The 144,179-nt window shown below is 40.1% G+C and overlaps 2 protein-coding genes across 15 annotated transcripts in view; both read left to right on the top strand.

Moving 5' to 3' along the window:
- ABLIM3 (actin binding LIM protein family member 3) overlaps nucleotides 1-56,513 on the top strand; it is a 153,683-nt gene extending 97,170 nt beyond the window's left edge. For 4 of the 12 annotated variants that reach the window (XR_015794729.1, XR_015794728.1, XR_015794727.1 and 1 more), the window contains 18 exons: nucleotides 670-796; nucleotides 2,779-2,872; nucleotides 19,906-19,993; nucleotides 23,652-23,710; nucleotides 26,908-26,979; nucleotides 27,567-27,722; nucleotides 31,994-32,023; nucleotides 32,386-32,515; nucleotides 33,627-33,725; nucleotides 35,910-35,960; nucleotides 41,413-41,547; nucleotides 42,403-42,467; nucleotides 43,111-43,258; nucleotides 46,763-46,792; nucleotides 47,564-47,622; nucleotides 49,041-49,101; nucleotides 50,236-53,023; nucleotides 55,085-56,513. Coding sequence is in view for 2 of the 12 variants with exons in the window: in XM_088133657.1 (XP_087989783.1) it covers nucleotides 670-796; nucleotides 2,779-2,872; nucleotides 19,906-19,993; nucleotides 23,652-23,710; nucleotides 26,908-26,979; nucleotides 27,567-27,722; nucleotides 31,994-32,023; nucleotides 32,386-32,515; nucleotides 33,627-33,725; nucleotides 35,910-35,960; nucleotides 41,413-41,547; nucleotides 42,403-42,467; nucleotides 43,111-43,258; nucleotides 46,763-46,792; nucleotides 47,564-47,622; nucleotides 49,041-49,101; nucleotides 50,236-50,243; nucleotides 52,943-53,023; nucleotides 55,085-55,198 (1,607 nt within the window). In the remaining 10 variants the exon portion in view is untranslated. Of the gene's footprint in view, nucleotides 1-669; nucleotides 797-2,778; nucleotides 2,873-19,905; nucleotides 19,994-23,651; nucleotides 23,711-26,907; nucleotides 26,980-27,566; nucleotides 27,723-31,993; nucleotides 32,024-32,385; nucleotides 32,516-33,626; nucleotides 33,726-34,115; nucleotides 34,187-35,909; nucleotides 35,961-41,412; nucleotides 41,548-42,402; nucleotides 42,468-43,110; nucleotides 43,274-43,373; nucleotides 46,793-47,563; nucleotides 47,623-49,040; nucleotides 49,102-50,235; nucleotides 53,024-55,084 lie in introns of those variants that run through there. The other 8 variants (XM_088133657.1, XR_015794726.1, XR_015794730.1 and 5 more) reach the window with 8 other exon arrangements.
- Nucleotides 56,514-64,350: 7,837 nt separating this feature from the next.
- Nucleotides 64,351-143,287, top strand: AFAP1L1 (actin filament associated protein 1 like 1). Of its 3 annotated transcripts, none has more exons than XM_025169465.2 (20): nucleotides 64,351-64,624; nucleotides 111,017-111,145; nucleotides 112,635-112,709; nucleotides 113,498-113,581; nucleotides 115,192-115,289; nucleotides 116,804-116,915; nucleotides 117,915-118,013; nucleotides 122,159-122,370; nucleotides 125,449-125,628; nucleotides 128,412-128,507; nucleotides 129,573-129,666; nucleotides 130,996-131,148; nucleotides 131,949-132,160; nucleotides 133,125-133,270; nucleotides 134,729-134,801; nucleotides 135,074-135,185; nucleotides 136,244-136,408; nucleotides 138,750-138,928; nucleotides 140,450-140,578; nucleotides 141,766-143,287. In XM_025169465.2, exons 1-20 carry the CDS (start codon nucleotides 64,597-64,599, stop codon nucleotides 141,787-141,789), a joined length of 2,400 nt encoding a protein of 799 aa, XP_025025233.1. In that variant the 5' UTR covers nucleotides 64,351-64,596; the 3' UTR covers nucleotides 141,790-143,287. The 3 variants fall into 3 exon arrangements, with proteins under 3 accessions (XP_025025233.1, XP_025025231.1, XP_007421164.1); XM_025169463.2 differs by having other exon boundaries at nucleotides 64,354-64,624; nucleotides 134,729-134,807; XM_007421102.3 differs by lacking the exon at nucleotides 112,635-112,709 and having other exon boundaries at nucleotides 64,360-64,624; nucleotides 134,729-134,807.
- The last annotated feature ends 892 nt before the right edge of the window (nucleotides 143,288-144,179 follow it).

Here is a 144,179-nt window from a genome sequence, read left to right as displayed (position 1 = left end):
AGTTTCCAAGACTGTCAATGCTATCTCATAATGTGGACACAGTACTGAACATTTTGAATATTCCACTAGGTTTATAGACTCTAATAACATACTGCTGATGCTGCTGTAAGGAGCTGCTTTATAAATATGGTTATAAAGTGTTTGGAGTTACAGTGATTTATCAACAAATCCAAGATCATACCCAGAGTAAGGGTACCCAGGAGAAATATTCACATGGCTTTTTAAATTACGCATAACTGGCTCCCCCAATGTGATGGCCTCCAGATACATTGGAGTCACACCTGTCAACCTTCCTAGCCAGCGTGGTCGATCACAATGGGAGGGGTGGGAGCTGGTCTGTCCTGTGGACACCTCCGTCTTGGATAGTTGTCTATCTGTAGGGAAAATCATGCAACTGAGGTTCTCCAGATTGACTCTTATGCAAAGTAGAGGTCCTTTCTTACTAGACATTTGTTTGTTCCATACCTGGAAATAGTCCTGTGTATGACATAAGTCATTTTGAACATTTGAACCCTTTGCTTAATGTCTGTCCTTCATGTTTCATTCTTTATGGTTCCCGAAGGCATGACATTTGTAGATGCTGTTGTCTTCTGTACAGATTTTAAATCTATTCAGGATGCTCCTACTTCTGCTGTGTGGTTAGTTCTCTATATTTCTTTTGTTCCCTAGAATGTGCAGGTTGCAAAGAGGAGATCAAGCAAGGTCAGTCCCTCCTGGCCTTAGAAAAACAGTGGCATGTCAGCTGCTTCAAGTGCCAAACCTGTGGAATCATCCTGACTGGAGAATACATTAGCAAGTGCGTGTTTCCACCTCTTCCCAATGCACATTTCACCTGTATAAGCTGGAAGGGTGGGGATTTCTTCAAAGCTAAGCATTGGATGGTATTCTTGAAGAATTCTAGGCGGCTTTACCTGGGAATCTAGTACTGCTTGCTTCTAATGTGCAGAGAAAGAGGAAGCAAAACAGATTTGTACTTTCTCTTTTACCGTTCTTGGCTGATGCAGAAAGAAGAGAGATGAAGATATCTTCCTGTAGCAGAATCCAAGAATTTCATATACAACTGGAATGTTTGTATTTCAGTGCACACAATGGGTCACCTTTCACTCACTTGTGTTTCCTTTCACCCCACTTTTATGAACTTATGTAAGGGAATATAGCTGCAATCTTCTGAGGACCCCTTGCTTCGTAAGGAAGAGGGGCTTTTTAAGTGATTTTCTAGTTTTTGTAAAATCAGTACTCTTTCCAGTTGCTTGGTAAGAATTCAAAACGTTTTCAATTTCCACTCTTTGGGCAGTTACACATGAAGGTTCTAGGATGATTGCAAGTACCTAGGCTCTTGGAATCATAAACTGGTCTATTTATGTATTTATGTGATTGTTTGCTAATCCAGTCAAGGTCATATAGTCCAATCCCCACTAATTCAGGAATTATTCCTGATCCATTTACTACCAACCATCCAAATGTTCTGTTTGCTATATCCTCAACTACACTGGCATGTTAATTCTTTGTAAACATTATTTAAAATTTTCTTATTTAATCCTCATTTACAGTAGCTTTGCTTAGGTCATCCATCATAGCAACATTTCTGAGAATGGATCTTGCTGTACATACACATTTCCGTGGGCAATCGGGTAATAATGGTGCCAGAAAATAATTCTCCCTGGAGAGAGACTGTAGATCAAGTTTTATGCAGGTGTCATTCAACAGAGCACAGAAATGCTGCAGTAAAAATTGTTTATATCTGCACTATAGAGCTGAAGGAGAATTAAATAAATGATGTTCCAGAATCCCAGTGCCAAGTAATATCTGAGGCTGTTTAACAAGAACAGCATTTTGTCTTGACTGAATAAAACAGTGGAATTCCTTTTATTGGGGTAACTTTATCTAAAATTCACTAAAGATAATTATAAAACTGCAATTAGTGGTGAAAGTCATTGGGCAACTTCTGTTAAAATCCAATTTAAAAGCCACATTTATGGTGCAATTAATGATTTTATTATTCCGTCACAATGATTAATCAGTGAATACCTTTAGCCCTGGAGCAACCTGTGAGCATATTCCACCAGAGGATCCTCTGGATCATTTCACATAAAAATGAATGGTTCTGCTCAGGAAGGAAAGAAAAGCATAGTGGGGAACTTATGCACCAGGTAACAGGCAAGCAATAGGCACAGTCATTCTGACATTCTGTTTTTCAAGCTTTATTTTCCTGAAATAAATATGAACAATTGTGTGGAAAATATAATATGTGAAGCAGCCTATCTCAGATGCATCCTGGCTGTGCACCATATCCTCTTTTTCTCTGGGCTCCTCCGAGCCTTTGTGCTGACTCCAGCTTGCATCAAAGGCTTGCTGTCTGCTGGAATAAACAAAACCATCCTTCTGCCCACAGCCTTTTGTGCTGGCGGGTGTGCTGCCTTGGCTTACACATACATTTGCCCCTCCTGCATATTTCTGAATCAATCTCATCCAATTGAGCAAGTGGCTAGAAAAAGTTCATCAAAGGACTCTCTCATGGCCTCATTCCTGCACTCAGACTCTACTACTCCAGGCTGACCTGAAAGGACACCAGCAGATTATGACCAGATACAGATTAGAAGGCAAGAGTAGGCAGCTAAGTTGTCCAGTGAAGTTTTCACAATGCCTTCACTTCAGCACGAGTGACGTTTCAGCATCCAGCAAGGAACTCCGTAATACTTGTGCTTGGGGTGGGAGGTCTGGCGATGCTTCATTGTGCCCTCCCTCTTCTAAGTCTCATAGCCTGCTCTTTTCCCACAGGGACGGTGTTCCATATTGTGAATCGGACTATCATGCCCAATTTGGTATCAAGTGTGAGACTTGCAACCGGTATATCAGCGGCAGAGTCTTAGAGGTGAGTCCAGTGCACAGAGACGTCTTTATTATGACAGCAGTTATACAGACGGGAAGCATCCAGCCAGTGCTGTATATTCAGAAGAGATCCTGCTCTTTTGCCCTAACTGAACCAATCTGAAGTAGTATCAGCAGCACGCGCGACATACTTCTTTACAAAGGATGCTTGGATAACTATGGGATGAGCTCACAAATCTGGTATTCACACCAAAGCGTTAGGATTTTTCCCCCACCTGGTATTTTCAATAGAGGTCGGGTAAAGGACTAGCTCCTAGTAAATTCCAGAATATGTGCCACAAGAGGAAATAAGCTGTTGTACATTACAAATATGCAGGGAAACCTAGTGGGTGCTAAATATAGTTGAATTTATTGTTGGTGCACTAAAATCAAGCATGGCTGTGTCAGCACTATAGAACAAGGGAATATGCACGCTCTTTGGAATCTGGTTACTGTCATTGAATCTTACCTGTAGAAGCCAAGCAGCATTTGGGATTTTTGTTCAGTTTCATTTCAAGCCCTCATAAAGACACAGAAAAACTTTTAAAATCCTATGAGGATGGATAATTTGCTAAATAATAGAGAATGTCAATACTAGTTCCATTCCATTTCAGAACATCTGTTGTTCTGCCAGTAAATCTATCACCTCATTTTGCAGGAGGAGCTTCCATTTTAATTACGCATAATTGTGAATAATACTTCTTTTCCTCTGTTCTGAATTTCCCAGTATTAAATTATTTGAGAAAGAAAAATTCCCTCTTTCTCCACACCATGCATCTATCTTATAAATCTCAATCATTCTGCGATTACAGGTAGTCCTCAGGTTACGACAGCAATTGGGACCGGGATTGCCATCGCTAAGCAATTCAGTCATAAAGCACAATGTCATGTGAATACACCACTTAGTGATGGCAATCCCAGCAATCCCAGTTGCCGTTGTAACCCCAGGACCATGCAGGTTGTTAAGCAGGAAGAGGTGGGAGTTCCAGGTAAGAAGCACAGGAGGGGTGGGGGGATGCCACAAGCGGGCGCCGGGGAGTGTGGGTGGGCCAGCAAGGGCTGCAGGTGGGCAGGGGCCATGGGTGGGCGGGGGGTGCTGCAGGTGGGGGTGCACTATGGAGCGCAGGTGGGTGGGTGGGTGCTGGGGGCAGAAACATGCTATGGAGTCATGCTATGCAGATGTTGGGGACTAGTGGGCTCCTTGAGAGAAAAGGCAATGGGAGCAACTTATAACCTTTCCTGTCAGCTTCCCCATTGACTTTGCTTGTGGGAAGCTAGCAAGGAAGGTCGCAAGTGGCAATCATGTGACTGCAGAGATGCTGCAACAGCCACAACTTTGCAGACCGATCGTAAGTCCCCCTCGTTCAGCACCGTCATAATTTTGAGGTCGCTGAATGAGTGGTTGTAAGTTGAGGACTATTTGTATTCGCTTTTTTCTTCCTTCTCCTTCTGAAATTAAAAAAAAAACAAAATCTCTAGATTTTGTAACTTTCTTTAATAGGAGAATTCCTACAGTCCTGTAACTCTTTCAGTTATGCAGCTATGAATGGTTCCAGGTATACAGTATTCTTTTTGGAATGCAGCATTGATAGATTTGTATCAAGATTTTATGGTTTCCTCTTCATCTGCATGGAAAGCTAGTAGTGTATTTTGTCTAACAAAGCATTTGCCCTTCATATCAAGACTGTACCTGAAGAATTGGAGATCCTCATTCAGTTCTTCATAAATATCTCCAAAACTCCTAGGAGAAAAGATGTATCTTCCCTCCCTGTTTTAGGCATTTTGGCAAAGTAACTTTGTTTCTTGCTGCAGCAAGTGTCAGAGACATCTTTTTATTCAAATGCTCCCTCAATCCATCCACCTGGAAAATATTCTGTAGCTAAGTTCCACTCTGCTTCTCCCTGTGGCTTTGGCAATAATTCCAGTATAACTCCTAGCCATTTCATATATGTTACCTGAACCAAGGAATGGTAGAAGGCTTTGACTACAAAGGGGCACTTTGAACCAGCTGATGGAATTTATCAAATTAGATAGCAAGTGTATATTCTGCCTAAGTCTAAATTCATCCTCACTAGGATGGGTAAAAAGGAAGGCTCAGCTAAAGAATTTAAAGTCATCTGGAGGGCACCAGGTTGGGGAAGGGTGATCTAACTAAACAAATAAAGCAAAAGGCTAGCTCACCTTAATCATGAAAAATTAATAAAATCATAAAAGGTCTGGCAAAATTGCTGTTTCTATACCAAAATAATATATCAGGAATGAAACAAGTGAACCAAATGTACTTTAATATAATGAGACAGCTAAATAAAATATACATTAATAACAAAGGAGGGAAAATGTTACCACTTGTATCAGAAGAGGTACCAGTGGGAAGATGCACATCAGCTTAACTAGAACTTCCAATAATCCATTCTAATGCTACCCCTTTCCACCACCACCATCCATAATAAATTGCAATGGAAGTAGTGCCTGAAATGAATAATGAACAGAGGCTTTATGGTAATGCTGACAGAAGTCAAATGAATTAAAATGTGGTTGTTGTTTTTAATACTAATTATGGAAAATCACTTTGTCATCCCTGCATATCCTTTTCAACAGTTCCACTTATAATTTATTTTCCTACTACGAACACATACAGCCAAAATTAATTTCTATAGCAGTTAACATGGAGCTCTGATCCAGATGCAGAACGGGTTTTCAGTACTATAGCTAATTCCTGAAATATGTGAAGCAACAGTAAATAAAAATCCTCTGAGCTTGCATGATCACAGACCTTCTCAACCAGGGTGTCATTACAGCCCATCCAAGTCTGTTTAGGATTAAGGAGCAGGCAAATGACTGGAATCTCAGGTTGGCTTGGAGCTTGGCAGTGTTCTGCTCGAATATTTAAAATTGAATGAGAAGAAAGAAGTCCTAACAATGAGCAAGAAATGATCATTTGCTTACTGAGTGTTTGCCCATTTTGTGTCTCCCCCCCAGTTCTAAATTAACTATCTGCTTTGTATTTTAACTAACACCCGTCATAGATAAATTGATGTGAACTTGCCATGCATCTAGCCATCTGATTTAGCACATACACCAAAAAGATTCTTGAGACTCATTGCATGTGAAAGAGGCCAGAAATTTAGGCTTAAATGTTGCTTGTTGGCTATAATTTGATCATCCTTTCATTTTCCATCTGTCGGCCCCAGACAGTCAAACCAAGACATTGGGAGCAGGTTTTAAAAATAATCCTGCCAAGTGATTGCATTCAGAAGGGTGCTACTTTTCTTGAGTTGCATTAAAACTTGCAACTTCCTGAAAATTGCACCTGCCCAAGACGGAGATGTCCTGAAAAGATTTCCTGGAGCAGAAAGTAGATTAAAGGACATCTGGCTGGCACTTTAATTCAAAAGGATTTTCACTCCAGCCGTGGGGTGGTTTAGAAGTCCCAGGGGCATGATACAACCCTATCTTTGGAGAAATTCATAACAGAATTATTTTACAGTCCCTTCCAGCAGTCTCATGGCTTACATGCTCAACCTCTCAGAACTTTTCTTCAGTCATGCTCATTGGCTAACAGCTGCTTCACAGGGATGGGAAAAGCTACTGATGTTGTCTTCAAGACACATCTTGGAAAATAATTGTTGCATGTGGATTCATTCCAGTCATCTTTGTCTCTTCTGTACATTATGTTGCTGAGCACAGGTACATGTAGTGGACAGACAGTTAACTTTCGTGAACTATCAGTTGGCCTTTGAGATTTTGAGGCCCTGACCAAGAGAATCTGCAAATATCATCATGATAGGAGTGACTGCAGACAGGTCAGCAGATAGCCTGCAACTTAGCATGAAGACAGGAGATATGGTTGATAAGTTGCATATGGAAAGCTGCAAAAGCCGTGGGGTGGTTTAGAAGTCCCAGGGGCATGGTACAACCTATCTTTGGAGAAATTCAGAACAGAATTATTTTACAGTCCCTTCCAGCAATCTCCTGGCTTACAAAGTCAACCTCTCAGGATTTTTCTTGGTTGTGCTGGTGGAAACCTTTAATCTCTAAGCCAGCTAACCGTTATGATCATAAATCAAATGGGATGGTAAGGATACTGTAGAGTTTGATACCCACTGAGTCCCAGGATTCTGATTTCCCTCAAGATAGGCAGCTGCTTTTTCCCTCCTCCTCAGTGAAATGTGGTGTAAAGGCCTTCTATTTCAGCCATAATCAGCCTTCCTATGCTTAAGCCTCTGGGTGTCCCAGATGGCTTTAAGATGTGTAGCCAGCGTAGATGATTAATGAGTCTTAAAGGAATAACACACCCCTCCCACTTTGAATTATAATTAGCAGTCTCTCTTCACTGTTGGCAACATACAATGGCCTGTAATTTTCATCAGTGTAAAATAAACAAGATTGCTGTGGTTTCTTCTGTTGGGCAGTTGCATCCCCTTCATGATCAAAGCACCATCCACGATGGACCTTTAGGGTGCGGTTGCCCTTGTGATTAAAACAAAACCAAAATGGAACCACTTACGATACTTTGCCACGTAGCTGAGAGGCTAAGCTGCCAATATAAGTGCCCAGAGATGCTGGAAATCAGGCAGCATATAAATTTAATAAATTATGGTCAGTTGCATAGTCAGCCAGATGTTTAGACTGGATTTGGCATTTTTGTCCACCTATCGAGTCCTTCCCAAGGACCTGGGATAGGCAGGTGTTGTTGTTTGATGGTGTGAAAGGTATTGTCGCAGGATGTAAGCTGTTCCAAGCAAAGCTGCCTTTTGCGATTGACTGATGGTGATTTTTTCAATGCCAATGGTCTTCCAGTGGTGCTCCAGATGTTTTGGGATTGCACCTATTACTATTGGTACTATCTTTGCTTTCCTTTGCCACAACATTCTACTTCTATTTGCAGGTCTTTGCATTTTGTGATTTTCTCCAGTTCTTTCTCTTCTATTCTGCTGTCTCCAGGTATTGCAGTGTCCGCTATCCAGATTTTTTTGTCTTTCTTATCAGCAATTGTTAAAGTCTGGGATGTTGTGTGGCAGGTACTTGTCTGTTTGAATTCTAAAGTCCCAGAGCACTTTAGCTTCTTCATTTTCTATTACTTTGTCTGTTTTGTGGTCCCACCAGTTCTTGCTTGCAGGCAAATGGTATCTCTTGCAGATATTCCAATGCCCCATTGTTGCTACTTCATCATGCCACTGTTTGTAATCAGCCCATGCAGTCTTCTTGTAGCAGTTAATTAGGTGGTCCCCTGTTTCTTCAGCTTCTTTGCAGAGGCAGCATTTGCTGTCTGTGGCTATCTTCTAAATTCTGGCATTTTATGCATTTGTTCTTAAGGCTTGGTCTTGTGCAGCCAAAATTAGCCCCTCTGTCTCTTTCTTCAACTTTCCTGCTCTTAGCCATTGCCTGGTCTTGTTATCTGCTTTGCCTGCTAGTTTTTTGTATACTGGCCATGTAATACTTTGCCTTGCCATTACTCTTTTCTCTTCTTCATCTGGTCTTTCTTGTAGGCCAGTTTGGTCTCTTCAGTATTCAGTAAGCCTTCATAGTGTACTAGCTTCAGTGCATCTTCTTCACTGTCCTTCAGATATTGTTCCAATGCCCTTTTTTCTTCTTCTGCTGTCTGGTGTACTTGCAACATTCCATGCCCACCTATGCTCCTTGGTAAGTAGAGTCTCTCAACGTCACTGCGTGGATGAAGGGCATGATTCATTGTCATTATTTTTCTGGTATTCCTGTACATGGTTTCTAGTTCTGCTTGAGTCCAGTCCACTATTCCAGCTGTGTATCTAATGACTGGAATTGCCCAGGTGTTAACTGCCTTGATGATATTTCCTGCACTGAGTTTGATCTTCTTCACTCTCATGATGTATTCACTCCTAACCTTCTTCTTGACTTCAATGTGCTTGATGTTGTCAGCTTGAAGGATGCCCAGATATTCGTAGTGATCTTCTTCATCTAGAGTCTTGATGTTATTTCCATAGGGCATGTTGATTCTTTCAGTTTGTGCTATTTTTCCCCTATTGATGGTAAGGGTGGACATTTGTCCAGTCCAAATTCCATCTTGGCTATATATTCAGACAGTGTTGAGCAGTGGTTCTATTTCAGATGATGTTTTTCCATACAGCTTCAGATCATTCATGTAAAGGAGGTGGGATAGCCTGGCAGATGTTTCTGATGTTTGATAGCCATGGCCTGACTTGTTCATTATTGTTGACAGAGGAATCAATGCAATGACAAACAGTAGTAGTGATAGTGCATCTCCTTGAAAGATTCCTCTCTTGATATTAACCTCTCGCAGTCTATCACATTGACCAGCAATTGTGTCTTCCTTTGTGCCATTGATCTTTGCACAAAGTTTCTAATATTTCTACTGACTCCTGTTATTTCTAGGCACTTGATTATCCAATCATATGGCAGGGAGTCGAATGCCTTCTTGTAATAAATCCAAGCTACATTCCAGTTGGTCTTCCTTCTCCTGCAGTTTTCCAAAATCATCTTGTCAACTAGGAGCTGAACTTTTGTTCCTCTGCTGTTTGAGCATTTTCCTTTCTGCTCAGGTGGAAAAAAGTTGTTTTCAGTTAGATGCTGTAGGACTACATCAGCTACAACACCCGTTAGCAGTTTGAAAGTTGTTGGTAAGCAGCCAATTGGCCTGTAGTTGCCTGGTGCTGCCCCTTTTGTTGGATCTTTTATTATCAAGTAGGTTTTGCCAGATGTTAACCAATCTTCAATTTCACCTCCTTTCAGTATGTTGTCAAACTGCTTGGCAGTGAGTGGGTGCAGAGCAGTCAGATGTTTCAACCAACAACCATGCAGTTCATCTTCACCTGGTGCTGACCAATTCTTGATCTTCCTTGCCCTCTTCTGCACTGTTTCTGCTGTTATTACAAGTTCTTTTATTTCAGCTTCTTTTTTATTCTCATCTACCTCCTTTATCCAAGCTGCATTCTTGTTGTGTTTCTTTGGGTTGTCCCATAGCTGCACCCAGAACTGCACTGTTTTTTCTTTGTCAGTTGTTGACTGGTTCATTGCAATCTCTCAATTGATGGATTGGTAGAAACATATCTGATTCGACTGAAATTGGAGATTCTGCCTGTAGTGTGCAATTCGAGCTTCGTATCTGCTGATCCTTTTGGCTATGACTGTTATTTGCTACTTTATTATTTCCAGTGCTTCTTTGATCTCCCTTGTTTCTAGGTGATATTTCTTGGTCAGATATTCTTTGGTGTTCCTGTTCTTCATCTTCTTTTATTTTATCTGTTCTAGCTTGCTTGCATCTGATCTTAGCATGCTGATCTTATTTTCCAACCTGATCTTCCATTTTGGTGGTACACTGTTTGGCTTTCTTTCTTGCTTGTTGATTTTGCATCCAACATATTCAGTTATAAATTGCAGTGATCTGGTGCTTATATCTGATATTACAGTATTGGCAACTTTAATACTTGCACTAGCTGTTTCTTTGTAACAAGTTTCAGTGCAGGCAACCTTATTCTGTTCTTTTTGTGCTGTTGTAGTTGCTCAGTTATTCTTTGTTTCAGTTCCTCTGATTTTTTTTAGTTAGAGGGCTTTGTTCTTTCTGAGAAGAAGGTAGAGGAGAGGGTGCCTGATTTGGGAATGAAAACAATTCAATAGCTATGCTGCTTTCTCTACTGCTGACTCTCCCTGGTTTGCCTCTACAGTCTGAGCTACTTCTGGTAAGGCTTCAATTTCTTTGTCTTGGGTAGACCTTTGCAGCTCTTCCAATTCTACTTCTGTGAATACTTTATTTCATATTATAAATCAACATTGATCTGCTAGCCTCTGTTCTGTTATTTCTGATTCTGGATATTGCTCTTTCCAGAACTGGTGGATTCTTTTCAGATATCTTCTCCTCATTGGACTTGATTTGTAATAGCAGATCATTATTTCTTTGTTTTCAGTCTTTGTATATTTGCAGTGGGTAAACAACTTTTCTTCCAGTAGTCCTGCAGCTGCTGGCCCTGGTTGCTCAGCCAACAGTCCTGAGTCCTATAGCCCACTTGTCACTAGATGTGCAAAAACTAGAACACCTAGCATGGTCCTTGTTGACCCAGGCAATGATCAATCCAGTATAGGTTTATATAAATTACTTCTCAGCATATTGTTTATGGGAGAGGCCCTCTTCATCTGGCTCCTCTGATGAGTCCTGTCCAGTATGGTTGAACTTCTGGCATAGCTCTCATCCTCCTCAGAGCATGGAAGCACCACAACTACGTCAAGGTAGTGCCTCACTGGGGGTAATAAATTATTATTATTGTTGTTGTTGTTATTAATTAACATTGGTGGTGAATAATAAGTTTACAAAGGTAAAGTGAATTCTGTGGGTAGGATATCTAATATTTTATGAAGTTCATTTGGTCTTTCATGGAAGCTGTTAGCTGGCTGCAGTTGGATAAAATGAAAACTTAAAGTACTAATACTTTTCATGTCCACTTAAAGAAAGACTCTCTGATTCAACAGGGCTTACATTTTAATACTATGTATGGCAGCCTGGTACAATAATTCATATCTTCTAGCTACATCTTCAACATCGTGTATCAATCAAAAGGCAGAAATACTTTCTGAGCTCATGATCTACAAAGCTGGGTTGTAGATGTCTTTCATTGCAGGACCTCCTTTGGAGAACACCATATTGGTGCATTGAGAGAACCAGCCATTTATATTTGCTCAGACCATTTTCTTTTGAAAGTATTCATTCACACAAGGTGGGTCTCACTGCAGTTATTTCATATATCCAAATGGTGAGGAAAACACACTTTGTATTTTGTATCCTGAGATAGAAGCCATTTCAATGAAAAGACCAACGTCTCTCTTAATCTAAAAACTGAGAAATTGGAAGAAAAGGAACTATATTTCCTGGTTAATTATGTACATCCACTGTACTCCTAACAATGCAGAGCCATAGTTATAGAAAGGCCAGCTGTAACCTATACTTGTGGCTAAATAGACATTCTTTTCAGAAATGGCAGTATATCTACCAGGCTTATATTTCTTTACTCAGATATTGAGGGTACTGTTCATGAGGGTTATTCCGCAGCTTACTTCAGATTGAGGCACAACAGAGTCACTTGGTTGAGATGGGCGGCTGTAGAAATCAAATAAATAAATAAACAAACAACATCTCTTCCTCAGCCTTAGAATTCCCCTGATCAGAAAAGAACATGGATGGCTAAATGGAGGACTTCATCTCCTGCCTTAAAGGAGCAACAAAACAATGCTTTGACACACTAAACAAGGGCTAAGAGAAAACACAAAAACATGAAAGCGATTGCACTGGTAGGGTTAGGGCTTTTGTTTTCATAGGAAGACTGGAAGCTTAGTATTTGATCCAGTGAGCTGCTGCCTGCATCCAGTGGCTCATAGGATCAGGCTGAAATTCCCATAGAACATTTTCATTTTCTCCTCTGGATAGCTCCTGGCCAGCTTCCTCGAGACAACTGCATTCGGCAGCAACGATCTATCATGTGATTGGAGACCATATTACTATAGCAATGGCCAAATCCAACAGTGGCTCAGCTAGCAGAGTCTCATAAATCTCAGTGGAGTTTTGGAGGATGCATGAATTAGAAAGAAACATGTCAAGCTGAAGGCACCGAAATATTTATGAAGGGGGGGGGGGGGAGAGACGTTTGTTGCTTTCAGCTGTAAATGTTTCAGTGATTCATTCACTCCATTTGCATGATCACCACTGATTTCCAAATTTCCGCCCTTTCAAACTGTAAAACGGTGAGGCAAAGACATCAGATAATGCAGCTGCCTGAAACGCTGTGCTTGGTTGGTTTTTGAACAGCTCAGCTTTTTTCTTTTCTTTTTTAATAAGTTGAATGAGTCTTGCATTATGGACAAACTGACTGTTGAGAATGACTAGAACAAAAAAAAAAATAGGCCAACGTGGACAACGTGAAATACAGAAAAGAAGTTTCTGTCAAATCCAAGAAAAGTCATTTGCTTTGGGGGTAAATGGGAATAAGGCAGGACTTACGTTATCTGGAGAAAGACAAAGAAGCTATTGCAGCATTGCAGTAAACAGGAAAAACAACGACCAAAAATATGGATAAGGCAAAAGTGATTGAAGAAATCATATCTCAGTCATCATCAGAAAGATGTTGCTGAAGCTCAAGTTCGTTCCCCAATGTACCCAGGTAGGATTGGGGAAAATTCAATCTCTGTTATTAGCTTAAACAATATGAAGACTGCTGGACAATTTGTTTGACACAATGTAAGGAAACTCCTGATGATCCAGAAGAGACTTGTGGTTACTACCAACCCTTGTCTCCTCAAAAGTACCTAGTGAAAGAAATACAATGCAATGTTTTTGCATGTAGGATTTCTCCACCCCTGTTCTACTTCATTGGGTCTCACATTCAAAAGGAGTGGAAATTATGAATCAGATTATGTATTTCTTTAAATAGGCATTATTAGGAAGATGTCTGTCTTCACAATAGTCAGTCAAGTGTCCCTTTTCCTTCGTGGAAAGATCTGGATTGGAATTGGATGGGTTAATCCTTTTCGTTCTGCATCCGCATCTGTCTAAGTTTGCATTTCAAAACTGGTTTCCCAGCAGCCTTGTTTGTCCTTATTTCTCAGTACAGTTCCTGATTATGGTGACACGTCTGGAAGATTGCAATTTGAGTACCTGTTGCTAATTAATTATTTATATCTCTTTTTAGCTAGTATTGTTTATTTTGTTTTTGACATCTTTGCTGGTTTATAGTATGCCAGCAGAATCCCATTGTTTGGAGTGGGCAGCCCTATAAATGCTTTTAATTAATGAATTAAATTGGTTTCCAGCATAGGCCCTGTTATGAATTTCCCTCCAGAGAGCACTTTCCTGGAGCAGTGATAGAATTGTCAATCAGAATGGGGAAAAGTAATTTATTTAGTAATTTACATTACCCTGCCTATTTCCCCCATCACACTACAGCATGTGGATCACTCTTCATTTGCTAATACTACTCATTTAGAGCAGCAAATATTAATGTGAGAACTGTCCCTGTTCCCAGGCTCATGGATGTTGCAGTATTCCACGCATCCAAACTACTAGCATCAAGTATTCTAGAATGTGAGAGTTTTGCTCATTCAAATATAAGTTGCATTTTAGTTCATACCGATATTCTGTCAGTGCACATCTTTTTGTTTTATGAGTAAAACTGAACGAACCATGGATCCTCAGCTTGTAGATGAAGGAAGCTAGGCACTTACTTGAATAAACACTAATTTCAACCAGCAGTAAAGTGGTAAATTCTCGCATAAAACAAAACTGCAACAGAGCAAAGCCACATCAGTAAGAACTCTCTGGGTTAATGAGATTCATGGATGAATGGGCAATGACCACAATCTTTTTCAAATTGCAAGACTTCTGGGGATAACCTTTTGATGGGAAGCATTTTCTCTTTCAAAAAAAAAATCCCAGGGGTGGAATCCCAGTGATGGACCTTGATATTATTGGCTCTTGACCATAATAGATCAGGAAATAGACTGCTGTAGAGGCAAACCCATATATGTGTCCTTCCATTGTTTGGGCTAGTTGTCCTGGCCTGAAATACAAGGCTAGTTTCCATAGGCCAAGAATAGAAGAATTATTGTAGAGCAGCAAACTTTGGTTCATGCTTTTGGCTAACAATATTATAACTGAACTGACAAGACTAGTGAGCTACTGCTGACAATCTAACCAACAATTCTACAAATGTGAAACTCAGTTAACCCCTTCTTTAAAAAATTATTCAAGTCAATTCTGGCCTTAACCTTAAAAGTTCAGTCTCTAATTAAAGGCCATGATTGTCCTTTCCTTCCTGGTACCCTTTAATAATCCCTTATTCTTTCATTATCATCATCATCATTGCCACTGCCACCATTATTTTCCTGTAAAAGCCCCCTTAGGAGCACTCCTTTGCACAGAGCAAGGCTGAGTGCAACAAGGTAAACCAGTGGCTGCATCTGAGCTCTGAAGCTCAGAAAGTGTGTCTGTAATCCAAAATTCCTCTTGAAAGGAAACAAGCTAGCAATTAAACCTATTATCTTTGTTAAAGAGCAGGGAGAACACCCTTGATGCATTGCAAGTGGGTGAAATAATAGGTTGCTATTTCTAATCTTGGAGTTTCAGAGTCACTGAAGGTAACAGAAAAAGTTGCCTTCTTATAGGAATGTCTCAAGAGAAGAGTGCTGGACACTTAATGAGAATAATTTCTTTTTATTCTTAACTCAATGGCAGATCTCTCCACCATCCCCAAACAATGATAGTTTGCTTAGTGACAGCTTGCAAACAGGGCTGTCAGCTATTTCAGTGGTAGCTCACATTTTCAATATCTCTCTGGACCTGATTGTGCTGTTGCTCTGCCCAGCTTTAGCAAAGTCACTAGATAGACATAAGTGGAAAATTGGTAGAGAATAATGGTCCCTTTAATCAATGTGACAGCACTGGGCACTTGGCCTCTCCCTGCAACAAAGCTGATACTAGGGTGGTTCCAGTAAGCTGTCACTCACTATAATCCTTGGGTGGCTCCACTGATTTCAAAGCCATCTGCAGTGATAAAAGCTTGAAATACAACTTTATGTTTCTATGACTTGCCACCATTCTGATGGCATACTTTATACCAAATTTGCATCCAATTTATTAGGTATAAGAGGTGATCACATGTAAGAACTAGGACTGCTGCAGAACAATCCTGGACCTTTGCATTTTGTCTGCTCCTTATTTCAGTCCTGTTGGGAATATCCTAGAATGTGTGTGGTTTCCATGTATGATTTGTATTATTGGTTAAGACAGTGGCTCAATTATTTCACTATGGACCTACGTTTTCACCAAATGTGTCATAGTTAAAAAACAGCAGCATTCTCCAAAGGTGCCTTTTCTATCTGATTTTGGTAGAAAAGACAGAGATATTTAACACCAATTTTGGTTCAATTTGGTTCTTCTCCAACAGTTTCTGTTCTATCACAGAATTGTGTAAAGTAAAAATGAAGGGATAGGCTTGAAGCTTGAGATTGATAGAAACATGATCAGGGAATACCTGTTTATGCCGAACGAGTTTAATTTGCCAGATCCAGATGAACTGCATCCTAGGGTACTGAATGAACCTCTTGATATTTTGATTGAACCCTCATGTATTATCTTTCACAAACAACTAGCGAAATGGCAGATGATAGCAGGAGAACAAAAGTAGTTTCTATCTTCAAAAAAAGTGGGTGGGGGCAGAATCCAGGGAACTACAAATGAGTCAGACTGACATTAATACTGGGACAATTTTAGGGCAGATAATAAAGAAATCAATCTGTAAACATCTTGAAAACAATTACTCAAAGTTGACATGGGTTTGTCAAGGACAAATTTTGCTGGACCAACCTTTTTTTTACTAGATGAATTCCTTAATATATTGTTGGACTAGTGTAGTCACCTTTATTTCAGTAAAGCATTTTAAAAAGTATCCATGACGTGCTGATTAGCAAGCTAGTTGTGTGGACTTCATAATGTGGGCATTAAATGGATATATAGTTGGCTCAGAAATCATACTCAAAAGGTGCTCATCAATGGCTCCTTTTCAAACTGTAGAGAGGTATCTTGAAAGGTGCCACAAGGATCAGTCTTAGGTCCCCTACTCTTTAATGTTTTCACTACTGATTTGAATGAAGGGGTGGATGGAATATTATCAGATTTGCAGATAACAGAAATTTGGGTTGGAAGGCAGAAATAAAATCCAAAATTATCTTAATAGGTTAGAAAAATGGGCTGAAAATAACACAATGACATTTAACAATTGAAAGTTCTGCACTAATGAAGCAAGACTAAAATGAATAAGTATAGGTTGACGGACACTTAGCTTAATAATAGTACTTATGGAAACAGATCCTGGAATAGTACTTGAACACAAAAACTGAATATGAATCAGCAGTGTGATATGGCTGTAAAAAATTAAAATAAAGAAAACACAATTTTAGGCTTTATCAACTGAAGTATACTTTCCAAACAGTGGGAAGCAATAGTTCATTCTTCTTCAAATAGACCCCATCTTGAATACCGTGCTAGTTCTGGGCACCATGCTTTAAGAAATCAGAAAAGTTTCAGAAAAGGGCAATAAGAGGACTAAACGCTAAGTCCTATGAAAAGAGGTTGAAAAAGCTGGGTGTGTTTAGCAATGAGAAAAGACAATTGAAGGAGGATATAACAGGTCTCTTCAAATACCTGAAAGGATGTCACATTAGAAGAATGTCAAGACCTATTCTTCCTTATTCCAGAATGAAGGATGCAGAATAATGGGTTTAAGTTACAGGAGATTAAGTTACAGCAAATTCCAACTGAATGTTAGAAAACATTTCCTAACAGGCGCAGCAGTTTCACAGTGGATCCATCCCAAATTGAAATGGCCCTTTAAGATGTTATGCTTATCAGCAATATTTGATAAGAGCTGGGAGAAACTTTGAAATTTTCCCTAAATGTAAGTTGTCCTTAACAGACCAAATAAAAACTTCTTATATTTTTTATGCCTCTTCTGAATGTTTAGTCTGATTACAGACCTATTCAGATGGTGTTTCCTTCTATAGTAATGATCCTTTTTAAAATCTTTTAAGATAGCTCTACCAAGGTCTTTTCCAGAATTGTTGTTTATGAGGACTTAAGGCTTAACACCTTATTATCTATTTTTGTAAGTCCCTTCCTCAAGTTCTCCAAGGGCTCCCTCCATGAATGACTTCAAGGAAGCATTTTACACTCTTATATCCTACCAGACTTTAGAAGGAACATAAGCAATGGCATTTTTGTCCTTTTTATGCCTCTAAAATGAGCTTGCTGACGGCTGGGGATGCTATCAACACTGCAGTAAATATTACCCTAAAAATAAAAATTGGCAACCTAAAGAAAATCTACCAAGTCATGCTACCAATGAGAAAAGAGCCTAAAATGTATTTTGATGAACATTGTACCATCTCTAGCATGGGCCAAATCTTAGAAATGAAAATATTGAAACTATCGGGGGGGGGAGGGGGAGACAGCTATTGCAAAAACAATGGAAACCTTGAAATGGGAATTAAAAACCAAATAATGATGCTTGGAAGAGGGAAATCTGACATAATATGCAAAAATGTACTCTGTGCCCTAACTGAAAAGCTGGACAAGGTCCAAGAATCACCAAAATAAAATATCTGTCTGTTTTCTCTCTGTCTATACATCTGTGTGTGTATGATATAATGCCATAATACAATACGTAGAGAGCAATCCTATATTGAAGTTGGAGCATTCTGGCATCAACGTGCTTTGACATCACATCTCACCATCATTTCCCTGGGCAAAAACCCCAGCTGTAAGCCTTGTATGCCTGGTAACTGACCTCATTAGTTTAATAATGGCCTACAGAAGAAATGCCATAGAAGAAAATATTTAACAATATATTAATTAAAGTCATAATCAAAATATCACTTAGTTGAAATTAAAAATGTTATCAACAAAATAAACAAGCATAAATGTTTGGACATAGATGGAGGGTATTTTGAAGGTTTTGTGTGTCTCTGTCTTTGTTTACAAAAGGTTAAACCAAGAATTCATCCACAATTACCTAACTTATTAAAACATATCCTAAAGAGGGAATAGGTTATAATATTTTGAAACCTGGAAACATTATTGAAGAAAATATTCACTGGAATTACAGTAAAAGGATTAAATAGTTTGGTATTAAAATATGTTCCAGTGGATCAAAGAGATTTTGTTTAAGACAATAAAGGAGAGAGGATTCCACTAAAACATCTTGGTGCAATTGATTACAGCAAATAAATATATAAATAAAATATAAGGAACAACTATTGCTTCTTTGTTAATCACTAAAATATTTGATTAATTAGAACCAACCTTTGAAATAACATTTAAAAATATGATGATAAAGACAATCAATAGAACCACACAAATAAGGGAATATCAATATACAACAAAAAACCTCTATTTCCTAATGATACAATTCCGATGCCTTGGCAAGAATTTTCTGTTGCAGGGAGTAGGACATGATGATTGCAGGCTTCAGATAATCTTTAAAAATCAGATGTGTATAAAAGGAAACAGGTAACAAATCTATAGAAAAGAAATCAGGGGAAAATAAGAGAGTGAAGTATTTAGGAATGCATGTATCTCATGATGTTTCAGAAGTCTAATGAAATTTAATGTTAAGCCCTGTACAGAACAATCCACTTAATAGGCCACAGGATTTTAATCTCAGAATGCTCTGATATCTCTAAATTTTCCTGCAACAAATCACATGGTGGGAATTTGGAAGAAACTATAAGGGAAGGAGTTGGAAGCATTAAAATTGAAAGCAAATTTCAGAACAATTGGGTTATATAGTTACTTCAATAGTTATACTTTAGAACAAACCAAGTCAATGAGCCCAATAAATCCATTAAAATTTTGAAAACTTAAACTGAAGGATATAAACAAATGCAAAATACAAATATCAAAATCTACAGGGAATTCAAAGAGAATAGTCTATTGTGGAGAAGACAAATTTAGCACAATAATGGAACCACTGAAACCATTTAAATTTTCTTAAACAAAAATAAGAGGTATGTTAATAATTAGGTGGTATCATCTAATTATAAGTGGTTTCACATCTTCTTAATTCTAAACAGTATTTGTAGCAATGTTACCCTGATGTTTTATGAGAATGTAAGACCAAACTTTAATATGTGGTTGGACTATAAAGTCATAAAATATTTTTGGGCAAAAATCTATATGAATTAGTGAAACAATCATATGTTATGGAAAATGTGACATAAATTCTCTCTCTCTTTCTCTCTCTACACACACACACACACACAGACACATTTTTATATGGTCGTGGTCTTTGGCTAGAACATTGGCCAATGGACTATTTTATTAGCAAAAAGCTAACCAACCAAAAAGCACTGCAAACAGAAATGAATAATGCCTACTTTATAGAACCCAATACCATTGTATTATATATGAAAATGTAAGTGATACAATAGGAATCAGTTAATAACAAATGTGAATTAGCTAAATATTTTGGTTCAACAGTTCTTTGTTCTCACTGATTTTTACAGGCAGGAGGAAAGCATTATCACCCCACTTGTGCCAGATGTGTACGATGTCATCAGATGTTCACAGAAGGGGAAGAGATGTACCTCACAGGTAGGAGCACCTATTGGAGGCAAAAGATCTCAATAAGGATTAAAAAGTCTGCCTCTAACCCACAGAAGCAAATTTAAAACTTGTACTTGCAACTTAAACGTGGTATGAACATTTTTAAGAGCCATGCTGGGCCTCTCTGAAGAACATTCAGTCCTTCATTGTGGTAGACTCAGTTCTTATTAGAGATAAACTGATTAATCTTCTCTAAATATTGCATGAAACTGAAATTTGTATTATCAATCCCATTTCAAGGAGAACATGCTAAAATTTTCAACAGAAGGCACTTGATCGAGCCTAAAACAAACATTTTAATTTTCTGATTGCAACAAGCTTAGCGTACTCACATGTTCATGGAGTATCTAGTTGCAAGAAGAAGAAATGAGATGACTAGGTCTTAATATAAGGTTAGAATGTTCTCCTCCCCATATATCTATTTTCAGCTTGGAGAGGGAGTCTCTTAGACAGTCTTTTGGTGTTTGACATTGTGAGTCACTAATTACCCACTGTATATCAACATTAATTGTTGGGTTGGGTTTTTTCTCCCACCCTCACACTCCAGGAACTGTTGGCTTAGAAGCTGGCAGCTTTCTGCGTGGGATGGCAATTAACAATTGGTCTGTTGTAGGGGAGTGGAGGTGTCATTAGTGCCTCCTTGGCTGATCTAATAGAAAGCTAATAGAAAACCTGCCACAGTGATGGGTCATGAAAAAAAGGCAAATTTTCCAAACCTGGCCCAATTACTGTTTATGAGAAGTTCCTTTGCATGATCTTGAAGGGCATCTAAAACGGAGAAGTAATGTAAGGTGGAGAATGGTGGGGATGATGGCTGGAAAAACTGGAGACATGTGCTACCTCTTTGAGACAGGGATGATTCCAAGGATTACAAAAAATAAAGAATGAGCTTGCCAAAATATCTCCCCATTTTGCTCCCTAGCCACCTATGAGGAACTTTACAGCAAATGTCAGATATGGTAATGTTATATTGCTATAGTTTGAATCAATTATTTTTAAAAACCTCCTTGTTCAAAGAAGGCACATTCGTTCACTCCTCTACCCCAGGACAAACAAGAGGAGCAAGTGCAGCTAGAACAATGTTTATAAACCTTGGTATACATTTCTGTCTGAAAAGAATAATGTCATAGCAACAGAAGCAACACAAGGGGACCGAGATGGAGGTTCTCCAATACAGAATCATTATGACTGCTTGGGAACAGGTTTTAATGTTTTCATTTCTGCTGGATTAGTATCATTTCTGAGCTCTTCTACATAGTCACTGGCTTTGTTTCCCAAGCCCTTAGGAGCATTTGCCATCCTCATAACGCTCAGTACTTCCCATGAACTGACCAGTACTCCCTCCACTGGCCAGTAAGAGAGCACAAAAATAAGTTCATGTAGAATCCCTTCCCACCTCCTCATGTTCCTTGTTGCCTCCTTGTATTTGCCTTCCCAACAACAGAAAGTCAATCTGGTCTTTAAGAAACACAGTGAAATGGTGCCAGGGTGCCTTGATCTCAGCAGGGAGAAAGAGAGCCAAGAAACTGGGAAGCAGGATGAGATGAAAGTTGCCACCTTTGGGGAACCACCTGCTGCACAGCTTCGGGGTTAACACTGTACAGCTCTTCTCCCAGCAGAGTCTCCTGCACCACTACTGAACCAGAAGTTAATCACCTCCTCAAAGAAGGCCAATGACATTATGGGAACACAACATATGTGATCCTGATCATGGGTTGGACACAAGCCATGGGTGGAGGGCCTTCTGTTGCAATCAAGGGGAATTAGCAGGCTGTTCATCAAAATTATTTTCATCTCTTGCAATCCAAAACATACTTTTCAGGCTGCAGAAATGGAAGCTGGCTTTTCTCCTCTTTTTTTGTTCTGTCTCAGGCAACTCATTCAGTGTCAGCTTGGATAATGTCTCTGTATAAACAGAGAGAAGCATATCTAATTCAAACTGTACAGAGGTCTTTGTACCCATAAGACAAAGAAGAAAAAAGGAGAATGCTTGTGATCTTACAATGTCCTTTATTATCAGACAGGACAACTAATTTTGAAATTTAGTACACTAACAATATTTCTGGGATGAAGATCCAGCCACAACCTTGAAATATGTGATGTCATAATATATAATTATGACAGAAATATAATGTGTTCTCATTATATTTCTTTCTAGAATCCTTCAAATTCAGATGATAATATAAGTCAATAAAGTCCATAAATCAAGAACAGGGAATATCATCCCTAAGTCTGAAAACATGTCTCTTTCTTATGTAGCTCAGAAATTAGAGGTGAGGCTAGAAAACGGGCATTAGATTGAGGACTTTATTATTTGTTACCCACACATGCACGTGCATGCACACACACACACACACACACATTCTGCCAACAAAATCAAGATGGTTTATCATACTGTATTACTTTACATTGTATTGGCTATCCTTCTCAAAGCTAGCTCTTATACAAATCATTATTATTCCTACAGCACCCTAAGGGTATTTTTCTTTTGCTTATTAATTGATAATAGTCTTTGATTCATTCTTCTATCTCTTAACATTACCTGATTGTTCTCTATTGTTCCAGCCTTTTGCTCCCATTTTCGGCAGACATTGCTGCCAGTTTGATTAATAATCCAGGAGTAAGAATTGATTCAAAGTTTATCTGAACAATTAGTACTCAGATGCATTCATACTACAGCCTTCCATCAACTTTTCTCAATCTGTCAAATCTAGAAAGATGTGATAGGCCTGGAACTGTGAGGGAGTAAAAAACAATGAGTTCCAATAGAAGAGAATATATCTTGTTCACCTAGTTGGGTAATGAAGCATCTACAAGCAAGCAATCAAGCTCAGAGAGCACCAAGAACTCCACAATAAAATTAAGTTGCACATCTCCAACAAAGATGGTATTTTGTAGGAGGTCACTGATTTGTATTGTCCTCTATATGGTGATCCTTGATTTTTTTTATACATCAATAGGGGAATAGTAGCTATGAACCAGTATCATAAATTCAGAGCTTCATTCATTTACTGAGACCTAAGCTCTTGAAGCACTTGACAGCATCTATCTGTTTGCTTAATGCTACAGGGCAATGAATAGTCCTAGATTCTCCCCATTCCCCATAGAATATCAACTATCATAATGCTGAGATACCAGCTTTCATTCTTCTTTTGCATTATAAGGAGAGAGATTATGCCATAGTAGCTTTCTCATTTTACCAATAGGAGTGATTTTTACACATAAGCATGGCTGAGTGCCATTTGTAATGCTCACCCATTGGTCAACTGGAAGGAATAGTGGCAGGGGTTATTTGCATTTTGAAGTGAGCTATGTTGAGGACAGTTCTGAATTACTTTGAAAATGTTTTTAAGGGTCTGAGGAATGAAAATGATGGGAGTGTGGAAAGGACTCAAGTGTTCCTAGTCCCCGTTTGCAATTCAAAATAGCCCAATCCAATTGGAATCTTTGCAACAAAAATATCCATGATGTTATCAGATGACAAAAATTAATGGATCTTCTTGCAAAAAAGGAGCAGTATCTTGCTGAGAGAAGGAATATTGGAAGATTTTGGTAGTATTTTTTCTTTATGAACTTAGGTAATGTTGGGTAAAGTACACATGCAGTTGGACAGCTTGTAGTTCTGACATTTACTCCTCCATGGCAGGTTCAGAAGTCTGGCATCCTATCTGCAAACAAGCAGCAAGAGCCGAAAAGAAGTTAAAGGTAAACTAAAATTGGGGAAGTCTGGGCAGCAAACTTTTACTCGTGGGCACTGGTATTCACTAAAATGGTTACTGCAAATTAGCCAAAGAATTTATTTAATTGAAATGCTGTTATTCAATTAACAGTCCCATTTACAAAATAATTGTGAACAGAAATAGGTTTGAATTTTAGGATCTGGAAGCTTTGGCCTACAGAGAGGTGTGCGCATGAGGAATAAGATAAAAATGATACCTTTAAGCTATGGCCAAGGGATCTGGACTGTAACTATGTTCTTGATGCCTATTTCTCAAATCTACATATTCTGTACTGCAACTGTGTTTATTAGATTCTGTTGTAAACTGGTAAAATATGAAATCAAGATTCTCCTGCCCCAGCATTTGACACTGGATGCCTGGTATATGTTCAGTGCCTATCTGGGATGCACAGCTTCAAATCTAGGTGTAACACCAGTGTAGCCATGGAAACCTCATTTTCCATCTAAGCTACAAATTGGTTTTCTACATAATATTGTACAGCTGCATTTTTCTGTCCAGGGCCATAAAGTAGAACTGTTTTGTCTGTATTCCAGGCCAAACTCTCTTCCAATCAGGCTACCTTTTGCTTCTCCTTCCTGCCCTAATTTCACATTTCTGACCATTAGATAATTATTTTTAAACCTCAGTATTGAGTCAAGGTAAAGGTCACTTGTTAGTTCCAGAACTGAATTGCCAGATATATTGGTTGGTCTTGGTCTTTTGCATTTTTATCATGGGGGGGGAAAAAAAAAAGGAGAGGCTCACTGAGATTGGACCAGGCTCTTAGCAACTCATTTCTATCCTTCACATAGGTAGATTTATTGCATTCTGGGTTTTGAAGTTTTAATTTGCAGATGACACATAAGCTTAAGAGGAGTAGCTTTAGAAGAGAAAGAGAAGATTCAAAACAATCTAGATAAGCTTGAACAGGGTATCAGCATCAACAAGATGGAATTTAACTAGGAGAAATGTGAAGTTAGAATTTGGGAGAAAAATGAAAGGCACAAGTATTGGAAGAAATTTCAGCAGATTACACATTGTACAGTGCGGGCCAATAGCTGCTGATACTGCATATGCTATTTTGGGATGTAATAACAGGAGCATTGAGTTCAGGTCACTGGAAGTAATCACCCTACTCTGCTTTGCTTTGGTGAAGCCCAGCTTGAAATAATGTGTCCAGTTCTGAGCTCCAAAATCTAAAATAAAGTATACATTGACCAACTGGAGTAAGTGCTGTTAAGATGGTAACAGGAATGGAAATCAAGTCCTATGAGGAATAATTAAAGGGACTGGTTATGTTTAGTCTTCAGAAGAGAAGACTATACAGGTAGTCCTCACTTAGTGTCCACAATTGGCACTGGCAACTCTGTTGCTAAGCGCTGCAATCGCTAAGTGGAAAATCATGTGACTGTGATGGACTTATGATGTCACTTCCTCTTTGGTCATTAAGCCAGTCACCACAATCGTTAAGCAAAACATCACATGATCGTGACTTGCAATTTTACTTCCGCATTCTTCATTAACTCTGTTTGTCACAAGCCAGGAGAAGCATGCAAATGGCAATCATGTGACCGTGGGATACTGCAACGGTTGTAAATGTGTGCTGGTTGTGAAGCTCCCAAATGGCGATCACATGACTGTGGGATGCTGTGACAGTCATAAATGTGAGGATTAGTCACAAAGCTGGTTTTTTTGATACCATCGTAACTTTGAGCAGTTGCTAAACAAGGCAGTCAGTAAGCGAGGACTACCTGTAATAGCAGTCTTCCGATATCTAAAGGGTTGTTAGGGGATGGATTTGTTCTCTTTCACCTTGGAAGGCAGGACCAGAACCAATGGGTTGAAATTGCAGGGAAATAGATTCAGGTTAGGTATTAGGAGGAATTTCCTGGCAATAAGAGCTGTCAGCTGGTGAAATAGGCAGCCATGTGAAGTGATATACACTAGGAACATCTGCAGCAAATGTGACTCAATATATCATGAGTCACAATATAAGTACATAATGGGCAGAGTTTGCATCATGATGTGCATATGGAAGGCTGTGGTATGTTCCCATTTACTGGAGGTTCAAAAGAGTGGTCCAAAATGCTTCAGCAGATCCTGCATTGAGCAGGGAGCTGAACTAGTCGACTTCTGAATTCCCTCCAGGTGTATGATTTGATGATAATGGCTAGAATAGGAAAAAACTTGTTGAAATCTTTGTCCAAAGAAGCCAGCATATATTTGTGGTGCAATTGATATCACAAGAGCACTTTGGCCTCATCTCTCAAATTCTACCTGTTTTATGAGTGCTTCCAAAGCATTATTTCCCAAAGTGATTGGGAGGGCTGACCATTAACTCTGCTCTACAGGCTGTCAGGGTGGTCTGGCAGAAATGCTCTATGGCTTAGAGAGATCCAGTGGCATGATTCAGTATATGCAAGTGTTACAAAAAGAGCCTTAAGCAATTTGTCTTTACAGTAATTTCCCACATTGGGTTCCTCCAGATGTTTTGGGATATAATTCTCATGAGTTATAGCCAGTATGGCTAGTTATCAGGGAGAATGGGAGACGATTGCTTTGGAGACTCAAGGCACAACTACACATTACAGAAGATGTAGAGCTGCTTCAGTTTCATACCCAAAACTCCTCATGCTGTACTGTATCTCTTCAGTAGTATCTAGTAAAGGAAACAAGTGGCATTTCATCATTATACTCAGTGACTGCCAATACCAGTCAATGAACTGGAGAGGACAGGTACCAAATGGATGACTTTTACCAAATGTTAATGGAGAAGGAGGGTGCAAAAGGAAAGTTGATGACAGACTCGTCTGTACTATAATATCTCATTAGGCCCTCCAGCATACTAGCTTTAATTGAAAGTAATGATGGAGATGTAAAGTATAGTAACTGAGAGCATTTCAGAGTTATTTAATATACAGTGGATGGAAGATTGAAATTCAGAATATGCATGGAGTGAGGAAGGTGAGCTAGCAGCTTAGAGTGGCAAGTAGCAAAGTGCAGCAAAATATATATTGTAGGAATTAAAGCTTTTTGACCAGAAAGAATAGATGTAGGTATGTGACTTTTTTGCCCTTACTGTGTTGGCAACTCTGGTCAGTGTAGGTTGGAATGTTTCTTCAGTATTATCTGTAGGCAAAGGCTAGGAAACTTTAACTGACTTGCCTGTTTCTGTCTACACAGCACAGAAGAACTTCAGAAACATCCATATCCCCTCCTGGCTCCAGCATTGGTTCCCCCAACCGAGTCATTTGTGTAAGTATAATTCTGGGGCTGAAGCAACATGGAAAACCAAGAACTGAGGCTGGCAGCTCCTATAGGAATAATTTGGAAATGCATGCCCTGTGAATCCCAGAAGAAATGAGAAGAAAAGATCAACCAGTAAAGTAACATATCTATTGAGAACTGTTCTCCTTCAATCTTGGAACAGATTTCCAAACCAAATATGTGCCAAAGAAAGCATTTGGCAAGTTCAGCCTGAGTGGTCTGTTCCCATCCATGAATATCTGTCTGCTTAATGCCACTATGCCAGTGTCCTCTTTGAGCATCATCTGTCTTACAGAAGAATTTGGATGCATGTAGTCAAAGCAAAGCCTGGCACTAGTTTCAATCCTGAGCCAACTGCTCCTTCCCATTGTTGCCTCATCTACACAGGGAAAGCCCTGGCATTCCCTTCAAGATTCCTTCCTTCCTTCTTTTTACCTTTATCATAAGTATCTGTCACTGTTTGCTCTGAAGATTCCTTCAGCCTTGCATTCTAATGTGTTCTTTCTCCTCTGCATTCCAAGTTCCTGTTGCTTTTCTCTCTGTGGTTGTCTATCTATATCTTTCCCTTTCCATAGGCTAAAGTGGATAATGAAATCCTTAATTACAAAGATTTGGCTGCTCTTCCCAAGATTAAAGCCATCTACGAGGTGCAACGCCCTGACCTCATTTCTTATGAGCCTTATCACAGATATACTTCGGATGAAACACTGGAGAGATATAGCTATGGGGAGGTACAGTTTCTAAGCAATTTCACCTGGATTGTACAGAATGAATGAAGTCTCTGTTAGAAGCAGAGATTTGTCTCTATCCTCTGGCTGCAAATCCCATTAATTTCAATGAGAATGTTTGAGATTCACAGTATATATCCCTCACTCCAAAAAAAGGAACATCCAAATTGGTAAGTTGATAGTATCCAGGTGAGACTGGTCCAAAAGCATAGATTCCATCCTATTTAATGGAAAATGCAAAAGCACTTTCCAAGTATAGATCGGATGGACTGAACAAAAATATTGCGCCATTGTTTATTTAATCACAGTTTGTTGCTAAATCTTAACCATGTACAATGCCTGTATAGACAGAACATACAGAGCCCAAACCAAAGAAGCCACATGAGAAGTTTGCACATTACTCATTGTGTAACATTTGACCAAGGATGAGACAAATAAGAATTCAGTTGTTACTAAAATCAGTGAAAATGGGACAAGCACAAAGATGATGCCTCAGTTTCAAATGCACCTGGGCAGCTCTCTGCAGTTATGTCCAACACATCAAAGCCTCCTTGATGAGTTGAAGAGAATGGATGTCTTGATGGGTGCAATGGAAAATGAAGCAAATCTGCTAGTATGGGCCTGTCCTTTGCCGGTGACAGAGTTCAGATTCTGTCCTATTTGGAAATGTTACTGTGCTATCCACAGTCTATTTGTAAAAGCTTTTGATTTAGGATACTGGTGGGGAACATGGCTAGGCTGGACCAGTCCAGCATCAGCCTTCTTGCTTCTTCTGAAAAAGAGAATGGTTAATTAAATGGCAGGGAGATGTTTCTGCCAGAAGGATGCCAGACCTTTGACAGAAGGGAACACAGTCCTTTTGGACAGCTCCAAGGCAGCAGAGCTTTTAGCAATTGGCAACCACCCCTTATCAGAATTATTTTATGGCAAATAAATGACTGAAGCAACAAAATTATACAGCTCCTTCTCTGGAAAGTCAGTGAAAAGCTCAGGCCAGAGCCTCAATGTTAACAGGCTCCTTATTAACCATCAGATCAGAACACAAATATGTTAAGTTCCTTATCCCACTTTCTCACAGAAGATATCCATTGATCCGGCTGCACTCATATATCTCTTTGGGGACTGAGAGCATGATAGAAAGAACCAATGGGACCTGCATGGCCCAATGTTCCATCTTTCCCTGGCAAATGAAGACATGAGTTTCAGTCTTGGACAACTTACGGAGTTACAAAGAAGTGCTACTAGTAAGACTTGAGACTTCTTTCTGAATATCTCCAAGGAAGCCAGGATATTTTTAAATCCAGGCAAAATGGAACATTTGGAGAAACTTAAATCAGGGCTTGGCTACAACAGCACTTCTGTTTAAAATATTGTTCAGAAAGGGAAATACAGCGTTATCATATAGAGGTGAGAACCTGATGAAATAAATTTACTCTATAAGCAGTCTGGAACTGGACCGAGGAATTATTTATTTGTTATTTATTACTAGGGTTTATATGCTGCTTCATTCAGTATGACTATGAATGGTTTGCATTCCACAATTCAGCCAACAGATTAAGAACAATAAAGCCAAAGTAATCCGGATAGGGAAGAAACTAGAACAAAATAAACCAAACTTGACAGGCACTGCAACAACACTAACCCAAACACCCCCCAGTGCTATTTTTTCAGTAGTCATTCAAGTATCTAGTTTTCCCAAAGGCCCTTTGGAAGACCCAGGCTGCCCTTATTTCTATGGGTAGACTTTTCCAGAGAAGGTGGGCTGACACAGAGAAGGCTCATTCTCAGAGTCCCTGATGTCAGTGGATTGGGACCTGAGCAAGCCTTCCTTGCTGCATCTTAATGGATGAGTTCATTCCACCAGAAAAGGTGATCCCACACACATCCATGTCCTGAACCATAAAGGACTCATAAATGTCTAACAATTTGAATTTCAACCAGAAACCTGCCAGCAACCAGTGTAGCTCCCAAAGTAATGGTGTAACACGGGTGAACCACAGGACACCTATTAGTACTCAAGCCGCTGCATTCTGGACAAATTATAGCTTCTTGGTGGTTTTTAAGGACAGTCTGATGTACAGCAAATTGCAGTTATCCAAACATGAGGTGAAAAAAGGCATAGGTAATTGTCAACAAAACCTCCCAACCTAGGAATGGCAGTAAGTGATGCACAAGATGGAGCTGTACAAGGGCCTCTTAGTCATGGCCTCTACTTGCTCTTCATGCAGAGTTGTAAGTCCTAAAGGACCCAGATTACAGATGATCTGTGCATAGGGGAGCACAAAGCTGTCCAGTGCCAAGGATGGAATTCTACTTAAATCCTTCAATTTCTAAACTCACAGTCACACTCTTCTGCTAGGATTGAGTCTAAATCTGTTTTTCTCTATCCAGTCCCTAATAGTCTTCCGGCACCCTAGTCTCTAACAACATCTATTCAGCCCAAGGTAGATGTGTAAAATGGAGTATCATCCATATAGTGGATGATCTCTCCCAGTAGCTTAATGGGGGGAGAGGGCCAAATTATAAGGCACCCCGTAAGGGAAGGGTCAACTTCATCAAGGGCTGTCTCAACAACTGACTAAATTACTGTTAGCTACCCTCCACCTTCCTGTTCTTAGAGAAAGTGCTGACTTCTTGAGTAGGGGTTGCACCAGAACCTCTTTCACAGTTATACGCCATCCTTTCCCCATTTACCTATCTAATCTAGCCTTCTGCCTCCTCCCTGGAGATTTTCAGCCACCTGGAACAGCAGGAATCTAATTCACAAGTGGCAGAGCTGATATCACAGAGGACCCTATCTACTTTCTTAGGATCTATGGAGAAATGTTGCTCTTTTGCCACTTATCCTACCATGGTGTAGGCTTGACTCTGAGCACTTAATCTGTGTTCAGTTGTAGTGACTCTGTTCTTTGCCAGTACTACTTCAGGTGCCTCTTCTACCACTTCATCTCCCAAAGCTGCTTGGTAAGGAGCCCATCTGGATGCTTCTTACTTGCACAGCAAGGCAGGTAGACCTCGCTTACCAATCATCTAGTTTAGCGATTGTTCAAAGATACGATGGCACTGAAAAAGTAACTTTACAACCAGTTCTCACATTATGACCATCACAGCATCCTGTGGTCACATGATCATCATTTGTGTGCTTCACAACTGACTTCCAACAAGCAGAGTCAATGGAGAAGCAGGCAGTAAAATTGCAAATTGCAGTCATGTGATGTCTCACTTAATGACCAGTGATAGCTCACTTAATGACCACAGTGGAAGTGAGGTTGTAAGCCTGTCACAATCATGTGATATCTTGCTTAATGACCATGTCACTCAACAACAGAGTTGCCAGTCCCAATTGTGGTCACTGAGTGAGGACTACCTGTACTCTGGACTATGCTTGTTCTTAAATGGACCAATATGGTGCAATCAGAGGCCTTCAGAAACGGTCTAAGCGATGCCACTTAATGTTTTGCCTTTTGCTTTCTGTTGAATTTGAGCTAGTCCTCCTTTTCCCAAACAAATGTGTGCTGAAGACACTTTTTAAAGTTTAGAGGAAGCGCATCTTAAGATAAGCCTGTAGGCGAGTTTCTGTACTTGTTTCAAAAATATGATTAAGAGGGAACCATGCAAATATTTAATTTCTACATATTTGTCATATCTTAATAGGCAGATGTGAGTCTGATACAAGAAAGTTGTGGTCCTCCACTGTTCCACTACATTCACACATCAGCCTTTGCCATACCCTCTGCACATACTTGATCTAGGAGGATCCCTTTGAGCTTCATTTCAAACCTTATGTGTTGCCTGAGAACTGAATATGCTGTCTTAAGTTCTCCTGTGTTATTTTCAGAACTAAGTTTGTTCAAAGACAAAGATTTGGTTCTCGGGGACTTAAACAGTTGTAAAATGGAGGGTCCAGGGAAAAGGGCTCAACAGAGGCTGATAGTGAGGTTACACCAGGCAGGCACATACATCCCTTTGAGGTGACAAGAACAGAAGTGAAGGGAAGTGAAACACTGAGCTGTCTTGTGGCTTTTCCCACAACACTGGGAAAAAGTTATGGGATTGGTTTTCTCTTTCTTTGTTATTTTGGAGTCTCTTTCTCCCAGGTGTTCTCAGTGCCTCAGCAGCTCTGATAAGGTTGTAGTTTTGCAAAGTGAATTTGGAGGAAGATGAACTGGCTTGTGGTGCAGAACCATTATATCAGCTTGTAATCATTTTCCCTCTCTTTCTTTTCCTGCTCTTTACTCCCTGGCGGCTTGTCTCTGACCTTCTGTCATTTGTAGTCTCTTGGAACCTTGTCTCCATATTCTCAGGTAATCACACAGTGCGTAAGACTAATTGCAGGCTCACATATCTGAGCAATGAGAGCTGAAAGAATTTGAGGAGAGCCAGGCTGGGAAAAACTACCTGTGGAGGGCCAAGGAGGCTGAACTAGCTTTATTGCTAAGCCTTGAGGTTATAAAAGAAGCCTCCCTCCCATGCTATTAAATGAAAAGTGCTCTGGGTAAAGCAAATTGTCTTTGTGATGTAATATATTTGCACACATTGGGAAAAGATGCCCTCAGTTGGGAAAAGAATATAATATTCAGAGAGCCAGGATGCATGCTAATGTACATACATCTTGACCTTCCTGGAACTGGGTCTTTTATAAACAAAGCTTTTGAATTTTTTGCAGGATATTTATGAGAGCATGGACATCAGGCAGAGGCGAGCATCCAGCCCGGGCTACATTGACTCGCCCACCTACAGCCGCCAAGGCATGTCTCCCACCATCCCACGCTCTCCGCATCATTATTACCGCTCAGGTAGGGCACGGCTCTCTCCATCAGGATTCAAAGACATTTGCCCACCAGAACTTTGCATCAGCACATCCTCAGAGGGACAGATCAAGTTCTTTCCAAGGGACACTCTGTGCTGCCAAACTTCTTTCCATATCCAGAACAGCCTGCACTATGAAATCAGGGGGACAAGGAGGGCACCACTGTACAGTGTCTTCCGTTGCATAGGATCCTTCCTTGATTGAATGGTAGGCAAGTGCCTAGCTCTGTTTTTGACTGTCTTCAGGACACCAATGAGTTGTGATGAACTTCACTCCACTGTCCATGCTCCATTTTCTTTTTCCTCAGCAAATTCAGAGCAATGATTCTGTGGCAGAATTGAAATGGAAAGAAGCAGATGATGTGGGAAGCCACTGTGGATGTGTCATTTGTCCTGCATTCGTGATAGGTTCTGAGCTAGAAACAGGCCTTTTTCCAGCTCAAAAATCTGTTTCAAACTCAAAACTATGTTCTTTTGAACTCAAAATACTTTCGGAATGATTGGAACAACCTATTTCAAAACCCAAACAACAGTTCTGAATTTGAAAGAGAGTGCTTAAAGCTCAAACGTTTCAGTTCCAAAATAGCAGTTCACCACCCTCCCCACCACCCCAGAATGCATCTACACACAAGATCCATGTACACATAGGCAGAGATGGTAATGCTTTGATGTAAACAGACTAGGGTTTGATATGTTGCATGAGGAAGACAGTGGAACTGGGAAGAAAAAATACAAAGATGTTTTTGTCCAGTAAAAGAGGGTTAGGCCTCCAGCTTCATATTTGCTTATGAGACCTTATCATCTGTTAAAACAAAGTGTCTTATAGTCATAGACTGCTGCTAGAATGGGTTTAGAACCGCCACCATTGGCATGCACTTGTGAGTTTTCTTCTGGCTCCTGTCTGTCTATGAACCCATCAGTCTTCCTGTTACGTGTAAGAATCAGCACCGCCATCACCACCACCACCCTTCCACCCATGCACTCCCACTACAGATTCACAGATGGCTTGCTAGTCTTATAACATGCTGCTTTTAACATCAATTTTCCTCTGCCTCTCTCTTTTCTTCTCTGCTGCTCCCTCCAATCTGCTCTTTCAAGGAACAGAGAGTGGGCGCAGCTCCCCCTACTATAGCCAATTAGATGTGAGGTCTTCTACACCAACCTCATACCAAGCTCCTAAGCATTTCCACATTCCAGGTAGGCTCTGGAGGCCTCTGGCCAGCCATGAAGGAGTGCTGTATGGGATCTTTTTTATTTTGTTTTTTAGCCTGCATGCTTGTGCCAAGTATGTTATTTGCATGAGTAGTGCTATTGCCAGCCTAAGGTAAGCTGGCCACAGCAAGCTACAACTGCATGGTAGAGGCCATCCATAAACAAGACCTGCAGCCTTCTCTCCTTTGCCTCTAAAGTCTCTTTCTCCCCTCCCCTGCAGCTTCTCTCCCTGTACAAAGGAAAGACTCTCCTCTTCCTCGCCTTCCCTTCTCCTCCCTCAAGGACCACAGGGCAAAGCTTGTCTGTCAGTTAAGAGCTTTTCTCCACTACAACCTTGACACATAATTTATCTTATACTCCTCCTGCTCCCCTCAGGGCCCGCTGCACCCTTCCCCCAGATCTCTCTGGACTTGCCAGATGGCCGTTCCCCTCCAGCAGAGACCCAGGTAAGGGCCACTGCCCCACCCCTCCTGCAGAGGGGGGTAGGAGGGAAGTCAACCCCTGTCCCTTGTCAGTGTGCAAGTAGAGACATGTACACCCTCCCCACTTACCTGCCACTTGCCTGCCTGCACAGTCAGCAACCAGCTTTGCTCACATGGTAAATTGAGCCTCATTTGTTTGGTCAAAGCATGTAAAGTCCACACCTGTGCCAAAGCTGGCAGCAGTGGGAGCTCTCCTTCATTCTTCAAGTCTAGAACAGGAGTCCCCAAACTCTTCAGCTCATCAACCCCTTCATGAAGTTTCAGAATGTTCATCAACTCCCAAACATTTATTATATGAAAATAATTTAATAAATGCTAATTTAACTAATAGTACAATGAATAATAATAATAACAACAATAATAGTCCCATCAACCCTTGGGGGTCAATACTGACCACTTTGGAGAACCCTGATCTAGAACTAGGGCAAGTTAGGACTGGGATTTATTCCTTTGACAGACACATTCCTACCAGAATGGAACCGCAGTCTACTTTTCAAGGTTTTGCTCTTTGTCATTCACTCAGCCTGAAATAACAGTGTGGATCCCATTGGCTTCCACAAAGGTCACAGTTGGTTTATGGTGAAGTCAGTCAGCTGATAAAGTTCATGTTTGGGATCTGATTATTTTTCATTCATCTCCCAAGTTATCAAACTTTATGTGGATCTTGGTTCTTGTAGAAACACTTGAAGTTTACAATTTGGGATTAAGTATTTCCACATATTTATTGCAATCTTCAGGGAGATGAAACTGACCTGTTAGGCAAGATCAGCTGATATAATTGGTTGTCTTGTTGGAAAAGAGCTTGTTCCACCTGAATTGGCCTGTATTTTCTAGAATTTCCCTTGTCATATTTCCCTTTCATTACTGGCCCTGCTGAAACTGATGTTGAGATGGCTAGTGCCCTGCAGCTTTTGCTTATGTCTTTTATGGATGGTCCTTTTGCCTACCCCACTGGATCAGCCCATCAGCAAGCCTCTGTGCTGCTAGAGTAGCTCCTGTTCCCAGCTTGCATTGCTTCTCTCTCATTTGAAGAGAATGTGGCTGACTTGTTTTGCTCCTGGACAAGCATGGGATGGGATTTTTGTCTCTGTATCTCTAGGGAGCCAACTCATAAATCATCTGGTGCCATTGCCAGACAAGGAGACAATGGCCATTAGCACTCACCAAAGGAGGCCTTCCCATCTCCCAAACTGAGGCAAGCTGTGCCAGAAGGAGAGCTGTCTGCCTGACCCTGCATGCTGTCAATAGTGAGCATGCTCACAGCATGACCTCTTGTGCACGCACACATTCACTGTCTTATAGCTGTCAAAATAGCACACAAAGAGGATTAATTCCTTCTTCCCTCATTAAACCATCTCCTAGCCTAAGTTTGCTCTGCAAGTATTTAAGATAAGGCTGCCTTATCTTAAGATGGGAAAGTACTAAATGGAGTAAGCAGGCAATGAAATCTTGGACGGGCAACTTTATCTGCAAATCTGGTGACTCCTATGACTAGTACAGGGATCATGCTAACCTTCTCTATATCATACATGTTCTTACTTGTGCTGCCAAAATGATACAGAGAAGATTCCCACCACCCCTCTTCAAGAATGACAGGCAGGTTCCTGTATCTCTTAGCTACACACACTGGCTCCTCCCTTTTGCTATCTCCTTCTTTCCTTCATTATTTTTCTTTCTTTACCTCCAGCTGCTGCAGAGAGTAACATCTACCGGAAACCACCCATCTATAAAAGACACGGTACAGTTTGGGCATGGCTTTAACACATATTTGGGCATACAATTTAAAATAAATCACAGTTCTGCTTAGGTGTGATGGAGTACATTGGAAGTGAAGTGGCTCAATAAGCTATACAAAAGTTAATGGTTAGTGGCCAGACCTGGACATAATACACTTTGAAAAATAGGGAAGTGTATTGGCCTTTCAAAAATGTGAGAGCAGGGCTCAGCAGAAAAGTTTGGCTTGCTAGATCTCTCATCAATCTTTATCCTAGGGTGCCTCCATGTGTTCAGAAAAAGTAAACCCACCCTCAGCAATGTAACTCATGCAGGCAAAATAGCACTAGGCTTTTAAGTGGACAATTCTTATTTTCTATTAACTTTTAAAAACATAGGGATATGAGCTGGAACAGGTCCATATAGCTTACCAAGATGCCTTTAGATGTTGTGGTTGTGCTACTGTTGTCCTTTGCGTGAAACTCCATAGTGTATGAAAAGACAGATCCTTTCCAAGGAACATTTAAGACAAGGACAAGAACCAAAAGGAATAGAGGACTTCAGAAAAGGAGCTGCAAACAGAAGGAGCAGCAGGGAAGACAGAATGGGAACTTTAGCAGGAGGAGAGAAGAACCTTTGAACAGCAAAGTGAAAAGTCATGAATAGATATATTAGAAAACAGAGCAAAGAAATATTTGTAAGAGGGGTGGGGTGGAAGCCCTAGAGGAATTCAAATCTAAGCATTAGGAGGTATTATATAGAACCCAATTATGTACAGGAAGCCAAAGTATGGTTTTATGAAGGGGTGTCACAAGAGGTCAGAGTAACGAGAGAACTGCATGATTTGAGCAGCAGAGTGCTGGATAGATACTGAGACACCAAACTGAGATCATGGAAATCAGAGTGAAGACTGTAGTAGTCAAGGAAAGAAATGACCAACATGTGGGGCAGAGTTTTAACCAAGATCAACTAGAAGAGCCTCATTGTTATAACATTGCATACCAAGTTCAGAAGTGACTTAGTTGTACGGTGGCTAAACACAGAAGAGAGATGAATTTCAAACTTTTCAAAAAGACTCTATGGCTGTTTAAGGAGGTGGCTGGATTGTGATGTTGTTCCATAGTAAGGAAAGGAAACGAGAGACTTGGAAGGTACAGTAAGTTCAAATTTGAACTTGAAAATATATTGAAGCAAAAACGTCACAAAGTGAATATATGGGCCCAGCAGTACTTTTCTGTGGCTTCATCTTAAGGTATTAATGTGTTTAAAAGCCTCTGCCACATGAACCTATCACAAATCTTTAAATATTGTTAGAGCATCATCAGATGGATACATGGAAAGGTGTTACAGCCTTATAAAAGTCCTTGTGTGCTGGAGCTGTTGAAAATAGGCCTAAAACATTCATAGGGGCCCCAGCTCACTTACCTCTGATTTATATCATGTCTACCCTCTAATCTAAGCAGAAAAGGCTTGTCTATTTATATGTCCTTAAAAAACATAGCATAATTGTAAGAACCATTGTTTCAGAGGACTACATATGTTTCAAGAGTAAAACTTAACCAATGTGTTTAGCAAAGGATATAAATATTAGAGTTGTATCATAACTATTTGGTTGCTTTGAAGACCAATGCCCAACGTCAGAGTATCCAGTTAAATTCCCTTTTACTGTTAGTAAAGAGGCCAGAAACATAGTTTGATTTGAATTTAGGCTGAAGGCACAGATCCTGCAAAAGGAGCAAGAGTGGACTTGTTTCAAGGCAGGATGTTCCATGCTTTTGTATGGCAGGAAAAGCTACAGGAAGCAATTCTCTTTGTCACCTTTGGAGACAGAGCTCCGAGGTCATGGAAGGTGGAGTTCTGAAGAGGAAAGACTGCTTCTTTGAGCTTCTCAGCAGTCTGCTTTTATTTTAGAAGACTTGTGACATTTCCTTTAATGTGGTAACCAGGAGTCTCCTCCTCTCTTTCTTTCCCCCTTTCCTAATGTGCTATCTTCATAACTCCCTGCCTGCTGGCTGACTGCACCCCACTGCATTGTAAGTAGCTGCCTTTGGCTCTCACCTTTGAAGCAGCAAGTTTCTGAGAACCTTCTGACTTCCTGCAGCAAGACTTGGAGTTTGTGTACCTCACATCTCTTAGTTGTTAATTAAATGGACTCTAGGCAGTTTACAAATAGAGCTTCCTTTTTTTTTTCTTCTTCTTTTTAGATGCAATTTTTTTTTACTCAAAATCACATAATGAAGATGACATATTCTGTAAATTACATGCATGCAATCTGGAGTTTTGCCCATAATGCTTGCTAGGGGGCATATATTTAAGACAAAACCACTATAGTTGGTTATCTGTTAATCAATTTGCATATTCATTTTAGAGTCTCACACCAGGAATGAATTGCATTTATCTGAAATAGAAACAATATGGATTAATTAAAGCATTAAAAAAAAGAGAGTAGAATTTTGTATGTGCACATCAAGTCTACTGCCATGGGTGCATAGCCAGATTAGATTAGATCCAGATTGGGAGCATCATCCAGATTAGAGACTTGCAGCTGCTTGTATAAAAGCATCCAGTTTAGCAATGCTGATGCATGTTTCTCATAATGTGTAGCATGGCCCACAAATCATCTCCAGCTTTTTCTCAAAGTATTATTATCTCTCTCCAACCTTACAGCCCAAACAGATGTGACATAAATGGATGAATGCTTTTAACTGTATATGTTTGTGTGTGTGTGTGTGTGTGTGTGTGTGTGTGTGTGGAGACAGAGAAGTGGGAAGGGAGAAAGTCTCCTTTCAGTTTTTCTTATTTGCTGTTGATCTTTGAGATGGAAATTGGAATGGATGCTTTCATCCCATGTTGAGTAGCAACTAACTAAAGACTAAATAAGATAGCCCTTCTATGTAATGTGCCTCTTCACTCCAGCCCTCATACCAAATCAAGTCCACTGCAACTTTTTTTTCTATCCTTCTTTTGTAAGGGTCAACTTGAACTAGATACCATTCAAGCAATCAGCAATTTAAAAAGTAATTAGTATTCTGGAGGATTGATTAGAATTAGGATCTTAGCTAAGAGTAGGGGACTTTAATGATTTATCCAAGCCATAGTTCCAAGATAGGTTTCTGTTTGCTCCACTGCACTTTCTCCCAATGCAGACATAAGGAACCCAGCCCTGATCAGATCTGGAGCAGAGACACAGCTGTAGCCTCCAATTCTATCATCACAGCCACCATCTGAGTCCCAACTTAGATAAACTCCTTGTGTATGCTATTTAGTTTTTAAAAATAATACAACTGATGGCTGTATGAATAATATCACTTTGACCCTAAGATTAATGTTTCCTTCCCACCCCCCAACTGGTTCCCCATCAATCTGGCTTTAAAGACATGATCTGCTGCTGCAGGCAGTGAGCACTGAGTGCAAATGTCTGGGACCGTAACACCTTCATGGGTATGGTTATATGCCTATTGGCTTTCATGTGAACCAATATACCTTTCCTGCTTCAGACATTTGCACTGAATGCAAAAATGTCTGCAGTAGCTGACATCATTTGAGTGATATCAGCAAGGAGGTGGGAACTCATCTAGGTTGTGTGCTTTGGATTGCAAATGCCCAAGTGGGACTCTTCTCTGTAAGTCCTGGAGTGGGATATAGATTGATAAATGGTATGCTAGCTCTGCCAAATAATGCTGCTTGCTACCACAGCAATTTAAGAGTGCCCCACTTGCCTAGTCCCTTTCTCCATTTTACTGTTCTTCTTCCTCCTCCTCCTCCTCCTCCTCCTCCCTTCCTGCTACCTACCAGATCTAATCCCTACTTTTCTTTTGACATAAAGCATGGTCACTTGGCATATTGCCACATACCGAGTTAATCAACTGGTCTACCTAGTCCAGGGTTGTCTACAAAGAACACCTGGCAGCAGCTTTCCAGAGTTTCAGTCAGGAACCTTGCCTGGTCTTCCCTGTTGATAAATGGAATTGTCTGCAAGAAAAACTATAACCCTCCTGAATGCAATGAATTAAAAATGGCAGCAGCTGACATGGAGATACAGCATGTTCTATTTTAGGATTCTCTGAAGTTCCAGAGCTGAAGCCATTCCCTGGTTACAGCTACAGTTTGGCAAGTGTAGATTTGACTGGGCAAGGGTTACTGACAAGTGGCAAAAGGCATAATCTCATTACTCTATGGGCACGTCTGCATTTTCTGCTTGGCCCATTTCCTGTATTGGACACTCACTGCTTTCAGACTGAAGGAACAGATGACGTCATCCTTGTCCCACTCCCAGCCCTTTACAAATGCACCCATGCCTGGAATTCTCCAGCTTCCATTCAAAACTGCTGTTTTCAGTGCATTGTTCCATTCTGCTAGCAGCTCCAGTTCTGACTGGCTGTAGTGCCTGTCATGCTCCCTCCCCTCCCATGGCTGGTCACTGCCTAGGGCAGCTGTTTCATTCTGGGCTGACAGGCAGTTATGTTTTCTGCTTGACAACAGTTGCTGTTTGCTTTTTTTTAATCTGATGTTTAGCAAATGGTAGCCCATGAACTCAATTAACTACCCTCAACCTTGGAGGTTCATGCCCCATTCAACCACTTACTAGTAGGCAGCCTTTTTCTGTCCAACTGGGTGAAGCATGCTCCCCCTGCTTTCCCACTGTCTGCCCACAGGACTGCAATGCTTCCCTTTGTTTTTTAAACATCTTTAAGTTGCAACACAGGAACATTGCTACTTTGGTTCTATGAAGCTAAGCTATCAGTTCTCCCTTCCTACAAAGTTTCCTGGAAGGAAAGGCACTGAGACTAGCGAGGAGGGAATAATCTTTGAAACAAGCGGGCACTTGTAGACCGATCCACACAGGAGCCAGCCAGTGAGGCTTGCCTCCCCTGCATAGATTGGGAAGGGCAAGAAGCAGGGGGATGACCAGTCAGGGCCCACAATGGCCATAGTCCAGACTGAGCACCAGGCTGGTCCCATTGCAGCCCATTGCAGTCTAGACTGGAATTTCTGAAGTTGGCTTAAGCAGCCAGAAACAGCAAGGGAGACCAACATCTTATGTTACAGTACAGAATTGCTCTCTATTAGTTTATGAAGTCATGACAGCAGCAGAACCAGTTGGATCTATTGTAATTGCACATAAAGCAAAGGAACAATTTTTAATGGTAAGGGTTTGGGCAGGAAAGAGATGCCAAATCTGAATCCAGCTCAGCTTTTCTCCCTAGGTTTTCCAGTCACTCCTTCCATATCTGACCTCCAACACCATAGAACGCTTATGGTGAAATAAGCAGTGGATAGGAAGTGGATTTGCTTATATGACTTTGCATAAAACAATTTGCCATCTGACCCTCCATTTTATATGATATATTGGGGGTTTCCAGGATGGATGTACAAAGGGCTGGTCATCAGCTGTCCTATACTGTATCATTTGAGCCAGAGCATCTAAAGAATTTGGTTTTCCCTTCTGCTCATTCTTTCTTTGGTTGCTTTTGCAGATTCCCACTCTGCAGCTACAAAAAGCAAAACTAGTGAGGACATCGCCCAGACCTCCAAATATAGTCCAGCTTATTCTCCAGACCCATATTATCACTCAGAAACAGAGTACTGGACTTTTCAAGGTTCACCCAAAGGTAACATTCTCCATCTATGACACTAAAATCTCTATAGCCCAACTCTACCACATATGTCGAGGACATCATGGGGGAGATTATACCTGAGATCTCCAAAGGAGGACAGAGCTGTTTTGCATTTTATAACAGATAACTTTGGTTCTCTGAAAGCCTTGGATGCAGTCCTTGGAAACCTCCAAGGTTATTACCAAGCTGTAATACATTATATGATATAAGGAGGGAATTATTACATGTATGGCTGGAGACTGTATATTCAATTTCTTGAAATATGAACATAAATGAAGTTACACCAAATGTAGCTTTTATCCTGGCCCTACCCACTTAATTTTGGGGTTAGGGTTAGGCCAAGCAAAGCCTGGGTCCAGGGGAAAGTCTTGCACTTTCCCAACCTAGCACCCACCACGTGTCTTGGGCAACTCCCATCACTGTTGATCTTATTACAGTGGCAGTGACTGATGGGAACTATAGCCCAACATCTCTTGAAGATGCCAGATTGAGGTAGGTTGGCCTAGAATTTCACCTAAAGACCAAAAACTACACCAGCTGAATTTTCTGTTCCCTCCCCTACACAGTCTTTATATGCCTTGTGGTCCTCCAGATCTTATTGGACCATCTCCAGACAGCCTGGCCAATGGTAAGGCATGATAGAAATTGAACTCCAGCAGCACACAGGCTTCCCACCCTCACTCCTGGGCACTTCAGACTTTGATGGCCATGCTTAAGGGCCTGAAAAGAACAGACTGCACAGGGCAACAAAAATCAGTCTTAGCCCCATCCCTAATAAACTCTTGCCTTACTCAGACATTATGCAAGCTCTTTGTTTGAATTGAATACTTTGCCTATATTTGCTTGTAGCTCCCCGAGTTCGAAGATTCTCATCAGGAGGAGAAGATGATAGTTTTGATCGAGGGATGCACAGAGTGAGTATTCAACTTTGATTAATTTTTGCCCCTGCTGTCATGCTTATGTAGACAATGCTCTTTCCAGACTAGCTTTCCAAGGTACTTTTCTCTTGGGGGTAGCAAACCTTCAGTGTCTTTTCTATGCAGACCTCTAGTGCATTCAAAAGGAGGACTAACAGCTTGACAAGGACTTCAGCTGTTATATTTTATATATTTTCTGTATAGCCTCAGATAAAGCATCCTTCCTCCATGATGGGATAGTCCACCTACCCCAATCTGGTGACCACCAAATGCGCTGGTCTTCCAAAATTCACATGGTTGGCTGGAAATTATGGAAATTGAAGTCTGGCCCTTCTGTCACTGATAGAGAGGCTTGGTGAGATTATTGTTTTTTAGTTACTATCTCAAACAAGATGCTGCTTCTGCTCATTATTATATTGTATTGTAATTGTTTGCTGCTTTAGGACATTTTATTAATATTAATAAAATATTAGTCTTAAACATACCTTTCTAGAAAGACAGGATGCTAATTATTTAAATGTGTATGTATGTATGTACATATGTTTTGGTATGCCTAAAATTCTGCACCAAAAGCTGAGTTTGGGGGAAAGAGAAAGTTTGCATCTATGTATCCTATTCATTAACTTTTTAAAATGTGTAGATCCAGACAGGAATTGGCCGACTGATCCTGAAGGAAGAAATGAAGGCTCGTGCTAATTCATATATGGACCCTTGGACACCTCCCCGCAGCTCAGCGAGCAGCAGAGAAGCTCTTCATACAGCTGGCTACGAGAGCTCCTTAAATGGCTGTAAGCAAGAGCAGGCACTTCACGTCCACTCTGCCTGCCAGCAGAAGGCTGGTTTTTAGGAACTCTCCACAGTGAAGGATTGTCTAGTCATGGCTCATCAGTTGCTTTTCTATAGGAAACATGATTGTATGTGGGGATCACAAACCATTCCTGTTCCTACCAGAGCGTTGAGATCGGATGAGATCAGGTACTCAACCTGCTAGCACTGGAAAGCTCCAATGCTAGCAGCTCAGTGACAACCAAGAATAGACTTGAAGAAATTTGTACAATTGAATAGAACTATGGATATGATGGTTCCAGCTAGATTTTATGTGGTCCATACAAGAAACATAGTAAAGGATGATGAGACTGAGACTAAGTGCCCATTAGCCACCCAGAGTTACTTTATGGGAGATGGACGGCTATATAAATACGATAAATAAATAAATAAATTAGCAAATTATCATAATTTCTAGTGATATGATAGCAAAGAAGATAGGATTTATATCATCTCAATCATGCTGGACAACACTAAAAATCACCCGTCTGAGAGAAATAGAAGTGCCCTAAAAACAAAGAGAATAACACCAGCCAAGGAGGAGGCATGCTGTGTGTTCAGAGTGATAACACACAAGAAATCCATTCATTTAGTTCTCTGTTTCTAGCTCTTGCACTGCATTTCTTTGCCTGGTTAAACCACCAGATTTTTGCAGGGCTCAAAGAAAGTGCCAAAGAATAGGCTCTTAGAACCTCTACTTGGTAATAATTCAAATGTGCCTTTCAACTTTTTGTAAACTGCCCAGAGTTGTTTAATGAGATGGGCAGTGGCAAATTCGATAAATAAATAAATAAATAAAAATAAAACTTGCCCTTTCCAATCATGCATATATCCAACTCATGACCATTGTCTCTACCCCTATTGTCTGTCTAACTTCATTGCCCCTTAACTCCCAATCATTTTTGCCTCTGTTCTGAACTTTGCCTTTATAGCAGTTCCTGCAGATCAAAAATATGCCCATACTAGGGCTAAGAAACATCAAGATTTGGCCTTTAATTACATCCATTTCATTGCTAGTTGAGCTGCATGTCTGAAGAGATTCCTAGTTATTTCCCTATATGTTGTGTGCCACATATATTGTACCAGGCTAGGTGATGTATGTGTCTGTGTTTTGTTTAAATTTTATATTTAAGGAAGCTAAAATGAAGTTCAGGGGGCTGCTCTCTAGTGTTTGAGGTCAAGAATAAGTGTTTAACAATAAAATCATACTCACAAAAGTCAAACATTCCAAGACACTTGAATTTATTTGACTATATGAATCACTTTGTATGTACAGTGGAACCTCGGGTTACGAATTTAATTCGTTCCGTGACTCTGGTCGCACCCCGAATTGGTCACAACCCGAAGGAAATTTCCCCATAAGGTTCAATGTAATTACCGTTAATCCGTTCTGGCGTGGAGGACAGGGAGTCCCCCTCCCTACGACCACGTGTCAGGGGCAGAAAATGGCTGCGGACCACGTGTCAGGGGTGGAAAATGGCCGCGGACCACGTGTCGGGGTGGAAAATGGCCGCGGACCACGTGTCAGGGGTGGAAAAATGGCCCCGGACCACGTGTCAGGGGCAGAAAATGGCTGCGGACCACATGTCAGGGGCGGAAAAATGGCCATGGACCGTGTCATGGGAGGGAAAATGGCCGCGTATCCTGTTCGTACCCCGAGGCGGAGTTCGCAAACTGAGGTAAATTTTTGCGGCCGGAGCTGGTCGTAACCCGAAAAGTTCATTAACAGAGGCGTTCGTAACCCGAGGTACCACTGTATCTGTGTGTTTCTATCTATGATGCAATGTGGATTTACTATGTACACTTCGTTGCAACAGTTGACTTTCACACTATAGCACCCCTGAATTACCTTACTATAGTTGGAATCAAAAGGGATTTTTATTAGATGAACTACGTTATCCCACCTACATTATTTTGATAGGCAAAAAGAGTGTGAATGAGAGAAAGTTGAAGAATTGCAGATGTGCACCAGCAATAGCATCAACTGACCACCAGATGGGACTATTGTTAGCTGAGCAGCTATTCGGTTTTTAAATTATTATTAAAGTGTGAGGCTCACACTAGACATGACATGCGTGTGTACCTTTTTGCCATTCTTAAAAAATAAAAACAAAGCAGCCTGAAGGGCTGTTGGGCTGACCAGGTAAATGGGACAGGAATCTGGCATACATAAAACAATGTCTCACTCAGAACTGGTTCCTTTCAACTCCTGATCACAGAAAAGGCAGAAGTACCCTTTCTGGAGAAGGTTTTGAGTAGAAAAAGTTATATAAGAGAAAGAATTTAAGACAGAGACATCCACTACAACTATGCTGATACATGGCGGTATCAAAAACATGGGGTCCAGTGTCTTCTGGAGAATCAGGTCTGTGCATGCAAACATAGCCAGATGTAGAGTTATATATATGCACACACACATTTACATAAAGCCACTTCCCATTTCATCAGTGCTGTGATCTCTGAGGAATTTGAAACTCTTGCAAGTCATTCCTTCCATCAACCCCCAGGCCCATTTAGTGCCACTCTGGCCAGCACTCTCAGTTTCTTGCAAGTTTGTTTGTTTGTTTGTTTATCACATTTATATAGCCTCAAGTTCCATCTTTTCGTAGAACCTTTTTAGTGCAAAATCCAGATTTACATTAGTGAATGGTCTGGCTTCTGCACCAAGAGGGAGCTGTAGTCACTGGCTGTTTAAGAAGAGCCCAGTTAATTAAAAGTAGGGTTGTGGCAAACAGGCAAGTGTAGGCTGGTGGAACCTATTCAGGATGGGCTCCAATAAAGGTACCATAGGGGTATGTGCTGCACAGAGCACCAGTGGTCTGTCTGGCAAATTTCAGGATTGCCAATTTTTTTGTTTGTTTGTCTCCTTCAGTAGAACCCTAACGTTCATTATCCAGAGCCAGGTGAAAAACAATGGTTCGGACCCAGGGCTTCTGAACAAGGACTCAGCCCAGGAGTCTGTGAAGAGTATCAGATTGTTCCAGCAAATGCTTTCATACCAAATCTTACTTTCTCTCTCTCCCCTCCCCCAGCATTCTTTTCCACCAACTACTTTGGGGACAGGAACTTTTTGGAGGGACAGAAAGGGGTTTGTGTGTGTGCATGTGTGCTATGGCTTTTGTTAAGTGTGAGTCAGAGAATATCCTGGCAACGTACTGCAAATCATCCAGAGTTCTCTCAAGTCATTATTTTTTATTTTCTGTACTCGGTTAGTTTACAGAGCATATCAGGATAAGAATATTATTGTCATTCTGAAACAAAAAGAAGGTAAGAAGAAACTGCCAACTCTACCCAGATACAAGTAAGTCCAGTGCCACCTACTGATCAGACAGCATCGTGACATTACCCACATAGTGGCGCCATCACCTATGACAGTTTTTTTGCAGAGGTATATCTAAATTAATGCTCAGAGGGAAAAAATATATTCCAAAAGCATGCCTGATATCTTGGTTTGTCTTCCTTTATAGCACCCCGGACACACTACCTGGCAGACAGTGGTATGTGTACCTCTACTTCCTGCCTCCTTTGCTTTGTGCTCTTCAATCCACTTAACCCCAAGAGTTCTGATGGGGCTTGATGGGACTAGACTAATTATGGGACTCTTTGCCCATAATTAGGTGGTGATATTTATGGACTGATGTAAGGCTTCACATATCTGCATCTATAATGTTCAAGAGTAAAGATGAAATGGCAAGCCCAACCCTACTATTAGAGTGAGGTAGACTAGTGTTCTCAGGTTGAGAAACATTGATGTAGACCACCTTGGGAGGCAGCTGTTATGGGATTATTATCCATAATTTACTTTATTGGTGTATGTTTTACAACTAATGGGGACTGGGTTTGGATTTTATGAATAATTTCCTTAACATGCCTTCAGTCAAATGGTTCTGCTATTTAGAGATGCAGATCTTTCAGAGAAAATGTGGTGAAGTAATTAAGGAGTTAGCCAGACATAAGAAAGACCAGAATCAGATCCTTACTCTATTATGTATCTGATTGGACAATCTTGACTAGTCACCTTTTAGCAGTCCAGCTTATCACACCAGCTAATGATGAAGAAGAAATGGGTAAAGAATCACGTAGTCTATCATGTGCTTCTTTGAGGAAAGCAAGATTTTTTAAAAATGTCAGTAATAGCAATAAGTATGGGTGGACATTCTTTCTGTTTCTTCTGATAATTAGTATTCTTCTGGAGCTGGCCAGAAGAAAGGTACTTTTTCTTCACTGGAGATATTTATTCTGACTTGCCCCTCTCTTTTTTTCCTCAGATCCCCTCATTTCAAAATCTGCCTCTCTTCCTGCTTACAGAAGGAATGGGATACATAGGGTAAGAGTGGCTGACTTCAGCCCCAAGTGAAAGTCTTTCCAACTATTTCTTGTCTGAAAACAGCCACATTAATAAAATAAACATTGCCCTCCCCCTTATGATCATTTGTCATTGTAAGAGTCAGGAGTTCTCTAACCTAATGTTGAAAGTCATGTCAGTGTCAGAAATGGGACTGATATCCTTCCACAGGCATTATGCAGTTACTAAGAAACAGTTATGGAGACCCCTGGTGAAGATATGAACATATTAGATTACCAGTGGGAGTTTGAGCCAAAAAACCATAGCCACTCCTGAAAATGCAAGAATAGCTGGTGTCTCTGAATGGCTTCTTTAACTGGAGTGGAAAGCATTTGTCCTGCGTATAATGTTTCTGCTGGAGAAGCAGTTTCACAATCAAAGCTCAGACTTATGTACTGTATTCCATAGAGCTTACTTAGGGCCTTGTAGGACAAGCCATTGCAAAATAAGAGGAAAGTGTTTACATCATTTGAATAAATCCAAGATCAGATTCCCCTGGAAATTAGCTAGTCCTCTCATTTGTCAGAATGAGGAGGCTGCCTGAAATAGCATGGATGCTGGGAGATGGAAGGGATAGGAAGAAGTTATATTATGCCCAGCATCCCTGAAGTTGGCCTGCGGCACAGAGGTTAACTTGAAGACATTATCCTATTAGTATTGTTGAAGTTAGTATCATCTGCAAATCCAGCTTGCTTCTGTCAATGGAAATCAGAAAAGAGGTGCCATAAAGGGCACAATGTCTTGGGATAACCCTACTCATGAACCAATCTTGTAACTTCAAAACCATCACAATTTTTAGCTAACGTGTAACTTATTTCAGAAGCAAATAGCCTCACTAAGGCTAGAGAATTATTAAGATGTGAATGCATCTGACTTTGAACAGTCAATAAAATGGCACTTAGACAAACCTCCTCAAAGGGTGGTTGTGCAGATAACATTAAACATATTGTGTACATTGCCTTGAACCAGTTTGGCATACAAAACTGAATATAAACAAGCCAAAAATGATACTGGTTCCTGGGGAGAATATTAGTATATATGCAAAATACCCCAAATTGAAGCTTTAAGTCAACTTTCATTTCTCAGATTAATGTGTTGTTACCCTGCTGGCATATTTTCTCTAGAAAACAGCTAAGAGGCTGATTTTGGAGAAGACATTTATACTTTCCTCTTAGCGCCTCCCCATCTTACACTATTTCTCTGATTAATCTTCCCCTATCCTTCACCCTCATTGCCACTACATACAAATGGCAGGAAAAGTTTATGAACATCTTTATTGAACTAAACATGTGTTTCCAAATATTTCTTGCTGGAAGCAACTCTAAAAGAATGGAGAGATGTTTAACAGGATTCCCCATTTACTGACCACCCCTTCCTCCATACTATAATTTTCTATGCAGCCTCCCAGCGCTGAACTCTTCCATTACGACAGCACAAATGCCGTCAACTGGGGGATGCGAGGTAAGTGTAAGGACCTTAGAGCAGAAGTTTGGGGTGGGGGGAATCCATAGAGCTGCTGACTGTTGGGTTGGATTTTATCATTGTATTATTATGATGACTGTTTTGAAGCAGGCAAGAACTATCTAAGATTGGGTGGCCCATCCATGTGCTAAATAAGTAAATACTGTGTTCCTGGGATCTGTACCAGCATCCTAATTCAAGTGTTCCTAGATTTTCTCCTACAGAGATTTATACTGGCCTGAGATTGTGTTCTTAATATATTAGGTGAATGTTTCTGAAAAAGGGGATTCCCAAACTTTACAAAATTGAAACAGAATAAGAGAATTGGCTATGGTTATTATAAGTTGAATCTTGGTGCCTGATGCAATCAATCTGCAGTGCAGAGTCTGCCCAACAATTGTTGGTGGGAGATATGTCACTGACTATATTCAAATGACCCATGAAGCCCATGTGTTGTTGGCTTCTGATGTAAAGTTTTAAGATTTAATGTTAAGTGAAATTGTGATTAACAGAAGCAAAAACACTCATCCTATTAATCTTTTTGTGGGTAAGCAACACATAGCACATGGCAGTTGGGTAGTCAACTCATAGTGGCAGTTGCAAGAGAAAGCACTTGTAACACTGAGGCCCATTACTATTAGCTTTCACTGTTTCAAAGTTAGAATTGTTCATTCTTTAAATATAACCTTCTAATCAAATATACTGTATCAATATAAAAGTCTTTCTCTGGCAAGCACATGTGTTCTATCGGTATATTCAAATCCCCCAAATGTTCCATGGCCAAATAAGTTTGGAAAACACTGAACTAAATAAATCTGTATTACAAAGCTGGAGAGTCATGTCCTCAAATTTACCTTTACAGTAAATTTGCTTTCGATTTTTTTGAAGGTAGCCTGTAGTGCTGCCCATTTTAGTCAGGCAGGACCCAAGAATGCCTAATATTGCAAATACCACAGTATCAAATGTGTGTGTGTGTGTGTGTGTGTGTGTGTGTGTTTTGTTTTGTTTTAAGTTTTAATCTAATAGCTCCAAGAGGGTTTGCAAATGCCAAAGATGCCATTATCGAACAAAAGGGACTGGAGATTGACCTCTCTCTTTTTGTCTCCCACCTTTTCTCTGTCTCATCTTTTTCAGAATACAAGGTAACATGTTCACAGGAATCTTACAAGACTTCTAGAACCATGGATGCTCTTTTGTTGAAAAACAGGAAGCTGCCAGTATACTAAATAGCAACCAGGAAAAGCTGCATTAATTGTTGGGCTAGAAGAAAATCTGATCTTGCTCCCTTTTGTTTCCTTTAGTGCTTTGAGTACATCTGTTTGAATAAAGGCATTCTCAATGCCTCTTCTCTTTCTAAGACAGGAGTTCCTAAACCTTTTGCCATCACACCTCCCTTTAGTGTAATTTTTATGTACACACCTCCCCTAAAAATCTAAATACCAAAATGAACACAAATGAACAATGGAAACAATAAGCTCCATTGTATTGTTTTACTTGTTCATTTGTGCTCATTTTGGTGTTTGAATAGTAGATTTATTGTAACATGTAGCTAAAAGGTTCTTCACATCTTCCCTGGACTCTGTCTGCACCTCCCCAAGACAGGTACAGCTCACAGTTTGGGGAACACTGTCCTAAGTGTGAACTTCAGATGCACTGAATTCCTGGGAGCCTAAACTAACATGATCTTAATATTTTGGCTGTGGGTTATGACACTTTGGACTGATATACATGGGTGATGTTGAGCTGGAAAAGTTTAATAACTTAGGGAGATATCCTAGTAATCCTTGTATTTGAATATAAAAAATAAGAATTGTATGAGTGAATGGCAAATTATGGAATGAATGAATGACTGAATGACTGAATGAATGATGAAGGTCTTTTGTGAAAATTTGTGCTTTTGAAGAATTAAATAGACTTAGCAGTGGGAAGACTGAGTGCTGTAAGAGTGCTAAGGGAGGATACAGGATAAAATGAGGTAAAGAAGGAGGGTATTTGAAGAATTAAGTAAAGGACATTAGAAGTCAAGAAAGAACTTGCCACACATTGCTTCTAGTTTTCATTTTTAACATTTGCTGGAAACTTCTTTATCAATGTGCTGAAACATCTGACTCCCATTCAATTGCCAACAAAGAAATGAAAATTAATAATTTCCTATAGATATTATAGTTATATCCCATCTGGGTTGTAATATCATAGTTCACCTTCAGATTCCTGGATTCCCCTAATATCTTCTGGTAACAGCTATCAGGCCCTGTTGCTTTGAGGCAATTTCAGCCTGAATCAGATTCCCCCAGAGCATCTTCACACTGAAAAGACATTATTAGAGGTTATAAAATGTCTTTTTGCAAATTAGTATTCCATGACCCAGTGCAGCTCAAATGTCTTTGACTTCAATTCCTAAAGCATATGCTGACAGAAGAGTATAATAATTGAAATCCAATATATCTAAAAACTATTATGATATATGAGCTATACTGACTGGCAGAATTTCAGAAATAAATCTTTTCCAGGTCTGTCTGGAGGCTGAGAACCGAACCTGATATCTTTTATATGTAAAACATGAGCTCTGTCACTGAGCTACAGCCTACCATGTTCTACAAAGAAAGGCATTACTTTATTGGTAATGTCTTAATATGAAAATAATGTGCTGAACTAACAAAGTGATTTCTGCATCTTTTGAGGCTTTAACTGATCATCATTATGGCATCACTTGTGCTGTGTGTGTCAGCACACACTGCTGTTTTGTTGAGCAAATAGAAACTAAATGTCAGTGTTACCTCTATTATAATCAGATAAAGCATTGATATTTTCCAAAAATATTCTTGTACTTCTCTTATGGCATGCCTTAAATTGTGAACTGCCCAGAGTTATATTAGAGTTGGGAAGTGCTTAAATCTAATTAAATTAGTAAATAAACAAATAAATAAATTTTCATATTCACCAGCATTTTTACCCTGAATCCTTCACAAAGCAATATGAAACTAAGCAATGATTATCTTCACTTCTACTTACTGCAAAATGCATAAAAAATCTAGGGAATCAGTGTTCACTCTCTTCCTTCATAGCTGACTACTAGGAGAGTAAAAAAAAAAAAAAAATGACATCCAATCAATGTCCCAACCACTGAGCCATCATGGCACATGGAATAATAAAAATCACATCATCACTATGTCACACAAAAAGGAAATAAATTGGTAGCATCTTCCATATTTTTCAATATGTGAAATTGTTTAGTGCTTTCCAAAGCAAAGAACCCAGAAAGGCTATGATGGAAAACTATCTGAGGAAGATCATTTCTTTAAAATGTAAAGAAAAGTACTGGTAGCCTGTAAGGGCTTCCTGACCACCTTCCACCATTCCTCTGTTGCAATTAAAAGCCCCTCTAAATTTGTAAAAGTGAAATGTTAAGCATACTGGCAATTTTGCAACCTTCCCAAGAGAACATTGTGATCAGGGTCATATGTCACTACCAAACAGAATGCTAAATCCCTATGGGCACAGCTTAAGGCTAGGTGCTAGAAAGCAGAAAGAGACAAGAATTTTCCCCAGTGGGAAAATGGACCACTTACAAGGTTTGCAGAGCTGCTGCATTTCAAAGGAAATACCAGCTTTGCTATGGTTTCCAATAAACTGGAGCAGAGTCAAAAATAAATCAACTCGGTTCCCAAAATAGAAGATGTCATGAGATCACTGAGATCCAGACCCTATCCTAAAGTGATGCAAAGTGCTGATGTGGAAGCTCCCTTACATATTGTACATTTTCTCAAAACTGTGTTCAGCTGATTATTCTTTTTGTGCTTCTTTGGTCCAGAATCATATTTTTTCCCTCTTTCTTCTGTAGATATACCCTTATGAGTTGCTTTTGGTGACAACCAGGGGGAGAAATCGCTTGCCCAAAGATGTGGACAGAACTCGGCTAGAGGTAAGTCAAATCCAACATATGGAAACCTCTTCCAAGTACCTCTGGAACCTCTGAAACTGGGTCTTTCCATTCTTCCCAACCTTGGATTTTTGATGTCAGGGATATCCAAAAGGAGATGCACTGGAAAAGGGGCAAATATGCTACAGAAATGCCTCAGAAAAAGAAGGACTTTACTCCAACTGGGAAGTGGAAAAACATTTTCCTTCCTCCTAAGAAAAAAAAGCCTGTTCTGCATGTCCCAAAACAGCTTCAGAAGCTTCAGTGGTTTGAATGCTAAAACCCCTCATGGTGAACATGCTTAACTTACATGTTCTTAATAATCCATACAACGGTAATATACACTTGCTTAAATTTTTTCCCTCACGTTGAGCCTGATTCTTGGTTGGGGATTCATAAACTTATTAATCTAGTTTTCTTGGCAATAATAAAAAGTAACTTACTATGGCCTTCTTGATTTTTTTTTAATAAGCTTCACAGTCTAGTCTACAGCCCTGAGATTTTCTGGTGGTCTCTCATCCAAGTACTAATGAGGCCTGACCCTACTTAGCTTTTCAAGCTCAGCCAATGTCAGCTAGGTGGTGAACAAAGTATCATAGACTAGTGTGGGCAGTCCCAGATTTTTCAGGCAGAAGCTGAAAGAAGCTGGCTTTCCTAAAGCTCTGAACCAAGGCCTTCCATGACCCTAGCACTTTCCTATCCCTGTTTTGCTACAAACTACATCGCTTTGTGGATTGATCCAGCAGTAGTTTGGGAAGGGGAGTAGATATTCTGTACATACAGATACTTTCAAATTCAAACATGTGACTATATAATATTAGACAGGTACAGCTGTGGCAGCTTATAAGTTTGATGATAGATAGATAGATAGATAGATAGATAGATAGATAGATAGATAGATAGATAGATAGATAGATCTGATCTGATCTGATCTGATCTGATCTGATCTGATCTGATCTGATCTGATAAAGAAAGGGGAAAAAACGTACTGCATGCAAGGAAAATGAACATCCCTCTCCCTTCTGTAAGTGTGACATGGCTCAGGCCACTTTGCACCAGTGCCTTGTCCACTGCAGGCTTCCTCCTTCCCCTAAATGTTAGATGCCAGCCTTAGCAACCAAAAAATTGCCAGCCTTTACACTGGTCTCATAGCTGCCTTGCATCATAAATAATCATTCTAAATCAGTTTCTTTCTTCATTCGTGGGACACAAGGAGAATTATTTGTCCTTGCAACATCCTTTTCCTGTATGTAGATAATTAAAGACCCAGGTTGTTTCCAAAAGGGCCTTTTGATGTACAGTTTTATGGTTCATCCTGACAATTTCTCAGAGGATGCAGAAAATATCATTGTCCTTTAGTAATCAGCTTAGATTTGGCCTTCCTTTTGTCAATTTTATTCTAAGTGGAGGAGTGGTAAAAAGTGCTTGGAGAGAAAGACCTGAATCAGAAGCACAAATCCCCAAAGATGTGATGTTCCTAGTGGCTTTGGGCTTGTTTATCATCCCTTCCTCCTCCATTCCTTTCCTGAATACCAAAGTTGTGAGCATACAGACTTGTATATTACAAGAATGTTATTATAACAGGAGGAGGAGGATACAGTACCTTGAGTCTAGAAGTATTTTGTAGAGAAAAATAAAAATACCTAAGGAGGAACACATGCAAGCATGCCAACGCTTGCATGTTTGTAATTACAGTATAGATGTGTTTGTGGGGAATCAGTAGGTGAGAATGGGCTGGAAAAGAGGCTGAGGTGAGTGGCACAGGTATTTAGATCTACAAATACATCAAGGCCCACCGCTGGTATGAAAGTGCTGGCAGTAAAACACCTACATGATTTGTATGAATACTCTAGTTCTGCATGCTACAAACTCCAGAGAGCCAAACAGATTAGTAAGAAAGAAGGTTCATGTCTGGATGCAGCCTCAGATGTAGAGCCTGAGGATACAGTGGTGTAAATTGAATGTTGCCTTAGAGCTTACATATCTTTCAGATGAGGTGCCTGTTGTCACACTTGTACATTAGCCACACTTGTATAACAGCACACCTCCCTGTTCTCTTTCCAGCGCCATCTGTCCCCAGAGGAATTTTACCAGGTGTTTGGCATGACTGTTGCTGAATTTGATCGCCTGGCTTTGTGGAAAAGAAATGAGTTGAAGAAGCAGGCACGGCTATTTTGAAAACAGTATACATAAAAACTATATAAAGATCTCTATACAGAAACTCTGTATAATACAGAGTTATAAAATAGGATCTCTGGCTGTTCTCTTTGGAAGCCTGTAGAATGAACCGAAGTCTCACAGATATTTTTATGCTCTTTGTTTCTTTTATTCTTTTTTTAAAAAAGAGTAACTGTTATTTGGGAAACTTTTCAAGTGTGGGGAGGATTTGGAACTTGTTTTTATACTGAACTATTTCTTTTTCTTACATGAATGTTGAGAACCTTGGGCATTATTGTACCTCACCCATGAGCCTCTTAAACGCAAGTCTGGAGAGATAAGGAGGATGATGGAACTGGGGGCATGCTTTGCATAGAGGCAACCATCCTTATGCCTCCCAGATGGCTTCAGAATATCAGAAGTATGCTGCTCAATCAGGCCGAGGATTTATCTCAACCTGCCTTTGGTTTCTAACAGTGGCTTCACAAACGTCTTTTGCATTTTTGCTGTTAATTTCCTCGCTATCTTAATCATGTCTCAGGCTATTTGCACCAAGATCTAAACATGTTGGAATAGAAGGACACAAATAAAGCCAAAATCTATCTAGCCAGCATTCTTTTTTCTCATAGCAGCCATCCAGATAACTCTTGGAAATTAAAAAGATGGGCTTTAAGGTGATGAGCATCCTTCTGCTTTATGTTCCTCCCTGCAGCACCCAGTAATCATGCTGATTGCCTCTATATATGGAGGCTTTATATAGCTATTATTGAGAGTAGCCATTTTTAAAGCTATTTTCCATGAATAAATATTAGCTTCCAAAAATTCTTTTTCTCTTAGTTACAGTGGCATGCAGCTGTCTTCCATTCCTCCTCAGTGATCAGTGGAAAGCAGTTCATTGGAACACTTACTAAAATCCATTCTTGCTTCACTAGGTACTCTTGCATTAATGGAATAGGAAGCTAGGTTTCTTGGAACAAAGAATTATATGCTCACTTAAATACTTACTCTGGATACTTTAACACCATTTTGGATATAATTTACATTTGCACAGGTCTATGGAATGTACACAGCCTTTTCTAGTCTAGTGGTTTCCAGCTATGTTGGCCTAAAACATCTGGAAGTCATACTTAACTGGAATTGATGGAACTTACAATCTAAAACTATAGGGCACCAGGTTTGGAAAGGCTAGTTCAGACAACCTGTGATATGCGCCCAATTAAAAATGATCCTCCTTTCCATTATTTCAGCTTCCTCCTGCATTGCTAGTCATTGGAAGGTCTAGATAGTGGTCATTTAAAAAAAAAACCACTGCTGTGAAAGAGCTTAACCTTACAAACTTGAGGTCAAACTTAAAAAAAAGAAAAAGAAAAATCACAGGAAATAACTTGACACCACAATTCTCAAAGAAAACAGTTATATACACTAATCAGTGGTTTGTTGAGTAAGTCATGATAATGCTAAGCCATTAACCATGGTTTAGAAATCACAATGGTTTGATTCACACAATATGCTAAGCTAAAATCCAATAAACTATATTATGGGTTAGCATGTTATGTGAGCCTTGACACTGTTGTTCTTTAAATAAACCTTGGCTGTGGTTGTTTAAAAAAAGATGAAGCTTTACCCAGGCAGGATGTGATGTTCAAAGCATTACATCTGAACTTTTGTGTGAGTTTTATATATATTTTCCAAAAGCAGTGGTCATACTACGGAATCATACTCCAAACTTTCAAACGTGTATAAAAACTGTTGGACTATAGGAAAAAAAAAAGAGTTTGGAGAATCCTTGGCACTTGAAATATCTTGTTCATCTTTAATTTAACTAATTTTACTGCATATGGTTGGCCTTTTGTGGTCACTAGCAACATTTCTGATATTGTGTCAAATCAGTATGATCAACTTCTGAATGAAAAAATGTACATGGAATGTTTTGATTTGGGAAATTGTACGTTTGTTCTTTCTTAAAAGAAAAAAAATATTTCTTACCTAATACACTGTTTGAACAAAATAATTGTGAGTTGTCTCATGTTGTTGTCTTATCATTTTTTTCCTCTTTGAATGAATTGGCTCCAAAGCTGAAATCTATGGTTTCCAACTAGGTGGGCAAACGCATGTCTCTCTATACTGTATGAACTGACAAAGCTACTCAGAGTCTCTGGAAATGGAATGGCATATAAATTAATGTAATAAATACATTCTTCTTTTACATATTAGAGATGAATGCCATGTTAGTATGGCATCTTAGTTGGTATCCGCTTTTGATTCTGTCTAAAGAAAAGCCATTTTGTTGGGGATGTTCTTCAGCATCAAGTTCACAATTGGATGAGATGGTCAACAAGGCTCTCTCCAACTCATAATTTTAGGATACTAATTTTTTATTTGTTATTTCTGAAATCAAAAACTCAGCCTTGTATAAGAATACAACAATTTCCCCCCACTCCCAGGAGGAGAATGATTAACTCTATATTATATATCTCCTTACTCTAGCTGAGAGAATGTTGATTACATATCAAAAGCAATGCTGCTTTTTACCATGTGAACTGCATATTGCCCATATGAGCTGAGAACATTTTCTAGTTTTTCATCATCCCTTAGGCTTATAAGCAATTTTCATGCTCTTCCTAACTGAAGGTATAACCCTACACTTACTTACCTTGGATTAAACCTCAGTGGACTCAAAAAAAAAAAAAAAAAAGCTTACTTCAGAGCTGACAATATGCAGAATTATGCCAAAGTATTTCTTTAGGGATATCAAAAAACAAAAACAAAGAAAGGAAAGGAAATCTCTTGCTAGTAAATGAATCCTTACATCTTCATTCAGTCAAATAATGTTTACAATATTGAGTTAATAATTGCTTCAGTTTAGTTTAGCACATTAGTAAATTTGTCTGGTCATATTTACATTGATTTGTATTGATGCTTAAGAAATCTGGGAGTTATAAGACCTAAAATATCTGTTGAGTCCCAGGTTGGCCAAAGCTGCTGTGAAACATCTTCTGCTCCATGAAAGAAGGCATTACTTTGGCAAAATAAGATTGGGGTGTAAATGTTTCCATTAAATAGACTGAGGTCACAGTGTGACTTAATATTTATGGAACATTTTTCAAATTCCAAACAGTTTTCAGAAGTCAATTTATTCCAAAGGAAAGTCAGTTGGATTTAAACCTGGGAGGGTAGAATTGAAATTCTAGATAAACGGTGAAGTTTCTGGGTAGCCATATCTCTTTTAGTTCTAATGACTTACTTTACAAAGTACCCTGTGACAACAAAAGCAACTTACCCTTCCTGTTTAAGGAGTGAACGTTACACATGGAAGATGAATCTGGTACTGTTTGCCAATATCCATGAAATATACAGAGGCAAACACTTCAAAACGTGTACGTATGGAAAACATTTATCAAACCAGTGGCTGTACTCCAACAGAAGAGAATATATGTAGCTCAGGGTTGAACTGTGGAGTCTTTGGTGCTCTCTGAGCTTGGTTGTTTGCTTGCAGATGTGCTAGCCTGATGATACCTAGTCAGGTAATGAAACATCTGCAAGCAAACAACCAAGCTCAGAGAGCACCAAGGACTCTACAATGGCTGTACTGCAATATTCTGCTTTACCAATTTAGCTGCTCAAGGTCTACCTAAGTGTAAGTGTTATGGTTTCTGTTTCAAGGAGCTTACCATGTAGAAACTGGGTGTGTTTGGTGTATGCATCATCCTCCCCACTAGCAGTATGTTACATTGGGGCCAATAGTTTTTAAAATTAATTTACTCTTTTGTTAAGGACATTAATAATCATGCTTCATTTAGAATGCTTAATTCTTCATTCAAATGTCTTCAGATGAGCTCCTACCTCTAGGGAGCCTTTCCCAATCTTGACTGGAGTTCTTTGCCAGTGCTTCTTGGGATTATGGAAATTGTAGCTCATCACCAGAGGACTGGGGGGGGGGGGGGGGGGAGGGGACCGCAGGGCAGGAAGCAGCCATGGGGCAATGTCTCTCAGGAAACCAGGCTGGGAGGGGAGCACACCTCCTGATGCAAAAGAAGCTGAACATCATTACTGTTTAAACAGCAAGAACAAGAATGCCCTCTGGGGTGATTTCTTGGGGCCAAGGTGAAGAAGCTGCTGAATTCTCTACAGAGCTCTTTCAACAGACCTCACTTATAAGCCAGGAGGCATGCCCAGACTGCTCCATCTCTTTCCTGGCACTAAGTTCTCCTCCTCCAGTCCACGCTAAAGGGTCTGGCGGCAGTGTCTGCCCCAGGCTGGCTGCTTTCCATCTGTGATGGCCCTAGCAGCTACAGGTGACTTAGACTCAACTCTTAAATTTGATGGGAATCCTCAAACCTCCATGCTTCTCCATTTGGGGGATGAAAATGGCAATTGGGTTTTTTTTTTCCTGTGTGACTAAAGATATATGTAATCAGATTTTAGCCTGCTTTCCATTAAAGGTAATTTGAAATGGTTTCAAGTTTTAAAGAATGTTAAATTGGTATCCTATAATCTACAAAAGAGCCAGTATGGTGTCATGGTGAAGGTGCTGGCCTAGAAACCAGGGGACTGTGAGTTGTAGGCCTCCCTTAGACATGAAAGCTGGCTGGGTGACTTTGGGGCAGTCGCTCTCTCTCAGCTAAATTTGCAGAAACAATAGCATCATATGAGAAGGTGATGTATTCTGAATTGAAGACGAAACCTCTTTTTTCTTTCAAACAGAAGTGTTAATATTTTTTTAAAAATGGGCAGAATTGGAAATAATTGTCAGGCATAGTTGGCTTTTCTGAAGAGATAAATTCTGCCAAGTTTCATGTGATTAAATTCAGTGGTTTTTTATTGTCATTCAATACAAACTGAATGAAATATTGTTCTGGATAATGAAATTTTTGGCCAGGTCATCAGCCATAGTGAAATGGAAGAAAAAAAAAAAGTAGTTTTGTTTTAGAAAATTTTAAAAATGTAGGTTTAATGGCATGCCTTAATATTCTTAATTTTTTACTTACTAGAGATTTTTGCAATGCAAATCCCCCCCCCCTTGTGTTTATGAACTGGTTCTCATGCGAATTTGTCACCTTTGGTTTAAAAAGAGAATCTGGGTGCATCACAGCAGTTGGACATGGGTTACTTTCTCAGTTAAAGAAAAGAAGAAAAAAAATTTGCAGAGAAAATACTACTTCCCAGATTTTTTTTCCCCCCTGAACGGTTCAGGAATGAATTGGAAGGGCTATCTCCAGAGTGAGGAGGAGCCATTTGTGCCTAATCTCAGCCATGAAAATCAGACTGGGTGCTCTATACCGCCTAATTTTTCCCCACAATTCCTACTGCTGTTTTTACTTCACTTCCAATGGATTAGTTCAATGGATCTCTGACTCGTGCCTCACAGTGCATGATGTATACCTGGAATACATGGATGCACTCACAAAATAATCTTCATACTTCACAAAGGTGCACAAGCTGAACCGTAAAATCATACGTAGATATGAAAACAGGGTGATCCCTTATCAGACAATTTGGATGGCAAAGATTCCAGTTCAGTACGGTCTTTGCAACTGTATAGGTCTTTGCAATATGTCGCCATACAAAATTTACTAGCTGATTGTTAGTCGGTCCTTTAAAACATCTGTTTTACAAAATGAATTTAGGTTGCTTAAAACTATAGAATATCAATAGATTTAAGACCTCTCTTAATTTTAAAATCTGGGCCCAATGTATTTGTCATTCAGAAACTCCTAAACTATTAACATCATTGGAAAAACATTTTGTAGCTTCCAAGCTTATAGCCAAAACTACTACTAAGATAGTACATGGAAAACGTGCAAAGAATTTGGAGCAAAGAATTAGAATCTCCTGTTTTAATAAACCAATAGGCTAGAGTTTTAAAGAATGTTAAATTGGTATCCTATAATCTACAAAAGAGCCAGTATGGTGTCATGGTGAAGGTGCTGGCCTAGAAACCAGAGGACTGTGAGTTGTAGGCCTCCCTTAGACATGAAAGCTGGCTGGGTGACTTTGGGTCAGTCGCTCTCTCTCAGCCCAGCCCACCTCACAGGGTGGTTGTTGTGGGGAAAACAGGAGGCAGGTACTGTATATTAGGTATGTTTGCTGCCTTGAGTTATATGCAAAAAAGATGGGATACAAATCTAATAATAATGATAATCTTAAAATGTCATTAGTGTAGCAAAATATTCTCTTTTATGTTTAGTAGCCACCCCAGAGGATGGGTAGTAAGGGTTGGCTTTCTGTTTCAATATACTGGAAGTGTGATATTTTGGATTGGACACTAACTCATATTTTTTGAGCTTATTTGTTCTGGTTTAATATTCATAAGGTTGTTAAACGAGTCTTGGGAAAAGAGATAAGGGTTAAAAATGTGGGTGTGGTGATAAATTATATTCCAAAATTTTGGAATTATAGAGTTATGAAACACTTCAGATTTACCTTCCAAGGCCTGCAGCTAAAACATGGAAAGAGTCTTATTACATCTGATTTTAAACCATTGGATGTACTTTCTGCATATGAATGAATTTTGCCTTATGAAAGTCAAGTCAATATTATTCTGTATAGTCAGGATTTAATTTGTTGTTTAAGAACTGAGACTTTTGCTTTATATATACTTCTTCCATTTAGTTTCTTTCTCCTTTCTTTTTTTAGTTCATTTTTTAGTTTTCTTCTATTTCCTTTTAATGTTTGTATCAGGTAAATGTGTGCATATTAAGTAAGTAAAAATGTAAACAAACAAAAGAAACAGGAAATGTAGTACAGATAAAATGTAGACAAGTTTAATGTAAAGCATTGAACATGGTAGTAAATGCAAGACTGCCAAAGTCAAGCTAAATTTGAAGTGACCTTGACAATAATTTTGCAAAGAAACACGGATGACTGAAATCTAGCATATTTACCTGGGATTAACATTTCATATAAAACAGATTTGAACTTTCCTCTCAGATTCTGAGTCACTGCCAACAGGATGACTGGACCACCATTTCCCTGTGGGAGAGGCTGCATGACCACAAAATGAGGGAGGGAGTGGGGGAGCTTCCTGCACCAAATTGGCTGCTTTGTGACAAACCCTCAAATGAATGATGAGGGAAGAATTCAGGCTGAGTGGTCTGTGAATCATACCAAGAATTTGATTTTGTATACCTTCTCAGTGAGGTGCTGAGAAATGCTAAAAGGAGGGCTTTTCTCTTTTTTTTCTTTTCTTTTCTTTCCAACAAGTCTGTACTACTGTAGTCACTCATACTACTATTGAGCATATTATAGCCATGGATAACCTGTGTTCCCAAACTTCCCAACTTTACCATTATTCTTATACTTCTCTACCAGCCGTGGACTCCTTCTTTGTCTTTGAATGCTAAGAAGCCTCCAGCCACTCCCTGCTGTTGGATATACCGTCAGCCCTTCTAGTTTGCCTGTGGGCCAGACATTCAGAAATGCAGCAGTACAGTACAGGCATCCAACTAGGACTATCCCACCATCAGACAGGATGGAACAGTTGCCTCAGTTAGCAGATGTTGGAGGGCAGGAAGCAATGGCCAGAGTTTGGGTGTCTGTCCTCTGCCTGATTTGCTTGGCTGCTGCCCACATGTAGTGGAAGATGTTCTTCCATTACCAGTGATGATGGAAGAACCAGAACAAACACTTTCTGCAGCTGGAGCTGCATTTACAAGGCTATGTGTTTGTGCGTGCTATGTTGTTCTTGGGCAACAAAATATTTTGGGCAAGCAGCCCCTATTTAAACCTCATTGGAATTCAGCAACCCAGCTGGGTGGAGAATATGTGAGTAGGGTTCCAATCCATCCCCCATCCGCCCACCCCTTTTTTTCTATTTCTTTTTGTACCTTCATGTCAGTGTTGACTCCTGATGACTGCCTGGACACGTCCCTGCAGCTGTCTGGGCAAGATTTTCAGAAGTGATTTGCCATTGCCTGCTGAAAGAGAGTGACTGACCCAAAGTCACCCAGCTGGAATGATGCTTAAAAGAGAACAACTCCCAGTCTCCTGGTTTCTAGCCTGGTATCTTAACCGCTACACCAAACTAGCTCTTCTACCCCATTTACATGTGTATAATAAGTCCTGGTGCTGGCACTTCTAAGAACCTTTTTTGCCTGCACCTAAACATGCCCCAAATGTGCCCTGGCAATATTCTGGCATATCCCCACAACATTGCTTTCATCTCATCCCCAGCCTAGGAGTGGGACAGCTGTGCTTAGCTGTACTGGTCTTATTAGGCAATTTCAAGGTGTGAACATTACCTCTGAGAGAATTGAGGTGATGGGCAGTGACAATACAGATAGGATAGGGATTGGCGATGCAGAGAGCAAATTTCAAGCCAGGATATTCTTTTTCTGCTGAACCAAGGAAGGCAGATAGCTAACTCTGCTTAGGATGGGGCTGGTTACTCCGGGATATACCAGAAGAGACCTGAAGAAATGACACCATGTCTGCTTCAGCCAATTTATTGCCTTTTTCTTACTTAGGAAGACAACAAGTATCCTACACTCTCCAATACATGGCAAAGCATATTCCAAGTGTGTTAATCACACACTGACTAGTCTCTATGACCTCATGCCCGGTGTTTCCTATACAGAAGCATGAGGAGGGTTAGAAAACTGACATGTGTGATGTGGTAAGGAAAAATACTATTCCTGGGGCCACTGGGAACATTTACTGTTGAGAGAGTACCATATTAATGACATACACTTCCGTTGACTAGTTATAAACAGCTATATGGCATGTGTCAAATACAAAAAAGGGGGCAGAATGTATACAGAGATATATCCTACGGGTCTGTTCTATACTTAATTTTAGATCTACCATTATATAAACCTTAAGCTTGAGCGGTCTTTTGCATTTTTGCCTGGAAGAATCTGGGAAACGCGGGTTAAGTAACCAACTTCAGCCTGGACAAGCATAGTTGAGGGTGGGCAGGCAAGCACCCACGGAGTGAGGAGATGGGGGAAAGCAGTTCTAAAAAGTGAGGTGAGGGAGGGGGAAAAGCGCGCGCCGCAGAGGGGGGCAGCGGGGGACGGGGCTGGGCGCCCCGCACACACGCGCGCCAGGAAGCACAGGCTATTGTCATTGTTTACGGACGGTCGCACCTGGTCCGGAAGGGCGGGGCAAGCGACTGGAGTCGGCCCAGCGCCGGCGGAGGTTCGCTCCGCGAGGGGCGCATCTTGACCGAACGGCGCTAAGACCTGGCAGTCCTCCTGAGGCGGAGGAACGGCAGCAGGGCGGGACTGCTAGGCGAGAGCTGAGGGAGCCGGTTGAAAGGTTGACGTTTGTGTGCCGGAGGAGCGGGGCGCATCCCTCTGCTTACTCGGGGCCGGGCCGAGCCGCGCCGTGAGCAACCCACGCTCAGCGGCCAGCTGCTGGCAAGCGATCTCGGCGGGGACGCACGTGGTGCTGGAACTGCCTGCCGCCTCAAACCATTCATGCTCCGGACCATGGACAGGCTCAGCGGTAAGCCGTGCCCGAACCGAGGGCTGCTTCGGCTCCGCTCCGAGGCGCCTGAGAGGTTTTTAAAAATCTGTTTACCGCGGACGGGCGGGCGGGCTGAGGGAACGTCAGATCGTGCTCCCGGGAAGCGGCGCTGCTGCTGCTCTGTGCTCACGAATTTCGAAATGCTGCCTAGCCTGAGACTGAGGGATCCCGTGCCGCTTTGGGAGGAAGGCATGAAACTGGGGCTGGGGGAGCTTCAAAAACCAGCGTAGGCTTCTTCTCACAGATCTGCTTGCGCCAGTTCCGATAGAAAGCCTTGTTTCGGGGCACAACAAGTGCAGCTCGCAGCCCGCAGCTTGTCCACTGCGTGAGACCATCCGTCTGATCCCGGGAGGGGGCGAGCCACGCCCACTTGAACTCGTATTCGCGGCACGTTCCGCGTGGGACAATGCCATTGTGGTGCTCGAACGAGAGGGGAGGGGGGAAAAGAAGGGGGAAAAGAAGGGGGGTGGGAGAAATAGGTGGGCATGGGAGAAATGCAAGATTCCTGTCGAGGGAAGAATTTTGGAAGCCTAACTGTAGGTTGCCAAATCGAACATGTATACATCTACACATACGCGTTTGTGTACATGTGCGTGCGTGTGTATGTTTGTGAATGGGCAGTCGTGACCACCTGGCGGTAGAGAAAGCAGAATTATGGGAAGCCCTTCTGCGTGGAAAAGACCTAAAGAATACCAGGCGAGCTGCACGCACCCAAAAGGCTTCTACCGCGGCATTGTCTTCTTAATAGGGCTTTGTGTAATCTGCGCGCTGGAGGTGGAGGCGCGCGGTTGCCAAATGGCGCTCCAAGAACTTCTTTGGCCGGTTGACTGCGTGCCTCATCATTGTTTCTTCGCTGTTACTAGATCCAGGGGGGACTATGCTTGATATTAGGCGCAAGTGCCATCGAGGCATACGTCTTCCTTAAAAGTAGCCGTGTCTGCTCGCACAGTAACCTGCACAAGGTTGAAGTGCCCGTATTTGAGGCGGGGAAGGCAAAATGAGCAGCATGTATTATTAGGCAACATATATTCCAAAAGATAAAACCTTTTTTAAGACCGTTTCTCCATTTGTGTGCATATACATTGTGCGTGAGAAAAAAATAATTCCTCAGAACAGGAGGCAGGAATGTTTTGAAGCTCTGAAGGGGGATATTAGTATACCAGATAAAGACCAAGGGGATCCAGCCATATTTACTCCATATTTACTCCACTGTTGTAAGTATGAAATTAGATAAGCCAACCAAAAGTACTTGACAAGAGGAGATGAGACTTTTGACATGTGGAGCGTGATGGTTTTATGACTGAACCTCAGATCTAAAAAGTGGCCCACCTGGTTCCTGTCTCTGGATTCGCTGGGTTTGCTATAATACTTCGGGACAGCTGTTGAAAATTGGTGCTGGTGCTAGGTAGAGAGAGACATATGAAAATCAGACTGGACTGAATTCAGTTCACATTGACTTCTGGGCAACCCACCCCCAACTTGGTATCTCCCAGATGTATTGGGGATTCCAGCCTTCAGAATTTCCAGACAATGTTCTGCTGCCTAGAATTCTGGGAGCTGTAATCCCAACATACCTGGAAGCAAGACATCTATTGGGGAAGTTTACTCTAGAGGCCTGCTCTTAATTTTGAATGGTTTTTAAGAGCTGTGTGTGCTGGGATGTGTTGCTATGTGTATGGCAAAGTGTCCATTAGCTATCATGTTCAGTGTGGCTATGGGAATCTGCATATTGTAACCATCTTTCATGTTTGAGCTGTCCTCCACATGATTTCACTTCAGACATAGATAAGTAGAAGAATATAGCAAAAAACAGGAGAAAAGAGGGTCAATTCAAGTATTCTTATGCATACTCACAAATAACTAATAGTGCAACCAGAAGACCCTTAAATTAGTTAAGCCTACATTTCCCCAAGATAGAATCCTCCAGATGTTTTCAACTTCAATCCCCATAATTCTTAGCCAGCATGTGATCTAACAAACTGAAGGGCTTCAAGTTGGGAAATAGTGGCTGAAATGATGTGTCCATAGTTTGAGGAGGTAAACTTTTGCTGTCCACAGTTACTGGACTGAGATAAAAGGTTATTGTACTCTTACTGTTAGGGTTACTTTTTTTGGGCTTAAACTTTTTATTGTAATATTTCAGTAGCAGTAAGAAACACTTTCCATGGTTTGTCACTCCTGACAACTTTCCTTTTAACTCTCATTTGGAGAGATATTGCAGAGGAGTCATTCTGTAGATCTTTTGCCTTTCTTCTCATCTCATTCATGAGGCAGTGATACACAGATTTGTTCACAGAACCAAGTCTTGCAACTGCTTAGACTAGGAAGTTGGTTCTGGCATACATTTTTGTGAACTACATCCCTCTCTTCAGATGCACAAAGTGTTATTCTGAAATAGGAGAATGGATGGGTAGATAGGTGGATGGATAGATATCTGCTCGTACTTCATAGGAGGGAACTTTAGGGGAAAAATTCATGCAAAGGATACAGAGGTAGTAATAATTACTTTATTAAGAGTAGACATCCACAAAACAGTTGTTGGGTGTGATGTAGACATTCTTGTCTTGGTGAGCTGATTAACACATGTCAGCATGATTTTTTAAAAGTCTTTGTAGAGATTACTCTCTCTCTGGAAACTGGCATTCAGAGGAATCTTAACTGTTCATGTCTGGAAATACTATATATATCTCCTCTATATACAGTGTACACATTCCAACAACAGTCTGAGCAGCTGTGAGGGCAGCCTTGATAGGTTCCTTGCTATGATATGTGACTATAAATAAACCCTCTTCTGTATTTGACCACCATTGGGTTCTGCTAAAGGCTGCAAACTTTTTTTGGCTGGAGAGGTGTTTCGGTAGAGAATTACATAATAATACAGTACTGTAGCAGCTGTGTCAGGTCTGCAGGGCACTGGCACCGAGAAATAGGAAGGAAAATAAATTTTCCCTTTCCTGTTCTGCCTTATGAAATGGGTGGTACTAATATGATCCGTGGTTTGGTGGGGTTGAAACCAGAGTGGAATCATACTGCAGTACTGGAAAAGTCAGGGATACTCCCTTTCCCTCCAAAGAAAAAGGGAATATAATGGCCCCCTTCCTTTGTGGAACATGGAAATGGTGATCACTGTCCCCATCTCCTACTTGGAAGCTGTTGAGCACTTGGACACTGGTCTCTGGTGCTATTCAGGCCCTTATTCTGTTACACTGTTCATTCTTAAGGTAAGAGTGGAGACCCAGTGTCCTTCAGAGGTTGGATTATTATTCCCATCATCTCTGGCTTTAGCCCTTGCTGGTTAGGGCTGATGGTTTAAAGTCCATTACCCTCTGAAGTGACTTTCCTCACCCCGAACTCAAGGCTTGCCATTAAGTTTCTCTGCTCCATTTTTGCAACCCTCCTGAAATAGAAAACATTCATGTTGTCTAATAATAAGGACAGATAGTGGAACTCTTTTACAAATGTGTTGCTTAGGGAATCTTACCATCTAGTCCCCAGTACAGAACTTCTTAAATACTGAAAATAAGTTCTGAAATATAATGAACTAGATCTGCAGGTGACCAAGTGTATACCTTGGTTACAGGCACATACTGTTTACATATAGACTGGGTCATGCGTTATTGTCATCATTACATTACATTACATTACAATTATAGCTGGCCTTTTCTCTTAAAGCTCTAGGCAATATATATGGCAGGTCTTCCTTCATTTTATCCCTGTGAGTTAGACTGGAATGAGAAATAGTGACTGGACCAAGGTAACTTAGCAGACTTGGTAGGAGGAGAGAAATGTTAGTCTATGGTGGAAGAAATCAGCTCACTTCATCTGATCTCATCTCACAAAAGCTTATGCCTTTTAATAAAACTTGTTAGTCAGAAAAGGTGCTACCAGACTCCTCCTGATTTTTAGCAGGCTTCTGTGTTTGAGCGGGATTTGAACCTGTATTACTCAGTTTCTGTGTAAAACCTTAAACACTACACTGTGCCAAATAAATGGTAATATAATTTATTTAGATTGGGCTTATCTGAGGCCAATCACAGTGATATATAAATCATGGTTTATAGCTTAATAAACCACAATTAAACAACCATACTTTAAAGCAATGTGTGAACGGGGCCGCACTGTTCATTGAGGCTTGCCACAAGTGTGATTTCTTTTCAGGACAGGATAAATCAGAGTTTGCTTTTAAAGACACACTTCTTTGTAATGCATTTTTATACATTTATAATCACAAACTCATTCTGTGGGTCTCTGAACAAGTTGTAAAGTTGAAGAAGGTAGCCAAAGGTGGTTCTGTATCTAAAATATCACTGAATGTGTCATTTAGAGTTGGGAGGTAGCAATATCTTATATTTATCTCCTCCTCTTCTTTAGAGATACCTGGTTTTTGCAGCTTGTAGCTTCTAAAGTGGCAAGAATTGTGAACTTTTCTGCAGGCTAATGACTCCAATAGCTCTTTAATACAGTCATGCCATCACCAAGGTTAGAATTGATTGTGTGCTCCTCTTGTCTTCTGTTTCCTCCTTTCCCTTGAAGAAGTAGTTTATGGACATTCAAACCCAAATCTCTGAAACAAAAATGCCAGAGAAAGGGAAATCCTGGGTGAGCTACTGGAATGGCACATCAAGAATAGGGCATCTTAGAAAACCTAAGATGGTAATCTCTAATCTTTTCTGCAAGATTTTATTACTATGGCAACCTCCTGTTTAAGAGTCATTGTTTGTGAGACTGCTTCATCTTTTGCTGTCATTCTGTGGTAACCTCAGTGGCTCACACACTTAAGAGAAACAGGATTTATAATAAATTGCTGTTGGCACTTGGACTACTCTCAGTTAGTTGATAATGTAAAATCCTGATATCCTTCCAAGATCTACCTGCCTGCCTGCCTTCCTGTTGGATGGAAGGTGTGTGAGAGAAACAGAGGATAGTAAACAAATAGGTTAAGTTGAATTCTTTCCATAGTAGAAGAAAAGACATGATGCACCCCTACAGATTCATGATTCTCCCTGGCTGTATAATTAAATGCCCAAGTAATGGTTGTTGCAGATATAAATATATAGGTTAAATGTGACATTAGCCCAAATGTGGTCATTATATTGTCTATGAGCTAGCTTTCTTTAGGTATTTCCAGTTGGATGCTGCTGCCAAGACATAGCTATTCTGTTTTTTAGTCTTGATAATTTACAGTGGTACAAAAATATACAAGAAATGGGAGAAAACACAAGAGGGTTACAAGTGAAAGACAGTGTTGGGGTGATTGGATGATAAAAGCCTTGCCCGGAAGCATTAGAGTCATAAAGTCCAGACATGTTGTCTGTGGAGAGATTGAAACCACTTAGCAATCATTGTACAGTATTGATTCTCAGATTGAATTGCTGTCCCATCTGATCTAACTTGTATTTCTAAGATAAGATTCTTTTCTATGTCTGAATCTATGTAAGGTATTTTACTACCAGCATATATAGATTGTGGTAGGTGAAGGACATATTTGCATAACTATTAGACTGGAGCAAAGGTCACGGTTGGTTAAAACTATGTTTGTGAATTTTTGTCATGATCTTCCTTAGTTTCAAATGCTCCCCTCCCACCAGAATAGAAGCCTGGGACTCTGATTGTGTATTGTGTATAAATGTGCTTAGTTAGTTATCCTCTATTCATGGAAGCAAATAAGTATCACAGTGGCTGAATGAGCTGAGCCTAAATTGGAACAGATAGAGTAATCGGAAAGACCTCTGTAAAGTACAACTGATTCTAGCAACTTGGTTGTCTTTTAACTAAACTCTTTGAAAACAAGTCACTGTATTTTTTCAGTATAAAATGTTGGTTTCTTTTGTTATATGCCTGAATGTCCTGTGGTTCCTAAATATATTTTACCTTGAGCAAGTTCTATCATCCCCCTTCATTATAAAAAGCTTTCCTGCCACTTTTGGATCAAGTAATGATGAGTTGTGTTTGAAGAAAAAGGGCCCATATATGCTGGCTGGCTGACATATTGATAGCTTACTGTATTTCTGCTCCCCACTAACCTTGTTGCTCTTTTGAGTCCTTTGATATGTGCAAATAGTGGGGAAGAGAAGGACTGCACCTTTGTTTCACCATGCAGAGTGAAGACAGTTGGAATGCTTCTAGACAAAAGAAGAAAAAGTTGTGATGAGGTCCCAGCTTTTGCCTAAAAGAGTCCATACAGAGAATTGCAGTGAGAGGAAGCTATTGCCTTAATCTGTTGCTTGTGAGTCTGCAAGGGCAAGTAGTTGGCTGCTGGGAAGCAGAATCCTGTATTAGCTACATCAGCCTTCCCCAAAGTGGTATCTTCCAGATCAGCTGTTCTCAACTGGGAACCATGTGGCCTACTAGGGGCCCTAGGATATTTCAAGTGGGCCACAAGTAAAAAACATGTAACGGGGGGCAACGGCACATGCTGAGGGGACCATAGAAAAGCAAACTGTATTTTACTGCAAATACTGTCTTCTTGATGCCAGAAAATGCATCAGTTACTGTCCCATGCTCGTATCCAGTCATGGGACCTGGACGGGGGGGGGGGGGGGCACAGGAGAAAAACAAGATTGGAAGGGGGCCACAGGTGAAAAAATGTTGAGAAACACTGTGCTAGATGACAGCATCCACAAGTTCTTGCTGTTTTCTTTAGACTGACAAAAGTGGTGTTGCAGGGTAATGCTACAAGCACCGCCCCTTTTGTATATGCATCATGTAGTCACACAAACTTATAAAAAGGGTGAAGCTTACAGTGTGACATCACAATGAAAGTTCTGGATCCTGTGGATGCCTCTGATTGTACAGCAGCTTTGTTTGTGGTACCTTTCTGGATATATTGATTACAACAGAGTTATCTACTTCTGTTTTGGATGACTGAAATATCAGCCCTGAGCATTTTTATGAGGCCATAGGTTATCCAGAATCTTCTGTAGCATAATGCGAATTATGTATTTGGATGTGTGTCCCTTGTGATTCAACCCTTATGTGACATGTTTTAAGTTCTAATAAAGAATAATGTAGAATGAGAAAGCCTATGAACAACACTATTTCTAAATGCCCTACTGTATAGACAACTACAAGTTAATTACAAAGTTGTGGGACCAATACCCAGCTTCTATGTGAGAGAGCCAAAAGCAAATGTCCTTATAGTTACCTAAAAGTAGTTGTGTATATAAGTCTGGAGCAGTTACACAACTGGAGAAGGAAAATTCTTTCTGCTTAGCTATTTTCTTGATTAAAACTTTCCCCAAACTATGATTAACTTTACAGGATATTTTAAGAGCATACCTACTGACTTTACAAATATGAAGAAGAAAAATGTCCTGTGATCAAGGATTGTGCAACTGATTTTAAGGGAAGATATATTCCTGTCCACTGTACTGTCATTCTGATGAAGTCTTGATGTTTTAGTTCATGTATAGTATATCCCTTTAATTTATCACACATTGATTTTCATCCGGTTGCAAATCCATTTTTGTTTTACTCAGGAGCTGAGTGATGTCATGTAAGGAACCCTTTAATTACTTGCTTGTGTTGAACATTTTGGACTATTATGCACATGTGGAGCTGCCTAGCCCCAGAAGAAGAGTGACATTGGATTGGGTGGAAGGAATCCTGAATCATTCTTGATTAGTTGCCTAAGATCCACTATGGGAATTCCACCCTCTTGTAAAATGCAGCCAAATGTAAGGGTGTGTGTTATGAAATGGGAAGGGAAGGGATAAAATCACCCCTCAGCTGTTACTGAGAACAGCAAAAAGCTCTCCCCCACATTATTGTAATGTTTTCCCCTAGATATTATCCCACCGCACTAGACAAAAATCATCGCAGTGATAACTGTTTACTACACATTCCACAAAAAGTACAGGGATCTAAAACCATTTCTCCCATATTTGTTTTGCTCTATATGGTTTTGGAAATTTGTATTGTATTGAGATGCAAACATGGGTACTAGGGAAAAAGGGAAGTGTTAAATGAAAATTGGAATCTTCTAAATGTTTATTCACATCAACTCAGAAAAGCTGTCCTTGCACTATTCCACCACATAGATTTCATGATGCCACAGAGATCATCCTTTTCCTTCTAAAGGTGATATGACAAGTCTCCAAGAAATTGTCAAATATTGCTATTTAACTTTTACTTCTAATGCTATATCTGCACTCACAGGACTAGTTATATGATCTATACCTACATTTCTGCCATGCAAATTCCATAGATCAAACCTTTTCAGTTTCCATTATTGTTTTCCCCATGTTTTGCATTCTTCCGGTGATGGATTAATGGAGAGCAATCTGTGGGTCTACTCAAGTCATGTTTATGTGTAGTATAACTTAACGTTATTATGGGTTACAGTATATTTATGAGTAAGAATAATTTTCCTTTATGATCAACTATGCCAAAATAAGAACAGAATAAATTGTAGAAATCCAAACACCACTGAAGATCCAAAGTTTCATATGTGGGAGAGCTTTTAGCCAACAATAGCATAGCTTTTTGATTACTGTGTAGCACTTATTTCATTGTCAAGTAGGCAGGCCCCTGTTTATACTTCCAATACTTGTCTCTTTAGCTATAGATCCTGCTGAAGTCCGCAAAATCAATCAAGGAAGAAGCCAAACTCTCATTTGGATCCTTCTTTCCATTTGCTTTTACTGACAGGGTTTGGTAGTACAATAGAGGGACTTATTTCATTACCAGAACTTGTGTAACCTGGAATGAACAATTTTCAGAAGGAATATGTTGTCTAATTTTCCAGCTGGAATAAATAACAGAGGCAGAATTTCTTGTTCAGCTGTTGCTGATACAGGTAAAGCACTGATGAACTAAGCATCATTGTAATCATGTTATAGCTATACCATTGTAAAATAGGACTTCAGTGTATTCAAGAAATGATCACTATTACCATGGATGTCTGCGGGGGGGGGGGAGCAAGAGGGGCAGATAATGAAATGTGCATGACTACATCATGACATAAATGCAATGACATCTATCCCTTTGTCAGATGTCAGAATGCAAATCTGTAAGGACAGAATTTGCATGATGATATCCTTTGCATGCATTGTCATTTTGATATCATGGTTTTCTGTGGACTCACAGATGCCAATAATAATGATTAGAACTGTGCATTCTTTCAAAAATGATGTGGAAGAACTGCTTCAGACCTTGCACATGCCTGAGCACAGCACCCCTATTTTTAGGCTTCTTCATTAGCCTGAAAAAAGTTGTGTCTGCATTTAGGGCTAACTCCTTAAAGCAGTCTCCTCTTTTATCAAGCTCACGTGGGAGCCTGAACAAAGATAAGCTGCTTTAATGAGTAGCAGAGCGGTGCTGTTTTGCATGATGTCTGAAGCTCTTCTTCCAAATCATGTTTGAAGTGTGTACAGGCCTAATAATTACATGCCTGGAGCTCAGAACTGTTTTGCTTTCACCTTATAACTGGGGAATAGAACAGCATGAACATTTTGCCCATATAGGTGGGCAAGAAGAATGTTAATCTGTTGCAAATTGTGCTGACAATGGGATTTCCACCTAACACCAGGGCCATTTTGCTATTTTGATTAAGCTGATGAAACTGTTAGAGAGACCCAGAAATACATTGCCCATTTATCCCTGAAGTTCACTGAGTGATTTTGAACTAGATACAGTATATCTGCCTAATCTATCTCACAGGTTGCTCTTGAAATAATTTTGGGAAAAGTGGGGGAGACATATAATGTGTCTCATGCTGATTTCTTGGAATGAAAGACATGATGTAAATAAATTAATATATTTTGTGGTCCAGGACCTCATATCATTAGATGCATCATGAATGGTTCAGATAACAACTCTGGTGGTTCGACCAACTTTGCCCTTTTCTATTTGCCTGTTCACACTGTAGAAAATAAAGTGGGATAGGAGGCAATCTATGATGGTCTGTGCCAGATAAATAACTAAACATGATCAAGGCTTCTAGTTTTCCATCTGGGGAACATTCCTCTAACTTTATTCACAAATCCTATGCCGTTTATCAGTGCTGCTGCTGAAAGGCGATAACCTTCCTCACAAAGGAAAGGCTGTATTGATAGGAAATGCCTTAACAAGTGGTGGCCTTCATGCTGCACCTCGTCAAGGCTCAGCAAGGGGCGGATATGGCAGGGCCAGGCCGAGCCAGGAAACAGACTAAAACTGCTTTCCATCCTGTTCTCAGCTGATTTGAGAGCTATCTAGCACAAGGCAACTGGTAAACTTGGATGCTTCTTTTCTTCAGACCCTCCACCACTGTCTGTAAGACAGAGGAAGAGTGTCTAGTTACCACACAGCTGTTATGGGCAGACAGGTTTCCAGGCTGAGTGCCTCTCTAATGGATCATTTTACAAAAGACGATGATACAGCATTGCCAAGGAATAACCATAGCACAGGCTACGTCCATGTTCCAAATTGCTCTGACAAAAGGGCTGTGGGGGAATTTATCATCCCCTCTTGACTGCTCTGCATGGGGGCATGGGACTCCTGCTTATATAACTATGTAACCAGGGGGAAAGTACGAGAGTTTTTGAAAAAGAAAACACAGGGATTTTATTTAAAGATAATAGTCAGTTTCAAAATCATCCTGTAGAGCTAGATGGACTTCAGAAAAATGTCTCTATATAAAATTAGGAGGACCAGCGATTCAAGAAATTTTCACCAACCTTACCCAAGCAGAGTGTTAAATGGAGTCTGTGCCTCTTGGAAGCAAATCCATTGGTGGACCTTTAGTTGTGAAATAGCTGTCGTCCCTGCCTCAGTTACATTTGGCCATAGTAACTGGGATGTCATCAGCCCCATTACAACCGGAGGAACCAGGCTGAGGAAAGCATTACATTTACACAGGATGTTTATGTCATCTTTGCTCCATGATCTACCTCAGTCTGCACAATGCCAAGGGATGTCCTGGAGAAGCCCAGTTTGCAGGAATCTACAGTTTCTGATGCTTGGTATAGGAAATGTCCTCCCTTGCCTAAAGGGGCTTTCATTTCCTGTTTGGAGGCAGATGGTGAAGTCTGTCATAGGAAACCTATGGAGGTTTGAACGCTTTACCCTATACACATAAGCCCACAGAAAAACAGTCTTCCATCGCTTGAAAACTGACAGTGGAATTTCTGATTGCTGATGGTGCCACTTACTTCTTGTTCTTGTGTTTCCGTTTTATGAAGAAAGAAGTGCTTATAAAAACCGATTTCATTTTTAAATTGGCTGGCTTGGATATTGCTCTAGCGAGCATAGTTTGGCTGGAATGCAGGATACAATATATTTTTTTAATCCTCCTTTGGAGATTAGGAGCAGGACACTGTCTTATTCTGTCCAACAAAAATTGTATTTGGATGCTTTTCCTTATCAATAGATAACTTACTGTCACCAGCAGGACTAGAAACCTCTCTTTTTTATCATTTAAATGAATGCTCGAGATTGGATGATAGAAGATCATGACTTTTCAGGAGTGTTATACCCAAGATGTAGATATCCATAAGCTACTGCAATAGCAAGTGATTTTCATTCTATTAACCTCTTTCTTTCGGCTGTCTTGCGTTTGTCAGCCTTGTTTTAAAAACAGCCACTGTTGCCACTAGAAGGATCTGGTTTTTGTAACTTAATATACAAATGCAAAACAGCCTCTCCACATTCCTTGGGCTTTAACTCCCTTTTAAACTCTTATCAACTTTTTCACCAATGTTTTCACTGCTTTTGATAATAAACTCTTTCTTATAGGGTGGAATTCTAGGAAGAATGCTGCCTACACTCGGGTTATCAAACCTATCATTGCTTCAAGGCTGGAAATACCCAGGCTTCAAAATGCCTGTGGTTTAGCATTCTGAATCAAAGCAGTTAAACATATTAAAATATGGAAAAGACACTCTTGATCCTGCAGCATTAGCCATGTCTCCTGAGAAGTAAAGATATAGTGTTCCAGGTAATTGAATAAAGGATGACAAATTTACTGGACAATGCAAAAAAGCCACAGGATGTGACCACCAGAACTTGAGAAGTCATTGCAAATTAGCTAGGCCCAGCATATCAGAGCTTAGCTTCAAACTTTTACTTCATAGAGACTGAGTGACATTTAAGCCATCAACTTGGCAACAGCATACTTAAATAAAACTCTAAAATAAACTAAATCCTAGGCTTGGGTGGAGCTCTTCATTTAGATGCCCTGAGGAAGCCTCAGCTAGAGCAGGATTTCCTGGTATTACATCCAGGTTTTTTCAGTTCCTGTATCACTGTAGCGGAAGGAGCTTTTGTATCTTGGGAGCTACTGGGCTTTCCAGCTCTCAGCAATCTAAACTGAGTGTCCATGACAGGCTCAGGCCAGATAGTGCCCACATTGCAAACATATTTGCTCTTGAGAGCAGTACCCTCCTATCTAAAGAAAACACAGAGTTTCAAACTATACAGCTAATATAAGGTTAATTAAATCTAGAATGCTAATATCTCCCTTCCCTCAAACACACAAAATTAATGATTGAACTGCCCCAAAGCTTGGGGACAAACAGAGCTGTAGGCTTGACAACAATTAGTACAGCTCAGGGAAAACATTTGAGAGCAGGGGCACTAACTAGAAATGTAGATCATTCTTTTCAGTGTAAGGAAGAATACAACTTTTTTTGACAGAGTCTGTTTCAATTTGCCACCCATAGCAGGGCAAGTGTTTTATCACCTTCTGGCAAAGGTGTTGAGAAGCCTCTTTATTTTAGAGAAGTATAACTTTATAATCTGTCTGTCTTGCATTTGTAGAGCTCAGAGAAATTATTGGCAAAATTCCACAACCAAGCAGAGATAGGAATAAGATTTTGAAATTCTCACTAAATTTGTTATATGTGCTGGCGCTCTGGAGGAGGACTGTGGAATGAGGAACTTAACCTGAGAATTAGTTTCTAAGTAAACACATGTGAGATTTCACTAAAGTTTAGGATCCTCATGACCAAGACGAGCTAAAATTTATGGGCACATGCTCTTTGCAAGGTGGATGGACTCAGTCATAGTGGCAATGAATGCAGTGTTGGAAGATCTGAAAAACCAGGTTAGGGACAGATCATCATGGAGACTATCTATGTGGTCACTAGGAGTCAAAAATGATTTTATGACACATAATCACATGCTCTTTACTAGGATGCTCGATATCTGTACACCTGGATTTTGACTTCCAAATCTCTCTGCCTTGGCTCTGTTTCAGTTAACTCATGTGAAAAACGTAGAAGGCATTCCATGACAGGCCAACAGATACTACATTTCTCAAATACAAAATAGGACCCACAGACAAGTTACTTCCATTCCTCCCTCTCTGAGATGCAGAGTCATGATGCTAACTCTTTAATTTCCTCCCTGACCCAAAGAAAAATCTTGAAGTTGCTTGTCCTCCTCTTGAAGGTGACCACATCTTCTCCTGATTGAGCTCTTTCTGTATTGTTTCTCAGTATGTCTGTTGGCCAAGGCTGTTTGCAGATTCTTTGAAACCCCTTTCTGTTTGTGGCTTTTATTCCTAAACTATTTACACTGTATCACTTCCCAAAAGCAAGGCCACTCCAGGGAAGAGCAAGTGCCCCAGAGCAGGAAATGTCACTCCCCTGGGCATCTTGGGGGAGCTTTAATTGGGGGAGATTGAAAACAACACCAAAGAGAGGATGGCATTTCCCTCCCATCAGGGGTCTGTCCTTCGGCACTGACTTCTCTTTCAGTTTTGTGCCAAGAAGCTGTTCTGGACTTCAGTCTCTAAACTCCCCTGCGTACTCTTATCTTTGAGTCCATCTCCTGTCAACTGGAAGGGCATGGCTCCAAAGCCTTGCAAGCCTGCTGCTTTCCTCCATTCCATGGTGATTGTTTTCAAGAGGCCCACACCAGAGTTGGGCTTTAAAAAAGCCAGTTTATTCTAGGTTGTGAGTAATATTAACATTCTCTCCTTTGGTCTTAAAGTTTGTTTTTATACATTAGTCAGAGCTGATTGTTTCTTTAAAAGGATGTATTGGTTGGCCCTCTCTTCTTCCAAGCCCCTTGATTCTCCTTTTGTTATGCAAAATGTCAAAGAACAGGCTAGAAGAGTTTGCAATAATGTATACATATATTTCTATTTAAATTACTCTGGTTAATGCTTCTCTGGTATTAGGCTTAGGGTGCTGGTACAGCCAGCTAACATTTGACCTCAAACCAGCTGTAGCCCTCCCATAGCTTTGCTCCACAGCATGGAACAAAATGTGTAATTAGCCCAGATTGCCAACTTCAGCTTTAAAGGGTTTGGGAAACGGGGTGTTTCAGGGGACTAGCCAGGGATGAGCCAAAGAGTAGTGTTACTAGGAAAACTTGTTCATGCAGTTCAGGCTTGCAGAGTGGGCTGAGTCTTAGGGCTTAGATGTTTAGGGAAATGGATGACAGAACAGCTTCTTACAGCTGTTATTACCAGTCTTCTAGTCTGTGCTGTACCTTGTCTCTCTCAGTTCCTAGGTTTATGGAAGATGCCTATTGAAGAGCCAATCTTGATGCACCAGTGTGTGAAACGAAGCCCAGGAGCTCATCTCAATACAATTCTGCATCAGGAGTGGCACGGTTCCAACACAAACTAAATGAATATGCTACTGCTGATACTTTCTAAAATTCTGACTTTTGAATGGGGATTGGGATGGTGGTAGAAATTAGCAGGAGAGTAATTTTCTGCTTTGGGAACAGGTAACAGTTTTAAATGCACTATCAGTGTTCACCTGATGGCTGTGTTTGCATTGCAGCAGCCTTTGCTTCAGCCATATTGGTTTCTTTACTCTGTTAAGTCCCTGCATGATGGTTGATACTGGGCTATGCAAGAGGGATTGTAGCTATGCATGCAGAAAGTTTGAATCGTATTTTGGGGTAGATCTTGAAAGAGTCCTGCCTAAAACTTTGAATAACTGCTGTCACTCAGCTTTGATAATACCGGACTAGATACTAATATCAGACAATTGGATGCCAATAAAGCAGCTTCCTATGTTCCAGGAGGAATAAGCAGGAGCAGGAGTGATACTGTTCGCTTTTGACAAGGGTGCATTTGAGACCTCCAGTAGTGATACGAAAGGGGAGTCTCCTTCCCATAGAACAGTCTGTGTTTCTGGTTTGGAGGAGGGTTTTTTGAATGGGGAAGTCCAATACAAGAATGTTGTCAAGTAGGAAAGCCTTTGGCAGCATGGGTTCTCAATTTTTGTATAGGAAGTTAAAGATGGGTGGGATGCCAGCTTTAGGTGTCTTGTTTGAATGCTTCTCAAGAGATGCATGAAGAGTGGAAGGGGTTGGGAGAGGGAATGATAGCAGATAAGCTACAGCATTGGATTAGCAAACTCCCAATGTAAAGCAATTGTAAGGAAGGTATATATATAATAGTAAATATAGCTTGTGTTTCTGCAAATACCCATGCTTCTCTTGCTGCTCCTGGAAATCTTCCTCCCACCTCAAATCAGATTATTGAAAGATTGTAAGGGAGAAAGACCCATGCATCTGTGCTTTGACTGATTTTTAGATTTGAGTTCCTGTATGTTACAGAAAAGCCCACCCAAGATTCCACTCACCCCACTCCATTTGTGTCTTGGCTGCTCTGTACTTGAAAAGGAGAGAAATGGTCTCTTCAGAATAAAACAATTCATTTTGGCTAACCATGTGTAGGAGTTTGCGGGGAAAATTACCACTTTTATCTACCCTTATTCTGCTAGAGAACAGAAAAGTAGTAAAGCAAGTTAATTAGATGGAAAGTTCTGGTGACAGAAAAATATTTGTACCCAGTCAGTTACCTTGGCAGGGACAGTAAACATATAGGAACTGCACGACTTATAAATATTTAGCATGCTGTGTATATTACTAAGAACATTACTTGATTTATAGAAATGTTCAGTATATTTATAGTTTAGGACAAGGGTGGGCTTGCCACCTGTAATTCCCAGAGCCCTTTTCTGAGGCCTCAAAGATTTCTCTGACTGTGCTACCAAAATTTTGCAGTGTAATTTCTCACCATTTTTAGGCAGGAAATATACAACAATTTTGGCTTCACATAAGGTATAGACCAAAGTGAGGGGAAAAAAAAAAAAACATCCATTCCCCACAACCAGGAAATTATGTCTTCATCTAAGGACATGACATAGCTCTACTCATTTTACAACATTGCCATATCCATTTCAGCTCTCTGATACATCCGCCCTTTAAGAACTTCAGTGTGAATCCTGGGCAAAAGTTCCACTACTGATTCTGAGTAAAATGGTTAGGACATAGCACAGGTTCTAACAAAATTCCACAGACTGCTGCCCAGAGACCTTGCTTTGGGTGACCCGAGCCCTTCTAGGTAAAAGGGACCCAGAGATTCATCTGCAAGGCTGTGCAGAGGAATTTTCAGAGCATCTGTTGGACAAAATCACTCAAATTCATTCCTAGTTAGACACTAGTGTTGTTGCTGGTCCAGTGGAGATGCCTGGGGTACAGTCTTTCCCTGTTATCTGAGAATGGTTTGAACCTTTTGGGCCTGAGGAAATAGACAGGATCCTTACGACTGCAAGCTTGGCCACCTGCTTATTAAATCCATGCCCCTCCTGGTTAGCTAAGGCTGCCTGGGGGGTGACATGTAGTTGGGTTCTAGTGGTGGCGAATTCAACTTTGAGAGAGGGGGTTGTTCCTCCACGCCTTAAGGAGGCATTGGTTCACCCCCTCCTCAAGAAGCCATTGCTGGATACCACCATACTGGACAACTTCAGTCCAGTGTCCAACCTCTCTTTTTTAGGAAAGATGTGGAGAAGGTGATTGTGCAGCAGCTTCAGCAGACTCTGGATGAAGCAGATTATCTGGATCCCTTCCAATCAGGTTTCAGGCCTGGACATGGGATGGAAACAGCATTAGTCATGCTTTTGGATGATCTCTGGAAGGAACAGGATGGGGGTACTTGACCTCTACTTGACCTCTTGGTGGCATTCGATACTATAATGTCCTTCTGGATTGATTTCAAGGATTGGGAGTGGGTGGCACTGTATTGTGTTGATTCTCTTCCTTCCAATAGGACCGATACCTTTCAGTGTTGATCCAGAGTGAGAGGCCTCACCCTTGGCCCCTACCTCGTGGGATGCCATAGGGATTGGTGCTCTCTCCACTCCTGTTTAACATCTATATGAAACTACTGGGGGAGATCATCTGTCACCATGGGATGAGGTATCATAAGTATGCCGATGATACTCAATTATATCTGTCTTGTTGTTGTTTAGTCGTTAAGTCGTGTCCGACTCTTCGTGACCCCATGAACCATATTGCGCCAGGCCTTCCTGTCCTTCACTGCCTCCCTGAGTTTGCTCAGTTTCATGCTCATTGCTTCAATGATGCTATCTAACCATCTCATCCTCTGCCGTCCTCTTCTCCTTTTGCCTTCAATCTTTCCCAGCATCAGGGTCTTCTCCAAAGAGATCTCTCTTCGCATTAGGTGACCAAAGTATCTGAGCTTGAGCTTCATTATCAGTCCTTCCAATGAACAATCAGGGTTAATTTCCTTTAAGATTGACTGGTTTGACCTCCTAGCAGTCCAGGGGACTCTTAAGAGTCTTCTCCAGCACCACAGTTCAAAGGCATCAATTCTTCGGCGCTCGGCCTTTTTTATGGTCCAGCTCTCACAGCCATACATTACTACTGGAAAAACCATAGCTTTGACTATGCGGATCTTTGTTGGCAAGGTGACGTCTCTGCTTTTTAATATGCTGTCTAGGTTTGCCATAGCTTTCCTCCCAAGGAGCAAGCGTCTTTTAATTTCATGGCTGCAGTCTCCGTCTGCGGTGATCTTGGAGCCCAAATAAATGAAGTCTGTTACTGCTTCCATTTCTACCCCTTCTATTTTCCAGGAATTGATGGGTCCAGATGCCATGATCTTAGTTTTTTTAATGTTGAGTTTCAAGCCAGCTTTTGCACTCTCCTCTTTCACCCTCATCAAGAGGCTCTTTAGTTCTTCTTCACTTTCTGCCATTAGGGTGGTATCATCTGCATATCTGAGGTTGTTGATGATTCTCCCTGCAATCTTGATTCCAGCTTGTGATTCTTCCAGCCTGGCATTTCTCATGATGTACTCTGCATATAGGTTAAATAAGCAGGGTGACAGTATACAGCCTTGTCGTACACCTTTCCCTATTTTGAACCAATCGGTTGTTCCATGACCGGTTCTGACTGTTGCTTCTTGGCCCGCATACAGATTTCTCAGGAGACAGGTAAGGTGGTCTGGTACCCCCATCTCTTTAAGAATTTGCCACAGTTTGTTGTGATCCACACAATCAAAGGCTTTTGCATAGTCAATGAAGCAGAAGTAGATGTTTTTCTGGAACTCTCGTGCTTTCTCCATTATCCAGCGAATGTTGGCGATTTGATCTCTAGTTCCTCTGCCTCTTCGAAACCCAGCTTGTACATCCGGTAGTTCTCGGTTCATGTATTGCTGAAGCCTAGCTTGTAGGATTTTGAGCATAACCTTGCTAGCATGTGAAATGAGTGCAATTGTGCGATAGTTTGAGCATTCTTTGGCATTGCCCTTCTTTGGAATTGGAACGTAAACTGACCTTTTCCAATCCCGTGGCCACTGTTGCGTTTTCCAAACTTGCTGGCATATTGAGTGCAGCACTTTAACACCATCATCTTTTAGTATTTTAAATAACTCAGCTGGAATACTGTCATCTCCACTAGCTTTGTTGTTAGCAATGCTTCCTAAGGCCCACTTGACTTCACTCTCTAGGATGTCTGGCTCAAGGTCAGTGATCACACCAGCGTGGACATCAGGGACATTAAGATCTTTCTTGTATAGTCCTTCTGTGTATTCTTGCCACCTCTTCTTAATCTCTTCTGCTTCTGTTAGGTCCCTGCCTTTTTTGTCCTTTATCATGCCCATCTTTGCACTAAACGTTCCTTTCATATCTCCAATTTTCTTGTAGAGATCTCTAGTCTTCCCCATTCTATTGTTTTCCTCAATTTCTTTGCATTGTTCATTTAAGAAGGCCTTCTTATCTCTCCTTGCTATTCTCTGGAAATCTGCATTCAGTTGCTTATATCTTTCCCTTTCACCCTTGCTTTTCGCATTCCTTCTTTCCACAGCTATTTGTAAAGCCTCATCAGACAGCCATTTTGCTTTCTTGCATTTCTTTTTCTTTGGGATGGTTTTAGTTGCTGCCTCCTGTACAATGTTACGGACCTCCGTCCATAGTTCTTCAGGCGCTCTGTCTACCAAATCTAATCCTCTAAATCTATTCATCACCTTCACTGTGTACTCACAAGGAATATGATCTAAGTCATACCTGAGTGGTCTAGTGGTTTTCCCTACATTCTTCAATTTAAGCCTAAATTTTGCAGTAAGAAGCTCATGATCTGAGCCACAGTCAGCTCCTGGTCTTGTTTTTGCTGTCTGTATAGAGCTTCTCCATCTTTGGCTGCAAAGTATATAATCAATCTGGTTTCGGTATTGACCATCTGGTGATGTCCATGTGTAGAGTCGTCTCTTGTGTTGTTGGAAAAGAGTGTTTGCTATGACTAGCTTGTTCTCTTGACAGAACTCTATTAGCCTTTGCCCTGCTTCATTTTGTACTCCAAGGCCAAACTTGCCTGTTATTCCGATTACTCCTTGACTTCCTACTTTAGCATTCCAATCCCCTATGATGAAAAGGACATCTTTTTTTGGTGCTAGTTCTAGAAGGTGTTGTAGGTCTTCATAGAAGCGGTCAACTTCAGCTTCTTCCGCATCAGTGGTTGGGGCATAGACTTGGATGACTGTGATATTGAATGGTTTGCCTTGGATACGCACTGAGATCATTCTGTCGTTTTTGAGGTTGTACCCCATTACTGCCTTTCCCACTCTCTTATTCACTATGAGTGCAACTCCATTTCTTCTAAGGGTTTCTTGCCCACAGTAGTAGATATAATGGTCACCCGAATTAAATTCACCCATTCCCGTCCATTTCAGTTCGCTGATTCCCAAGATGTCGATGTTCAGTCTTGTCATCTCATGTTTGACCACATCCAGCTTGCCTTGGTTCATAGATCTTACATTCCAGGTACCTATACAATATTGTTCTTTACAGCATCGGACCTTCTTTTCGCTTCCAGATACATCCACAGCTGAACGTCCTTTCGGCTTTGGCCCAGCCGCTTCACTCTTTCTGGAGCTACTTGGAATTGCCCTCCACTCTTCCCCAGTAGCATATTGGACACCTTCCGACCTGAGGGGCTCATCTTCCGGCGTCATATCTTTTAGCCTTTTAACATTGTTCATGGGGTTTTCTTGGCAAGGATACTGGAGTGGGTTGCCATTTCCTTCTCCAGTGGACCACATTTTGTCAGAACTCTCTGTCATGACCTGTCCGTCTTGGGTGGCCCTGCACGGTATAGCTCATGGCTTCACTGAGTTACGCAAGCCCCTTCGCCACGACAAGGCAGTGATCCATGAAGGGGTATATATATATATATATATATATATCTATATATATATATATCTGTCTACCCCTGGCGAATTAAATGATTCTGTTGATGTCCTATCTCGGTGCCTGGAGGCTGTGGAGGTCTGGATGGTGAACAACAGGCTTCAAACTGAACCCTAGCAAGACTGAGTGGCCTTGGGGTTTCGGGCCTTCTGAATCTGGGCCTTTACTATCTTTGGTACTGGATGGGGTGGCACTACCCCAAACAGACCTAGTGTGCAACCTGGGGGTCCTGCTGGACTCATGACTCTTGCTTGCTGGAAAAGCCACATTTTAAGGGATTTCTGGAAGGTCACAAGGGTCAGGGCCAGTCTCACCTCGGGGGGGGGATGATGTTCCAAAGGGTAGATGGAATTGGGGAGAGGCGGTCCCTCATATAACTTGGCCCCATGCCATATAGGGCTTTAAAGGTCAAAATCAGCACCTTGAATTGGACCCAGAAGCAAACTGGTAACCAATGCAGCTCACAGAGGAGAAGTATAATATGTACTGGGGCTTTGCTCAACTTCCTTTTGTGCACCAGTTGGGCCCGTTCCTGGATTGTGAGGCTCTGTTCACAGTCACTCATGCCCTGGTCACCTCCTGAATGGATTAATGTAACATGCTGTGCATAAGGCTGCCCTTGAAGAGTATCTAGAAGCTTCAACTAGTGCAAAATGTGTCAGCATGGGCAGTTATGTGTGCCCCTGGAAGGATACATATTACACCTCTGCTCCATGAGCTGCATTGGTTACCAGTTTGCTTCTGGGTCCAATTCTGATTTTGACCTTTAAAGCCCTATATGGCATGGGGCCAAGTTATCTGAGGGACCGCCTCTCCCTGATTGCATCTACCCTTTGGAACATCATACCCCCCACCCCCAATGTGAGGCTGGCCCTGGCCCTTATGAGTTTCCAGAAATTCCTTAAAATATGGCCTTTCCAGCAAGCCTGGAGATCTCCTGCCAACAGGGAGCCTGTGCATTGGCTGCGTCATGTTTAATATCCTGATGTGTTCCCTTTCATCACCTTGTTTTTTATTTATGTTTCAATTGGTTTTTGTATGCTGTTTTAACTCTTGGTTTTATTGTACGCCACCCAGAGTCCCCTTGTGTGAGATGGATGGCCATATAAATTTGATAAATAAATAAATTAGTTCTGAACATGCCCAACCTGTACCAATAGCGGTGGGAAAAAAAATAGACAAAATAGGGAATAGTTAGAATGAATGAATGAATGAAAGATAAAGTTGACAAAATTGGGATGCACAGGAAGCTGTTTAAGTGTAATGTGGAAGGAAAAGAAAAGAAAGCAAATAAGCAAAAATGGGACCTGAATCAGTGCATTTTTGATTAAATGGAGCGATACATTTGTTTAGGCATCTTGGAGGCTGAGTGTACACAGGACAGTAACCTGTGGTTGATTGAGCAATGGTTCTAACCTTGGTTTCTGAGATCAAAAGACACTTGATACAATTAATAGGGCTGTCCAGAGATCCAGATTCAAAGGGCAGACTGATTTGGAGCTCCATGGGCATCCACGCAGTACCCGTTGGCAACTCCTTAAGTCAACAGGCTCCCAGGAGGCACTGCATTCATGTCCACAGTGCTGCTCCTAGTCATATTTTGCCCTTTGAATCAGCACTACACTAGCTGGGTTTGCACAATGCCCTAAATCATAGCCTATCTAAACCCATTTTAGCCTAGCATATTGTGAGAATTCAGCCAGTATATAGTGTGTTTGAATTTGCCAAAAATTCAAAAGCCCCTAGGTTGTAAGTATTCTTAGCAGCTGGAAACCTTTTAATACCAATCAATCAATCAATCAATCAATCAATCAAACCTTTATTGGCATTAAAAGGACGAACAAAGAAATATAAAAACACACAATTACATATAGAAAATTAATCAAAGGGGTAGCCATACTCATTGTGGAAATTGTTTGCGTTCACTTTTGAGTACTTCCTCCAAGAATTTAGCAACAATTCTGGTAATTACAGGCATGGTGCCTCTCAATAAATTTTGGCAGGATGAGACGGTATTTAGCGGATATTTGCCCTGAAAAGGTTTTAGAAGCAGTTCGTAATGGAGAGTCTCAGCTAAGTGGCAGTCAAAAATTATATGGTGGATTGTATCAGGAGTGCCACAGGAACAGAGCCTCTTATGATTGGGGATGTGTTTATACCTTCTGAAAAGTACCTCGGAAGGAAAAGAGTTCACTCTGGCCGAAAAGAAGGACCTACGTTGAGATGGAACCTCAAGATCATACAAATAATGTGCCATCTTACCCAAGTAAGTTTCAATACCTAGCATGGCAGGGGAACAAGCACGGGATTGAGCAGGTCTGAGTTTGTGGTATTCTAGATCTAAAAAATCTCTGTTTAATAATTCTAAATACATAAGTTTCATCTGATAAATATAAGTTATCAATCACAATCCCAATTTGCTTGAGCTTAGACATAATATACCGAGACCAGAGCGAAATATATTTGTCCATGTTAAGATGTAATAACAGACTTCGAGGAGCAGCTCTAAATAAAATCCTAAGCCAATATTTGATTGTTATTAACCAGCTTTGGCTTCTATCAGGTGTTGACATTTGTCTTTGCCATTGTGAGCAAATTGTGAGATAAGAGACACAATTGGGAGCCCCCAGAAGCTGCCTGAAGAACATTGCTTGAATGCTCTCTACTTTGTGATTAAAAGCTCCCAGCCAAATGGGCATACCACATAAAATTTGGGAAAGAGATTTGGCATTAAATATTCTAATCACTGCAGATACATATTGATTTCCTTTTGTAAAGTAAAATTGTTTAATCTGAGCAGCTGAACAGTTAGCCAAGAGGTTTATCTTATTGCGATGAGTGACCCAAGAAGGATTATAACTAAATGTGATGCGAAGATATTTAAAACTTTTAACTTGTTCAATTTCTGTATTACCTATGAACCATTTCTGTGAGCGCCATTGTTTGGCAAAGGTTATTACCTTTGATTAATACCATTTCTTACTTCTTGCTGGCTAACAAACCACAAAACGTTTCAGAGATTTCTTTTTTAAGGAGCCCGCCTGCCTGCCTGCCTGCCTGCCCTTTCCCTTTCCCTTTCCCTTTCCCTTTCCCTTTCCCGCTTGCTTGCTTGCTTCTGCATTATTACAGTTCAAGACGCCTTTCATCAAACACTACGCTGAAGCAACAGTTAAGCCATTAAATAGTCCGTGATATGGTTCATGCTGCTATCCTTCTGCGTAAATTGGTGGAATGAATCTAAATGATTTTGTGTGCAGGCTTTGCTACTGAAGAAAGTGGATTTCAATGTTTTGGCTACCTGGGGTCTTGGATTGTTGTGAAGATTCTTTTATGTTGTATCCATTGCACATTAGAATAATTGCATGTTAGAGGTTACAGATTCCCAGTGATGAGGAAAGAGACTATAATACCTAATGGTTTTTTCTAGGCATGTTAAATGTTGCTGTTGCTTTTTAAACTGCTTTTGCAAAGCTTATTGGAACTTGATTATACAAATAATTTGTTGTGAATATAATTACCATTGATTGATTTTTGCCTGCCTCTATCACTGGCCTTTGCATCTCTCAATTGCTGAAAGACTGTAAGCTTCCCAGGATAGAAACTAAGAATGTTTAGTTTCTCCATTCCACAAAGTCACATTCCTCAATCTGATGCCCTACGGGTGCTTTGGAACATAACCCTATGATCCCTAGCCAGCAGGTAGAAATATGGTGGTTAGAGTCCAACACATCTGATAGGCAAGGGATGTGAGAAGGCTGAAGTACAAGCCCTATTAATACAAATAGTGTCTGAGATGAAGGCAAGGGACCACCCCTTTCCCCACTGATATCCTGGAGTCAGCCAGATTGGTGGTTAAATTTTGGCTCAGCATTGGCAACAGAGCAGTGTCCATTATCACACTGAAGGCCACAGGCTAACTTACTGGGAACAGGGCAGATTGCTTGATGAATTCAGCTTTGGCCTTCAGGTCTTCTCCCAGCTTTTGGTTTCTGATGCTTCAACCTAAGGTATTCCAGTCTTGGTGCATTTTCTGTCCTGAGCTTCTCAGAAGGAACAGAATAAAATTTATAATCTTCTTCTTTAGAATTCCAAGTTAAATATAAACCCCAAAACTGAAATTGATCTATTTTTCCTTTTAAAATGGCCCAACTTAAGGTCTTGATATAGTCTTTTTTCTCCATGTGTTAGTCCTTTGCCTCCATTTGCTTACATAATGATATGGTTTATAATTGATCATGGCTAAAGGGAAAGAAAGAAATAAAATTAATAAACAGTAAATCTAAATGTGTCAAACATAACCCCCTCCCCCATTTTAAATGCTTCTAGGGAAAAAATATTTGGCAAACTCCTTTTTCATTTATGGAGGATGCAGATGATCTTACTGTGCCTCTGTATCTCTCCCAACTTTTCTTGCCATTTTTTTTCATCACTTTTCTTTTGGATGGAACTGTTGAATGATGTCATTTCATTGGTAGCACAAAGAGCATTTCATCCTTAAGTACCCTGATGTCCATTATTCCAAAAGACTGCAAGTGATGCAGAAAATACTCTTAGAAAATCATTAGCTCTTCCATTAATGTTGCAGATCGAACATTTCACAATATTTTCCAATCAGCTATGCCTGACACAAACCATGTCTTAGATATGTGAAGTTGTTCTTTATTTACATCATCAATCTGGCACATCCATTGTTTATTTCTCTTTTTCTGAGGGATCAAGCATGGGATGATAGCAATCTTAAAACATGTTTATCTTAAATATACATATGTGAATTCACACATACAGACACCTCTTGAAACATGGATTTAAACTTACGTTGCTTACAAAGTACTCTTTTCTCCTGCTAGGGCAGGACATGTTCATAAGGTGCCTGCCAGAGGTACTATAGACCACCATTCCAGGTCCTGTATAAACATAGATGTAGGTATGTTTGAGCAGGTAAGGATCAAACCAGATGTAGTTATTTCTATTATTTTTCAACTTCCAGCATCTAGTCCCAAGGTAACTAACAGCATATAAAACAGGATATTGGCTAATAGTTTACATTAAAAGAGCACATAGGGAGCGGAGCAAAGCCCATCCTTCTACTACCTTACATCCATGTGCTCAGCTTTTAAAAATCTGCTCCCCTCCAAATCATTTCTGTATCAAATGCAGGCTAGAGGAAAATAACTTAAAAGCAGCAACACATAGGGAGACATTGTGGGTAAGAATCCAACAGACATGTATTCAATTGAAGTTCCATTGGCAAATAGGATTTATTCCATTGTAAATGTATTTGTTCAATGTAGTGGTTTGATATAGTGCAGAGCCAGTTTGGTGCAGTGGTTAAGGCATCAGGCTAGAAACCAGGAGACTGTGAGTTCTGGTCCTGCCTTAGGCACGAAGCCAGCTGGGTGACCTTGGGCCAGACACTCTTTCTCAGCCCTAGGAAGGAGGCAATGACAAATCATTTCTGAAAAACCTTGCCAAGAAAACTGCAAGGTCTAGTCCAGGCAGTTGCTAGGAGTCAACACTGACTCAAAGACACCCAAAATAAATAAAATGTATTTATAAATATGTTTAGGACTATAGTTTTTCCATGCCTGCTGAAAAGCTCTTTCAGTGTTATCCTAGACATAGGAACACTCCTTTTTCACAAGCAACTTCTGAATAGCCATGAAAACACTTGCATGGTCCAAAAGCGGTAGCTTACCACTCAACTTCTGAGCACCAGCTTAGCACTTACTGAGCACCTGTGCTACTGTTACAAGGCCCCTAATATGAGGGATAGACTACCATCTTCCCTTCCCACCTCAGTTACAGGGGATTTTGCTTCTGCTAGGATTAGAATCTAGGCTTTGTTTTTATTCTGAGCAGTTGAACCAAGCATGCAGGAAGCATTTGTTTCTTTATTCCATTTTCTACACAATATTGTTAACAACTGAATACTTTTATCTGACAATGGTAGTTCATGTATATCCCATTGCAAGACCACAGCTCTTTTCTAATTTAACTAAGATTTGCAACATTAGAACTCATTTACCAAATCAGAGTTCCTTGCATTTTTGCCAGTACAATATGTACAGAATGGAATTTACCAATGAAGCAGGCAAAGGCTTAAATAGGCTCTAGATTTACTTCAGGGCATCTGGGAATATGATATCTGAGAATGCAAATATAAGCACATCTAGCCTAACTTTTCTGGCGCTGCATTTTATCATCATTGTGGTTGAAGTCTGGGGGGTTAACAGAGATGAGCCTGTTTTTGTTGTTTTTGTTGTTGTTGTTTTTGGTGGTTTTAAAAAATGGGCAGGTATGTTCTTACATTTTCTTCTCCTATTGGGAAGCAAGGATATAAAAATAGGACATTTTGTGTTCTTTGGCTCTCTACAGTACTATATGTTTCAGTGGGTGAATAATAGCACTTAAAACAACATCTGGCAAAATTGTCTCCTGTGTTTCCCATTGCAACTGATGTGTAGAAATATTGCTTTCAACAAATATGAAGACTCTCTAAAGATGCATAAGCAGTTTCTATGAAAAACAAAGTCTTTGATACCAATTGTATGATTTTTGCAATATAATAGATAACTCCAAAATTGAATTAACACTATGTGATCCTGTCTCCATCTTAAAAAAAAAAAAAAAAAAGGAGCAGGGCACTATATTTTTATTGATTATTTCATCGTAGAACTCTTAAGACTTGTTCTGGATAACTTTCTTTCTCTTGCCATAATGCATCACCTTATTGTTTAAAATAATTACATTCAAGTCAGTCTGAAATGTAAAAATAAACCATTAAAACCAGGAAAAAAATAGGAGTGGGACTATACATGCTTTTGAAATAATTTGCAAGAGTGCTTAGGAACACATGGCAATACAAATGCAGCGCATCTTTAAAGCAGTTGCATGTTTTTTCAGGCTTCCATTTAGGCCTATAAAAAGACATAGCTGCTTTAATGAGTTGACTCATTGAAACACCTTTTCTGAATCATTTTAAAAGCTCACAGTACCCTAGGAAAAATATGGTTCATAAAATTTGATATGGATGGTTGTTGCTTTATGGCTTATTGGGAAAACTTTGTTCTGGTGACAACTTTTTAAAACAAAAAATAAAAAAGTAACAAGAGTCATTTGAAAAGCATGATCTTGTCCATAGGTATCAATTTTCAGAGCAGGTTTTACAGCTAAGTCTTTGCCATTCAAACAAGATAATATTCATTCTTCCAAAGTCTCAACATATGCTGCTTTGAGAATTTTTCAGATTTTTTTTTAAATAGCCATCCTTGTGTATTACACAATATATTCATTCAGAAGCTTGATAGAGAAGGGTGGTAACCACTAGTGTCATTTCCCACTCCCCACCCTGCTTTTTAAATTATCTGTTATTGTATCTGCAAAATATGCAATTCCCTGCACAGAATGCAAAACACCAAATTAAATGCATCTGCAAAGGGAGATGCAAACAAAGTTCAAAAATAGCAATGTCTGTAAAAACACCCTGTCTCTGTTTATACGAATTTCACTGTCATCCTACAAAAGGAGGCAGTTAAGGATACTCCTTGAAGCCTTTGGCTACAAGATGAAAAATATCTCCCCTTGTTACAGTTCTCCACCTTCAGTTGTTTGTATCCTTGCAAAGAGCAGAGCATTTCATCTGTACCCCTTAGGCTATTTTAGACATGAAACATAGGCAGATGTCTCTGCTGTTGTTGTGCAGAAATACCCTTTGTACTCTCTGTTGCACATATATCTCCAAAGGGCTTGAGGTCTAATGCAATATAGAATATACTGTATAGAGGTCAGACCATTCGTCTCTCTAATTAGAATTTTCTAATGACTGATGGTGGCTGTTCTAGATTTTCTACCAAAACCTGGGAATACCTTGGGTTGAATCTGGAACTTTAGATTCACATTATGTTCTCTGCCACTGAGCTATTTCCCTGATCATTTCCCCAATCATGCATTTATTGTATCACTATTAATTTCACTAGTTTTGGTTGTGTATTGGGGAAAGAAGACCAAAAATAGGGCCAATAAAATTATGAATATGTCTTCTCTCTAAATGTTGCCTGTTTAGATTCCTTTATCAGCCCATAAAACCCTAGATTCTTTTCCACTAAGATTTCAAACACCTATAGCAATTTCAAACTCCCAAAATCCACTCAGATGCCTAGAATTTTTCCAGATCACTAGCCTGTTAGCTAAGACTTTGCAAGGCTTAATACATCTAAGTCAGATTTCTGATTTTTCTTTCTTCCTTTTTCAGATTTTTCCCCCAAATCCCTGCTGACATATTCAAATGCAATAATTGGAGGCACATCTATATGTTTGCAAATTAGAATTTGTACCAGATCTCAAACAATTAGTGCTCATCCTTGCTCCTTCATACTTTATCAATTGCTGAGTGCCCTTTGCATTCTTCTGCAGGCTCATTGAGGCTGTGAATAAATGACTATCCCTTATTCCAACCTGAAAAAAAAAACACAACTTGTTTGCATTTCCCAAACTTGTGTGTGTGTGTACACACACACACATACATACATATGTACATTCCTTGTAATTGGCCACATCCATCTGTATAAATTTGTCCAGCAGTTTGCAAAAGCATCCTGCCAGATAGCCGTTGTGCACTGTTCCCTCTGTCTCCTCCACCCAACACACCTGGTTTAGGAAGTTACTTAACCTGAAGTCAGGCCTCACTTTGCTTCACAATTCAGGCACGCTCTGGAATGTAATGCATGTCTGGCGTCATGGTGACCAAGCAGTCCTTTTAGGCTTTTTGCTGTGTTTATACAAACACCAGAACACTGGAAGCTCCATATACATTAATGTTTTCTTCTTTTTTCCGGGTGGTGGTCCTCGTGGTGGGACGTTTGATTGCTACTATGTAATGTATGCTGGTTGATTGAGCACTAGAACTGGGAGGCAACAGAGTAATAGGAATTTCCTCTAAGAAGAAAGCAGGCCACCCTCAATGACAGCACAATCATGGATGAATTTTCTTGTATACTAATGATTGCAGTGTGTTGTGGATGTTAAACATCTAATCATGCTTTCCTCTTTGACTGAACTAATGAGAGAGGAAGGCATGTAGATCACATGAAAAACGGGACACCTACTGCATCATGAAAACTTCACTAATTTACTCTCATGCCCCCTTCCCATAGTCTTTAGGAGCTGAAACAATTTTTTAAAGGAAATATTGACCCTTAGCTTTGAAACATTGCCTCCTCCTGCTGTCTCCTCAAATTTGTGGTCTCTGTGATCAGCTTGGACAATCAAGAGTTATCTTTCTGTCACTAAGGTATCCCAAATGAATGTGTTGTAAAGGTTGTGCTCATATGGTGGGCTGACAAAGGACAAACCTTGGCTTGATTTTTTTCCCCCTGATTATATTGGGGCAGAGTGTTTTCAGCATACACATGTGCACTCTTCCTCTCTTTCTTTCTCTTCTTCTTCAAAACGTTGTTGCTGGTGTCTAATACTAATGCTGAACTGTGGTAATTGGAAAGACTTCTAAACTTAAGATTGTCATACCAAAATAGATCAAGTAAACATAAAATACAGGGGAGGCTTTATTGCCAGAAGTGCACAGAGGGTGTGTCAAACAAAAACACAGAGAGCACACTAAATAAACTCAGGGTTTTATGCTCTCTCTTTTAAGTTAACACTTTTCTGCTTAGGATCTCACCAGTAACAAAGTCAGAATAATAAGACAGGATCAAACAGTTTGTGTGTGCTCTGCTTTCCAAAGGAATGTTTTACTTTCTTTGAGATAGTCAGGCATCTTACAAGCTATTCCTACTTCATTTCTGGGTCTTTTGCATGCTTGAAGCCACTTTAGATATTTATTTTTACAGTACAGAGAGACTAGTCAGTAGTCTAGTCTATCCTTTACGGGCACTGCATTCTTTCCTCTCACTTTTCTTCCAGCAGCAAAGCAACTCTTTCCTGGGCATATATTACCTGTAGACAAAATATCTATATTGGGTTATATTTGAGCATTCATAATAAAGAACGAAGGGTTCTAGACTTTTACTAGGCATGTTATCTAGTAAATCAAGCTGCCTAGCTAGACATGACCACAGATATGTAAGAATCTCCACTTCCACTCCATATTTTTATTCCCTTTTTTAAAATTACTGTTTTTATGCTCATCTTTCAAGGCTATTTTTTCAGGCTTATCAGAAAAGAGAACATTAATCACCCTGATTTTATAGAGATAAAAGCCCCAGGAGACATAGATCTTTTCTTGTTTTACAGTGAGTTCATCATAATGGAATTTTTCCTCTCTCTTTTCTTTTAATCTGGGCTGAAAAATTATTCTTTGATCTCTGAGATTGATACATGCATAGCACAGGTTCATTCTTCCTTGTGACAATACTGAGGGGTCAGCAGGTCTGGTTAATTTATCACATAGTCTTATTTGTGAACGAGTTTTAGGTACTTAGTACTACAGTCAGAATATTTTATGCAATTACTCGATTTTCTCTTCTTCCAACTTTAAAAGATAAAAAAAAAAAAGATAGGAAAATGTGGGAAGGTTACAAATCAAAGTTGTTGTTTTTTCTGGATCGTATATGCAAGTTCATGTTTGAGGCAAGAAATTGCACACTATAAAGTATGTCTGAAAGTACTCTTTGGGCTATTGCCCACATGTCCAATGATATGCTTTCCTCCTGTCTTCAAGATGTGAAGAAAGCTTATTGCTTGGAAAAATGATGCTCCCACAATGTTCTTGCTACATCTCAAAATTACAACATGTGTTCTGTGCAAAAAACCCCAAAATGACTGGTTAGCTTATTCTCTTTACCTCCCTCTTCTCTGTTTCTTTGGAGCCTGTCACTGTCCATAAGGGAGTTGCTAGGGAAGCCAGAGGCTAAATTAAGGACACTCCCATCCCCATGTACTCCCATACCAAAGGGACAAGCAAACTAACCTCTCCTTTTGTGAGAGTAGATGAAAAAGTTGGATCTAAACTCTGTGGATGAAGTAGTAGTTGGGTCTCATGAAAAGCCAGGGGTTTCCCCAATGAGAACCACCCTAGCGGCAGCAGCATCCAAACTGAGAATGACTCCAGGGTGTCAAGAAATGAGAAAATGTATAAAGCATAAACCAGTTTCCCATCTTTTCTTGTTGGAAAATGCTATTCCTGCCAGATCTCTTCCTCAGCAGCAGGCTGGCCCCAAGAGGAAGGCTCAGTTGGGAAGATGTATCCTCCATAAATGGTAAGCAGCCCATCTCAGAGGGATAATGTGTGTATGAGCTACTTGTTACTGTTGTTATAGTTGATTTACTAACAGTTATTGTACTAAGAGATTAGACCAAGAACAAGAGATCAGATTTAAATCTCATCTTGATGAAGATGTTTACTGAGTGACTCTCAGTTCTTCCTATTGCACAAGCTTGTTGTTGTGGGAATAAAATGAAGGAAGATCCCAGGTAAGTTGTCCTGAGCTGCCTAAGAAAAGGTGAGGTAGAGCAGCAGCAAAGTCAAGCATGAGCATAGTTGTCTGTGTATGTGTGTGTGTGTCACAACGAAGAGAAATAAGGCCAGTAAAAATAAGTTATCTGTAGCATATACAATCCTAATAATTCCTACCTGAAAACAGTAAATGGAACCAATTAATAACAGGAAACATCAGAAAAATCCAAATCCAAATGAACCAGGCCACTTCACATGTCACCTGTCAGATTTGTTCTATGTGTACATTTTGTTTGTCCTCTGTGCATCTTGCAGTAAACAAATGCCATTTGAAGATGAAATTCCTGGATACCACTAGGCAAGAAATTGCCAGTTGTGGCCATTCTGTGTGTACTTTTAGTTACAAATAAATCACCCATGTGCATTTAAATAATGTTTGCTAATTGATCATCAGCCATTATTTGGTTTAAGTGGAATTACTCTATTATCAGACCTTCATATTGGTGCCTTAAAAAAAAAAGGACCTCCACAATTTATTTGACAAAAGTTACTACCCGTCATTAAAGGAAGTGTTATTTTAAAATTTTCAGTTAAAATAAAACATTAGATTCAATATTATCTCAAATATTTGAGCACCTAACTTATAGCTACCAAAATTCAGCTTCACTAATAAAAATTAAAGCTATTTGAATCAACATGTGTTTCTAAAGGACTCCTGCTCCAGTCTCTTTTGCAGACCTATAATTCTTAAACAGGTACTGTATCATAGAACATTTTCCAGAGTTGTCACCACAACAAAGGAAAAGTCAATTAAAAAAAAAAAAAGACAATTTTTAATTGACTTTTCCTTTGTTGTGGTGACAACTCTGGAAAATGTTTGGGCCATATCTGGCGTTACGTTGTGGGTAAATAATTGGGTAGCCACTGTACTCATCCCAGAGTAGAAGGAAAAAGAATGGACAGAAAGCAGCAAATATGGTAACAGAACTGGCCTTCATCCTTTAAGAAGCTTTTCATTCAAGCACAGATTTCTAGAAAAATTAATTTGAAGATTAATTTGAAATATACCAGAATTGTTCATCTCAAAAATTAACTAAATTTTGCCTTCAGAAGAATAAATCTGCACATCTTAATCACTAGTTTCTTGCTTTTGCCTGACCACCCCTCTCAAGCCTACTTTTCTTGTGGACACCGCTATACAGCCTACTCAAGTAAATACAGAAGAGAGGAACAATTAAGCATAATTTCTATGGTTCTTTCAGTGTATGTTAGCAGACAATGGACAAGTCAATAGGAAAAGTACATTGTTTTATTCAGCAAATCGGAATTTCAGCCAACCTAGGAAAACTGCAGACACAAAGGAACAATTCTGGGAGAGTTATACTTCCCCTTGGTGGAGGACTTCCTAGCGGGTTCTGGCCTTAATTCACATTCTTCATTTCTCATTGAATACATTTTATGAATGGAAAAGACCTGGGAGGCCTATTGGCAAGAGAGATAAACCACCTGAAATTCTTGAATGTTAGCTTATAAGGGTTCAGTGTCCAAAGGTGGGCACTAAGACTAAAGCCCTGAAGGGCTAGAGAAATAGCTGAGAACACTCTGAGGGGTTTTCAGGGCTTAATTTAAATCAAGGCATTCAAAGAGATGATGTTGTGGTTGGTTCCACAAATCTCTATAGGAAGAGTCTTCAATTATTATTCTTGGAAATTATACCCCACCTATATTCTCAGAAATAAGAAATGCATGTTAACTGAAGATATTAATTTGTCATGAAATTGAGAATATTTGCTTAATTTTCTGTTTTATACACACATCTATCTAGGAGCAGGAAAGCAGGATAAAATTCCTTTCTCCAAAGGTTTGTTTTATGTCCATGATATGTCTCCATTTTTAGGATAGCTAATCCTAAAACGGTAGCTAATTATTTTGAGGCCTGAGCAACAGGAAGTCTTTTGTACCAAGTTAGAAACAATTATTACTCCCTGGCCCATCCTTTCAGCCTTCACCTGCAACGGGGAGGAAATGCTTGTAATGAGGAAGGAAGCGACAGGAACTCAGAGCGTCCAAAGTTGAAAGAAGTTGAAAGATTCTAAATCAAGAAATCTGCAGAGAGTCGGAGAGCACTATGGGTACATGCATGGGGATGATTACACAACAGGTCTTTCCCAATCTGATCTTCTGTATACCTTCAGAAATATCTTCAGAATTTAGCTTCTTTATGGGTCTGATTTATTTGCAGATGCTCAAGGGCTTTTCCCCCCCCAACGTCATAGGGCATATCTATACTTTCAATTTAAGTTGCTCCTGTTTTGTGTTCTTGGCAGCTTAAGTTTAAACTGGTTTAAGAAAAACATATCTGGATTAAGATACATTAGCAACAGATTGCAAGGTTATTCCGTCCACACTGCAGACTATCCCCCAATGGACAGTTCTCCTGCTGCTGTGTTCTCTCACTAACTTCTAGACCTTTATTTATCATCAGTGGTAAAAGAGCACAGTGGGTAGACCTTTGCCTAATACATAAGTGGTTGCTGGCTTGAAACCTTTTTTAAAGTTACTATTTTCTTTCTTTCAGCTAGCTAGCTGAGAGCTTTTAAAAAAGAGAGAGAGAGAGAGAGAAGAGAAGTAAGCATGGTAGACTGCACCATTTTATTGTTTCTTCAGTCACTTCAGGTAAAAGGGTTTTATATGGCTGAAACCAACAGGAGCATTCAAGGCAATACAAGAGGAAAATACTACTTTAAAACCACATCCAGAGGTCAAATTTGTGATGGGAGGCTGATGAGTAAAAGAGGACAGTTGGTTTCTGTCCTTAAAAAATTATTGTTCTGTTCTGGCATCAGGGCAACTAGGCAATGTGGATTATCCCACAGTTAACTGCTTCACTCTGAAGACTAATCTTTAAATACTGTTCCATGATTAAACAGTTTAGAATCACTGTGCCCTTCTGGGTTTTCCTTTGGCCTTATTTTAATTGTTGGGCTTTGGATAACCTAAAATTTGGCTGCGGTAGAAATAGGATGTAAAGCTAGGCTGGATTCTCAAATGCTTCTTGCCTCAGCAAAATTCAGGATAAATGTACAAACTGGAGAAATTCTGAGCAGCTGGAATCCTAACACCTAGAGTGGGGAGAAACACTCCAAATGTTACTAAGATAACTGAGTATAAGCATGTGAAAAAGAGGGCCATGCAGGTACGGAACTTTTCATTAATGCTATAGGGAGTCAAGGTCCCCCAGAGAGAAAGAATACGTGCTATAGATTAAGATTCTGGGAGTCTCCTGCCTTGACAACTGCTCACCTGCTCAGATCTCCTTCCTTCTATCCCACCCACTTTGATCTGCAATTCAGTTCATCTAAAGGATGCAAAAATACCTTTTGATGTTTTCATTTGTTTGTTTCTTTTTGACTTCTGAGGGTGTTGTGTCTTCAGAGTTACCACTGATTTCAGTGCTGTAGCTCATGTTGTTTATTGACATAGTTGCTTCCTGCATCTTTGAGGGAGAATTTCAAGCTGGCCAGAGCCTTGGTACTTTGACCTTCTTCTCTCAGGGCTTTTGGTGGTCCTGTTAATACTACATAAGCAGCATTGCCTCTGGCTGAAAATTTCTTAAAACCACCCTATAGAAAAACTTTTCAAAGAAAACTGTTAAACATTTTTCCTTAAGAAGTATTGTCTAAGGGCTATTTACGCAAGATTATTATATGGAGAAACAGAGTATTAATGTAAGACACATGTCCCTATTATGCTTTGGATCTAGAGTGCCCTTCCATTCACTGAAGAACTGTTTCATACTTCGTATTAGATTGAGTAAACTCAATTTCATGAGTTGTATGGATGATGTCAACCCCTGGCAGCCTTGGGTAGCTCTAGTGTCCCAAGAACCTCACAGAGTGCAGTGTTGACATCTACTGAGTGTTTCTGACCAGTTATTTCAAGCAACAGTACTCAAAGTGTTAGTCATAAGTGTGGTTTTCATTGGCCTCCTGTGAAAAAGCAGGCATAGGCTCCTTTCTCACAAAACAATTGGGTAGAATAGTGATTGAGTGTCTTTCCTCCAATAATTTGTTTTACAATGAACAGAGACCTGCTGTTTTTATATTTATTTGGTAATTGGGAACCTATGATCAGGATCCACTTTTGAGCAGATGAACTGGCTTTTAACAGCTAGTTTAGCTAATGGGTTAATCCAGTTATAGGCAGAAAGTGAACCATTTCCCCATGCTGCTTTTCTACTAGCAAAAAAAAAAAAAAAAAAGGGCAGAAATATGCTTCGTATAGGTTGACCCTTTTCTTTACTACTGCAGTAGTTCTAACATATATCATGAATGCATTAAATACAACTTGACAGTGCAACCCATATCCATCAATTTTAAGATATCCAGATGGATTTTTGCTTTGATTGGCCTATTCTGCTGGATTTCTTACATGGAGAGCTGTTGTAATTCTGATAGATTCATCTATATTTAATGATATAAATAAAGTATGATTAATTTAAGGCCCAATCCAGTTAGTACTTACTGAAGCAGGAAAAATGCTTCAGTAATTTTCTAAATACTGCAGCAAGAAAAACCCTTCAGTAATTTGATCAGTGCAGTATCTTCTTTTTCTTTCTTATGTCAAAAAATGGTTTCACTAAGGAGAAGATTCATTTTATGTACAAGGAATCAATCTTTGAGACCCTAATTCTCCAGAGTAATATGCAAAGATATCAGAGGAAGGACGTTCCCAGTTAATATAAAAAACAGTATATATTTTCATTGTGGCATTTTGATAATAACTACAAAAACAAATGCAATGGCAACACTCAGCTGACGTAGGAAGCTAAGCAGAGTTGGCCCTAGTTAGTACAGTGGTACCTCGGGATACGCTTAATCCGTTCCGTGACTCTGGGCGTATCCCGAGTTGGTCGTAACCCGAAGGAAATTTCCCCATAGGGTTCAATGTAAATCCGGTTAATCCGTTCCGCCCTCTGAATTTGGTCGCACCCCGAGGCAAATTTCCCCATAGGGTTCAATGTAAATCCGGTTAATCCGTTCCGCCCTCCGCCCGAATTTGGTCGCAACCCGAGGCAATTTCCCATAAGGTTCAATGTAATTACCGTTAATCCGTTCTGGCGTCCACGGACCACACGGAAAGCGGCCGGGCGCGGCGTGGTGCGGCGCGAAAATGGCCGGGTGCAGCGCGGCGCGGTGTGAAAACGGCCCGGCGCGGCGCGAAAACGGCCCGACGCGGCGCGGTGCGGCGCGAAAACGGCCCGGCGCGGCGCGGCGCGAAAACAGCCCAGCGCGGCGCGAAAACGGCCGCGGACCACACGGCAGGGCCGGAAAAACAGCCGCGGACCACGTGGCACGGGCGGAAAAATGGCCGCGGACCACGTGGCACGGGCAGAAAATGGCCGCGGACCACGTGGCACGGGCGGAAAATGGCTCGTACCCCGAGGCGGAGTTCGCAAACCGAGGTAAAATTTTGGGGCCAGAGCTGGTCGTAACCCGAAAAATTCGCAAGCAGAGGCGTTCGTATCCCAAGGTATCACTGTACTTGGATGGAGGACTACTTGGGAATTCCAGGGCTGTAGTCTAGACTGGGAGAAGAAATCAGTAGCAAATCACTTCTGTGTCATGTGAAGAAAACTGCACTGATGTATTTGTGTTAATCACCAGGAGCCATCTTGGAGACAAGGTGAAAAAAATTGCAACCAAATATCACAGATGGTATTAGAACTGTTGGTATGGAGTAGATTTTTACATGGCATGTTAGACTGAGATTTTAATGAGCTCTGAAATAGCATAATGAAGTTACATCAAAATATCTAGTTATGACACCCATTTTTAAAATTAGATTGATACCAGTTTAGAAGAACTCTCAAAGATTTATGTGAATTAGAATAAGTGACTATTGCTGCTAGTAATATGTGCTTTCTAATGGGATAATGCTCTTAACACTATCCAGGCCACTTGAACTTCCCTGTGAGAAATTCTGTGATGGAAGTAATGTTTTGATACACAAGCAGTAAACCTGCCTATACTGGACATGGTGTCATATGTTGATGTGGTTTCCCTTTTAAAACATGGCTCAAACCCCATCTGGAGTCAATAGACATGCTATCAACCTTTCCTGGCTGTTGTCTTGACAATGGTGACTAGTTTTTCTCTTTTCCCTTTTTCACCTCATTAGTTGTTACCCATCCATCTTGAGTGTTAGTGTTCTAAAGAAATATCCTCATCTCACTCAGACCATGTTTTGAGGATCAGGAAGCCACTTCACTGGTTTCTTTCAATCTGATGCCTCCAATCTGCCTGGTTTCCTGGGGAATTGCAGCCTGAACACATTTGAAGGCAACAGGTGGGAGAAGATTGCAGTCTTCTGGATGATGCTGGATTCCTCCACCCACCACAGACATCATGGCCAGGGGGTCAGAGATGAATGATAGGAGGTCCAGTGTCATCTGGTGACTACCAGTTCCACATTTCTTGATGCTTAAAAGGGTTAGTTCAAATAACCCAACAAACAAGTGGACTCTTAGCATCTGCTGTCCCAAATAATGTTTCACAAACATACCCTTCAAAATATAAATTAGTCAATCTTATCAGCGGATGGAGATTGCCCAATTCTGAATGTTTTCCTCATTAAAGGGACAAGATTCTGGTTCTCTGAAATATGCAGTAAAAAAACAATCTGTTAAAAGCCAGATAATAATTGGTTGTGGACAAGTATATAGCTGATACTTTCTTGACAATAATCTTATATTAAGAATTTTCAGGCTATATTTTAATTTGGATTTTTTTTTCTTTCTTCTGTCTTCTCTGCTGTTTTATATGAGAAAGAGAGACACGCGTGCACCCAAGACCCTTTTTCATGCCATTTTATATTCTAATGCTACCCTCTTGTGGAACACTCGATGACTACAAAATATGCTGTGTTCTACTATGGCTCTATAGTTCATTTAGGTACTCTTTGGTGCTGTTATCAATAGATTGAATCTTCCAGTTAATTACTTGATTTGTGCCTGCCTAGAGACTCATTCAAGTATGTATAGAAGCTCTCTTCTAGCTGGTTCTAGTCTAGTAGTGATGGATGGGAACAGGGAAATCAGTGTCCCATGTCATGCATCTTAAATCGTGCGATTTCCACACCACTTACTGTATGACCCAACTGCAGCACACAGGGCACAAATTTAAGAATTATATATTTAGGATTCTTATCCTTCCCAAAAATGTGCATTGACAACACTGGATCTAAGAAGAAAGAGGTGCCTACCAATGTTTGCTTGCTTCCTGCAGCTGCCATATTTGAGATTGAAAATCTAATGAGGTCAAGTATGAAATATTTCCCACCCTTCTCTCTCTTGGACTGCACATCTAACATAAAAACACTTTGGCGCAGTCCTTTGCCCATTCTTTTAGCCAACAGTATACCTGCTGTTTAAGGTATTTTTATTAAAATAAATACAGTGTTTACATTTAAACGGGAAGCTGATGCCTCCAATCACCACCTTACAACAACACCAGAAGAGGAAAGGGGAGGAGGAATCCTAGATTCAGGGAGCCCCTCTTATTCTTGCTGATGCTGCTAACTCAACATTCCTGAACTCCGTATTAGGCATCTCCTAAGTGTAACCCCTCACTGGAGGTGCCCATATCCCTTTTCTGGGATGTGCTTTCTTTATATCCTCCTAACCTAAAAGTCTCATATTTTGCTTGGCCGTATTGAAGGAGGAGGAAACAGAAGGCTAGGGAGATAAAGAACCTCAGCGGAGGCAGCAGGAAAACGTTTATGATAGAGGCATCCTGAGCCTGCTGTGAACTCAGGTTCAAAATCTGTTCCCAGCAACAGGAGACTAAGAATCTTTGGATCCCAATGGCAGAACAAAAAGAAGATTTGGATATATATTTAGGGTTTATTTCATCTCATATTGTCCTTTTCTGTAGTGATGCAAGGGAATTTTATATGAAGGATGCAACAGTGGAAAAAAGATGACACTTCTACCTCTGCTTGGAAGTTTTCCAGATGCATCTGGCCAGCCACTGTTTGACATAAGATGCTGGATTAAGTAGGCCTTTAATCAATTTTCCTCATACAGAGGGGGGAAAGGAATAATATATGAATCCATTTTAGTATATATTTTGGTGTAATCATACAGACAATAAAAACCCTTCCGTTCCACCCTTAGCCAGACATATAGAGGTTAAGACAGGAAGCATCACTTTCCGTGTCTGTGTGGTTTTCATTTCTTTTCTTTTTAAAAAAATTTTCCTCACAAATATTGCCATTCCCCAGTGGCAGGTTTCACACAATATACTTCAGTGGGCCAATGACAGTGTCAGCCTATTGTGTGAACCTGCTGTTAATTCAGCCAGTACTTGGCAGAGAGGAACAGCTTTAACCCAGAGAGGCATTTGCAAGTCAAAGTCTCCTACTCAGCCATATTACAGAACCCTCCAAATCCAGTCAGTTTAGGGCAGGGTCCAAGCTCCACCCAATCAGTCCTCCAAGAAAAAGAGAGGCTTGTACAGCAGCTGAAACAAAAGGCCTGGATACCACTGAATGTACCTTCCAACATTGATTGCCCACAGGACCCAAACCCTTGCCCCCTGTTGCCAGCCTGGCCAATGGGGCAAGAGTCATTGTTATAATGAAATCTTACCAGTAGCATCCTGGTGCAAGTGCTCATGGGATGCTACAAAGCCTTAACATGGATAACATATGCTGCCAGAGCCAACTGTGAAGTATTATGATCTGATCTGAGGTTGACTATATTCGGCATGTTGTGTGAATGCACCCTGTGTGTTTTCTAAGGTCTAGATTGGGTCCCAAAACAGTCTGACTCCAGACCTTGGGAGATATTCTTAGGCTCTGCAATGAAGAGGTATATGATAAGTCCCTCCTTGTGAAAGCATCATGCATCATGAATGAACAGCTTGGTAGGATGGCAGTTCACATGCTTCTCACATGCTTCTCATATAATTCAGAAAAGGACTTAAGTTTTTCTGTTCTTATGGTGTTTGTTTGAAGTGTGTGTCTGAACAACCCCCCTTACCATTTCCCTCAAAATGTTCAATCAGCATTTTGGAATTCCCACTGTGGGCAGCACTGCTGAGATCCTACCTCCTGTGGCAAGATTTGTTCTTACAAAAAACTGATCCTATCTTAGTAGGGTTGTGACACACAGCTAACATTATCTGACTCACATGGAATCATGGTTTGTACATATTCATGAGTTGAAGAGATTAAAGCCCAATTCCTATGCCTGGCTCACTTGGTCAGAGTATCTTGAAGGAAACTGTTCAATGACCAGATGCAAAGGTCTTGTAATTGCAGATTCTTATGCAGATCTATGGAAGAATTTTGTGTTTGCATTCCTGTGTGTGAGTCTTATTACAATTCTAGCCATAATGTATCTCTGGGAGTTGAGTAGATCCACTCAAAGCAGAGTATCCTACAGCTGCAAACATAGTTGGAATTTATTGTCAAAGCTTGTAAAAATAGGTCCTGAGAGCATGAAGGATCATGATATCTTTCTGTTACTTTTCTCCATGTGATCAAGAATTGGATTATTTCTACCACCTCAGTCCCTTGGGAGATCATAGACATCTGATGTCATGTATTCTTTTTGATATACATATCCACATTCAAATAACAAGCACATATTTTGTGAATGCTCTGAGGATTCTAGCTCCATTCTTTGATATTCATGCATTTGGTCTAAAGCCTAAATGGAACCTAAATGAAATTATGATATATGGATTTGATAATTAGTTAAATTAATAGATTATACAAAATATATATGTTAAGTAGTTTTACAGTAAGAGGTTGTTATATGATTTATCTACATCTGGCTGTGAGAGCTGGACCATAAAGAAGGCTGAGCGCCGAAGAATTGATGCCTTTGAACTGTGGTGCTAGAGAAGACTCTTAAGAGTCCCCTGGACTGCTAGGAGGTCAAACCAGTCAATCTTAAAGGAAATCAACCCTGACTGCTCATTGGAAAGATTGATAATGAAGCTCAAGCTCAGATACTTTGGTCACCTAATGCGAAGAGAGGACTCTTTGGAAAAGACCCTGATGCTGGGAAAGATTGAAGGCAAAAGGAGAAGAGCACGGCAGAGGATGAGATGGTTAGATAGCATCACTGAAGCAATGAGCATGAAACTGAGCAAACTCAGGGAGGCAGTGAAGGACAGGAAGGCCTGGCGCGATATGGTTCATGGGGTCACGAAGAGTCGGACACGACTTAACGACTGAACAACAAGCTGTATAAGTTGGAAGTTATTCTTTTTGTTTTTCTTTTTTCTTTTCTTTTTCTTTACTTTCCATCACTTTTGTATTCTAACTTTCTAGCTATTTTTCTCCTTGATTATTAGTTCTTGTTTGCTTTTACCTTTATGCTTTTTATAATTTAATAAAATTCTTATAAAAGCCTAAATGGAACCTGTGCATGACAGGCGATAGGATCTGTGTCTATGACTGAAGACTGCTTCCTAACTATCTGGAGAGAACTCTTAGACTTACAGCTTGTACATGCATAGGCTCTTTCAGATCCAGATTAAGACAGGGTTGGGAGAAACAAAGCCAAGTTGCTCCTATCCTCCAGGAGTTCAGCTAATGGTGTAAAGCTTTTATGTCTGGATTTTTTTTAATTCTGTCCCCCTGTAACTTGAAGGAGCACACTGTCTGATTAGGGCTGTTCTTCCTGAGGTCTGTAGCTCACTTGGTCTGATTTAAAGAAAAGATTAGTGGCACTTTATTTAGACTAGAGGAGGGGATGGCAAGATATGAACACTGAGCAGAAGAAAGGATAATGTGACTGTCCTTCCATTGGAAATAGTTGAGTTAAGCATTGTGTTGCATACATACTTTCCCCAAGATGGTTTAGTATCATGAACTTTGCATGCGAAAAGGGGATTTATGTCTCAAGGCAGTTGAGGTGTCCTCCAGAAAGTTCCATGCAAACTGCTTCCTTATGGCTCATGTCTATAGTTTGAGAATGTGGAGGTTTTGATTCCATATTATTAGGCGCTCACGCTCTCTCTCTCTCTCTCTCTCTCTCTCTCTCTTTCTGTAGAGCAAAAACTTATATTGCCTCATGTGGCAGTCAGGAAATTCTCTGTGGCAATTAAGAATGCAAGACATCTTCTTTATCACAACCACATATTATTAATTTTGAATCTTAGCTTGCTAAATTACAAGGCTATATGCCTGGAATAGAAATATCCTCAGATCTGCTATACAGAAAGGGTTTTAGAGTACCTGTTTGCTTTAGACGATAAAAATGTCTTCTGCCATATACCTACTTCCTTAGCCAAAGTTAAGGACTCCTAAGTCTTTTAAAGCTCAGTTGGAAAGTTAAGCATGTATCTGACTTTCCTCTGTTCAGATCAGTAAGACCTGAAATGTTTCATTTTGAAGAGATCCTGGTGGTGTGGTCCCTTTCGTAGAACGCATATAGCATTCCCAAAAGAAGAATTGTGTTCTTCTATTTTAAAAGAAAGAACTATGCATTTTAAGCCATCTATTAGTTTTTAACATGTTTTTTTTTTCAGTTAGGTAATGATTTGCCTGCATGTGCATCTTTTATGAGACATTGTAGGTGATGCCTGAATCATAAGATGGTATCAGCTCATCTGTTTAAAATCCTGAACATCTCACAGCTTAATATGCTATTCAATAGTAATGAACAATATCAATATTTGATAGTGATGATAAATATACAATATAAATATGTAAAGAAATAGATATGCAGTGAATATTTTGGATAAGGTAGAGGACCTTATCCTCTACCTAGAGGACCTGCAGAACTGTGTGTGTATGTGTGTAATTCTTAGCACAAACAAAATTATGTGGTAAGATTGACATATTTTCTGCAGTCCAAATTTCTTTGCATTAAGCAAAAAATAAAATTTTTTTTTAAAAAGCATAAAACAGGACATGATGATAGAATAGAACAGTGTTTCTCAACCTTGGCAACTTTAAGGTATATGGACTTCAACTCCCAATATACAAGCTGGAAGTATGTCATTGGAACATATAGGCTGAAAAATCACCAGTGCTAAATTCTTAGAAACACTTATATTGTATGGTTTTTATTTTGTTTCTTGTTTTTCATAATTTTTAATTTTGGTAGCGGCTCAGAGTCATGAATTTGAGGTGGGCAGCCATATAAATTGAATGAATGAATGAATGAATGAATGAATGAATGAATGAATGAATGAGAAGCATTTTAGAATTGAGTACTCCAATAATTTGAGCTTTCAGCTCTGCCTCCTCCTTGACTTCCATTCTGGTTACACTTGACTCATTCACTGTGTGCTTTTCTTTAGTGAATTTGCAACAATCTTTGCACAAAATTGGATATAATGGGTATCTGGACCATGCTGCTGTTCAGATGATGTTAAAGAAATAGTGAAGATTAAATCAAATAGTCAGAAATGGATGACCTATACTGTATCAACAGATTTTTAAACAAAAAGCTTACTGAATTGCACAGAAGTGGATAATGTATATTTGAAGAATACTGGATTATATTCTGAACAGTTATGGGGATATGATTGGACAGAGCTCTGTCAGTAAATGAGATGATGGAAATCGATTTTAAGCTGCAAGTAAGGGATTACAAAGCAAGACTTCCAAGATAGTTTTATTGAAATGTTAGTTGTTCCAGACAAAGGGGTGTGTGTGTTTCTATATATGTGGGATCTCAGTGTGTAAATGGGGTGATAGTAAGTGGTAATCAACCAACAAACAAGTGCCTTTTAGTTGGCTGTGGTGGTAGACTAGAGAAGATAACATGCCACCAATAACTTCATGATTCTGCGCCGATTATGGACTTCTTGGTGATTTGTTGTTTACTTTAGAGGATATTTCCATTCTCCTACAGCACCAGGCTAATGCATAAATAGCTACAGCTGTAGTTTGTGTTTCCAAAAAGTCTCTCATTAGAACTCCTGAGCAAAGATAGCATGTTAGGAGGAATTAGATAAATTCATGAAGGATAAGTCTGTTGCTAGTTACTTGTCATGACGATTATATATTAGGGCTGTGCTGTGTTCAGATTGAAAGAGAAAAAAGTGCTTCAGAGCATGCATGGGTAAATATGAAGCACTTGTTGGCAACTCCTTAAAGCAAGTGTGTCTGTTCCTGGGCTTGTCCGGCAGCTGTGGAAGACACAGCTGCTTTAAGGAGCTGCCAGCAAGTGTAATGTGAATACCCTGCGTGCTCCAAAGCAGTTCCCCCCCACTTTGAACTTGAAGCACCACATAGCTCTACTAAATATTATTTCTACTGTCAGAGGTAGTATACAGTATGTAATTATACATATCAAATGTCATGAATGTGGAATTTGGTACTGGTTTCAGAATTCAGCATTCTGAAAATCTCTGTCTAAGCTCTTGGCTCTGAGAATTGTAACAGTGGACTTCAAGAGATGGATGGAGTGGGAGTGGCAAACTTTAAGCAGCACTGAGGAAGAGTGAGTTTCTTAATCATCATCCTTGTATTATCTGGATGTTGAGTTCAAGCAGGCTGAGCTGGGACGTCTGTCCAAGAAATTAACTGTAGTCTCTTTTCTCCTTTCATTATTTGCCTGAAACTGTTTCCTTCCATCACCCACCACTTAGGACATTTAGAGAAATCATTATTTAATTTGAATTAATTGCATCATTCCTGTGGGATGTGCAAAAAACACATGAACTTTTCTGGAGTGTGTAGGGTGACCTCTCTCTTTCCCAGTCAATCATTCAAAGACTTTCCTTCATATTAAGCCATGGAAAAATCTTCAGAAGAGCCTTTTTAAAAGGAACATGATAATTAAAGGATGCAGATTGTCAGAGGAGTGAAGTAGGTGGGAAAAGAAAATATATTAATGCTTGTAACTGGCAGTGTTACAGAATTATTGTTTCAGCGTTCCTTCCTGCCCCTTTATTTCAGAGGTTATTACCAGATAACATGGGTCTGAGCATCTAAATGGGACCCTGGAGGAGAGCAGGTTTCTATGAAGATACCAGAAGCATTTCTCCACTCTTAGACTGTAAGAAGGGGATTAATATGGACATGAGCTACAGCAGCTTTATAAATGAGCAAGTGCAAAAATGACATGAACTAGGAATAAGGCCAGTCTGTCATCCTGTAACATCCCAGCAGATATAGGCTTACGAGACCTTTTCCAGAACACAGTGCAAGCACTTTAAATGAAGGAGGCTGCAGTACCTGTCCCCCTGCCCCATTCATCTAGTTGTCCTATTCCTCAAACTTTTGTCCATCTGCTATGCAGGAAGATCAAGATGAAAGATGCAATAGTGGCAGTGCAAGAGATTGTTACTGAAATGCAGTGTACGATCCAGTGCTGACAGCCTTTCTTCTTGAACTATAAAGTATTGACAGGTATCTCCTGTGGGTGAGAACTCAAGTTCTCATGGAACTTATTACCGCTTCCATCCTCATTCTTCTGTTCTTTTTCATTTGAACTAACTTTTCTGTCTGATACAGTGTTGGTAGGACTCTTCATAGAATCTTCCTTTCTGCCCATAGTATTGGATCAACTCCTTCCTGAGCTTAATGTCCTGCTCAAACTCTTGGACCATGAATACCTGAGTTCCACCACAGTGGAGAAGAAAAACACCGTTTCAAATATCTTGCAGAAGCTACAGCCTCCTACAGGTTAGGAAACTCTCATTGTCATATTTCATCACTGTATTTCTAACTTATTGTTTTCCTCCCTTTTTTTTTTTTTGCTTTTTGCACAACTGTAAGTATAAAAGGTATGCTGGGAACCTTTTCTTCCTTGATTGTGACATGTTTTGGCTTCTGACGTGTCTCGGCAGGTGTTAGTCTTTGGTTTAAGTATTGGGGAATCACAGGGTGGATTGCAACATTTTTCTGGTTGTTTGCCTCCAGTGACAGTTGACAGTGATCAGTTGCGTGGCCAGCGAGGCCTGTTTTGCTCTTCTGAAAAAAACAAATGTCTCAGAATGGCTTTCCAGAGGCAAAAAGCAAGTTTAGGCTTTGTTATCAAGCACTGTCCATGATATCAGAGAGGTAGAAAATTATATTTTCATGAAAGAAGATGTTAATTCAGGCAAATGAGGTGTTCCTTTGCAATCAGCTCTTCACATTCTCTAAGTTCAACTACTGAGCAGTTGCAGTGAATATTAAACAAGGAGGCAGGTACCAGTTTTTGAGGGCTAGGTAGACCAAATTACAGACACAGGGCAGGGGTAGATTAAATGCTTTCCCTCCAGTGCTCCAGTCCTGCTCCAAATTGCCTACTCCCTTGATCCAGCAGCTTTGATTTTTTTAAAAAAAGAGAGAGCACTGAGCCTTTATAGTAACCAAAGGATGCCTAGTGCTTAGTGATTTCACAAATGAAACATGTTTACAGAATCTTTACCTTCTTTGCAGAAATGAGATATTGCAGGAAGAGGTTCTACATCCTAGAAAAGTGAAACAATTATCTGAGGCAGCTGACCTCTAGCAACTTCTTCAGCTCTCTCTGTCTCCTGCATCTGTTTCCACTGTAGTTTTCATAGTGTGGGATCCTTGTCCTTTTGTTGTTACAAATACCTGACTCCCTCTGGTGGAGCATTCCATACTGATGGAGCCCTCCAGCTGACCTTGAGGAGCAGAAATAAACAGGCATTAAACAATAGCTGGCAAGAGCTGACCGTTCTGTTCTTTGAACCACTGGAGCCTTACACACCAGATTTCTCCATATTTATGATGGTTTCCAGTACATGGCAGGTGAAATTGTAAGCCTTTCAGAGTGGAAATGTTTCCACTTTTAATTTTTAATACTGCATCTCATGCCTTCTAGGATACCTGTCACTCAATTACCTTTTGGGAACCTGTGTAATTAATTCTATATCAGTGTTTCCAGATGGGATGAGCTATCTGTCAGAATCCATGGAGTGTCTGCATCTGTGTATGTATGTGACTCTGTGTGTGCAGAAAAGCAGAATCCTCAGATAGTGAAAATAGTGATATTATTTAATCTTGCTTTAGTTGGCCAGAAATTGTTATTTTCTTTCCTGTGGAAATGTGTGTTTCCACTAGCCTTCCTGCTGGCTGATTTCTGCTGAGACAGAAGATTTCCATAGGAAGAGCAAATGGTTCATATTCTCTGATCAGATTTCTCTCTTCTGTCCTGCAGCAATACCCAGCATATATATTCTTCATAACTTTGGGTCACTTGAAGCAATTCTGAAATGGCCATCTCTGAAGGAAGGTGATATCTCCTCATTCTTGCCTTGTACTTTTCAGACATTCATTCTTTCTCTTGGGGGTAGGAATGGCCCCCTTTTACCTTCTTTGAAGTTTGTATGAAATTGATATTTAATTAGACTAGCTGAAGTTCTGAGAACAGTAGGTACATTAAGGGAAAAAACATTCAGATAGCTGGAAATATAAATGCAATATTCGTTCAGATATTGTGAATTTTACTACTGTCTTGTGAAATTATGATACAAACCAACAGGAAATTACAAATGCAATGGACAAATCCAGATGCTCTCATATCTGTTCTGTGAAACCATGATGGCATATTCACATCCTATGAATCGAACCTATAACTTAGTAAGACAGTGAAAATCTTGAGAGATATGGAATTCAAAATTCTGCAAGGACTGAAAACCTATTTTTCTGCATTGGATGTTTTTTGCCTATAGATCTACAATAGGAGTTTCAAACTGTTCTAGAAAATATTTGTTTTCCATGGGTGCTCACCAGGTTTCATCTGTTAAAAGATCAAACATGGCAGATGAATTTTCATGGAAAAAATACTATCTCATTAGTACTGATTGTGCCTTTAAAATGTACAACAATAGAAAATATTGAGTATGTTCTGGAGTCTTCTGTGTTCATGCAGACCAAGGAGAGGCCCAAGAGTTTAACTACCTATAGAAGTCTTCCTAGCATGACTTGCAACATGAGGAGGGAGGTCAAATATTAAAAATTATTATTAAAAAATTGAATGACATTTCTTTTTGTGCTTATTGTATAATTTCTGCCTTTCAGGGAAGGATGTGAATTACATGTATATGAATACAGCAGCCCTGCATAATGGCACTAGTTTTGTGGAATCACTGTTTGAAAAGTTTGGTATGTATGATGGATTGATGTGATTATAATGTCACCTATAGGTGTCACTACTGTGGCCCTATCCAGTGCCTGAGGTGGAGGGATAGAGGAAGTACTATAAGTGATAGACATCCCACAGGGTAGCAGAAAATCAGGAGGAGTCTCATAGCACATTTCATTTAAAGACATAAGCTTTCGTGCACTGCAGCTCACTTTATCTCCAAGAACCTATGAATCTGTCATTTCTCAGGATAGGTGATACGGCTTTGGTGGCGTACTATACTGTTGGTCTTCTCCATAATTCTTCCAGTACTGGGTACTGTGGCAATAGATGTCACTCTCTAGGTTTTGCTCTGGAAATCCTCTCTGTCCTTCCAGTCATGGTTCATTTTATCACATGGATGGAGTATATTTTATTGTATACAAATGCATGTTGTAAGTGGAAAAGTACAACAGTGTATGTTCTTTTCTATGCTCCATGGATCCAATAGTCTATGGTTTACAAAAGCTTATGCAACAATAAAATGGGACACAACTCTTTGTTGTTTTGTTGAAAAAACTAAGATAGCTTCCTCTCTAGAGACTGCAACTATTCTTTGTGTAATAATGTGTTTCCCTCTATTTTTCTTTGTAACAATTCTGACTGGGCAAGACTAGTTTTAAAAAGTGGGAAACTTGACTAAACTGTTAAGTTTTGTACTGGAATGGGGACCATCCCCACCAGCTAACCCTTGGACTTTACTGAAACCAGATCTGCCTGGCAATTCATAAACCTTTCCTCACAGCTGTATTTAAGAGTCTATTAATCTATACGATATTTTAGAATAGAACATTAAAACAGGAGTAGGACTCCTGGGGGTCTCCAAATATTGCTTAACTACAACTCTGACCAACACCAGCCAATATCAGGGCTGTAATAAACAACATTTGGAGAGCACAGATTCTCAAACCCCAAATTAAGAAATCACTGAGTTGAGGCCAAAATGATTCCCAGTGGGATTCATATGTCCTAATATATTCCTTACTTGTCCTAGTATCGCACCAAAATACATTGAAATAGTTCACCTTCTTCCCTAGCTAGGCTGAGGGCTGAACTAGAAATGAGGTTAAATATGTCTTTGATTATTTACATGTAGATTTTGACAAAATTAAATACTGCCATTTTATTACTATTGGATATACGTTTGGGAGCTAATATGTTCCCTCCCTGCTTTGGTTCTAAAAGGCAATAGCTCCTTTGAAAGGGCTATTTGCATTGAGAAGAATTCCCTTCATATCTAGTTTGGCCTTTTATTTCATAGTTAGGGTTGTATCCAACTTAACATTTCCAAATTATAATTTTCCCCAATGCTAACATAACACAGAATCAATATACATAGTCATCTGTGTAACTATCCAAGTCTCATCCCAGAATTCTGCCATTCTTCTTGATGTCCTGTTTTCCTCAGTGAGAGGACAGCTGACTCTCTCTTTGTGTCTTCCTTTCTCTGTCTCCCATAGTGACTCAGAAGAAAGAGGCTACATAAATCTCATGTCCTGTACCTTTGTGGGCCCAAATATTAGGATCTGATGCAACAACGAATATACATATTACTGTACTATTGAGTCTTTGGCTTCTAATCTTTTCTCAGACTGTGACTTGGGCAATCTTCAGGACATGCAAGAAGATGATGGGGATGGTAAAGAAGGCATCAGCTTGGAGCTTTCAAGGAGCCAATCAGCTAAAAATGTAAGTTCTACCAATTCCCAGTTCCTCCTTACATAATGCATGAAGCTGTTTTATACTAAGGACAAACACTGATCATCTACTTCAGTGATGTCCATCTTAATCTTCTCCAATTTGATACTTTCCAGAAATATTGGGACTGTAGTTCCTAGATTTCCAGCCATCTTGACTATGCTGGTTGGCAACATCAGCAGCTTCTATCCTAACAGAACTGGAGGGCACCAAGTTGGGGAAGGCTAGTTTGTGGTGATTGGCTGTGACATTTAAAGTTTTATATCTGAGTCTTTTTTAGCCTTTTCTGAAGATGCCATTTGTGAGCAAAGCAGGTTTGGACTCTGTATAGGAAGCATTTTCTATAGCTTTTTATTTCCTTCTATAGGCTCTTATATGATGGGTCATGGTGAAGCTCTCTGGGCACTTGATGCCCGGGATGGTGCTACATAGTAAATCCCTTCAAATATGCAAAGGGACAGAAAGAAATGCTAAGGAGCAAAGGGCTAAGGATCACATGCAAATAACTTCAGTTCTGCTTATTCTATGCTTGCAGGACACATAGCTTGGAAAGAAGCTGTCAGAGCATTCATTTCATCAGCTATTTTCAAAGTTCCAGTTATATGATAACATTCTATCAAAAGAGAAACAAAAATCCATTCCTTTTTTATATTTGACCTTAGTCAAATTAATTTCACAAACAAACCTGATATGCAATCAGATGCAAATGTAGTCAAGTGAAAGATGCAAGATGAGGTTGGAGACAGAAAATAGTTTTGTGGGTTCCTTTCAAGAAAGGTAGTTTTTCTTCCCTTTCAAGCCATAAATAGTTTAAAAGAAGCATTGCTACACATGAAGGCACACTCACGTCACTGAAGCAACAAATATTTGCATTATTTTTATTGAACAGCTGTAGTAGGATAAAAGAAGTATGTGTCTATGCATTGTAGAGGAGCAAAGAATTATTTCTCTCTTATCTAGATGGAATGGTTCTTGTTGATTCATTTCTACCTAATGTTGTAAGAGCAAGCTCTATATAATGATTCCCCTTTGTTCCCAACTGATTGCTCTAAGGTTCACACACACACACAAACACCTAGAGTAAACACTGTGGGCATTTACAGATGATACTTTTATTGTGCAACTGCTCTATATCATTCATAGAGTGATATTGGGAGTAGGTTATCTACATTTATATCCTTCTTGAGTTTTCCCATTGTTTTTTTTATCTTCCTTCTTACCTGAGAAAAATTGGTTAAGGTTAGAAAGCTAGATTGGATACCTTCTGGTAGGTAGTATAAAGGGGTCCTCCAACTGGCCACTGAAACTGTCCTATCCACACTGATACTGTCGACAATCCTCCACCGGACACAAGAGCAGAAGGTAAATGGTTTGACCAAAAGCTTCTGACACTGAGGAATTTCTCGGCAGGAATAGGTACATTTAGAAGACACGTGCAGGGACAGATAACAACAGCACAGCATTCAACCCCATCTGAATGCTGCATTCTTTTTTTCCCCATCTAGGTTTCTGGGGAGCCACCTCCACCATTGCCCACCACTCCTCCTCCTGAAGATTATTATGAAGAAGCTCTGCCATTGGGCCCAGGCAAAGCCCCTGAGTACATTACATCTCACAGTAAGCCTTAAAGGGGGCCAGCCAAGGAAGGAAACAGCTGGCATTTTGGCACTCTCCTATCAGCTAGGAAAATAAAGGCTCCTCCCAGAGGTGTCTGGCAGCTGACAGGCTTATAATTGGTACTCAGGGCAGGCTTCCCTACTCCTTTTGTTCTCTCTTCCTCACCCATCTCTTGTTGGTCAGATGTCACAAGCAGTTGTTTGCTCAGACTTGCCTGGAAATGTATCAGTAAACCCTGAGTGACAAGAATGGGAAGGGCCTGCCTGAGAACAATGTCACTCTGTCTCACCCTTAGCTTGCCTGAGAGATTAGGGGAAGGCAGAGAAAAGAGCCCAGCACCTGTTCTTGTAATCACTGAGCCCCAGTGAAGCCATTACATGTCAAACAACAAAAAACAAGAACATTGTAAGATTTATTTCCAGGTAATGGCTCGTTGCATAAGTGCCATGAGAAACATCAGGAAAGAGTGAGATCCACTTACAGGGATTCTGGAAAGTCTCTCCCATAGTAGAATCAAGAAGGAGAGGCTGTTCAGATGGGGAGGGAGGCAGATTTTGGCTCTGGGACTCAGTCAGCCCCGTGGGAACTCTGAATGAGTGTGAAGAACAACCCAAATAAAGCGGAAGACATACTGTGGTTGTTTGAAGGCAGTAATGGTTGCAATAAGGAAAAGAATATGAAGAAAAGGGTCACAAAGCAGAAAGCAATTTGGGAACAGATGCTATGACTGGAACCCAATAACTTCTGTTTGATATTTCTTCTGCTGTGAGCTGTGGTGTGTAGAGATGGGCAAGGAAAAGCAGAGAGAGGATATGAAGTTGTGTCAGATAATTTTGTCTCAACTTCTTGTTAATCCTTGTTCTAACTGTGTTGGCAATCAAAGCTTTTCTACATCGTCCTTCAGGGTTGACTTACAGTGCAGCTCATACACCTTTCTGCAAGGCCTTTCCCACTGCTTAATTTGTACTGTTTGAAATATTCCTTCTGCTTTCTGTACAGACAGCTCCAGTCCCCCCAATTCAATAGAGGATGGATATTATGAGGATGCAGATAGCAACTACCCTGTTACCAGGATAAATGGAGAGCAGAAAAACTCTTGTAAGTAACACTGCAGCTATATGTGCTGTGTGTATCTGTTGGAGGAATGGGATTGTCTTGACTGCTAAACACAGAGCTGTTGGCCTGAGGCTGCAGAAGATTCAGGCAGTCAATACAATTTTTTTTAAAATTAAAGTACTGTTACAGAAATATTATATTCTTGTATCTTTTCTTTGTTCATTCTGTTACTGTTAAACTGCTGTAGCTTTAAGAAGCTTATTTCTAAAATTCTCCTCTTATTTCTTTTATTCATGGCCATCTTGGATTTTAGGAAAGGACAAATCTACCTCTGTATTTTCTTCCTTCTTGTTCTTCTACCCTTGAATTTCTCTCCCAGCTTTTTCATTGTTATTCCAGTGCATCCTCGGTGTTACTGGATCTTTCCCCACCACTGAAGAGATTAAGTCTGTGGAGTCCTTGGTGCTTTCTGAGCTTGGTTGTTTGCTTGCAGATGTTTTATTACCCAACTAGGTAACATCATCAGTGTAGATTAATTCTCTCAGATGGAGCTCATTTAAGGTTGACCATTACTAATCACAAGTATACATTATTTAAAATTCTTTCTGTTTACAGTCCTCAAGATTTTGTTATGTGCCTAGCACTCTTCTTAATCACTGTTAGTAGTTCAACCTCTTAATCACTAAATCTCATCAGGATGTTCCCTCTGTCATTATTCTCTGATTTCCTCTCTTTTATTTGTATTGTCTTATTGATTTAAAGATTTCCTGTGTACAAAAAAGGAATAAAACCCTGCATGGGGGAGATGTAGCATAGTAAGGAGAGAGATCCCTGCGCTACACTTCTCCAATTCCAGAATTTAAAATCCAGTATCATTGCCTTTTGCTCTGTCTGCAAATTTCTTTCATAGCACCATAGTTCTCTTGTTAAGTTACCTTTTTCAATTTATATCTCACCTTTCTGTCCATATGAGGCAGTCCAGGTGGCTTAGAACACACATATAAAACTGTTCAAAACCTTCACTGAAAAGGTATATATTATTTATTTTTTCTATAAATGAGAGTGCAAGAACCAAACATATTTCTCAAAATAATGCAGTTCATATTTTGGTAGCAGCACTCAAGAAGGCTTGACATACATAGCTGCTTCGGAAAGCAGCAGCATTTTTAAAAGGGTCTTTTTTAAAATGCCCAGGCACGTTGTTAGCAGGAGAGGCACCATGCTCTATTTAAGCAAAACCAAATCAGACATACCTTAGGACCTCATATTTTGAGGGTCTCTAATATGTTGAAGATAATAAATTTTAATTGATTTGGCTTAAAGAGCCTTTCACATACAATCCACCACATGAGTTTTGAATCCTGGCATCTCCATCCTGATCCACACCCAAATCTGACTCTTTCTAGGGCTGCCGATTACTTGCATCATATGTACGTTGCCTGATCTCATCTCAGGCCTCAAGAAAAGATGATGGTTGCTGGCCCACCAACACCTTCAAAAGCCCTGGGCCAAACTAGGCATCGTCCCTGCCAAACCGTTCTGTGCTACTTCACCATTCCAAACCGTCTGAATACTACCACACAGACCTTTAGCCAACTTAAATGGTTAGAGGACACACGCACACAAATATTAGGGAGAGATGTCTACTTATCTAATCTGAGGACTATTCTAGAGACAACTTTATAGCATCATGGCCTATGCAAAAATTGAGAGTAAACAAAAGAAAGGGGCTAAATATCTGACAGCTACCACATTCATTTGGTTCTATTGCAGCTATTTTTTCTCCAGTTTTCCCAGCAGCAAAATTATTAAACAACAACTAAGTAATTTTTTTCAAATGGATATTATTTCAATTGTGACTCTTCTCAGCTGCAACCACCTGCTACTATTTTTTACCCATTGCTGTTAAGCCTATGAGTGATCAGTTCCTCCAAAAATGTAGTCTGTTTCAACAAGAGCTGTCTGCACTCACTCTTATGTGCATATAAAATTATAATCTTCATAATTTATCATCTCATATCATATACAACATTATTCTTTTAAAATCACAAACTTTTAAATTTTCTGTGATATAAAAAGGAAATGGAAAATATAAGTCAGATTCTTGCTTCCGTTTACTATGTACTACTTTATATAGTGGTCTTAGTTTTTTTTTTTATCTAAAAGATTTTAAATATTTGTTAAAAAACCAGAATGTATTTTCATTTAAAAGTATACAATAATGCAGATAGGAATATTGGAAGATACGGTTTGTTCAAAATACCAGTATTAATTTTTCATTACAGACTATATTACTACTTCAATTAATTAAGTTCTGATCTCTGTAACTGCTCTTATGTTTCTATAAAATAAAATTCTTCAGATTTATATCTGCTAATTGAAATCATAAAACATTTGATAATGCAAATAAGGCATTTTTACAAGAAGTGTGTTCTGTTTAGTTGGGGTAGGGTTTCTTTTGGTAGCATCTGCCTTTCTATATATGTAAAAATAAGGGATTATATTTATTATTCTCTTTTCTTTTCTTTTTTTTTTAATGATTTATATCTTACAATGTAGGAGTTCTTAATCTAGTCCACCAGCGGCAGTGCCCTTAGATAATCAGGCAAATGTAAGGCATTTAGGGCATTGTTCCCAGAAAACAATAAGCACGGGCATGCTACGATACTAACAAAGACCAGTTAGCAGATTAGCTGTTGCCAAACTTTGCACCTTTTGCATCCCCCGGATACATGCATGTAGAGGGCATTGTAATAGTTGGGATGTAATCAAGGCGTAGATAATTGAATGATTGTAGTTGGTGCATGAGACAAAACTATACAAACACACTCCTTGCCATTGCCATCACCTCAGCATCTAGATCAGGAAGCATTCTCAGGCAATATGCTTCCTCTTTCATGGGGTAATACAACCCAAACTCATACAAGCTGAATCGTAATCCCCTTTCTCACTGACCAACACCACCTCTACTTTATCTGGATTTAATTTCTTCTTCTTTTCACCTCTTCCAGCTTGTTATCAACGTTGGGCAACATTTAGTGGTATCATTAAGAACTTTCTTGGAGTTAAGACGGTAGGGAATCCCTAGGAAAGAGGAATATAAATATTTTTGTATAATGAATAAGGAAGTTGTCTATTAGCTTATGGTAAGGTTAGGTGACTTATTCAATAGTGTGATGTGAGCAATTGAGCATCAGCCAATATGTTTCTTCATATATAATTTTCAGTAATTCCGTTCAGAAATTGTTGCTTGCAGCTGTTTGGGACAAAAGTGCTTTAAGAACCATATGTAGTCATTGATATCAGGCATGTTTTAGGCAGATATTTACAATACTGAAATTCCTAAATGCCAGTTTGGAAGTTGTTTTGCATAGGAGGTGGCACTTAGCATCTAACTATTACAAGACAGGTTTAAATAAAACAGTAGAAATCTAGTAATCTGTTTGTGTACCAGAAATTAACACGTGATTTCCATTTGCATAACTCTAAAACATACAAAGAGGGAGAGTATGATGGCTGGTGTGGGTCTTCCGGGCTGTGTGGCCGTGTTCTGGAAGTTTTGTTTCCTAACGTTTCGCCAGCACCTGCAACCTGCTGGCAAAACGTTAGGAAACAAAACTTCCAGAACACGGCCACACAGCCCGGAAGACCCACACCAGCCATCGTATGCCGGCCGTGAAAGCCTTCGACAATACAGGGAGAGTATGAGTTAGAAGAAATAGCCCCTTAAGTAGAGATAGTATTCTTTTACATACATTAGGGATGTTGGTGATTTCTTGCATCTCTAGATAGGACTGGGAAACTTTCATGCTGAAATCCTAGAGACTCATTGTTATTTAGTGTAGATCAGGGGTTAGCAAACTTCCCTGGTGCTGGGCTTTATTGTGTAACCTTGAGCAATGGTGCAGATACAATTTTTTAAAAATAAATTGAAATCTTGTTAGATCCTATGAGAATTCAGCCATTACTTTTTCTTTTTTTGAAGAAAAATAATTAATTTTAGGACTGTGAATTCTATCTGAGGGAGTTGCAGGCACCTTGATGCCTAAGAGCACTGAACTGCTGATCTTTAATGTAGATAATACCAAAGTGGACTAGTAGTCTGACTCAGTAAAAACAGCTTCCTATAGTCCTATGAGATTAGCAGTGACATTATGGAGGATTAGATGTTCTCTGTTTCCTTGTAGACAATGACTCTGATGCAATGAGCAGCTCCTATGAATCTTATGATGAGGAGGAGGAGGATGGGAAAGGCCAGAGGTTAACACACCAGTGGCCATCAGAGGAAGCTTCCATGAACCTGGTGAAGGACTGCCGGATTTGTGCTTTCCTGTTGCGCAAGAAGCGCTTTGGACAGTGGGCCAAGCAGCTGACAGTCATCAAGGACAATAAGCTCCTGGTGAGTCAGTGGTTTTTGAATATCACAGTCTTTGTAGCAGCAGCAGGACCTTTTGGAGAAGACAAGTTCCTCTTCAAATTACATACTAAAATTTATTTGGTATAGCACCACTGGTTATAATTAATCCCCAAAGGCCTCTTGAAAGAGTGATGTTTTCACCTGCTTCTGGAATACCATAAATGTGAGGACCCTTCTTGTTACAGGGGCAAGGTATTTCAAAGGAGAGGAGCTGTTAAGGAGAACACCTGCCATGAGGTCCCCTCCTGCCATATCTCTTGGTAGGCAAGGACTCTTAGCAGATGCTCCCTAGATATTCAGTGGGATGCGCAGAAATTGTTGGAGAAAGGCAATCTTTAAGATATAAAGATAAAAGGAGTAACGTCTGGATATTGAGCTAATGAAGGTGTGATAAATTTATGTTGCAGATCTCAATAGGATTGACAGTAAGGAAGCACACAGGTTATTGTTTCAATGGCTCTTGACGTACAGTGACAAAGCCATTCATTATATGGGATTTTCTGGAATCCCAGTCTGCAGGCCATTATAGCATAAGAGTCACAGAGCTCTTTAGAATTTTGGTATGATAATCAGATTAAAATATCTATCAGCCATATGAATGGTAACTTGGTTGCCTAAGTAGGCATCGATAGGAATGAAGATGTGCTCAATTTGATGCTCTATATCATATATTAATTGTCTGAGATTCTTCTTGGCCATATCATGCCCTATTGACATTACTATGTGAAGAAAAGCCATAATGGTATACATTCTCCTCCAGCCCTTTTTTCCATTTCATATAAAGGGGTCAGCTAACACAGATGGGACTAAGTCTACAGGAAAAATAACAAGCCTGTGCCAAACTTTGAAAATGTTAATTCATGCACTGGCTTTAACTTCAAGTAGTCCTTCTTCCATAAGAACAACAACACTAGGCACACCAAGGCACTTGAAGAATATTTCTCGGGAACTTGGACTGAACAGACACATTTGAAAAGTTGGAATAAATGCCAAGTTGTGTTCCCTAAAGGGGCTGCACATAGTCTTTGCTGAAAAGAGTTTTATTACAGCAGGAATGAACTGGGCACCCCAAGAAAAGTAAAAGGCCTGGATACCTGAGGCAGATTTAGATGCATTTTGTGTCACATTATCTCTATGAGCTCACCTTTCCCTGATAGATGGAAGATTAATCCAAGGCATTTAAAGCAGATTACTTGTTTTAAACTGTGCCGACTATCAAAGTAGGAAGCAAGAGTGCATAATGCTCTTTGTAAATTTGTAAATCTACTTGGGTTTGAGGGAGAATTACCATGTCATCCATGTAAAGAAATAAGCCAAGATATTTGTTTGCCAGTTTGGGTGAGTGATAGTCTAAATTATCTAAATAAGTAACTAGTGAATTAATGTACAAATTGAATAACAATGGAACCAAGATGCAGTCCTGCCTAATTCTCCTAAAAGATAGAATTTCTTTGGTGAGGTACCCTTGGAGACTGCAGTGGACTCTTAAATGTGAGTTTTCATATAATTTTTACATAAAAATTAGGCAGTTTTCAGTTGATGTTGATAGTAATGTATGCTAGAGTTTCTTGGTATCAGGTCGAATATGTATCTAAAATCAACGAACACTGTATAAAATGCAAGACTGGGGGGATACGTCCTTTTGTCAGATGGTGCAGTATAAAGGCTGAATGTAAAACAGAACAGCCTGGTCAAAAGCCAAATCGTTGTTCTGCCAAAATATTTTCAGAGTCCATCCAATCCACTAATCATTCATGCAGACTTGCTGACTATACTGGACAGACTAATAAGTCTCTTCATTTGGTGGCAGCTTTCTCTCACCTTTTTTGTATATTGGCATTATTATTGCCATCCCCCAATCTTGAGGGACAAGACTGGTGCAGTTGAAGAAAGAGAAAAGAGAAGCCAGAATCAGGTTTCACCGTTCCAGGTTGTTCCTGATGACCTCTCTTGGGTTAAGTAATGATTCCCAGGGGGTTTAAGATTTGAGCTGCTTTACCAGCAAATGTGTCAGAGCAGGTTATTGATGGCCACTCTGATGAGAGAGTCCATATCTAAATTTAATGGGTTCTTCATTGCTCTTATATAATGATCAAGAATTCCTCTCACATTGCTGCAGGAATAAGGCCATCAAATCCATCCAGAAAAAAGATTGTGACCCTTCTCTTTATGGGGGAGCACAACACCATCAAGAGTCAAAAAATCCTGGAATCTGGCAGCCCTGAATCAACAGCCATTCCATCTTATTTGGAGTGAGCCCAGACTTTAGCAGCCTCCAGACACTGGGTCATGATTTCTACTGCCTCTCCCAGTGGCCCCAGGATGGAGATGTATAGCTGAGTATCATTTGCATATTGATGATACCTTATCCTGAACCAATGGACAACCTCTCCCAGTGATTTCATCTACATAATTTTTGACACAACCTTTGTTCTTGCATATAAACATTCTACAGGTAACATTGGCTGAAGTTGTGAATGTCCAGCCTCACCAAATACCCCTTTTTAAGATGAAAGTGGAAAAATCCACGCAAAGTTCTCTAATTGGAATTTATTATTCAAAGTTGATTATGGACTAGAAAAGCACAGGGTAGAGGAGAGTTTAATTCTTTCCTCACCTAACATTTTCCTGTACCATATTCCACCCTCCTCATGGGAAGGCCCTATTTAGATAAGTATTTGATCAGGAAGTGGACTAACTGCTCTACCAACTGTGCTTTGCTGCTTCCTGTTGCCCCTCTGGAAGTATATTTCTTAATTTCTTTCTTTAAAGTCACCTGAGAAATTTAACATACGTGCATGTAATATTTCACAACGTGTATGTTAAACAGAAAATCAGGTACCTTTTGCTTCTTGTAGTAAAAATCTTTGGTTGTTAAGCAGTGGGAATCTCTGAATTTTTCCTCTTCTTTCTCTGATACATGGAAATCCCATCCATCTCCAAATGTTGATCACCACTGCCATGACAATACCCTCCTGCATGTTCTTATCACATGGAGAAGAGGTGTGCAGGAAAGACTAGCTGAATGAAATCTCAATTTTCCCTTCTTTTTAATGTTAGTGTTACAAAAGCTCCAAGCACAGACAGCCACACCTTGAAGTGCCTTTGAGCATTAGCAATGTTGTCTACGTGCCAAAGGATGGACGCCGCAAGAAGCACGAGCTGCGCTTCTCACTACCAGGAGCTGAGGTCCTAGTGCTGGCAGTGCAAAGTAAAGAGCAAGCTGAAGAATGGCTGAAGGTATCTCTCACAAATACAAGAGAGTGTTATTCCTCTGCAAACCCCTCTTTTTCTGTGGCCCATATCTTCTACATTTGTTACCTGTTTATTTATTTATATAATAATGCCCTAGATATGCTCAGCAATCCTGCTGTGGTTGCTTTTTGAGATGAACAAGTGAGGCTGGTTCCCCTAGAAAATGGCACTTATCTCCTCCTGGGGAAGGGTTTTCCTTCCACCCCTCTTATCATGCCTGTCTGATTGCAACACCAGCTGTGCAGAGAATAACCATCCACCAGAGAAGACCTTTCCCCACCCAACTTGGACTTGCCTGGCAGGAGAGATGTTTGTTTACCCACCCCCACTCAGTCTTTCCTGCTTTTGTTCTCAAGCAAGGCATATTCTACAGGAAGATGAATTCCTAAGCTTAGCCCGATGGCAATGTCTGGGAAAGGCAGAATTTGCCTTCTCTTCCTGGAGAACCAGTTCCTTCATCTCAGTCTTCTCCAGCTTGGCCCCTCTGCTCTCCCCAGGAATTGCAGTCCCAATATACTTGGAGAAGACAGATTGCAAAATTCTACCAGTTTGATAGATGTAAAAGTAGGCTAGTCAATGAGATTCTTTTTTAATAATCACATAACATTTGTTCAGCCATATGCTGTAGGAATCAATTTAAGAAGTCATGAAGATTTATCAGGCTTGGAAATGGTTATTGTTGTTTTTATAATATTTTTATTAGAGTTTTACATAATTAAAAGCTAATACATAATTAGAAAAAATATACAAACAAAAAAGAAGAAAGAGAACAAAGAGAAAAAAGAAAAGGAAAAAGAAAGATATATAAAAAGTTACTCCCCCTCCCTCCAGACAAGTATAAACATTTACAATAACTTAACACCTTCTCTGATATTACAGAAAAAGAAACTCTTCTTCCCATTTCTCATCACTAAACAGTAATCAAATTATTAAAAAAAAATCATTGATCAGTCTTACATAGCAAAAGCATTAAGAATACCAGTAATAGACACCCATATGTTTTAAGCTTAAATGGTTATTGTTGTTTTGATAACTGAAGTACTTATCTAGTAAGATTGTGGAAGAGTAAACTTATTACCTGGAGTGAGGAATCAATGTTTCCCTCCTGGGATCCAGAGTTTTGGTGCTACCTGGGAAGAAAGGTTAAAACAGCTCCACCCTCCACATCTGGAGGGCAGCATTTGGGGAAAATTTGTTTAATATTTCCTTTCCTACTTAATAGCTAAGTTAGTGTCATCACCTGGTCACATGGTGGCCATTTGTTATGTAGCTATGAAGCAGATAGAAGTGTGGAGTTAAGAACAACAGAGCATTAGAAATGTCCTGATCTATTCTAATCAGTATCTGCCATAGAGAGCAGGCCTCTGCAGAAGGGGCTGACTGACCCTACAGGCTCAATTTTATACCATAAATGAGAATGCTGTGACATGGAGGCTTGGCTTGTTTGTAGGTTTGCCCACCCCCTCATGGAGATATCCCCCTTTTGGAGATTCATGGGAAATTTATCTGGGAGAAGTTTAATTAAATCTATAAACTAGGTAGTTTATATCAGAAATCTAACTGCAGGGATGAAATACGTTTCATGTACTTGGTGATTTGATTTATTTTCTGCCTTGGCAGAGCAAGTGTTCTTTGGCTTGAGTACTGTCAGGAAGATCAGGATTAAAAGTCTTTGTTCCTCCCTGAATTACTGGCTGAGTTTTTTTATTTTTTGTTTTTAGTATTTTCACATCTTGCCTTTATTGCATATATTAGTTACTTTAAGCATTCCCCAGCTCCTGGCCTGAGATGAAGCTCTTCAGATCCTCCCTTCCTCAGAATGTTAAGTACTCTCCTGGCCCCAGCCCACCGGACCCGTCAGTTGCTTGGATAAATCCAACTTGCTTTTGAAAAACCACCTCCCTGAATTAAAATACCTGATAACCAATTCAACCAGGGCTGTTTGGGGACCGGAGGATAACCCAGTGTGAATGAGATAGGGCAGGAAGTGCATCCACTTCCTGCCCTATAAGGAAAAGACTACTACCCTGTATTGTCAGCCCTTATCTCCTTAAAACATGTGTCAACATTCTCTCCTTCAATGTTAGAGAAACTGGAGATAGGAAGAATAAAAATCAGTGAAACCTAGTTAATGAATGAGCTACTGAATGAACTTTATGATTTTCTCTCCCTGGGTGAGTTTGTATGAGATGTAAGAAAAACATTATCTTTAGTTAGGATGGTGTTAGTCAACTGATATTCATAGGCATATAATCACTTTAACATATTTTAATCTGGAATAGCTGGTATTCATTACAAAGGCTCCAAAGGAGGTGAAAAATTAGGTGTAGATCTGCCTTTTCCAACATGATGCTCACCATGTACTGGGATTCTAATTTCCAGAATTCCTAGCTAGGAATAGTCCCAAATTATCTGGAGGACACCAGTTTGTAGTAGGCTTGTGTACATTAATTTCTATCCCTTGCAAATTGATCACACTTTTTCTTTATTCCTCAAATTCGACAACTGGTAGCCATTATTAGCTATATTAAAGAACTCCTGGGTTAAGAGTTGGCTTTTCAGCTGCTAACCAGTGACCCTAGGCAGAGTAATAAATTTTCTGTGTTATTTAGTAAGGCAATGAAACCTGGAGGATATATCTGTACCTGGGAAAGCACTACATGGCAGTTTGAAATGAAATGAGTCCTTTATTATAGCAGAGGTGTATCACAGTGTTTTCAAAGTGATGGAATTCATTACTGTCATTCCCAACTCTATCTCCTGCCCAGGTGATAAAGGAAGTGAGCAGTCCCAATGGAGGAGGACTAAATGGAGGCGAAGTTCCTCTATCTCCTACGCTTACCTACAGGATGGACCATGATAAGGTAAACTTTCCTAAGGTCCTGTTCCTAGGACAAGCTAGATATCATGTGCATTACATGCATACTATTCAAGTGTATTTTTCCTCATATAATAGCAGGACAGAAGAGGGGAGAATATAACCCTTTTCTATCTGTTGTGATCCTACAGTTAGTTTAAAAAAAGCACCCCTTGTGCTTTCTGCATAAGGAGAAAAGGCTGCATCCTGATGCAAATAGCAGCTAGGGGAAGAGGTTTTCAGTAGAAGGAAAGGTTGGAACTTCTATTTTGCACTACTCCCAACTGTCAAGCTTTTACTATTTATATACCAAAAAGCACACTGTTTTGGATTTATGCAATTAAAATAATAACTAATTTTGCCATTATTGGAGTTGATGCACAACTTGAAAACTCAGGATTAATTGCAGCCTCCAATCTTTATGTGCAGCCCAGACCATATTTAATAATGTAATAGAAAGAGAAATTATTAAATAGATAGGAATTACAGTAATTGTATTGAATAACATTAATTTAATTTAAATTCCATTTAATTGCATCACATTTTTTTTCCTGCCCACCTCCTTTTGGAGTGTTACCCCTAGCACCCTTCCAGTGCCAAGAGTGGCTCTCAATCTGAATAAATTGTGCAGTCTTTATCTCAGAGCCATAAGACCAGCATGAGGTCTACTTTGCACAGGAGACACCTGGCTCTGATGTAAGGATTTTGGAAGAAGGCAGTAATCTTCCTTGGGGTAGCATAAAGCAAGCTCTTCAGAAAATTCAGGTATTAAGTAACCCACAGCAACACCGCAGATGGAAATGACTAGGGTTTGGTCTAATTTTATTTGTTTGTTAATCAAAGTATCTATGCTGCTCTTCAAAACTAAATTTTCCCAGAATGAGTTACAAGTGTGTATTTTCAAAGTAAAGAGCATTTGAGTGCTACTTTGGATAGCAACCAAGATCACTTTCTTCAGTGATCTTTGCTCAATGAAGGCAATTAATCTATAAGCAATTTGAGCCTGGAGAGTAGGCCCTAGGGAAAAAAAAAATACTGATAGCCCACTGGACTTATGTTCTTCCTTCATCAGAGGTCATCTCAGGATAAACATACTTCTGACTCTGACAGCATAGCAACAGCAGAAAACTGTTCTTCTGTGGCCCAAAGGGAGAGCCATGAGCAAGGTGAGTCTGATATTTTCTCATTCTACAAGAGACAAAAAATTTGGCTGAAAAGTGATGCAGATAAGACTTACTATGGTTAGTGGTTAATTAGAGTGTCATATTAGATCCAGAGAAACCTTGTTTTCAAATAACACACTGGGCAGAGGGATAATTTAAAACCTCTCCAGCAGTTCCAAGAATTCCCCAGTAAAAGATAATTTCAGTAAGCTGTCACCCACCAGACTTGGCCACTTGATCCATTCTAGTCTATCCACCCAGGGAGTTCTTACTTTTTTTACTCAGGACTTCTTCCTTCAGCCCAACTCTAGGTGAATTAGAAAGGAAACAATTTTGAATCTTCCTGCCCAAGGCCCAGATACACAAATATTACAAACCTTGGACAAATCCTAAAACACAAGAGGTAACTGTGCAGTCTTAAAATTGATAAATATTTAAATGAGAAGATTTAATCAGACAATCATTTCAATGATGCCAAATAGATCTAAAAATAATTTTCTGAGAAAAAGAATATAAGGAAAACAGGGAAGAGAATCACACAGAAATCCAAGTAGAAGCAGTACAATCTTGTACCTGTCTTGCAAAACTGCTGTAGGGAAGATGTTAAGAGGACGTAAGTGTAAAGGATATATATAAAACAGATGTTTTCATAAGCGGTTTCCTACCAAACAGTCACTACTGTCAGTCTTTAAACAGTCCACTTTTTCTGTACTCCGTATCTTGTTCCCACTCATCCATTTGTATCACCTAACAAAATAACTTTTCCTAAAATTCATCTCTGGTCAGTATCACCATTCAATGGAGCATATCATGCAACTGTCACCAAGCTATAAATTTGTAGTTTCATATGCACCCACAACAGTCTAGATAACACCGGTTCATACTTTCTAACATACATAATTAACCCTACACACCCCTTTTCTTCATAATTAAACCTATACATGTTTACTTCCATCAGCTCAATTCTGCAAGATCCAAACACCTTCATTCAGCCCTATAATGCCCTTCACCATTCTTCTCATTTCACAAATATACAATGTATCTATTGACTATCCTGCAGGTGAACATACTGTTGCCCATTTCTCACCTAGAAGGTAAAATGAAACAAACACTTTTTGAAAAGACAGAAGTTGAAAACAAGGTTATTTTTTAAAATAGAAAAACGAGAGGCAAAGGCAGTGTGATCCTTGAGTAGTAGTCACTTGATAAATGCAGATATATTCTCTAGATAACTGTGGAGGATGGGAGGAAAACCTTTTAGCCTATACAGTGAATTCTTGCTGGCTCAGATAAGTCACATTCTTAGAGCGCTTCATGTTCTGCTCCTTCTAGGCAAAAGCAAAAAAAGTGGCTTGGCCGAGTTAAAGGGCTCTGTGAGTAGAGCTGCTGGGAGGAAAATAACCAGGATAATCAGTTTCTCAAAGAAAAAGGCTTCCCCTGAAGATACCCAAACGTCCTCTACAGAAGAAGACATCCCATGCTGTGGTTTGTATTAGGAGAAGAGCAGGAGCACATTTAAGAGGGAATCAGTCATTGGCTGGTTTCATAAATTGGGGGTGGAGCTAGAAGCTGTTTCCTTGCACTGCAAGTGGATAAGAAAAGATAACTGCAGGCTCGTTTCTTCGTGGAGTTTTAAAAGGAAATACGCCACATGGTAGTCTCTTTTGTTATATAGTAATCTCATGCATCTCTGTGATGATTCCCTCCTCCCTTTTCCATTATCATAAAATAATTATATTTATTTATTTTGTAAGCCCTTGCTGCTGACATTACGTATTCTGAATCATTCAATCCAAGTGACTCATAAAACTGCATACTTTCTCTTATTTTAAGAGGTAAAGCAACTTATTTAGAGCAAAAGTGATTTTATTCAAAATCCATGCTATGTGTATGTAAGAGAAAATAGGGACATATGCACTCAGGAAAAATATCTCACTGATATGATGCTGGGGAGGGGAAACTTGTGACCCTCCAGATGTTGCTAACTCCAAGTGTCCAACTCCAGTGTTAAAAGTCAATTACATCTGGAAAGTTTCAGGTTTCCCCTCCTCCAGTCTGAAGTAATTTTGGGCTTTGGGAACCAACTGCATCATATCTAAGTGCAACATTTTCTGATTTCCTAGGAAACAACCTTTGGAACTTTTACTTTCTCTCTCTCTCCCCCCACCCCACTCTCTCTGATGTTGGTCCCCTCTCTCTCTCTCTCTCTCTCTCTCTCTCTCTCTCTCTCTCTCTCATGTTGGTCATTGCACTGGTGATGAACTGCTCTTCATATCTCTTGGCAGGCTACTTGCATGTCCTAGTTAACCAGTGCTGGAAGGAACGTTGGTGTCGTTTAAAAGGCAACATGCTTTATTTCCATAAGGACCGCACAGATTTAAGGACCCATGTGAATGCGATTGTCCTGCGGGGTTGTGAGGTGGCACCAGGACTGGGCCCCAAACATCCCTTTGCTTTCCGCATCCTTCGCAATGGACAAGAAGTGTCTGCCTTAGAGGTAAAGGAGTTTTCCGTTCTCTTAAAGAGTAAAAATGCTTTTCTTTGCACTTCTATGCATACAGGTGTGACTTTCACTGTGTAGGTTCAATGTTTTCATACCCTGTGTCCCATGGTTTATCTTCGCTATGATTTGTTGAATAAGCTACAGCACATGGCCACATTGTGCTAATCCATAACCTGTTATTTATAAATTACAGTAGTTGGATTCATACAATATGCAAAACCAAAATCAAACAAATCATGGTTTAGCAGGCTGTTGAACCTATTCAGTGCATCCAGTGGAAATAAAGAAATAGGGTAGTCTTTGTTTCATTAGGTAAGTTGTGTGTAGCAGACAAGGTCAGGCATCCATGCTTCCTGCATAACTGAACTGCCTAATAGCAGCACTGTACCAACTAATATATAAAATCTCACCCCCACTCCCCAAGGAATGAACAAGGAAACAAACATGTTAATTACAGCCCTTAGAACGATATCACTAGCCAACCATTGGGTGAGTATGATACACTTGTGACTAAGCATCAAATAATTTCTTAATACTGATATTCCTACTAGTAATATGTAGTGATGTTCACGGAAGACATTAATTTATCTTCATCATCTGTGTATAAATAACACACTTCCTATCACTTGCTTCAGAATCCATGTTCCATCAGTCAAATGATAACCTGCTTTTAGAATTATTTTGCACAGCCTGTAGAACTGCTGTGATAGAAATTGCTTAGCACACTATGTCTGAAATCCATTTATTCAGAATTTAAGTCATCATCACCTTTTTTAAATATAAACTTAAGTTGCATAACTGAATTGCCTGCAAGAGTTTTTTTGGATAGATTCCTGTGGTAAATGGACTGCACTGCTGTAAAGTTATAACTTTACTTATTTGCAAGGAAAGAAAGTTCCCTATTGCTTCCCAGAGAAATCTTTATGATTTTACTTTTATATATTATCTAATCATTTAGGCAAACAGCTATGAAGATCTGGGACGTTGGCTTGGATTGCTGCTGGTTGAAACTGGTTCCCAGACCACTCCAGAGACCTTGCATTATGATTATGTAGATGTTGAGAAAATAGCCAACATAATCAATGCTGTGAGACATTCTTATATGTAAGGGCTCCTTTTACTAATATGTTTGTGACATAGCTGGGTAGGCAAGCAATTCTGTATCAATCTCTGTGCAGACTGCTTTCATAACCTTGTCGATGACAATAATGGATTTTCTAGTATCTCTTAAAACTTTCTTGAATCTAAGTGACAGATGGATAAACATGAAATATAGAGGCCATTAGGCTACTAATATTGAGAAAAGAAAAGATGCCAGGCTAAAGGTCCCCATTGCTGAGTTCTTCACTCTTTCTTGAATCAGCAGAAAACTATTCTAGTGTAAAATTTTATGTTCCCTGTGCCAACCACTGTCCTGTCTCTGTTCCCAGTCAGTAATAGTCACCTGATGTCCCTTCAAGGTAATGAGCGCCCAGCAGATTTTAGATTGCCTTGAGGCTGCCCTTGGGTGATATTGAAATTGGGGGATGGGGTGGGGAATGCTGTTTTAACACTGCTAAAACTAATGATTTAAGCCTATCTTACTCATGGGCTGGAGACATAATGAAGGCAACATCATGGGGGCATGGTAGAAGAAATGTTGCTGAGTTATTTGTGACATGGTTAGTGGAGACACAGCCTAACACAGATAAATCCATATTCATTATGTTTGACTTACTCTTTGATTCTTAAAAGTAAACTACAAAGCTACATTGCCAAGAAAAAGTTTTGGACTGTATCTTTTTGTAGCTTAGATAGGCTGTTTGCATCTAGAAAGGATAAGTGTATGCTACTCTCTAATGTATGGAGTACATAGATAATTCTTTCTAAGTTACTGAGTTTACAACAGGTAGAGAAAAATATTCCAAATTAGGTAGAGCCAAAGAATTGTTTCACATATTGGCTTGGTTCACACATCATTTGGTTTGTTGAATCAACCACTATTGATGAATCCACACAACATAAGCCATAATATGGTTGACTTAACTTTGATTTATTTTGATGTGTCAAGTCATTATATAACAGCAAACCCAGATTTGTCATAGGGACAAGTATCTTAAGTGAACCTGCCTCCTATTTTGGATGTGCACTTTACATATTTCAGATGTACACCCCACGTGTCAGGTTTCTGTACTCCATACATGCTGGATTGTAGCTTGTATCAGTTCCAGTCCTATAAACAACAGTGATGGGGACTATACCTCAGTGCAACTAGAAACTGCTGGATGGAGGAAGTCTGCATTATATTTCATGTGACGTATCCTCAAGAAGCAAAGCCTAATTAGCTCCTCCATGTTTTGGTTTTCCTCTTTTTAAATGCCATATCCTCTCCTGCCTTACTAAAAACACCAGCTTTGGCTAAATACAGTTAGGATGAGGAGACATTTACCAATGAATTCCAGAGAAGTGTTTGTTTGGATTCAGTTAATAGCGGGTAGAGAAAGAGCCTAATCGTGTTTGCTTATTGATTAACTATTTGCTTAGAAAATAAAAGTTGCCTTTAATCTATTTCTTTGTCTTCAGGTGGGCCAGCTCCTCCCTTGAGAACCAAACAGAATCATCTCGTGTATTATATGATGAAGTCCCCTACGAGAAGGTGGAGGTATTTTTTGTTTTTTTTAAAAAAGCAAAAATATTATTCTATATTTCCTTTCTTTCTTTATTTCCTTGACATCACTGTTCTCCAGCTTGCATGTGACCCTCCCTTCCCAGTTGCTTGGCAACTTGCAGGAAACTGTTTCCAGGCAGAAGTACTGGGATAAGCTGCTTCTACTGTCTAGGGAAAAACTGGTTTACTTACTGATGCCTCCTTGGTAATGTCCTTCATGATGTTACAGTTGTTTGTGCTCTCCTATTTCCTGTGTGCAGTCAGAAAAGTCAGGGTGGCCATCAGGATCCCAGGTGAAGCGCCATGGCTCTTCTTGCAGCGAGAAATCACGTCGTGTAGATCCACAAGTTAAAGTCAAGCGTCATGCATCAAGTAGGTTGGATGGGGTTCATCTGTCATATATTTGGCATAATGCCCTTGACCAACCAGCTAAGAAAAAGGGAATAGGGTGGGGAAGGGATTAATCAGGAACTCCCATTCCTAAAAATAAAAAATCCCAGCTGCATAGAAAGCACAGAACTCATTCCTTGTTTGATATCTCTGCTTTTGCCACAATTTTTGATTGCATATGCTTTGCATGCTACTCCTTAATGAGGGAAGATTGCTTACATCTCTGAAAATGCAAGAATCTCAATTTGCAGACCAGGCCAACATCCTTATGGACTTAAGCAAAATACTGTCTTTTCCCTTTTGTAGTGTCTCCTTCTTACTTGGGATTCAAGCTTGAAATGGGAGAGTGTGAATAAGAGTCCTAACTTTCTTTTTATAATTTCCTATGATGCTGTAAGAATCCAGGGCTGAATCCACCTGGGATTTCTGTGCTGCAATATGATCCTCTGAAGTTTGATCTACAAGAATGCTGCTGTCCAGACATATTGCCACAGACATTTTTTTAGTATAGATAGTCACCAATTTAAGAATGAGTTCTGTTCCCAAGGTCGGTCCTTAAGTTGAATTTGTATGTAAGCCAGAACAGTATTATTGTATAATACTGTATAAGTAGTATTGTGTAGTGAACTTGAACCATTGTGTATTTAACTTGAATCATTGTGTATTTAACTCAAATTTTGCTACAGTAGGCTCCATTCTTAACTATGGGTCGTCCTTAAACTGGGCGTTTTCAACCCGGGGACTACCTGCAGCTATAAATCAATTTACCAAGAATGCTAGGCTATGCTACAGTTGTAACAAAGCTTGTTAATAATTCATTTTTCAAATGCTAGAAGTATCAATAATAAGCAATTTCTGGAAAACAATAAGAGAGCTATATTGGAAGTACATGTGAGTTACTTATGACATTTTGGTTTGGTTTAATTTTAGTCTTCAAGTAGGCGTTGTGTCATCCTGCATTCATTTTCTTTGCTGCCAGAAAAGAGCTAGACACACTGCTCCCCTCAAGGACCTATCTGTTGTGTGTGTGTCTTGTGCAGATGCCAATAATTACAAGTATGGAAAGAACCGGGCTGAAGAAGATGCTCGGAGGTTCCTAACAGAGAAGGACAAGCTGGAAAAGGAGAAGGCATCCATTAGAAATGAGCTTATTGGTCTGCGTAAGGAAAAGCGGGAACTACGGGAGACTATGAAGAGCAAATCAGGTACAGTCCTACTGCAAGGCGGTGGGGGGGTGGTCCTTTCCTATTATCCGCATTCTAGAAGCTGATGTTGCAAAAGCCAATGTTCGGTAGGTTTATGGACATGGGTTTTTTTTGTTCAATATATAATAGGTAAGACATTTACATCTAAGTCTCCTTCCCTAGCTTGTGCAAGATTTTCTTCCTCATCAGTTGGCAAACACCTCTATTCGAAACTGCTTACATGCAGCACATAGTTCAAAGTAGCACCCAGTCTGCTATGACCTCTCCAAAACCACCTGCACTCTTTGCATTTGATCCCTCACTATGAGAGTTTAACAGTTGATAAAGAAGAACATGATGTCAGGTGATTCCTGCAAAAGATTACAGGTAGTCACTGAGTTACAACCATTTGTTCAGCAACCATTCAAAGTTACAGTGGCACTGAATGAGGGGACTTACAATGTGTCAGAGTTCCAGCCATCACAGTGTCCCCGTGGTCACATGATCATGATTTCTGATGTTCCCTGCCGGCTTCCCACAAGCAAAGTCAGTTGGAAAGTTGGCAGGAAGCTGGAAGTCATGATCATGTGAGGTCCTCGCTTAACAACCCATACAGTCATCATTTAACAATGGCAACCAGGACTGCCAGAATTGCAATTGCTAAGCAATGCAGCCATGTGACATCGTGCTTTACGACTGCGTCAGTTAGCAACAGAGTTCCCAGTTGGAATTGCCATTGTAACCCAAGGATTACCTGTACCTCCACACCATTCAAAAGTAACAGCATGCTGTTTAGCTTTGCATTTTGTTCCTTTCTATTTCATGCTAGATATGTTGCTAATATCTCTTCAGTCTGCCAAATCAGCGCAGCTTCAAACTGATCACTGAAACGGTTCCTGCCTTCCAACGAGATGAAAGCCCAGGTGCACCACCTACTGGAAAAACCATGCTTTCCCTAAAAAATGGCAGCACTATTATCTGAAAACTTGGAAGGTGGAGGCATAGTAAAAGCTACCTTAGTCCTTACCATTTCCAAGACACTTCTATGCCAATATTGCTACTGCTGATTTCGAATTGCACATTAGTGAATATAGCACCATACCTGTTGTGATTATAGCAGTGCCACATCCCAAAGCACTGTGTTGTAACAGTGGGGAAATATGGAGAGTTTGAAAGAATTTGCATGTATAGCAGGAGCAGATGTCTCAAAACACAAACATAATGCTGCGGAAAGCCAATGTTTGGACTGTTTAAGACTCTTTAAAAAATGTTAAATGTGGGCGCACGTGTGCAGATTTTAAATAAAAGATTGCATGGTATTCTTAGTGGTATAAGCTGGCGCTGAATATTAGGCTGGCAAATGGCTGACCAGCCATAGATCTTGTCACAGAATTAGGAATAAGAGATATCCACAAATATCTCTTACCCAAGTTCAGTGAAAAGGTAAAGAAAAAATATACCCCCTAGAAAACACCTTTTAAAAAAGCTATCATGAAATGAAGAAAAAGTAGCATAAAGGGGGAGAAATAACACCAGGAGAACAGTTTGTGGTTTTATGCCACATCAGTAAACAAGACATTGTAGTACTGAGACAAAAAAGTTAGTTTGCATTGGCCCCTTCTGTTCAGCTATAGGGCTTTTATTACACTGGGCATAATGGTCAGATTTTGAGCCTTCTTGTTTCCTTCTGGATCTTGTGATGCTAGAAGAAGTTTAAACAATCAACAAAGTTTGTTAAACTCCTGTTTTTCAGTTCTTATCATTAACATGACAAGAATAAATTTCAATTTGACTTTCATTTAGTATTGCAACTCTCAGTCTTCTTCAACAAGCACTTTTATTCTTCTCTCTGACTCGTCCAAGTTTAAAACCATATGTGGTATTACTGGGCTCACTTAGAATCAAGAGTTAGAGAAGAGATGAAATAGGACATCTAGCCTAGAATTCTGCTGGGCCTGGGAAATCCAGAGCTAGAACACCTCCAACAGATGGTTGTGTAATCTCTGGTTTTAAATTTTCAACATCACAGAACATTATCTTCTGGGGAACCAACTGTCCTCCTGAAGTGTTCTTATTACCAATGTTCAACATAGGACTTCCCTTCCCAAAAAAGTAAATGCAGTAAATTTATCCTCTGGGAAATGGAGAACAATTTTTGACCTCTTATATTCTATCCCCAGAATAGACCATTTCTCCATATCATGATTTTCTATATAAGTGATTCACAGTTTTGTGTTATTCTGGAACTTTCCAAGGTTCATTGGGGAACCATTTTGGAAAGACATACTGTATGAACTCTGGATTCTGCATAGTTTCAATGTTCTCATTCAGATTTTGCTTCATGTATCTGTGCTGGAAACAGGGAAAGACTTGAAAGAGCTGGAACATCGTGTTGCAACTCTAGAGGAGCAGTGCAAGGCAAATGAGGCACGACGGGTGGACCTAGAGCTCAAGCTGACAGAAGTGAAAGACCAGTTGAAGCAGTCACTAGCAGGAGGGCCAGCTCTGGGGCTAACTGTAAATACCAAGACTGAAAACAAGGTACAGAAGTAGCTGTTTGCTTTTCCAACCTCATATTAAAGCCATTTCAACATGACAGTAAGGACAGGACAAAAACAATCAGAGCCATGAAAACCCTATGTCTGTGTTTTACTGGATATTTACAGAGGCTTCACAACGTGCGTTATTGTGTCATTTTGTATGTTGAAATGAATCCATAGTGTCCAAACTCATTATTTTTTAACTGTGCACTTATTGTGCATCAATGAAACTGAAGCACTTTCAGATTCTGAGTGTGCAGTTCTACCACTGCAGGAGAAACAAAAGGCATGTTGTGAATTTATAAATGTGAATAACTCTATTTTGTATAATTGCCTACACCAGTTGGGAGTAAATGCACAGTTCATTTCGCTAAGGTTTATATTTTACTGAATATTCTTTAATCTACAATTTTCTGCTGTAGCCATCTACCTTGGTTAGACTTGCTGTTACAGCGCCTTTAGTGAGAGATGCAGCAAGAAGTTTGAAGAAAGCACAGTACGTGTGGCCTTCTCTCCTGCCTTCATACACTGCCCCTGCTTGTTCAGCCCAAATTATTGCAAGGTGATGCCCTCTGACCTTTCAGGAGGTGCAACTACTTGGATAACTCTAAGGCATCTCTTTGTGAGAGGAAGGGCAGCGGGTGGTTGGAGAAGAAAGCAGAAACTACACTAATTGAAACCAGAGGGGTCAACTTAGCGTGCTTGTAGGGAGGATAAGCCAAGACATTCCATGATGGAAAGGCATCCAGGAAAGGGCTACAGGCTTGCTTAGAAAAGCAAAGCATGGGACAAGATGTCAAGGCATCCTTCAATATCATAGCAATAGTGATTGCACAGTGAGCCAAAATGATTCTTGCCATTTCACTTCTTTATTTGGGTCAGAGAAAGGGAGTCAAGGAATAATGACCACAGACAAGCCAAACATAAAGCACATAAGAATTGTAAAACCGTAGCAGCTGAATAATGGTATTCATTTAACAAATCTTTGCATGATATAGGAAAACAAAAATGTATATTCCTGATGTAGAAAAAGATAAAAAAGCAGGTGTCAGACAAACCTCCCTAAGGAGACAGCTCCAAAGATAGTTTAACTAGTTTAACACCCTAATTGAGAAGGCTGTCTCTCCTCACCAAGACTTAAAAAGTAGGGACAGCTTTTGTCATTGGGAGATTTATGTTGGGGAAGGCAATTCTTGTTACATGGCTTTTCCATTCCTAATTTTCTTCACGTAGAGAAACAGTGCCTAGCAAGTAACTCCTTGGAATAATCATTTGGAACTTGCATCTATCTTCTTCCAGTCTTAACTAAGTTTGCCAAATATTTTGAGATTAAAACATTCTGATCTTGAACATTCCCCAGAGATCAGAACACCCTGTTTCAAAGTTGGATCTCTTCCAGTTTGCTTGGAACAGCCTGTTTCAAGGTCATCATGGCATCCCAAAATTGGAACATGTTGACCTTAAAATGTTTTGCACACCTATATGGCCTTAACTATTTTTTATATTGCTTACCCTTTTACAGGACACCGTTACCCACCCAAATGGAAATGCTCCAGAGCACTTGGTCCCAGTTAATTCTGCAGCAGAAATGAGAAAGCGAAGCCCCTCTCTCCTTCCTGCCAACAAAGGGACTGTGCTGCAGAAAGCTAAGGTATGGGGTCCATTTTCTTACATGAATGCCAGTTCTTTCCTCCTCTAAAGCCCTCAAAGTCCTTCTATTATATCCCATTTACATAACCCATAGTTTGCAGTGGGTTTCTATACAGCCCCATGGATATGCCTGTACTGCTGGCCCCATCCCACTGCTGCCTGAATATATTGGGGAAGCAGACATTTAGGATGGCTCTCCTCACATTCTCGCCTTCCTAGGCTGAGTTTCTCAGCTTGCCTCCAGCAGTGCTGGCTACAGTGGGGAATTTAGATAGGGGGCCAAGGATCAACCCTCCTCCAGCCATCCTGAGTGAATTATGGCTGTGAAAGAGATTGGAAAGTAGGTGTGCAAACACACACACACACACACCAAAAGATTGCCTATCATAAGCTTGGGTCCAGGGGGGCTAGGTGGGGTGGTATCTCTTAATTTCCTTATCTCCTTCAGCTCCCCCTCTCCTCAGTGTTTCTGATTTAATGGTCTCAGAATTATTCCAACAAGCAGGTCACACCACCCCCAGGACCTTTGGCCTAGTTACAAACCTGCCCACTCATACTGTATTGGTATGGTCAAAGCCATTCACACCATAACACCAAGTGAGGCCATTTTGCCTCAGGCAACTGTTGCTGGGGGACTGGAAACAGGGCAGCTGGGTGTGCCAGCCTGCCCTCTTTTGAAAACAAATTCAGTTGCTGGTCCTGTCAACTCTACGCATCAAATGGAACGCTGCCATCTCGCTTTTTGCCCCTAGCGCAGCAAAGTTAGGGCCAGCCCTGTCAGAGATTGCTGCTGTTTTGGTGGCAATGCAAAAATATATTACTTCTCTTCAAAGGTATGACATTTCTATACTAGAAAAATATAGTAAATATTTGAACACAAATATTGGTGAGAATGATGTTGTTGGTGAGACAAGGAGGAATACCAACACTGAAGAAACAGATTCACTTGGGAAAGTCCCTGAAGGATTCCTCAGCAGCATCCAAAGGATATTCAAAGAGTAACGTTTATCCAGGGTACATAATCGTGTCTCACTAAATTTCCCCTGTCTGTGAAAGTTCAACTAAACCTAAGATATATACTCTGGTTTCAGGACTCCATTCCCTGCATTCCTTTCTTCAATTTATTCAAGCACGGACATCTCCTTTGTAAATCAGCAGCCCATAATACTGTTTTTTCCTTTTTTCTAGGAATGGGAAATGAAGAAAACATAAAGGATCTCTGGGCCTTCATCCCTGAGGAGAACTCCTCTCAAACACAGGGACACTCTTGAGAAAGGCTAAAGCACCACAAGAGCCTTTCACCCTGCAAAGAAATTGCAGAATACTGAGGAACTTGGTTCCTCCACAATGAGAGCAGCCAACTTCCAGTAAATGAAGGATTAACAAGCAGACGAGCTTTTGAAAACTGATGTGGGTAATAGGGAGGGAGGGGGAGTTTGGGAAGCAGTGGGGGAAGAGAAATCTTTTCAAGGATTTGTGTGTGTGTGTGTGTGTGTGTGTGTTCTTAGAGTATTTTTTGTTGAATGGCCTAAAAGGAGCAACTCAGTAGGGCTAGCATGCCAAGCATCTGGATTGATCATTTTGCTCTTGGTAACAAAGCAACCAGAATATGGATATTTTCATGGTGGGGATGATGAGTTTGTTCAGAGATCCTCATTCTAAAAAGATCATCTAAAACCTTGGGCAAATCTTGTTGCAACTTCTCTCACACGGGAAGCCAGATGAACATCCCTCACTGCTAGGAAATGAGGCATGACACAGAAGTGCCTTATAATCAGTCCTCTTGGAGGATGTTATTTAAGCTCCTGATTCAAATCTCCTTGTTTATGCCAAATTACATCAGGGCAGCAACTGTTGAGCGATGGGGGCACAATGAAGAGTCCCAAAGAGAGAAGACCTAGTCAGAATGATGTTTTTAACTCAGGACTGTCAATTAGGAATATTCTCACAGTCTCTCTCAGGTTGCTATTTAAGATGTTCAATGTGTTAAATAAGATCAGTAATGATAGGAGGACATGAAAAGTTCCTGGGTTTGGTTTGGTTTGACCCATAAGGACAGATTATGTCATCCTGCCTCAACTATTGTTACAATTCCCCTTTTCATCTTTTTCTACATAATCCAATTTGTAATGAGAAAGGACAGTGAAGAAATGGATGGCTATAGCAAGAGAATCAGCTTCTGCAAATATATCTTAAAAGGTGCTACCTCTGGTCAATGGGACTGCTGCTGAAGGATTTCCCCCCATAAATTAGCCACTGGAAGATGCTATGTGTGTTCATGAAATAAGTTACCTTATACTCCCATTTCTAAGACGATTCCTTCTTTTAGGGAGCAGTGGACAAGTTAATTTTACTCTCATTTTGCACTATATGGAGGTTCAACTGCCTTAAAGCGCATAAGGTCTCCGGTCAGTTTCAGGCTTACTTATTCTTGGAAAATGTGAAGAAAACTAAAACTGGAGCACAGCCTGAAGAGGAGGCCTCAAGGAAAGCCCCCAGTAATGTCTACAATTACCTTCCTGCTGTGCCATTCCAACAGACCAGAAGTTATAGCAGTTTGCCTTTCATTCCTAAACAGAGGTGGGTGGGTGCTTTTTTTCTTTCTGGATGCATATCGTGGCATATCTTTGATTATTTAAGAATTGTCTGCACTTTAACATCTGGATCCTCTGCTCCACTGTCCTTCAATAAAAGATTATCTCTGTACAGAGCAGTATGTATTCCTCGGTTTTTCTTCAATTTTTTAGGGCAATGTTGGGTTGCAAAATCATACACTACATTAATCTTCCCTAATTTTGTACTTTCCACTTCTGCTGGATCAGCTCCCTCAATTCCCCATGAGCTTTGTCACTGGTCATGCTGGGAGATGTTTATGGGAGCTGATCTAACATTTGTGGAAGGCACCAGGTTGGAGAACACAAAACTAAAACCACCGCTCCATCACTTAAAACAAACCTCTCAGAGGTTTGTAAACATATGTTAGTTACCTCTTTTTGAATTTGGGTCAGAGAACAGCTGAAAACATTTACACAATTATCTTGATACAGGTATGATATCTGAAACTCTGCTGTTCCATGGAAAGGTTCCTTGGGCTCCAAAATCCAAGAAAGAGGAAAATTGTTATTTTTAAAATGGCCCACACTCATGACAGAATCACAATTATTTCTAGTTTCACAGATAATAGTATTGCCTGTGGCTGAGAGAGATGAAGATGTCAAGATGTCATAGTGCCATATAAGCCTGTTGTCTTAGAAGCTGCTGGTCTGGCAAACAAGCAGAGGAGAAAGGCAGAGGACTCCTGCTGTCACGTGTGATGATGTCTCCCCAGGTCTTTTTGCACCAATCAGCATTGGGGGCTGCTACTCTGCCAGCAGCAGCAGCTGCTAATACAGCAAAGCAGTGGCACAAGAGGGTTCCTAGGTCACAGAAGTGGGCAAGGAGGATGAACTGGCATCTTGCTTTAGTTAATATACTTTGACTCCCTACACATTGCCAGAACAAAACCTGCTGAAAACCACCACTGAATAGAATGTGAACATGTTTTCAATTTACAGTGACAGTTGAGTGGCTTTTCATGAAACTTATTATACTTCTCAATTCCA

The sequence above is a fragment of the Python bivittatus genome, unplaced genomic scaffold (genome assembly GCF_059951505.1).
Source record: "Python bivittatus isolate LINGU-HERP-01145 unplaced genomic scaffold, Pbiv_v1 ctg000080_np1212, whole genome shotgun sequence".
In the NCBI taxonomy this organism is placed as follows: Eukaryota; Metazoa; Chordata; class Lepidosauria; order Squamata; family Pythonidae; genus Python; species Python bivittatus.
This window is presented reverse-complemented; position numbering and strand designations above follow the sequence as displayed.

Coding starts and splice junctions, on each gene's coding strand:
- AFAP1L1 (XM_025169463.2), top strand. CDS start 64,597: ATGCTCCGGACCATGGACAGGCTCAGCG. Junction 64,625..111,016: donor GACCATGGACAGGCTCAGCG/GTAAGCCGTGCC, acceptor TTCTGCCCATAG/TATTGGATCAACTCCTTCCT. Junction 136,409..138,749: donor GACTATGAAGAGCAAATCAG/GTACAGTCCTAC, acceptor TGCTGGAAACAG/GGAAAGACTTGAAAGAGCTG.